Here is a 113,340-nt window from a genome sequence, read left to right as displayed (position 1 = left end):
TAGAATGTACTGGTGTGGACATCTTAGGAAAATATAATCTACCACAATACCACAGTCATAATGGGAAACCTAAAGGACTAATGTTTGCCCAGTGTTCTACTTGAAAAGGATTAATGTCTTCTGTTTATCTAAATGCAAACATGGCTTTAAAAACTTCTAGTTATATCAGTGTGATTATGTGTATCTCAACCAGAGTCAAAAGCAACTCTTGCCTAATAAAACCATCACAAGTCAGGAAATAAGGAAATATGAACAAATATGAAGAAAATGACTAATCATATTGAACCATTTCCTGAGAGAAACAGAAATTAGGAACCAAAGTCTTCTAAATGACCCCTGGTAAAATTGCACAGGCAATCAGTATCAAGTGGCTTCTTCTCAGTATGAAAGTTTTTAGGAGCTTCTAATGAATTTTACAGGATAGTTTGCAAAATCTATGGCCCAATATACAGGCAACACTGTTGTGTGACTGTCCCATACCTAAGTTTTTCAAGATGAGCAATGGCTCAACCCTATACACATATTGAGGTGAGAAGGAAAACAAGTGCTTCCCTTTGGCCTTTCCCATTTTCCAACTTGTCTTTCTGAAGAAAATCTAGTAAGAACCATATCTAGTGGCTGAACGGGTTTTGATTTAAATTATTTTACTCCTTTCTTCTCATTTTTTCTAGATATAGGTTTCTAAACAACACATTGACACGATAGCCCATTTTCTGCCTTTTCAAAGAAAACAGAGCATGACAGGGCAAGGAAGGGAAATTCCTCAAACAGTTCAGTGTTTTAAATGACTTTTAATGAGAGCCTCTTTTACCTTTTAAAACCCTGCCTTTTATGTGTATGCTTTTTCTCTGGTTTAAATTTGATTTGCAAATTTTCTTTGCTTTGAATTTTCCCCTAGGATTTAAAGATGCTTCGTCCTTTGATTTGTCATTAACATTCCGTTGGTGCCTTGGAGCATTTTATACTGAGGACACACCTCTTTCCCATGGCTGAAAAGCTGTATGTGTCCCTACATTATACATACACTTGGAGCTCTAAGATGATACCCAGAGGTAGACAGTCTATAAATCCTAGAAGAAGTTGTGCATACACTAAGATGGTATATTGGCAAGTCTGTATTCAGACTAGGATGAATCTAGAAAATAAGTATTTCATCTTTGAAATATTCCCACCCAACTTTCTTTCTTAAAGAATACTGTACTCAAAATGGACAGTTCTCTTCAACCTGTGTGGAAGCTGTTGTATTAAAGATTTCCAGATGTATTGGATATATCCAGCAATATTGGGAGCTATGCTAATTTCTTTTCTTTTTTTTTTTTTTTTGATACAGTCTTGCTCTGTTGCCCAGGTGCAATGGCACAATCTTCACTCACTGCAACCTCCGTCTCATGGGTTCAAGTGATTCTCCTGCCTCAGACTCCCGAGTAGCTGGGATTACAGGCACCCACCACCACACCCAGCTAATTTTTGTATTTTTAGTAGAGACAGGGTTTCACCATGTTGGCCAGCTGGTCTCGCACTCCTGACCTCAGGTGATCCACCCACCTCGGCCTCCTAAAGTGCTGGGATTACAGGCGTGAGCCACTGTGCCCGGCCAAGCTGTGCTAATTTCTTGAGAACATAACCTGGAAAGGCTGCAAGTCCCTCAAAAAAGCCTCCTACTTGGCATGGTGCAGTGCTGAGAGTTGAGCAAGAGGGTAGTGATATTACCTGGCTAGGGACTGAAAGGAGTGACCGAGGGCAGTCTCACTGAGTGTTGCACGCCGCAGCATACAGCTGAGAAAACACTTGACAATCATGAGCCCTACCAAGGGGCAAGAAAATGCTAAATGTTTTGTTGGACCAATAGGTGTGACATAAAGACAGGGAGGACTCCCTGAGGGCCTCATCACTGGATGCAGTGATAAAGTTCAAGGGCAACAGTAGTGATGTCAGCACCCAGGCAACCAAACCAGACCAACCTCATCTCATAATTTTCAAGACCCAAATGGAATCTGTCCTGTGCAGTGGAAGTCAGTGGGGCCAAAGAAGAATATAAGCATTGTTGGACTACTTTCTATGTGCCTAGAGGCTCTAGACGCTTTAATGAATTAAGGCATTCAAATCTTCACGACTGTTTAGAGTAGTTCAATTTTTATCCTCTATCTTACAGTGTGACAACTAAGGCCCTGAGAGGAGAAGCATTTGGCCCAAGTTTATGCAGCGGCTCATGCCTGTAATCCCAGCACTTCAAGAGGCTAGGCAGGAGGATCCCTTGAGCCCAGGAGTATGAGGCCAGCCTGGGCAAGATAGCAAGACCTCGTCTCTACTAAACATAAAAAAAATTAGCAGGGTGTGATCCAGCGTGCCTGCAGTCCCAGTGTGAACCCAAAAGTATCTGAGACAGGTCTCAATTTAGGAAGTTTATTTTGCCAAGGTTAAGAATGCACTTGTAACACAGCCTCAGGAGGTACTGAAGACACGTGCCCAAGGTGTTCGGGGTACAGCTTGCTTTTATGCATTTTAGGGAGACATAACACATCAATTAATACATGTAAGATTTACATTGCTTCTATCTGGAAGGGTGGGACAATGTGAAGTTGGGGGGTCTTCCAGGTCATAGGTAGATTAAAAAATTTTCTAATTAGCAATTGGTTGAAAAAGTTATTATCAGTAGTAAGGAATGTCTGGGTCACAATAAGGGATTGTGGAGACCAAGATTTTATCATGCAGATGAAGCCTCCAAGGAGCAGGCTTCAAAGAGGGCAGACTATAAATGTTTCTTATCACACTTAAGGTCTGTGTTGATGTTAATGCTGGAGGGGTATAATGAGGCATATCCAACCCCCTCTTCCATCACGGCCTGAATTAGATTTTCATGTTAACTCTGTAATGCCGTTGGCCGAGAGAAAGGGTCCATTCAGATGACTGAGGGGCCTTAGAAATTTTTGGTTTATACCAGCTATGCTGAGAGGTTGAGGAAGGAGGAGCACTTGAGCCTGGGAGACTGAGGCCGCAGTGAGTGGAGGCTGTGCCACTGCACTCCAGCCTGGGCATCAGAGCGAGACCTTGTCTCGAAAAAAAAAAGATTACACATTTGGTAAATTGCAGAACAGAGCTTTTTGCCCAAGTGGCTTATAATCACTACAGAAATTGCCATTGTGCCAGACCTTTCTCCTTGTCTGCCTCCAAGTTACAGAAGTTACAGAAGCTTCTCATTGCACCCATGTTTCTCAGGTGGCTCTCTGCTTTCAAATTGACTGAATACTGCCCAGGTGCAGTGGCTCACACCTGTAATCCCAGCACTATGGGAGACAGAGGTGGGTGGATCACTTGAGGTCAAGAGTTTGAGACCATCCTGGCCAACAGGGTGAAACCCCGTCTCTACTAAAAGTACAAAAATTAGATGGCGGTGGTGGCACACGCCTGTAGTCCCAGCTACTCTGGAGGCTGAGACAGGAGAATTGCTTGAACCCGGGAGGCAGAGGTTGCAGTGAGCCGAGATCAGCCACTGCATTCCAGCCTGGGTGACAGAGTGAGACTCCGTCTCAAAAAAAAAAGAAAAAAGAAAAAAAAAGATTGACTGAATATCTAAAACAGATTGTTTCACTGAAAGAGACTCTTTAAAAAAAAATTAGAGCTATATTGATATATAATTAACACCATAGAATTGAAGCAGCTACCTTGTCTGGGGTAAATACCTGGGGTTCATCATCTCGTGCCACAAAAATTTAGGACACGGACACACCTGAGGAGTTTAGGAGAGGAGGTTTAACAGGCAAAAGAAAGATAAAGGAAAACAGCTCTCTCTAGTGAGAGAGAAGGGACTTCTGAGAGGAAAGAAACAGCTGGTGGATGCGCCAGATTTTATAGTCAGGCTGGAGGAAGTGGTGTCGGATTTACATACGGCTCACAGATTGGTTGAATCAGGTACTAGGTTTACATAGCACAGGAGAAGACTGGCCGCCCCACCCTAATCTTATTATGCAAATGAAATTTCGCCTTGTCCGGTGCCATGTTGTTTGCTCCTTCCTGTACACCTGGCTGGCAGAGACGGGAAGATGGAATCGCCATTTTGAACACAATTGACACAACTGCCAGCTTGTATGTCTGCAGCTCGATTTTACAGGCTGCTCTTTGTTAGTAAGCAAAATGACTTGGGGCTGCTTTTCATTTAAAGGAAAACCTTACCGAGGTCTTCTATACCCTCACTATCTGTCTAAGTAATTTCTTTTTTTTTTTTTTTGAGACGGAGTCTGGCTCTGTCGCCCAGGCTGGAGTGCAGTGGCGTGATCTTGGTTCACGGCAATCCCCGCCTCCCAGGTTCAAGCAATTCTCCTGCCTCAGTCTCCCGAGTAGCTGGGATTACAGATGCGTGCCACTATTCCCAGCTAATTTTTGTATTTTTAGTAGAGACGGAGTTTCTCAAACTCCTGACCTGAGGTGGTCTACTCTCCTCAGCCTCCCAAAGTGCTGGGACTTTACAGGCATGAGCCACTGCACCTGGCCCAGTAATTTCTTCTTAACTCCTATATCAGAATTTACCCATTTAGGCTGGGCACGGAGGCTCATGCCGGTAATCCCAGCACTTTGGGAGGCTGAGGCAGGTGGATTGCTTGAGCTCAGGAGTTTGAGACCAGCCTGGGCAACATGGCAAAACCCCATTACTACAAAAATAAAAAAAAAATAGCCGAGCATGGTGGCATGACAGAGTGGGTGACAGAATGTAACCCTGTCTTAAAATTACCCATTTAAAGTGTACAGTTTTTTAAGTGTTTTTTTGTATATTTACGGAGTTGCACAACCATCAACACGCCCAATCTTCGACCATTTCCATCACCCCATAAGGAAACTCCCCTGTCCATTAGCAGTCACTCCCCGTTTCCCCCAGCCTCCCCATCCCTAAGCAACTACTAACCTACTTTCTGACTCTGTAGACTTGCCTGTGCTGGAAATTTCAAGTAAATAGCATCATGAAATGTGTATTTCTTTTGGTTGTGCATACACTAACAAGGTATATTTGGCAAGCCTGGATTCAGACCAGGATGAATCCAGAAAATAAGTATCTCATTTTTCACTGAAGTATTCTCACCCAACTCAGAAGAGGGGCTTCTTTCACTTCATGTAATGTTTTCAGGTTCATCCATGTTGAAGCTTATTATCAGTACTTCACTTGTTTTTATTGTTGAGTAATAGTGTACTCTGTGAATAGCCCACATTTTATTTTTCCATTCATCTGTTAATGGACGTTTCAGTTGTTTCTACTTTTGACTCCTATGAATATGCTGTTATGAACATTCATGTACAAGTCTGTATGTGGACATAAGTTTTCATTTTTTGGGGGTATATACAAAAGATACCTTTAAATCTAGAAATTTCTACTTATAGCCCTCACTGCCATATTACGCACTCTCTTGCACTCTCTCATTCCTTGCAGATGGTGTCCTTCTCCAGAATATTACTGATATTGGTCTCCAAAGTAATGAACTTCTTACAAATATATTTATTTTTCATGTTATAACTTTATTCAACAATAATTCGATAACATTTATTTTATTTATTCTAGTTTTGTACCAGCCACTACACTGGATGCAAGAGATACAAAATAAACTAGAGTGTCCCTGCCTTTAAGGAACTTACATCTAACTGGGGAAGTGGAGAGGGGTAGAAGCAAACATAGACAATTAGAATATTATTAATGTGTGTTGTAGCAGAAACAAATACTGTGCTTTAAGGCACACAGGAGGGACACTTATTCTGCAGAGTCAAGGAAGGTGTCGCAGAATGTGTGATGGAAACTGGGCTTTGCTGAGCAATAAAGAGGGAATGGGGATAGATGGGCATTCTAAGCAGAAGAATTAGTATGTGTGAATGTCCCGAGTCAGGAAGAGCATGGCTGGACCTGGAACCATAAAAGTAGGAGCTGACATAGAGTGCTCCAAGTCTGGTGGTGGTGAGGTGGGAAACCAGGCAGTATTGACATCATAGTGGAACTCCTATGTCCTTCTAAGGGTTTGGACTTAGTTTGTAAATAATGTGCTTTCATTGAAAGATGTTTACCTGGAGAACTGATTATTATTAGAGAGTTTAGAACAATATGAACTTTTCAAAAAGTATCATAAGGAACTCCTAAAACATCTTAATTATTATATTTCATGATTAAGTGCTTGACAGCCGAAAAGCCTAGGGTTGGTGGTTGAAAGAACCTATCTGTGCAGGAAGAAGATTTCACCCAGGTGGTGTTATTTTGCTGGTATTCCCCATTTAGTGGTTCATGGCTCAGTGTAGAACTTTTTGACTTTTATTTTGTTGTTGCAGGGCATTACTCTGCCTTATGAAATGCATGACCCTATCATTACCTCTCCAAGGTTTTGGTATGTTCTGCATTAAGCTCTATAATACCACACAGAAATTAAAAATCACCCACTGAGTCTTCTTTGAAGATCCGTTTCAGCGTCCCTGAATACCTTCTTGTTTGCTTGGTTATGCTGTCAGCGCTTCTGTCAAACATGGAATTCCCAGATGGCCTCAAGTCCTTTGGGGGCAAAACTTTGTCTTGATCACAGAATCTTGTCACAGGATCTTGTAACAGCATCTTGCCAATTTTTACTTAGCTGGATTTCTGTCAAGAAACAAAGGGGCAGGGAGTGGGGGAGAGAGCGAGAACGAGAGAACAATATGTGAGGAAAGTAGTCAGGGGGAATTGCAAATAGGAAGGTAAGAATATCATTCGTTCAGACAGAGGGTTATAGACATAATTCGGGATATCAACAGGAAAATAAAGTCATCTGTTTATAAATTTTACAGATATTCGGTAACAATAATCAAGATGAGCAGATTTACATTATTAACATATAATAACAAGTATAATTCACAAGTCCTCAAAACAATTGCAAAACTGCAAAGGACCCCAAAGGATCTTCCCACATACCCATGACATTTTCTAGTTCGTAGGATAGGCCCTACTTTCCTAGACACTTAACTAGAAAATTCTAGAACTTTTCTTATATACAATGTCTAATGTCACAATATAACTATCCTCTATCCCTCCTATTCTTTTTTTTTTTTTTTTGGAGATGGTGTCTTGCTCTGTCACCTAGGCTGGAGTCACCTAGGCTGGAGTACAGTAGCACGATCTCGGCTCACTGCAACCTCTGCCTCCTAGGTTCAACTGATTCTCCTGCCTCAGCCTCCCAAGTAGCTGGGATTACAGGCTCCCGGCACCACGCCTGGCTAGTTTATGTATTTCTAGTAGAGACATGGTTTCACCATGTTGGCCAGGCTGGTCTTGAACTCCTGACCTCTGGTGATCTGCCCGCCTTAGCCTTCCCAAGTGCTGGTATTACAGGCGTGGGCCACCGCGCCCGGCCTCATTCTTCCTTTCTTAATGACTAAGATCAATTCCTTCATTTCTTTTTAATAGTTATGGAGTAGAAGCGTCACTATAATTTATTTACTGAACCTCATATGAGTATTTAAGTAGCTAACAAGGACAGTGTTATTTTAGGAACAACAGAAAATTTTAAGTGTAAATGGATCAGTAATTGTTTAGTTTCGAATACAGGATGAAGAACAGACTATACTCTGAGAAATACTGATATATTGTTAAGTAAATTCTAACTCAGATGTATCACAGTGCTTAGTTTTTATTTATATCTTTAAAACAGGACACTATATGCTGGGCATGGTGGCCCATGCTTGTAATCCCAGCACTTTGGGAGGTGGAGGTGGGAGGATAGCTTGAGCTCAGGAGTTTGAGACCAGCCTGGGGAACATAGTGAGAACTCGTCAATACAAATAAAATAAAATAAATAAATAAAACAACACTATGAGGCATAAAGGAAACATCTGACATATATGTATATATTAAAGATAGGAATGAAAATTCCATTTAATAAATTTTTGCATTTTTTAATTTGGTTTTTAAATTGAGGTATAACTTATTACTGAAAGGTGCATAAATTTTAAATGTACAGTACAATAAAATTGTACACATGTATAAAACCTTATAATCCTAACCCAGATCAATATATAGAACATCTCCAGCACCTCTGAAAGCTCCCTTTAATTCTCTCTTTCCTGACTCCATTAATATCTACTTCAAAAGCAACTATCATTTTGACTTTTTTTAATTTTATTTTTTTTACACAGAGTTTTGCTCTGTTGCCCAGGCTGGAGTGCAGTGGCAATCTTGGCTCACTGCAGCCTCTGCTGCCCAGGTTCAGGCAATTCTCCTGCCTTGGCCTCCTGAATAGCTGGGATTACAGGCACACGCCCGGCTAATTTTTGTGTTTTTAGTAGAGACAGGTTTTCGCCATGTTGGCCAGGATGGTCTCGAATGCCTGACCTCAGGTGATCCACCCGCCTTGGCCTCCCAAAGTACTGGGATTACAGGCATGAGCTATAGCACCCGGCCTAATTTTTCTTTTTCTGCACTGGTAAGTATGTAGAGCAATCATTTTGACTTCTATCACTATAGCATGGTTTTGTCTGTTCTAGAATTTCACATAAATAGAATCAAACAGCACATACTCTTTAGGTCTGGCTTCTTTTGGCTCGCTGCAGCCTCGACCTCTCAGGTTCAAGTGATCCTCCCATCTCAGCCTCCCGAGTAGCCAAAACTACAGGCTCTGGAACTACAGGCACGTGCCACCATGCCTGGCTGATTTTTGTACTTTTTGTAGAGACGAGGTTTCGTCATATTGCCTAGGCTCGTCTTGAACTCCTGGGCTCAAACATTCCTCCTGCCTCAGCTTCCCAAAGTGCTGGGAACACAGGCATGAGCCACTGTGCCCGACCTTGGTGCCTTTATGAGATTATTTTAGCCATTCTAGGATCTTTGCATCTCCATTTAAATGACAGGATCTGACTGACAATTTCCACAAAAAAAAAAACCCTGCTAGGATTTTGGTTGAGATAACACTGAATATAGATTAATTTGGGAGGAATTGACATCTCTCCCATTTAACATAATAGTGACTTTTCCTGTGTATGAACATGGAATATCTCGCCATTTAATGTCGTTTCCTTTATTTCTCTTAGCAAAGTCTTCTAGTTTCCCAAGATTAAAAAATTTACTTACAATTTTTTTTTTTTTGAAATAGGGTCTTACTCTGTTGCTCACGCTGGAGTGCAGTGGTGCAATCAGGGCTTACTGCAGCCTTGACCTCCCTGGCTCAAGCAATTCTCCCACCTCAGCCTCCCAAGTAGCTGAAACCGCAGGCATACACCACCATACCTGGCTAATTTCTGTATTTTGTGTAGAGACAGGCTCTCCCTACATTGCCCAGGCTGGTCTCGAACTCCTGGGCTCAAGCTATCCTCTAGGTTTGGCCTCCCGAAGTGTTGGGATTACAAGCATGAGCACTGCACCTGGATGGATGATATTTCTATGCTAATGTGGCTAATTAATTTTTAATTTTTATCTTTCTATTGTTTCTATTGTATATAAATCATACAGTTTCATGATTATATATAAAATTTTATAATTTTATCCAATTATCTATCAATTATATACCTTCTATATAAATTATACATATAGTTGTATATATAATTTATACAACTATATTCACAATTGTAAACAAATTATACAGTGTATAAAATATACAATTTTGTGTATTGGTAGTGCCAATTAATTTAATTTTAATAGTTTAATTGCACAACTTTACCTTGAAATTAAAAAAAATTTACATAGCATCAAAAATATATGGAGTACTTGGCCAGATGTGGTGGCCCATGCCTGTAATCCCACCACTTTGGGAGGCCGAGGTGGGCGGATCACCTGAGGTCAGGAGTTCAAGACCAGCCTGGCCAACATGGCAAAACCCTGTCTCTACTAAAAATTAGCCAGGCCTGGTGGCACACACCTGTAGTCCTAGCTACTCAGGAAGCTGAGGCAGGAGAATTGCTTGAACCTGGTAGATGGAGGTTGCAGTGAGCCACTGCACTCCAGCCTGGGTGACGGAGTGAGACTGTGTCTCAAGAAAAACAAAACAAAACAAAACACACACACACACACACATACAACACAGAGTACTTAGAATGAAATCTTCAAAAACTGTGCAAGACCAGTCACTGAAAAACAAAAAGCATTATTGAGAGAAATCAAAGGAGACCTATATAAATGGAGAGACATATGTTGTTCCTGTGTTGAAAGACTTAATGCTAAAGTGTCAATTTCCCCCAAATTGATCTATCAAGTAAGAAAAACACAAGTTAAATTAAGAAGGAACACATGTAGTAATTGAAAAACCTCATTTTAACATGCCTAGGGAAATATCAAGGACCTAATATAACTAAGAAAACTTTGAAAAAATAGAACAAAGTTGGAGGATTAACATTACTAGATTTTCAGATTTATGAAGCTGCATTATCATTACAGCATGGTAGTAGTGCTAAGGTAGATCAATAGATCAGTAATATATCAATGGTCCAGAGATAGACTGACAGCAGCAACTGATTTTGGATAAAGATGTTGATGCAACTTAGTGGAGAAAGGACCTTCTTTTCAACAAATGGTGCCAGAACAACTGAATGTCCATAATAAGCAAGAAATAAACTTTCCTGATTTTTTTTTTGAGACAGGGTCTTGCTCTGTTGCCCGGCTCACTGCAACCTCTGTATCTCTGTCTCTTGCAACTCCTGACCTCAAGTGATCTGGTCACCTCAGCCTCCCAAAGCGCTGGGATTACAGGCGTGAGTCACCACGCCCGGCCAAGAAATGAACTTTGATCCAAACCTTTCGTCATAAACAAAAATCAACTGAAAATCAACCATAAACCTACATGTAAAATCCCAAATTGTAAAACTTATTTTAAAAAGGAGAAAATTTTGGCCAGGCGCAGTGGCTCACGCCTGTAATCCCAGCACTTTGGGAGGCCGAGGTGGGTGGATCACGAGGTCAGGAGATTGAGACCACCCTGGCTAACACGGTGAAACCCCGTCTCTACTAAAAAAATACAAAAAATTAGCCGGGTGTGGTGGTGGGTGCCTGTAGTCCCAGCTACTTGGGAGGCTGAGGCAGGAGAATGGCGTGAACCTGGGAGGCGGAGCTTGCAGTGAGCCGAGATCAGGGGCCACTGCACTCCAGCCTGGGCGACAGAGTGAGACTCTGTCTCAAAAAAAAAAAAAAAAAGGAGAAAATTTTTGTAACCTTAGATCAGGCAAAGATTTCTTAGATACAAAATCAATAGCATACTCTATTAAAGAAAAATTTGATAACTGGACTTTATAAAAATGAAAAACTTCTATTCAAAAGACACTGTTAACAGCATAAAGAGATGAGCCACGTACTGGAAGAAATATTTCCAAATTTTATATCAGATAAAGAAATTGTATCCAGAATATAGAAAGAACTCTCTACTACAAATACCCTATTAAAAATTGACCAAAGATTCAAAGACTTCACCAAAGCTGATATATAGAACTGTCAAATAAGCTTAACATCTTTTTATTTTTTTTTCTCAAGACAGAGTCTCGTTCTGTCGCCCAGGCTAGAGTGCAGTGGCGTGATCTCGGCTCACTGAGACCTCCACCTCCCAGGTTCAAGCAATTCTCCCATCTCAGCCTCCCGAGTAGCTGGGATTGCAGGTGTGTGCCACCACACCCGGCTAATTTTTTGTATTTTTAATAGAGATGGGGTTTCACCATGTTGGCCAGGCTGGTGTCAAACTGACCTTGTGCTCCGCCCATCTCGGCCTCCCAAAGTGCTGGGATTACATGCATGAGCCACCGCGCCCGGCCATAAGCTTAACATCTTTAGACCACATAAACTGTTGGCAATGATGTGGAGAAAATAGAGAAAATGGAACTACATTGCTGGTGGAAACATAAAATGTTACAACTGTTTTGGAAAACAGTTTGACAGTTTCTTTAAAAAGCTGAAGATAACCTATCATATCATTCTGCTCCTAGGTATTTACCCAGGAAAAATTAGTTTATGTTTATACGAAGATTTGTACACAGATATTCACAGAAGCCTTATTTATAGTCGTCAAAATGGAAAACAAACCAAATATCTCTCAATGGGTGAATGGAAAAACAAATTGTGGTATATCCACACAGTGGAATCCTCCTCTAATAAAAAGAAATGAACTGTTGATTCAAGCAACTACACAGGTGAATCTCTAAATAATTATGCTGAGTGAATTAAGACAGATAAACAAGAACACATACTATATGATTTCACCTGTATGAAATTTTAAAAAATGCAAACAACTCATAGTGACAGAAAGACGATCAGTTATTGTGAGGCGCCATGGTGAGGAGGCCTTGACGGGCAGGAAGGATCCCGGGATATTCTGGAATTTTTATTCTGGATATAAAGGTACTTTGGGAAACTTTTGAAAGTCTGGATATGTTCATTATCTTGATGGGGTTGATGGCTTCACTGGTGTATACCTATGTCAAAATGTATCAAAATTACACATTATGTGCAGTTTATTGTCAATGATATCTCAGTAAAGTTAAAATTTTTTTCAGTAATGTGGTTATGCTTCTTTCATTCATAATTTTTTTCACAAATCAATATAAAATGATTTGTATTGTTATTTATGACATTTAACAATTCCACAGCAAGAGAAATGTCATTTTATTTCTCTTCTTTTACTCATTAATTCATTCAGCAAACATTTAAAGTGCCAGACATTAGGGTGCCGGAGAAACAAAGATAAAGCTTTGAAATTAGTAGGGGTAGAGAACTGGCATTTATTGAGTACCCACTCTGCAACACCTACTGTTTTTACATATATCATTTACTTTTCACAAAACAGAAGACATACATTTTCATATATTCGATTTTACAGATGAAGAAATTAAATCCAAAGTGGTTAACAGCAACAAAACTGGGACTGAAATCCACGTTCGTGGTAATCCGAAGTCATAGTACTTTCCAGCAAAACACAATACCAGAGTCTTTTATTTTTTTTTTGAGTCAGAGTTTTGCCCTTGTTGCCCAGGCTGGAATGCAGTGGCATGATCTCAGCTCACTGCAACTTCTGCCTCCTGGGTTCAAGCGATTCTCCTGCCTCAGCCTCCCAAGTAGCTGGGATTACAGTCACCCACCAACAAGCACAGCTATTTTTTTTTTAATTTTTAGTAGAAGATGGGGGTTTCACCATGGTGGCCAGGCTGGTCTGGAACTCTTGACCTCAGGTGATCCACCCGCCTCAGCGTCCCAAAGTGCTGGGATTACAGGCGTGAACCACGCTGCCCTGCCCACACCTACAGAGTCCTGAGGGGAGTGGAACAATCCTAACTTTTTCTGAAGAAGTCAGTGAAGGCTTTGCCATTGAGGCTCTATTGTTTGAGATGCAGTAGATGCTGTGCAATATTTAGAGTTTTAAAGGAGTGCGTTATTGACGACCTAAGGGCAAATTATATATTATCTGACAGAAGTAACGTTTTCTTATTCATTGTTCCTGTAGTACTTTGCTTATGTGGTCTATAACTCATTCACTTCATACCTCAGTGAGTTGTTAAGCTTGTAATTGACAATTACAGTGGAGTGGAAGCTGCCATTTGTATTTTAATAACACAATTTTTTTGGGGGGGTGCAGAGTCTCACTCTGCCTCCAGGCTGGAGTGCAGTGGCACAATCTTAGCTCACTGCAACCTCTGCCTCCCAGATTCAAGCGATTCTCCTGCCTCAGCCTCTCGAGTAGCTAGGACTATAGGCACGTGCCACCACGCCCAGCTAATTTTTGTATTTTTAGTAGACAGGGAGTTTCACCATATTGGCCAGAATGGTCTTGATCGCTTGACCTCATGATCCGCATGCTTTCAGCCTCCCAAAGTGTTGGGATCACAGGAGTGAGCCACCGCGCCCGGCCAATAACACAATATTTTTAAGCACCTACTATGATCTGTGATAAATCCTCTTATATGGATAAATTATTTACAGCTCGCGAGTTAGTGTCTCTATCTCCTTTTTACAAAGAAACAGGCTGCAAAATAAAAATTAACTAAGGGTGTAAAGTAATAAAAACACTTAAGCCATGTAACATTAGCAACTATCTCTATTTTTCTGTAAAATTTTATCTTGGAGCTACATTAAACAACTATTTTTGTAGTCAAACACATTCAAATGCATGAATAAATTACGTTCCAAGCCGTTTACAAATATAAACTAAATTTGGATTACTCTTATTTCTTTCTGTTGTGCATAGCAAAAAGCTGAGTAAGCTTTTAATTATCTCTAGAATTCGACATTTGCCTTTGATGTGAAGTATAATCATTTCAAAAACACAAGCTAAAACTGAAGTGGTTTGTTCAGTATAACGAGGTTGGTTTCTTATATAGCATTATTAACTTTATGTTCTAAGAAATGAGGACATTTAATAGCAGGTTATAGATTCATGCATCAACAACATTCAGCATTACCACCTAAGGTCAGTGCTATGTCTAAAAAGCTATATTTAATACTCGCAATGTTACACACAATTATGTGTTCAGTGAATGTTCAGTGAATCCTTCTTTATGATGCTGATAAATATCGTCTATATAGCTAAAATCGTTTACATAGCTAAGGGCAAATCGCTGTTTACTGGGGATAGTAATGCCGAACGGAGTGAATACATGAAGTAGTAAATTATATGAAAGCAGGGTGACCTATTATAGCCAGGGTCTCAATTTAATAATATATACACGTTTAAAAATAGCCTTATTTCCTTCTCTAAAGCTTGGACTCTTTTTTTTTTTTTTTTGAGACAAGGTCTCACTTTGTGAGTGAGATAAGGTCTCACTTTGTCACCCAGGCTGGAATGGAGAGGCCCGATCTCAGCTCACTGCAGCCTCGACCGCCCGGCCTCAGGGGATCCTCCCACCTCAGCCTCTTCAGTAGCTGGGACTACAGGTCTGCACCACGGGGCCGACTAGTGTTTGTATTTTTTGTAGAGACGGAGCCTCGCTATGTTGCTCAGGCTGGTCTCGAACACCTGAGTTCAAGCGATCCGCCCTCCTCGGCTTCCCAAAGTGCTGGGATTACAGGCAGGAGCCACCGCACCGGCCTGGGCTAAATCTGATTCCAAGTTTACACAAGTTTGTTGAATGCCCACTGTGTGCCTTATGAAAGATCAAAGTTTGATAAAACAACGTCCCTGCTCTTACTGAGCACATAGCTTTCTCAGATTATCAGAAACCAAATTTGGAAAATAATCCAGAACGCTGGCATAGGTAGCTCAAGGTTCCCCGCTTGCAACATTTAGTCCAAACCAGTCAATTCTAGGCGGCGGGATTTTCCCAACCCCCTCCGTCGCCCAACCTTTGGGTGGGGCCACTCCCAAATGCTCCCTCCCCTCGTCCCGCCATGCGCAGCGGTGCGCATGCGCCCTCAGGGAGGCTGACAGTGACCCTGCGGCATTGCCGTCGCGCGGTGCACAGATAAGACGTCGCGCTTGCGCAGGCGCTCGGCGCAGAGGCCTGCGGGAAGCTAAGATGGCGCATAGGGGTTCTCCAGGCCGCAGTTGGCGCCTTATCTGTATCTAAGCGGAGTGGTTTTGGAAGGAGTTAAGGGGCTGTGGCAAACGCCCTCTCGGCCGTCATGGCCCGGCATCGGAATGTTCGAGGCTATAACTACGATGAAGGTAGGTGGCAGGGTCATGCCGGGACGTTCTTTTCCCGGTTACAGCTGGGATCCTAGCCCGTTGGCATCCACTTCAATCTGTGAGTTTCTCGTCATTGTTGCCCTGTCGTGATTGGGAGAGCCCCAGTTGGGGAATATAACAGGCCTTCTAGTGCCGCCAAATGCCGTCGTTTTTAAGTCTTGATTTCTGCCCTCTGGGGTTGATTTTATTTGGGGAGGGGGAGGTGCTGCATAGCGTCATATGGGTAGGACATTGGTAAGGTTGAGATCCGGTGATATTTAGGTACGTAAGCATTATCACCTCTTCCATTGTTTCCTCCCATGTCGGGCATTAACGTACCTGCTTCTAGCTCCTCTCTCCCAGATCCCCTTTGAGAAATGTCCATGAAACGTTGCTTATTTGTAAAACACAGATTGACTTAATACTTACATTCAACCGACCTGTACTTGTGTTAGATTTATATGGTAAACGTTTTGTGTATGTCCATACATACCTAGTGCAGAACCAGTTTGCGCTAATTTATTTTTCAACGAATTTCAAAGTGGAGACTTAGGAGACAATAGAAAAGACACATGTTAAAAAGGCCCAAAGAATGAGTCGATCAGATGGATCGTGAAGTTTATACTTAGTTCTTGGCTGGTAATGCTTGATATAAATGTATTTTGAAATGTAAATAAACGGCAGTAGTAGAGGAAAGAGTGTATGGGAAAAGACTTTTTGATATTAAAAAATGAAATAAAAGAAAAATGTATGAATGTTCTGTAGGAGTTAACAGAATTATTTTTAGGAGGAGCACATCCCTCTTCATGCAGTAGATAACTATAGGCATCACCAAGCATCACATAAACTAAAAATATAAACAAAAATGAACTAATGCAGGAGAAGAATAAAGAACTATGCTTTGCGAAGTACAGAACATGTAGTGCTTAATATGTTGGTGATTGTCATTGGCACCCCAGTAGATTATTATAGAACATCAGTATGCTTTAGCTAGAATGAGGGCAGCTAACACCCTGTTCTCCATTTGGAACCTGTGACCTCAGTCCGTCTAGAACATGTGAATTTTCTGGTGGTTACTTTAGAATGGAGGCCCTTTTAAATAAATATTGCAGTGGATGGTATTGCGTGTGGACCATTGTCACCTAAGAAATGACTTTAGACTGAGAGATATTTTTGCAAATATAAAATACATGAATAGGCCTATTTATTATTCATTCATTTCTTTAATAGTTGTTTATCATTTCCTCAACCACCATTAAGTTAGTGCTTAGAGTACTGTTCTAAGCTTTGAGGACTGACAGTAAGATATTTGAGGGTGGTCTAAAAGGAGAAGATTATACGAGTTACAGATTATTAGAGTATGAAAAATGCTACAAAAGGTACTGAGAAAACGCTATAGGAGGGATACACAGATGAGAACACTTAATTCAGAATGGATTGGGGGGAATTTAAGCAAGATTTCTATATGAAGGAATGCTTCATGGAGGAGAGGTGGTTGGCCTCAGGGAGCACCTTGGCTTCTTGAGGTCAGGTTGTCATGTTGTCATGTTTCTTTGGAACAATTGGTGACATCATAACCAAGCTGTTCCTGTAACATTAAGGAGGTTCATCCGCTTTTCTTGTTTATAAAAGTTGTACTCATCAAGGTCCAGTTTCTTTCTCTTCTTCCCAGTTAGGCTTTCTCTTGAATTCTCAGAATAATAATTTAAAAATTCTCTTAAGAAATATAACCTCATTAGAGAGAGTTTGTGTTCTAAAACCTACTGGTTCCGCTACTTAACTCCCACTTTTTTTTCTCTGTAATTTATGTAATACTTTACATGACAGCCTCAGTCACTGATTTAAAAGTCTCAGGAAGGCAAAGTCCATACTTTAGCTGGCACAATGTTCTTTACATGTAGTAAATATTTCATCATTTTGTTGATTGAGGAAACAAACTATGAAGATTGCAGGAAAGAATTCTCTTCATCTTTTTATGTTGTGGCACTTTAGGGTCAACTTCAGCATTGACAGACTGACCTAGTAAAAAAGAGTCTTTTTTTTTTTTTTTTTTTTTTTTAGGAGACAGGATCACACTTTGTTGGTTGGCCAAGCTGGAGTGCGAGTGCAGTGGCATGATCATAGCTCTCTGTAACCTCCAACTCCTGGGCTCAAGCAATCCTCCTGCCCCAGCCTCCTGAGTAGCTAGGTCTACAGGCATGTGCCCCCATGCCCGGTTAATTTTTTATTTTAGTAGAGACAGCATCTGGCTATGTTGCCCAGGCTGGACTCAAACTCCTGGGCCCAAGTGAGATCCTCCCTCCTCGGCTTCCCAAAGTGCTGGAATTACAGGTGTGAGCCACAATGCCTGGCCTATTGTTGTCTTCAATATCTAAAAATACTTTGTTTGTGAATGGCCCCTCATTTATTTGCAAATAAATTTTTATTAACTTGGGATTATGATCTAATAATTTATTTAATCATGTACGTTTTTGCCCAATAGTAGCATTTATCTAATTTTTCTTTGCTGTAAGCATTTGGTCTCAGCCTTTGAGCATGCTGTTCCTGCTGCATGAATACCCTCAGAAACTAGCTAACTCTATCCTTTGGAATTGGTTTGGATATTATATTAATGGGGATCTTTCCCTAGCTACCCCACTCCCATTTCTAGTTTGTCATTCATGTGTGTGTTCCCAAATTGCTTTGTGTTTCTCACGTCAGGCACTTGTCACATGGTTTTGTAATTGCCCATTATCTTGTGTGTATTCCTTGTCAGATTTTAGGTGCGGTGATAACTGGAAATGTGTTCACTGTTATACCACAGTTGTCTCAGCTACTCCCTGGCATGGTGTTAGTGTTTGTCAAATGAAATTTATGTAAATATATTTATGTTCTTTGTGGGTTTTTAGTTGTAATTAATTTGATTCATTAATTTATAATGAAACAAATATTAATCTAGTGCCCCATATGTGCCAGGTAGTTGGCTAAACCAAGTCTTGCCCTGAAGAAGCTGATAGTCTCATGTAGTGAACAGGCGTAGTGCTCTGTAAATTGGGTAAGTGTGCTGGAGGGTAACAGTAGCAGAGGGGCTTACTGCTTTACCCAGAGTGGTCAGGGAAGACTTGTGCAGAGAGGAGACATTTGAGCTGGAACCTTAACTAGCAGAAAGAAATGACCTAGGAAAATCTAGGCAAAGAGCATATCCCAGGAAGCAGAAAAAAAGGGCAGTTAGCCATTAGCGGGTGGGCATAGGGAGTTTAGGGTAAGTTGGTTTGTATAGATGTTACCTAGCTCTCCATAAAGAAATACTACTTTCATGATCTATTGTATACCCCCATGTTCTGTGGAAGAGAAGTGCTTTGGTTATAGAGGAGGGCACATGGTAAAAAAAAAATGGTTTATTTCAGATTTTTGTCAACACTGGAGAGACTAAGTATTTTTTTTCTTTTTTTTTTGAGACGGAATCTTGCTCTGTCGCCCAGGCTGAGTACAGTGGCGTGGTCTTGGCTCACTGCAACCTCGCTTCCTGGGTTCAAGTGATTCTCCTGCCTCAGCCTCCAGTGTAGCTGGGATTACAGGTGCGCGCCACCACGTCTAGCTAATTTTTGTATTTTTAGTAGAGACAGGGTTTCACCATATTGGTCAGGCTGGTCTCAAACTCCTGACCTCATGATGCACCTACCTTGGCCTCCCAAAGTGCTGGGATTACAGGCATGAGCCACCGTGCCTGGCCTCAAGTATATTTTTTATAGGATTATTATATTTGATCCTATGAGGTGAAAACTTGGGACCTGGGTAAACCCAATTAATTTAACAACTGAAGAACTGTGTATGTCTTTATAAATACAGAGTTAGTAAATAACCTATTTTATGGGTGAAATTCTTAGAGTTTTTTTGAAAATAGACATTCTAGGTTCCTTAAATTTTGATAAACAGTTTACTTTGGAGAGGATTCAGATGCTTCCTCACTAGTAACTAAGAATATAAAAAGAACTTGTAAATGAATTTATCTCTTTTGTCTTTATTTTAGATTTTGAAGATGATGATCTCTACGGCCAGTCTGTAGAGGATGATTATTGTATTTCGCCATCAACAGGTGAATTTTTAAAAATAATTTGATTCCTTGGATTTGGTGTTTAAAAACGTAAATGTTAGTCATTCAAAGACTGGAGTGTTCTGTGAGACTGTAATATATAACATTTAAAAAGTTAATTATATGTTAATTTTTAAAGGCATATAAAATAATTTCTTTTCCTGTGAGTAGAATTTAAACTTGTGATTCTATTATTTAGTTTTAAATAATGTGAAAAAGACTGTGGCATTTTTTCAACATACTTTGCATCATGCAGTTAATCTAAATATACTAAAATGGTAAGTTAGTCAATAATGAAATTCTGAAGCCTCTGGAGGCAGACAGCCATTATATCCTCAAGGATCTTTTGAGTATTAGAAACATGGAGGTGTTATGCCTAGACTTTCCTTTATACAGTACTTTAGTTTATCTGTTGTTAAACAGTTTGGTAAATAAACCAATACATGTAGTTCAGACTTATTTTGGAGCCACAGAGGAATTTGGCATTCATATTTCTGTATGATTCCACATCAGAGCTGCATCTTCTAGATTATCAGCCCAAAGATTTCTTCTCTGCCACCATATAAGGAAAACATTCATATATTCTTCCCAGCAAAGGCTGAGTCATTAATCCTGATCCTCCTGTCACTTATTTCCCTAACACTACATTTGTCTCCAAATTTCAGCCTACTATCTACACAGGTTAAAATGCCCTGCTAAATTTTAGTATGGTATAGGCCGGGTACGATGGCTTACACCTGTAATCCCAGCACTCTGGGAGGCCGAGGCAGGTGGATCACCTGAGGTCAGGAGTTTGAGACCAGCCTGGCCAACATGGTGAAACCCCATCTCTACTAAAAATACAAAAAGTAGCCAGGCATGGTGGCGAGTGCCTATAATCCCAGCTACTCAGGAGGCTGAGGCAGGAGAATCGCTTGAACCTGGGAGGCAGAGGTTGCAGTGAGCTGAGATCGCACCATTGTACTCCAGCCTGGGCAACAAAAGCTAACTCCATCTCAAAAAATGGAAAAAAAATTTAATATGGTATAAAAAGAGTGTATAATAGTATATTTACCTATGGTTGGGTATAGCGTAAATATAATTTATAAAACTCATTTTTCACAAGTTTAAAGGTTTGATATAATTAACATTTCTTTCAGAGCCTTCTGCCATGGTCTGAATGTTTGTGTTTCCCCCAGATTCACATGTTGAAATTCTAACCCCCAAGGTGACGGTATTAGGAGGTGGGGCCCTTGGGAGGGGAGGTGATTAGGCCATGAGGGTAGAGCCCTCATGAATGGGATTAGTGCCCTGATAAAAGAGGTCCCAAGGAGAACTCTTCCCCTTCTGTCATGTTAGGACATAGCAAGTAGGTGCTGTCTGTGAGCCAGAAAGCGGGTGTTCACCACACACAGACTGCCTTGATCTTGGACTTCCTAGCATCTGAATTGTCAGAAATTTCTGTTTATAAGCTACCTAGTTTATAGCATTTTGTTATAGCAGCCTGAATGGACTAATACATCCTCCTTGTCTTAATTACCCTCTTGTCTGCTGGGCTGTCTTATAAACTGTACCTGCTTTCATCCTATTTTTAGCCTCTGCAGACCAAATATGCCCCTTCTGACTTTTATAATTTCTTTTTCTTTATAAAAGCATAGATATGCTAGAAGTTGTCTTTATCATATCTACTCTGTCATCCTTTTCCTGTTAACTGGTTATTCTGAAATGCATCTAGCTCTTTATTTACAGGCCTGCTCTTCTGGTCAAGTACTTTTCTCATTTAGCTTAATCGTGGCTTTTCCTCTCATCTTTTAATGTTTCACTGTTATCAGTCCATATTCTGTTAGGAGATAAAAATTGCACTAGTTATTTTATCAGAGAACATTTAACATAAAAAGTTGTTGACCAGGTATTATAGAACAAATAATGCAAAAAGTGCAACCAGGATATCAAGAAGGTAGTAAATTCAGGAAGCACTTTACTGTCCCTAGTTCTTAGGGGAACAAAAGGCAAGGTTGAAACCACCTTTTAGAAGCTGGTGGAGGCTCCTTGGAGCTGTGACTTAGACCTTGAGGAGAGGGTTCTTTGCTGCTTTGCCTCTGAAGTTCACAAGAGGGACTGTGGGGCCAGGACTCAGACCTCTGGGCAGGGACGTACTACATGGCTGATGCTGGTGCCTCAGAAGGTCCCTGAATCTTAGAGCTGGGATTCAGCCTTTTAAAGAGGGGATTCCAACCTACTGGCTGGTTGTGTTGTCTGGGGAGTGAAGAGGCAAATTGAAGCTGGTTCTGGGAGTTTTGGAAAAACTGAAAACGGATATTAATTGCAGTTACTGGAAGAAACTGCTTCTGGAAGGTGAAGTGAGTATTGCTGGAACAAGAAGCAAAAGGGAAGGAGCATGTGCCTGCCTTCTCTGGCTTTCCAGTGTCCTTTTAATATCTCCTTATTGGATGATCCTAAAAGGGAGCCGGGTATCAAAGAAGAAATGTGCTTTGCAGTGACTTCAATCCAGCATCACAAAGCTGAGTAAAGGATGGTAGGTTAGAAGCTGAGAGATGGCTTAATAAGCAGCATTCCTTTATAGCTCCTTATTCAGGGATTCAAAAGGGAAGACATTTTATAGTGACTTAGGAATAAAACAATTTCACATTTTTCTAGGAACCTCCTAGGCATTTGCCCTTTGGGGCTCCTATAATTCAGCATCACAGTTGACTAGGTAACTTAAATATTAGAGGTGACAAAGTGATGTCTGGTAGTGCTGTCCTCATCACTCACATTCTAAGCACATTAGAGAGCATGGCATATTCATAGAACTGAGAAGATGATACGGTTATATTAGATTTGAGTTAAAAAAATCTCTAATACATAGATAATGGATTAAAGGTGGTATATGGGTGGATGTAAGTAGACTCGTTAGGAGACTGTTATATGTATTTATCTAGAGGAGATGAGGCTATTTTAGGACAGTGTTCTCAAAGTGAGCCATCAGCATAACTTGAGAGTTTGTTAGAAATGCAATGTTGGGGACTCCACCCAAGAGTCAGAAACTGGGAGTGAGGCATAGCAGATGTTTTAACAAGCCCACTGGGGTATGCTTGTGGTATGCATTGAGAACCATTTGTTTAGGGCAAGAGTGGTAGCATTGGATTTGGAAATACATTCAAGAGAAAATTTACAGGAGTTGAGGTCTACAGGACTTGGAAGTTGGTTGAATATGGCTTTGTATAAGCGTGGAGTCTTTCAGAGGGGGGATTACTGAAAGACACCTTAATATTGCAGGTTAACACAGTCATTTATCTAGGCTTCACTGGATAAATGTTATCTTGAATAATAAGGTAATAGTACAAAGTCAGACCTTCAAAGGGTGTTTCTCTGAGATTTGCATTTATGGCCTAGCTTTCTTGAGGACAGAGTCAGAGTTTATCCATGTGTCTCTCATAGCTTTTGATGTGGCTCTTACCTGTGGTTTGTATTCAGGACAGTCTGACTCTGAGAGTTACTTTTCGAACACACCAAGAAGCCAACTGATCTTATCAAAGCAGGAGATAGTTAAATGTTTTTGGTTTCTTCTGTGACAAACTGATTTTTAACAAAAGCATACGACTTTGGATTTTTAAATTTTTCAAAACATTTTAAAAATAGCAGTAACATCAGATAAGAAACTTACTTTCCTCTATAGTGGTATATTTTCCAGGTAATTTTCAATAAAAAATGAATGGTTTTAGAAGAATATTTTCTATCCTTAAGCAGCTAATGTCATTGAAAAGCTGATTGTATTCATGGTGTAATGAAGTCTGATAATTGAAAGACTTTATCGATTAATCGGAATTTCTCTCTAAAATTCATCAGCACATGTATATTTTTTTGAATTCTATTAAGCCCAATTTTCCTGGTCTCACTACGCTGCCCAGGCTTGTCTCAAATTCCTGAGCTCCAGTGATCCTCCTGCATCGGCCTCCCAAAATGCCAGGATTATAGGTGTGAGCCACCATGCCCAGCCTAGGATGGTGATTTTTAAATGTTAACTTTTCTTTCTTTTAGAAAGATTGATACTGAGTATTGAACCTATGTCAAAGAGTGGGGGGTAGCAAAAGGAGTTTGTATATAAAACTTTATTTGAATGGTGATGTATTTTGTTTCAGCTAATATGATTAGAAGTAATCTTTATTTGCTCCATTCTAATTTCACACCTTTATTGTATATTCTTTTTTTTTGTAAGAAAAACGCTATTCTAATACATTTATAAATTAGTTTGGTATAAGGAAGCTTGTTTAAAGTCTTGTTCAAATAACTTGCTACAACAGTATTGTGGGTAAAGAAAATAACGCTGACTGAAGGAGTCTGGGAAGGCTTCTAGAAGGAGGTGGGATTGAAGCTAGTAAATTTGGGAGTAAGAATGGCATCCCAGCTAGAGGAAACAGCGTTGCTTAAGCAATGGCCTTTAAGTGAGGCTTGTTTCATCAGACTACCAGGATTAATGCAAGTGGCAGGAGGAAAGAGGGCTAGGAAAGAAAATAGGAATGAAATTGTGAAAGACAGTTTCTAATTTTGTGTTTTTAGTGTCAACTTATTGGAGTTTTTTGAGTAAGGGAGCTAGTATTTTGTGCAGATAACTGATCATGGTCCACAAAGTGGCGTATAGGTGGGCCAGAATAAAGGGGAGACTTGTAGGTCACCAGTGTTTCTTAATCTTACCTTGTGATATGAATCTGCTGGGAATAATTTTTTTTTTTTTTTGAGACGGAGTCTCATTCTGTAGCCTAGGCTGGAGTGCAGTGGCACGATCTCGGCTCACCTCAACCTCCACTTGGCTCCCAGGTTCAAGCAGTTCTCACGCCTCAGCCTCTCAAGCAGCTGGGATTGCAGGCACCCGCCACCACGCCTAGTTAATTTTGTATTTTTAGTAGAGATGGGGTTTTGCCATGTTGGCCAGGCTGGTCTTGAACTCCTGACCTCAGGTGATCTACCTGCTTGGGCCTCCCAAAGTGCTGGGATTACAGGCATGAGCCACTGTGCCTGGCCGGAATAATTCTTAAGAATACAAATTTCCTGCTTCATTCCAGCACCACTGAATCATAATCTCCAGGGGAAGAAGCCTAGAAATCTGTATTTTTAATGAATGCCTCATGTGATTTTTATTTTAAGATGTTTAGGAAACCATTGTAGGAAGTTTCAGGTGTTAGGTTTTGAATTCTTTGCACTTTTATGTTTGTCAAAATGCCTTAAATTTTAAAAATTATAGGTGTCCGTTTTTTCAGAAAGCACTTCCATCAAAGTTTGTGATTTAAAATTTTAGAGAATAGCATTTTGTATTTACCATTTTCTCATCATTACTTTCTGTCACTCCTTTGTTTGTTGTGTTTGTTGCTTTTGGGGCTCTCAGTACAACTTCAGAGGTTTGGACCGCTCCCCGCCTCACCCACCCACCCTTTGAAAGTAATGGAAAGACCTGCGGTTACTTTTGCACCGACCCAATAGTTCTCCTGGGGGAGTTTTCTTACTCTTCCCCCCACCCACCCTTTGCAAATCCAACCATTACTACTTCCAAAATAGTGGCCACAGTATAGGTTTTTGAGTTGGAGTTATGTGTTGGGTGTGTGTGGTGGTATAGGACCACCCCCGACCCCACTGCAGAAAAAATAGCTCCTGGCAGGCAGAGGAAAAGCCTGTACATTGAAAACTTCCTCTTCCCTGTCAGTATTTCCTGACTGAAACTTGTTGAGGGAAACATCTGATTTCATGCCTCACTTAATTTTTTAATTTGTGTTAGGTTTCTCCCTCCTAGTTCATGGGTAGGAGGAGAAGTTGGGGGAAGGATGTTTGTTACTTTTAGACAAAACTGAATACAGTTTATTAAAGCCGGGAAAGCACCAGGGACCAAAGGGCCTCATTTATACCACATTTTATTAAATCTAAAATGCCATGAATTGTAAGGTGTATCATTATTTTAAGGACCACTTTAAAACAAAAGGCTATCAGTCTTAAGTATTATGTAATGCTAAGATGTCATTTGATTGAAAGACACATCTCTAATTCTGAGATTGTAATGTGAAAAAAGTTGTCCTCTTAGAGAATTTATGAAATAGGTTGTCTCTTCTGCTATTTAGCCATGCTGACCTTATACCAGTGTTGTTATCTACTTGCACAAGAGGGGGAAAATAGGGATGTATATATCCCTACACATACATACATACACAACATAACTTGCATTCTTAAAAAACTTTGTGGTCTTCAGAATTATATACTAAAATTAACAACTTATGGGAAAACATAAGATCAGGACAAACCACTCCACCTGTAGAGTGCAAACAGAAATAATTATCTTAATAAAAATGCTTGCACATTTGAAAAGATACATTAATTTCCTAATAAGTACTCCAGTAAATATAGGATTTTATACTTTTAAAAAAGGTGAACGCTTGATAGGAGGTGTAAGAAAGGGTTGAAACTAAAGGATAATATTGTAAAGGCACAATGCTCAGAGACCTTGGAGAGCCAAGCAGTAAGGGCTCTCCAAACAGGGCACATGTCCAAACTGAGCCAAGGGGAAGAATGTGGAGCTATGTGGCATTACAATACAATTATCTTACAGCATAATATTTCTCTGTGGTTGGTGTTATCGGACTTTATATGTGTTGTTATTATGCAGTGATGCAAAACTTTGAAGTTTTGGGAGAAAAATTTCATAAACTAAAGCATCCTCAATGTTACACTTTCATAGCCCATTGACATGAGCTAATTTGTTTTAAGGAAACATGCATTATAGTAGAACGGATTGAATTCTCTCAACTGCTCTTTATTAATATTTCTCTTATTCTTTTCTCCTTGTTCAGGATCTCTTCCACCTCTTCAATTTTCCCTATATTCCTACCTCCTTTATTATAATGCTTCAGTCTTCATTGGTTACTTCTGTGCTTCCACAGTGCTTGTTGTCTAGTATTACTCATTTGGCTTTTAAAATAAGTCATTACGTTTTTGTTCTTTGCCCTCCCTTCTAATTTGTAAGGCCATTGACTTTTACAATGAATAGAGAGTGGTTATGTTTTAACCTTCTGAGTATAGGTGTTACACGTACACTGCAGCTTTATGTTCTATGCGTTATCTATACCTTTTGATGTCTTTTTCTCTACCCCCCAATGTGATTGTATATCTATAAATTTTGAATGTAGCTTCCCTTTAATAAATAATATCTTCCTGATAATCTATACACAAGTCAATGAACTTAACATGTTTTGTGCTCTTATAGAAAGCTAGATAATACCTCTAATAATACCTTGCCTTTTGAATATTGTATCTATATTTCTGTCCTTCTTAACATATTCTTTAATTTTGTTCCTTTACAATTGAACACAGTGTCCAGGATTCAGTTCAGTGGCCATCCAGTAGAGCTGGAAGCATTAGTACCATGGATATGCCTGTGATTTTCTCCTTTGCTCACTTGTATTTCATTTATGATACTCAGGCATGTATTGGCATTTAGATAACCTGTCTTTCCTTTCCCTAATGAGAGATATATGAATACCCAGTTATATATTGAGTGATGATGTTTGGCAGTATTGCAGAGTAGCACAGATGTCTGAAAGTTAAAGTTAGGTATATGACACTAGTTTACAGTGTCAGTGTATGATCGAAAGTGTGTGATTGAAAGCATGAGTTGTTTAAAGATTAGAGTCTGTATTTTCCGTGAACTCTTAGATTCAGGCAAAATTAACACTTCTTGTGTTTTCTTTTCTGTTTTTTTTTTTTTTTTTAAGACGGAGTTTTGTTCTTGTCACCCAGGCTGGAGTGCAATGGCGTGATCTCGGCTCACTGCAACCTCTGCCTCCTGGGTTCAAACGGTTCCCCTGCCTCAGCCTCCTGAGTAGCTGGGATTGCAGGTGCCCGCTGCCACACCCAGCTAATTTTTATATTTTTAGTAGAGATGGGGTTTCACTGTATTTGCCAGGCTGGTCTCGAACTCCTGACCTCAGGTGATCTACCCGCCTTGGCCTCCCAAAGTGCTGGGATTACAGGGGTGAGCCACCGTGCTTGGCCACCTTGTGTTTTCTTAATTATGTAAATTAGAAGTTTGATACTTGGTTTGAAATATTTGTATCGAAGAGAAAATTTCAGGGAACACAGAATAGTATACAAAGAAGAGATACTAGGAAAGGTAGATTTTGGAAACCAGGGAGAAAGTAGGCTGAGTGGAATGGTTTCAGAGACTGGGGGAAAGAAGGAAGAAGATTATAAGAGAATAATAAGTTGTAAGCACCTTTGAGTAGGATTTTAGGTATATGTTTTGGTATGATATTGTTTTTGTTTTCATCCCTTATGAAATATAGGTAACTATAGGTGATTGATTAGAATTTTTAATTTTTACTTTAACTTTTGTAAAAAGTTAATAGGAAATGGCTATACCATAGCATTCTTTGATCATTTTATATTCTAGCTGCTCAGTTTATTTATTCACGGCGTGACAAACCTTCCGTTGAGCCTGTGGAAGAATATGATTATGAAGATCTGAAAGAATCTTCCAATTCTGTTTCGAACCATCAGCTCAGTGGATTTGATCAAGGTATAGCAAAAAGTAGTGTATCTGTTATCTGAAAGTGATTAATAACCAAATACACCAGAATTTATCAGTTCTATTGTGTTTATAACAGTGACTATGAACAATAATGATGTAAACATATCTTTCATATTCAAGGACAGTTTATGTTTTATTAAGTATGTTTTGTGAGGAGTGTATTTAACTGTATGAAAAATTGTATGGCTATTGTTTAGTAACTGGAATTTTAATTGAACTATCCCATTTAAAACTTTTTCCATGGGAGAGAAACTCCAGTGATTCGTTAAGAAGAACTTTTTCATACGATTTAATTGTTTCATAAGCTGTATGTGGAGCTTATGATTAGAATACATAAACTCCTTTACTTACAAAGATGTTAAGTTCAAGAGGTTTGAAAAAAAAACCAGTTGAAGTCTAAAGTGACACTGTATAAGTGTCCTCAGGATTTACATCTGTGTGAATTAAGTTTCAAGATTTACATCTGTGTGAATTAAGTTTCAAGATTTACATCTGTGTGAATTGTTTCACGATAGAACTTGGTAATGACATCGGTTCTGAGTTTTTGCATATTTTCAACTCTTTTAAACATTTTAATGAAGATATTTATATTTTAGCTTTCTTCTTTTATAAATAAATTCCAGACATGACATGGCTTCAAACATCATTCAAGCCATAGATTTGATAGCAGAATTGAAATGACCAGGTATAACAATAATGCCATTTGTTGATAGCACAAAGATTTGATCTTTCTCTGGAGTGTGGCTTTGTTCTATAATTTTTTTTTTTGAGACAGAGTTTCACTTTGTCATCCAGGCTGGAGTGCAGTGGCGCAGTCTTGGCTCACTGCAGCCTCTGTCTCCCAGTTTAAAGGGATTCTCCTGCCTCAGCCTCCCGAGTAGCTGGGATTATGGGTTCCTGCTGCCACAGATGGGTAATTTTTGTATTTTTAGTAGAGATGGGGTTTCACCATGTTGGCCAGGCTGGTCTCGGACTCCTGACCTCAAGTGATCCACCCACCTCAGCCTCCCAAAGGGCTGGGATTACAGATATGAGCCACCGTGCCTGGCATAATTGTTTTTACATTGAAAATTTGTAATAATTGTAAAACAAGAAATTTATGAATCTGGGAGTTGATCTTTGAATTAATCAATAAAATACATACCGGCTGCTAACCAACTCAAGAAAAATGGAGAGAAAGCATGAATATACAAAAGTAGAAAGCAGAAAGGGAAACAATAGATAAAGGAGAAATAAAGGGGATTTACCAACTCTGAAAATACATTGGAAAATCTGGATAAAAGTCTAGCTGTAGTATGAACTCACTTTTTAATTGTATTTTTAAAGAGTATTATTGTTAGGATTGTAAGGAGAGAGAATAGGAATAGGATGGAAGTTCTGTCCTGCTATGCCTCAGTGAACAATGATTAAGGAGTTAGGAAATTCAGAGTTATTTTTGAGAAGGAAAGCTAATCATTCCAGCCTGACTTATATGTAAGTGATGACAGTAATAATGATCATAGCTGATTTTTGCTAATGCTCTCTAGGTACTTTCTACGTACCGTACTGTTCAGGTGTTAGCATCTTTAATCTTGACAACAACCTTATGAAGTAGGACAGTTGCCCTCATTTTACAAGAGAGGAAAATGAGACACTGAGAAGTAACTTGCTTGAGGTGGTACCTGCTAGTAAGTGGCATTAGGATATGAACCAAACTAGCCTAACTCTGTAACCTCTACTTTTAACCCCCTCACTATACTGCCTCTTTGGGTGGGTACAGAAAATAGTTTTTATAATTAGAAGAGGCCCGATGGGCGTGGTGGCTCACGCCTGTAATCCCAGCACTTTGGGAGGCTGAGGAGGGCGGATCACCTGAGGTCAGGAGTTTGAGACCAGCTTGACCAACATGGAGAAACCCCGTTTCTACTAAAAATACAAAATTAGCGGGGTGTGGTGGCACATGCCTGTAATCCCAGCTATTCGGGAGGCTGAGGCAGGAGAATCGCTTGAACCTGGGAGGTGGAGGGTGCTGTGAGCTGAGATCGCGCCATTGCACTCCAGCCTGGGCAATAAGAGTGAAACTGTCTCAAAAAAAAAAAAAAAAAAAAAAAAAAAAAGAGGAGGCCCTGATGCTAGCTAGCTATACTAAGTATTTTGTTACAGTTTCAATAATTGATGTATTTATCAAAGAGATAATATTATCCCATAGCGTATTAGCCTTTAACAGTTAATCTTAGATTGAAGCAAAGCAGAATTGCCCAAATATTTCAGGAATGTATTATTAATAATTAATGGGCCAATGAAAGAAGTATCAAATACTTTTTTTTTAAAGAAAGGGTATTGCCAGTAGATTACTTGTTCAGCATATGAGCATGTACAATTAAATATAAATTGCATTCTGTGAAATGGTTTTGTGGATTAGGGAGTTTGAAAACCTCTATTCTATTTTGATTATTGCTAGTTAGTAGTGCCATGATTTTCAATCTTATCTTTATTAAGTTAGAATTTGCTTGATATATCTAGCTCATAGACTTATTATGAGGATTACAAAAGAAATATACATAAAAGTATTGTGAAAATTGTCAAGTGGTATACAAAAATATAAAGGAATATATCATTCATTTTTATTCATTGGCCCCTAGTTACCTGGTACTAGAGATACAAAGGGTTCTAGGGATACAAAGCCTCTCTGCTCTTACGGATTTTACATCGTTAATAAGTATTATTAATAATTACTTTTAATACTAATGTCATCAGAAAATTAAAATTCATAAACAGATAATTCCAGACTTAAATTTTTTTCTTTTAAAAGTGAATGCCGGCTGGGCGTGGTGGCTCACGCTTGTAATCCCAGCACTTTGGCAGGCCGAGGCATTTGGAAACCTGAGGTCAGGAGTTTGAGGCCAGCCTGGCCAACATGGTGAAACCCATCTCTACTAAAAATAGAAAAATCAGCTGGGCATGGTGGCGGGCGTCCATAATCCCAGCTACTCAGGAGGCTGAGGTGGGAGAATTGCTTGAATCTGGGAGACGGAGGTTGCAGTGAGCTGAGATCACGCCACTGCATTCCAGCCTGGGCAACAGAGTGAGACTGTCTCAAAACAACAACAACAACAAAAAAGAATGCCTATCCTCCCCTTAATCTCCTGGACTTTCTTATTTTTATGGCATTTTTATATTATGTTATCTTGCTGTTTTTTTAGAGTCATTAAGGATTATTTTAGTTAGCTGGGAGGAACTGAAGTTAGCCAAAAAGGAAACTTAAGGTAGCAGCTTGAGAAATATAAGAAATATACTTCGTGAGTAACTGGGTTCACTAACAAATTAGAAATAGTTCCACACTCTTCCCTTCCTTTCTGTACATCCAAAAAATGATCAATGCAGATACCATCATCACTGGTGACTGAAAATAGATATTAATGTATACTGTGCAATGTACACTTTTTTGAAACATTAGTCACTATTATTCAGGAGACATTTTATTATAGTGATTTTTAAATTAACGAAATCGTTCCTCTGATAAGGGAAGATAGGTATATTGTAGATAAAAATACGATCATTAGAAATAATTTTTGCGAAAGAGAAAGGAGAGTTGAATATTCTAGTACAGCTGTAAATTTTAAAATCAGTTTTGAAGATTAAAAGTTCTTTCATTGTACCATTTAGTATGGCTTTTGACCATTGTTGTCTTTTCTAGCTCGTCTTTATTCATGCCTTGATCACATGAGAGAGATACTTGGAGATGCTGTGCCAGATGAAATATTAATTGAAGCAGTTCTGAAGAACAAGTTTGATGTGCAGAAGGCTTTGTCAGGGGTTCTGGAACAAGATAGAGTGCAGAGTTTGAAGGACAAGAATGAGGGAACAGTATCTACAGGAAAGATAGCAAAAGGTATGCCTTTACTTGTTCTTTTTCACTTGTTTTACATGGTTAATGCCTAAAGAGAGGCTTTCATTTGCTTGAGCTTTTAAGAAAATATTTAATTTGCTTGAGCTATTAAGAAAATCTTGCATGTTATTGTTAACTTTTGATTTTCAGTTGATCTAGTTGTGAATTTTTAGGATGAGTACTATGTTTCTTCTGTTGTAGCCTGTTTTTGTGGTTATTTTAATGCTTGATTTTGTTTGTTTGTTTGTTTGTTTTTTGAGACAGAGTCTCACTCTGTCACCCAGGCTGGAGTGCAGTGGCATGATCTTGCTCACAGCAGCTACCACCTCCTGGGTTCAAGTGATTGTCCTTCCTCAGCCTCCCAAGTAACTGGGATTACAGGTGCGTGCCACTATGCCTGGCTTTTTTTTTTCTTTGTATTTTTAGTAGAGATAGTGTTTCACCATGTTGGTCAGGCTGTTCTCAAACTCCTGGCCTCAAGTGATCCGCCCGCCTTGGCCTCCCAAAGTTCTTGGATTGCAGGCGTGAGCCACTGCACCCGGCCTCACTACTTGATTTTATAACAACATAGTGGAAATAAAATTCGATAAGACAAGACATCTTTTTCTTCTTGTTAGAAGCTTATAGAACTTTTTAATTGTTATTTTTTTAACTCTAATGAGATAGGAAAAGGAAATTAACAGCCAGCTAATTAATGTTAAAAAAATCCCTTTATGCTTTTATTATGTATAATTTTGTTTTATTTAAAAATAATTAGGTATAAGTATCGTAATTATACTACTTTGCATTTTATAGCCAGAGATTTAATTTTAAATTTGTAAAATTTGGGGTTAAATTTGGAATTCAATGGACATAAGAGGGAACTGAGGTGGTAGCATTATATTAATTGGCATGCTATCTCTCAGTATGAGTATGGCGATTTGTTTACTATGTCAGTGTTTATTGTAACCTCTGGGCTAAATTTTTTCTACAACAAAGCTGTGTACAGCCTGTTACCATGAAATAAGAGTGTGTTTTCCAGGGATGCTGGGCACATAGATGGGCACTTTTAACTGGCTGTGATGGGAATGAATCTGTAATATGTCATCTTGTATTGATAGTGTATCCCAGATTGTGGTAGAAATTACCGGGGGTCGTTTGCTTATTTGTTTCTAATACATTAAAATACAGAATAAAATGAACCTAGTTTTTTTTGTTTTTTTAAAGAAGTTTTTGAATTTGAGACAGTCCTGACTATAATTTAATTATGGTTAAGACCTCACATTTTTAAATTCGTGAAAATTAGAACATTGACTGACTCACATTGTATGTATCAGTGAACAGAGTATAAAGGTTACTTTAAATTGGTAAAGGAAGGTAATACTCCCTTATTGTTTTTTAGAGTATTCATGTTAAGTAATGATCAAGTATCACTTTATTCATGTCATAATCAAAAGAAGCATTTAGTAATTAAATGCCTCATTTCATGTTTCCTTTTGGTTGCTGTGACTGTCTTCTGCGTATATCAACCTATTCATCTGAAAATTAATGGCTCTTGTAAGGTAAGGAGTCTTATTTTCTTCTTCTGAAGTTTCAGCTGATAATGTTCAAAGTTCTTATCCTCAGTCAGCAAATCATTTGGATTATAGTAGCAAACCCTTTGATTTTGCTAGCTCAGTAGGAAAATATGGATTATCTCATAATTCTTCAGTTCCAAGTCACTGTTTACTCCATAGAAAAAAGAAACTTGACACACGTAAAAGTGGAAAGAAACTAGAATCATGTAAGTTAACAAAAGAACTTTCACTGGCTGACCTAATTCATGATATGTCAAGAGATTCCTGTGAAAGTCAGCCATCAGTGAGATTATCATCTACAGACAGTCTGGAACGTCTGCTTTCAAAGAACCTAGATGCCAATTTGTTGAGACCTCATGCATCTGAATGCGTTTCCAAAGATGATTCTGCATTCAAAGAAATACCAGATTTAAAGACCATAATCATAAAGAGCACAACACCGAATAATTCTTTATATATTCAAAATAATTCACTGTCTGATTTTCAAAACATTCCAGTACAGGACAGTTTAGGAAGTTCAAATAATCCTTTGTACTTAACTAGCTCGTTGGAAAATATGACTGTTGATAATTTAAATGCTAGTAAAGAAACTGAAGTTGGAAGTGTTTCTTTAGTTGAACAAAGTGCCAAGAATCACACTTTTAAAAATGATAATTTGCAGTTTTCTCAGTGTGAAAGTCCATCCCTAACTGAACTGTTTCAGGAACACAAAGAAAACAATATAAGCCAGTGCTTTACTTTATCTGACCTTTGTAACCAGTCATCTGTCAGTTTCACAGATCTAAGTTTGGGATCCTTTCCCCTGTCACAATTAGCAAATCGCTGTCAGTCTCCACCCGGAATATCAGAATTAACAGGATCTCTGTCATCATTGGCATTTCATAAAGCTTCTCCCACAAGAGACCTTGAGAATTTGTCACTTTCTGAACTGATTGCAGAAACAATTGATGTAGACAACTCTCAGATTAAGAAAGAGTCCTTTGAGGTCAGTTTATCTGAAGTGAGGTCTCCTGGAATAGATTCAAATATTGATCTTAGTGTCCTTATAAAAAACCCAGATTTTGTTCCAAAGCCTATAGTAGACCAATCCATTGCTCCATCATCACGAACTAAAGTTCTAAGTTCAAAGCTAGGGAAGAATTCCAATTTTGCTAAGGATAATAAGAAAAACAATAAAGGCTCTCTGACTAGGAAACCACCTTTTTCTCTCTCTTGGACCAAGGCCCTTGCTGCTAGACCTTCAGCTTTTGCCTCAACACTGTGTCTTCGTTACCCACTGAAAAGCTGCAAGCGACGCACCCTTGACCTCTATAAGACTTTTCTTTATAGTAGACAAGTTCAAGATGTAAAGGACAAAGAAATAAGTCCACTTGTAGCGATAACACCATTTGACTTCAAATCAGCATCACCTGATGACATTGTAAAAGCTAATCAAAAAAAAGCATTTACTAGAGAATAGTAACAAAAGGAAAACTTGATTGCTGTTGTAGAGCTTTTTATTTTTAATTAAAGTCTTCAGAGGATCACTTTATATTATGGGATTCAAATTCTGATTTTTATGAAAATTGTCGTAGGTCAGTTGATTAGTTGATACGTATTTTTGCACTGAATTTTTTTTTTTAACTATGTCTTCTTTCAGTGATAACTGGCTTTATTTAAGTTGGTAACCTATACTGAGTATATGTTTACAAAGTGGATATGGAAACTTGATGTTGTGAAATCAGACCTCAGATATTTTTGTTTGAAGCATTCAACTTTCTATGTTTTTTGTAATGAAATATTTTTTTCTATGAAATATTTTTGTGCTTTGTTCTTAAACGAAAATGCCAGCACTTGAGATTATTATAGTTTAGTGTGAAGATTATTCTTATGTGGCACAGCATAGCTGAGACGTTATATTTTAAAATATAATTCCTAGTTTCATTATTTTTCTGTAGATAATTACTAAAATTTTTCTATTAGAAAATCTTAAAATTCCTGACTTTTGAGAGTACTGTGGAGATTGTTGAAATACATTTTTGATAATAATAAAATGAAAATCTTTTAAGGGACCATGTAAATATGGAAGTTGGATTAATATGTGAATTATTTTTATACATTTTTAAAAACCATTTGTCCTAAGTATACACTTTAAAATAAATATATAAAAAGTGTTTTCAAGTATGGCTGCATGTTCTTTGAATGGAGAATTTTACCAGATCTCTTTAGCTTGTTCTTCTTCTTTTTTTTTTTTTTTTTTGAGACAGAGTCTCGCTCTGTTGCCCAGGCAACAGTGCAGTGGTGCGATCTCAGCTCACTGCAAGCTCCGCCTCCCAGGTTTGACGCCATTCTCCTGCCTCGGCCTCCCGAGTAGTTGGGACTACTGGCGCCCACCACCACACCCGGCTAATTTTTAATTTTTTTTAGTAGAGATGGGGTTTCACCGTGTTGGCCGGGATGGTCTCGATCTCCTGACCTCATGATCCTCCCGCCTTGGCCTCCCAAAGTGCTGAGATTACAGGCGTGAGCCATGCACCCGGCCTGTTCTTATTATTTTTTTTAAGACGGAATCTCTCTCTGTCGCCAGGCTGGAGTGCAGTGACGCTCACTGCAGCCTCCACCTCCCGGATTCAAGTGATTCTCCTGACTCAGCCTCCTGAGTAGCTGGGACTACAGGTGTGTGTCACCACGCCCAGCTAGTTTTTGTATTTTCAGTGGAGATGGGGTTTCACCATGTTGGCCAGGATAGTCTTGATCTCTTGACCTTGTGATCTACCGCCTAGGCCTCCCAAAGTGCAGGGATTATAGGCATGAGCCACCACGCCCGGCCTAACTTGTTCTTTACAATAAGTAATGGAATGTGGAATTTTCCTTTTTGGTACTGACAGTTGTGTGCCCCACAGTGACAAAGTTTCAGCAATGGAGGATCAATAAAAGCTTTTCTAATCAGAATAATTATGTAATTCATCCCTTAAAGCAGTGGTTCTCAACTAGCAATCAGAATCACTGGAGGAATTACTTCAGAACACAGATACTGTGGCTTCACTCCATATATGCTGAAGCAGTCTCTGTGGAATGGCACTTGGGAATGTGTATTTTCAAAACTATTCCCCAAAATGTGTATTTCTGTTCGAGAACCATTGCCTTAAAGGGAGAAATCAGTAGAATGAGTTATCAATGCCAAGAATAACATCTGACCAACTTGAAGGAATAATTTCTAGAAATCAGGAATACCAAGGAAAAATGCTACTTAGGAATTAATGGCCTTTTGCATAAAATGATGGAGATATTAGTATTCCTTGGAAAAAATAATACAGTAGTATCTAAAATGTTATTTTATTAGTTTTTTTGAGACGGAGTCTCACTCTGTTCCCCAGGCTGGAGTGCAGTGGCATGATCTCGGCTCACCGCAACCTCCGCCTCTTGGGTTCAAGCGATTCTCCTGTCTCAGCCCCCCGAGTAGCTAGGATTACAGGTGCGTGTCACCACACCTGGCTAATTTTTTTATTTTTGGTAGAGATGGGGTTTCACCACGTTGGCCAGGCTGGTCTCGAACTCCTGACCTCAGGTGATTCACCCATCTCAGCCTCCTGAAGTGCTGGGATTACAAGCGTGAGCCACCACGCCTGGCCAAATATTTTTTTAAATGAAAATAAAAAGGCTGGTCTTTTCCCAGTAAATATTTTTTCTCTGGCAGCTACTTTACTGTGCATTTGATAATTTTTTGTATTACTTTTGTTTCTGTTTATTTTCAGAATGACATTCTAAAATTTTAATCTCTGTGTGATGTTTTTATATTCAGTATTTTGATGGGAAAAGTTAAGATGGCATTATGTCTTTTTTTTAAAACCAAACACTTCTTGATTTCTTGTGGTGTCTTCAGGTTTTTGTTTTTAGTTGAATGTATCAGTGCACCATAATACTAATGCTTAGGAGATCATTTAAATCACAAGCTATATTTTGTGAGTGATTTTAAAATTTGAATTATCCCAGTGGTTGAGATTGTTTTTCTAGTCTTGAACCTTGATCAAACATTTTAATAACTTTGAATTAGTATATGACTGAACTAGAGGTATATATTAGCAGTCTCCAACTTAGGAGTGAATTAATTGAATTATAAGAGTTTGTAACTGATGATAATTACTGATAGGTTAAGTGCTGCACAAGTGGTCCCCATTGCATGTGAATCCCCAAATACTTATGTAATCTACACTGTAGTTGAATAGCAGCACTATTGTGTTACCTTCTTTTATAACAAAGTAATTTTCAAGTTGAAATGCAATACTTTTAAAGCCATATAGTAGACCTTCTAGGGTGAACTAGGTCTCCATTTGTTGGCTGATTAGGGTTGTAACTACTAGGTATGAGATTCTTTTGGTGGGGAAAAAAATGAGATATTATAGGGTGGTAAGAGAAGGCAACAATATCTTAAATAGGTTTCCAGGCTTCCTATTTTCCTTGGCTTGGCTGCTGGTCTGTCAGGCATGTACATGACAAGTACTTGCCCTGTTGACTAAGGGAATGTCACAGTCTCTTTGAGACTGCGAAGGTGGAACTGAGCAGACCTTTCCACCTTCCACCTTTGGCCATCAATCCTTGGTAAAAAGCCAAGTGTCTGCTTGTTCATGAATACACTCCTTGTGATGATTGTTGGCACTAAGTGTATATTCTGTACCAGCTGCTGTTTATTGATTGCTGTCTTAGTAGCTCAGGTATGCTATGTGTTTTAGTTGACTTTATTTTCCAGTTCAGCTATAAATTTTAAGATGCAAAGCTGTTTTTATTTGCATTATGATCAAGGGCATTAATAATTTACTTTAGGAATAGAAATAATATTGTAATTATATTCTAAATGATATAAAATACATTATAAACAATTTTTGCTCTTTACTCTTTTTGGTTTCTTAAAAGATCTGATGTTGTTCATGGATGGATGTTTTGTCCTTTTGCATTCTAAAGTCTTTAGGTGGCTCTTTTGGATATGATTTTTCTTGCAATAAATTGCCAAGAACCAGGGTTTCATTTCTGTACAGAGCACTTTTTAAAACTTTTCCTTTTTAAAACCTTTCCTAGTTACTAAGCTGGCATTTTAACCTCTTTTTCTCCTTTTAGCTTTGAATCTGTCTTTCTTAAACTTGTCTTTTACTCTTTTTCTTCTCATATGTATTAATAACTACAGTCAGTATTTTATATTTAGTTTTTAGTACTCAGTGGGGGGTCATGTAACTAATTGTCATACCAGGGATAAAACTAATAAGGTGCTAATTTTTTGTAAGTAAAAGGAACACTGAAGATAAAATACGGTTATAGAGAAGAATAATGAGTTCTCATATGATTATTTACCTTTTTAAATTGACCCTGAATCTGTATGTGGACCATTGCAAATAAACAAGTATACATTGTATGTTGAGAAAGAACTGTGTATCAACATGTTTTTTTGTGTTCATGCAGGTATATATTTGGTTATAAAGTCAGTTTTATAATAGTTTAGAAATTGTTTTATATATAAACAGATTATATGTAAATAATGTGGACTAGACAGGGAGGGATTAATATGAATTTCTATACTAGTTTTCCTTTACCTATATATTTATAATGACATAAAGCTCAGCTTATGCAGTTATACAATTTTAATTTTTAGATTGTAAAAAAGTCACATTTTGAATATATATATTTTGTAAAAGCTACATTGAAAGAAATTAAAATTCTGAGATTTTCCTAAATCAAATGTAAAAACATACAATCTATCCATTAGGATTTTCTATATAAACTTGATATTTCTGAATGGTCTTTTACTCATTTATGCTGAAAGTACTGTTTTATTTCTATAAACAAATTAAAAAATAAACTACCTGGTTGTGAAAATTTTATTTTAAGGTATTTAGCATTTAGAATTCTTGTCTTCCATGGGGTAAAATTTTATATATTCTTTTTACTTTTTAGGACTCACGTAGAAACACTCTTTAAGTATAGGTTGTGATGAATATTGGTGATGTAATTGCAGATATGACAGTGCAAGGCAAAGGAAATGATAAGCTGGGTATGGTGGCATGTACCTGTAGTCTGAGCTGTTTGGGAGGCTGAGGCAGGAGGATTACCACTTGAGCTCAGGAGTTCAGGTTCAGCCTGGGCAGTCTGGTGAGACCCCGTCTCAAAAAAAAAAAAAAAGAACTGATAAAATGCGTATTTATTTCTGACATTGACATGCCTAATTTATATTGGATGAGTGAAGGAAAGCAGTTTAGATGCAGAATATAACCCAAGATGAACAAAGATATCATTCTTAGTCAAAGGAGAGGGGGATATATGCACACTTCAACACATGATTATCTTTATTACAGTGTGGCATATTATACCCTTCAAAGCTGACACCTTTGTCTTCCTCATCCAAGGTGCCACCTTCTCTTCTGTTTCTCATCTTTGTTATTACTATCACCATCTAGTTAACCAAAATCAGGAACCTAGTATCATCCTTGGTTCATCTCTCTTCACCTGCTACTCATAATTGATCACCATTCCTGTTATTCCCACCTTATAAATAAGTAAATATATGTGTGTGTGCACATGATATGCATACATATATAGTCGACTCTTGTTATTTGCAGTAGTTATGTTTTATAGTCACTACGAACACTGAATTAATGAATACTGAACCATTGCTCCTACAAGAAATACAGAGGTAGGTTCCTGTGAGCCTCTCATAACATTTTCATCAATCAGTGAATACATAACATTGTTGTATATGTGTCTCTATTTAAAGACACGTTATTTAATGGATGCGTATAGCATGGATTCATTAACACCGAACTCATGGCCAACAGCACTGGAATTCATGCCTTATCTAACATCTTTTATTTGTTAGGCACATCCTAGCCTTCTTGTGTTTAGAATACTAAGCACTAGACTTACAGGCCATTTTTAAAATTACCAACAAAAAGTACAAAATTACCAACAAAAAGTACAAAACTGGAAAAAATGCGACACTAAGTAGACCATGAAAAGGACATTTGTTTACAGTATGAGAGCTGTATCTAAAAGGCCGACTGTCACCTTCTGTGAAATTGCATGTTGGATGACTCAAATTTTTCGCTGCTCTGCAGATGTCCACAAGTGAGTGCAAAAGTGAGTAGTGATTTTGGGATTACAAGTAAATTGTCATTAGGTGAATTCACAGATGTGGAACCTGTGAATAATGAGAATCAACTTTACATTTTTTGGCCCACTACTCTTTATTGTTATTTTTCCTCTTTATTATTTTCTTCTTTATTATTACTTTTCCTCTTTATTGTTACATCTTTATTGTTACTTTTATTTTCATTATTTCATTTACTGTTACTTTTCCTCTTAAAGGCCATTAGCTTTTAGCAGAATTACCTAAACATCTAACTGGTTTCTTGACTTTTCAGTTTATTTCGGCCAGAATAAGTTTTCTAAACTAAAGATCTAATTTTCTGTCTCCCTATCTAAATCCTTTTATTTCCTGAGCCCCTTTATGAACTCATTTCTGTTTTGTACCTGCTTACCCAAACCTACCCAAGAACACCTACCTGAGTTTCCTCTCCTTCTATAGTGCTTGCCTTTTTTTCTCTTCCCCTTCCCTCCTGGCTAATCACTGTTTGAATTGTAGTTTCGATATCACTTTACTCTCAATCATGGGGTAGGGGAACTTTCATATGCACCCATAGTTCACTGTTCTCCCTTTATTACCACCCCATGTGAAGTCATAATTCCTCTCCCACACATACATAGACTTTCTGTTGTAACTGTGCTTTATTCTTCACAGCACTTGTATCCTCTGACACTGTGTTTGTTGTATATACACTTGTTTTTGTTATGTTTTCTCTCTGCTCTCGCTCCACCCCCCTTCCATGTAAGTTCTACAAATACAGGAATTTTGTGTATTAATTGCTGTATTCCCAACTCAGAATATGTCTGGCACATAAACGTAGGCAAGGATTTTAAGTAAAAATTGAGTCTGTCTCCTAATATGGTCCCACAATCTTGTTCCTTAGAGGAAGCCGCTGTAAATACACTGTTTCTTCTTTATTCTTCCAAAGGTTTCTCTAGCATGTTACACATATGTGAATGTACGTATACATTTTTATACAAATGGAGAATATACTCTAACACGTAGGTATGTATCACTTAATAAAGCATTTTGTAGAACTTTACTGCCATATACAAATCAATCTCATTCTTTAACAGCTACCTAGAATTCTGTGATATGATTGTACCATAATTTATTTAAACAGCCTCTATTGATGAACATTTTAAGTGTTCCAGTTGTTATTGCTAATAATAAATGAGCATCCTACATTTCTAGAAATTGAGTTTATATACTTGAAAGTTTTGGATAGATATTGCCTAATTGCCCTTAATAGAAATTGATTTCCCTCCCGCTAGTTTATGAGCATTTCTGCCCAAATTCTTATAGATAGGGGTGTTATTCCTTTTGGTATTATACCAACCTGATAATTGGAAAATGTTTTTTCATTTATTTATATTTCTTATATATAAAGCTATATTTTTCTCCCTGTCTACTCTTAAATCTGCCCATTTTTCTGCTGGTTTATCTCTCATTTCATGATTTTTTAAGGTGTATTTGTCTGTATGTGTGTGTGTATGTGTATGTATATGTGTGGATCCATATACACACATATGCATATTTATATACTAAGGAAATTAGTCATAAAATTGTTATATGCATGGAAAACACTTCCTGATTTCTAGTGTGTCAGGTCATTTGTTAGAAGATAGATTTTGAACTTGTATATATTCAGATTTATTAGCCTTTTTTCTTAAGGGTTTTGGAAAGTTATGCTCCACTACAAGATAATTTTTTTAAAAATATTCATTATTTTTTCTAATGCCTTTGTCAGATTCATTATTTTACAATTGTATCTTTGATTTAGCTGATATTGAGGGCTAACATAGGAATCCCATTTCTATACCATCTTTTCTCTGTGGAAAGATGGATTTATCATAGTACCTTTTTAAATTACTATAGCTTTTTAGTACCTGTTTTTTGGTAGGCTGTCTTATTTTTTTCACTACTTTTTGTAGTTTTTCTGAGTTATCTCACATGCCTCTTTTTCCCATATGAGCTTTAGAAACAGCTTGTCTTGTTACTGAAAAAAGAAGAAAATCCAGCTATAATTTTTATTGTTGTATTTAATGCTAGCAAGAGATCTTTGAAGGAAAAAAATACTGTCTCCAGAGATGCCAAAGGCTTTAGATAACGTTAGACATTATTATTATCTTAGTAGATTTTCTAGTATTGTTCTAGTCTTATGATGAAGAACCATCTCCAGTTGGTCATGGTGGATTATTCTTTTAATGTGATGGATTTTATTTGCTAACATTTAAGATGGTTTCATCTATTCATAAAATTACTTGCATTCGTGTGTATGTGTATGCTCTTTGGATTTTGGTTTTTCTTGTGATGGTTTTACAGAAAATTTAGAATGATTTTATCTTCAAATAATTCAGTAGCATTGAAATGATTTGTTTTATGATAGGATTTATCTTTTTGAAGATTCTGGGGTCAAATTTGAAAGTTTTAATTTTCTTAGAAAAATGTCCATTTCATCCAAGGTGACAAATGTATTTGTTGTGCATTGTACCAAACATTGTCTTAATCTTTTTAGATTTTTCTGTGTCTGTAGTTACTTCTCCATTCTCATTTTCAGTATGGTTTTCTCTCCTCTAGTCTCCCCTTTCTCTCTGCCCAGCATTTTTTTTTTTATTACCTTGCAATTTGTTTTTTTCTTCCCTAAATTTTGGTTCCAAGATCTGTAATTAGTTCTCCTGGTTTAATTCATTACTTTGTAAGTTTGGGTATGACTTAATGTATTTTCCTTATGTTTTTTGCTTTTCATTTCCTACCCGAGTAGAATATTTAACATACATGCATTTTTTAATTCATCTTAAAAGTTTTTATGGCTAGGTGCGGTGGCTCATGCCTGTATTCCCAGCACTTAGGAGGCCGAGGCAGGTGGATTGCTTGAGCTCAGGAGTTCAAGACCAGCCTGGGCAACACAGTGAAACCCCATCTCTACCAAAAATACAAAAAAATTAGTCGGGTGTGGTGGCACGCGTCTTTGATCCCAGCTACTTGGGAGGCTGAGGTGGGAAGATTGCTTGAGTGTGGGGACAGGTTGCAGTGAGCCAAGATTGTGCTAACGCACTCCAGCCTGGGCGACAGAGTGAGACTGTCTCAAAAAAAAAAAAATTAGTTTTTATTTATGGAATTTCTAACAGAAAAATGCAGAAAATAATGTAATAAACACTCATGGAACTAGCACTTGGTTTTAATAAGCTAACATTTTGCCATGTAAATTTCAGATCTCTGTTTAAATAAACTGTTAGACTGGAATATAGCCTTATCCTTTGCTTGTTCCTTCCTAATATTTTAAAGTTGATATGCATCATTCCCACTTTTTTCTTATTTAATTATATCTTATTTTCCTATGAATACTACATTTGCGGTGGCTGATGGGTTCTTTTAGAATTACTGTTATTTTCTGGATAATCCACAATTTTAATTTTCATTTCGTTTTTAAGCCAAGAGTCCAAGAGAGTTTTAGAATTTTGGTTGCTGGGGAGTTTTGTTGTTTTTGTTATGATTACTGGTTTTATTATACTGTTTATCAGAGTATCTGGTCTGTACTCTGTTTATTGAGTTTGTGGCCCAGTGTAGTTCTCTGTAGTTTCATAGGCATTTGTCAACAATACTGTTCTGTTTGCAGAATACAAAATACAATACTTTTCTGTTAGCTATTTTTTCTTTTTTTTTGAGACAGAGTCTCACCCTGTCGCCCAGGCTGGAGTGCAGTGGCGCAATCTCGGCTCACTGCAACCTCTGCCTCCTGGGTTCAAGCTGTTCTCTGGCCTCAGTCTCCCGAATATCTGGGATTACAGGTGCTTGCAATCACATCTGGCTAATTTTTGTAATTTTAGTAGAGATGGGGTCTTGCCACGTTACCTATGCTGGTCTCGAACTCCTGGGCTCAAGCGATCTACCCATCTCAGCCTCCCAAAGTGCTAGGATTACAGGCGTGAGCCACCGCACCCGGCCTGTTCATTATTCTTATAATCTGGGTTTTTTTTTTTTTTTGGATTGGCGATAGGCTGAGTGTGGTAAGTTAATATATAACACTCTTGCATTTTTATTTCATATTGCCTGGAGAGTTTACTCTGTAAAATTTGATATATAAAGATACATGATCTTTCTATGCATTTGAATTTTTCATTAAATTTCCCTTTTTGCTAGTTTTTCAATTTTTGCCTTAAATTCAGTTTAGCATTAATATCATGATTGCTGCTTTCTCTAAGTTTTATTCATCCCTTCTTTTGCTTTCAATGTTTTGAGTCACTTTGGTTTAGTTGTATCTCCTGTACTTGTATATACTTGGGTTTGGATAGAGAGTCTTTGTTTTAATAGATGGGTTTTTCTCATTTATGTTATTAATAGACCAGATAATGTCTGTCATTTTTTAAAAAGTTGTTTTTATATTTACATATTTTGATACGATTTGTGTTTGTTTTTATCTTTGTGTATTCTTTGATAACTTGGAAATTTTATAGTTTATTTTTATCATGTAATAACATACTTTAACTTTTTAAATTCACCAACTTTAAACAATGTATATTGATCTCTCACTGTTAAAAATAGAGATGTGAACATTTACAATTTACCCCTTTTCTATTTCTCATTAATTTTGTTAATATTTTAAATTCTTAGGTAAGGTGTTCACCTTTACACCTTTGATAGTATATTTAAACTTCTGTTAACTGAATTTATTAGCTTTTAAACAATTATTTTTTTAAACAATTTATTAAACAGTTTTTAAAAACAGTTTATTAGTTATTTTAAAAGTGATTTTGGGGCCTATATTTGCATGACACATTGAAAAGAATAGTTTAGCATTACTCTTTCTTTCCTGGAGGACTTTGCAGCTGTTGCTCTACTGTTTTCTGTTGTTGCATGTTGCTAACTAGCTACCTCGATTCTGCCACCTCCAGTGTGGCTTTTATTTCTACAGGAGTTTCCCACTCTCCCTCTGTTCTTCTCCTGAGCCCTGCTGGCTTACTTTTCAATTTTTCCTCCTATTTGTTTTTATCATCTTTATTTTATCCTCTGTCTTTCTTTTAAGCTCTTCTGTCAGAGGCTGTATTTTCTTTGCTATATTTGATATCATAAAACTTCAAAAACCCTGTCTTTTTCTTTTTACGTTCAACTGTTATATATTCTTCATCTACCTTGTTTTCCTCCATATTTATTCTTAAGAGTATCTACCTATAGCTTCTATGTCATGCCCTCTTTGAATATTTGAAAAGGGCGGGATTTCTTTTTTGACAGCATTTTATAAAGAATAATGGGAGGGGTGTGGTGACTGAGCTCAGACCACCTTGTACTCTTGAACTTGCTGTTTATCCTTAGGTAATGTTGCAGCAGTTTTCCCAGCATTGTCAATTTTGTCTCTTTGAGGCAAAACAGAAGCAGTGAAAGGCTAAGTGAAATTCTCTTCAGAAGGTTTTTATGATTTCCTTGCTTGGTGTGGATGGGTTCTGAGATTCTTTCTTAGCCTTCACTGTTGCTATTTTCTTGATGACTCTTTTGTTGGGTCCTTCAGAGGTACGCTTCCAACTTTGGAGAACTCTGGCTTCTGGACAGAATCTGGAGTCCTATGTTTCTCATGTGCTCTCAGTTTGATCCACATTTCTGTTTGGTAAGATGTTCTTCATAGTTTGTGCTTTGGTGTTATGACTGTTTCCTACTTTTTTGAAAGTACAGTTTTCTGTTTTTCTTGCTCTCTTTCGGGAAAATGGGATGGGTGTTTTTTGGAAGAAGAATGGGATAGAAACATCTTTGCTTTGGCTCTTAAACTGGATGTATTTTTCCAAGGGCACTTGTTAGATTAGATACCCCCTTTTCAACTGTGAAACTAGACTGATCTGAGAGGCTTGTGATAATTTCTTTCTTAGTATGTGATACAGCAGGCCTTGTCCTAAAGATTTAGGAGCTTACGTATAATGGTTCCAGTATCATGTCAACTTGATACCACTAAACATTCCGAAAGAAGATTTCTCTTTTTTCTCCCATTCAGAGAAATTTTCAGTATTTTAATATATTTATAGTTTTGGAATGTGAACTTCTTAGTATTTACATAAAATTAGCCTCTTCTGGTAATAAATTAGAACTAACTTCTAAAATAATATATTAAATGTTAACATATCTTAATTTAGACAACATTTTAGTTCATTTTGTTAACAGCAAATACATATAACCTTAAAATGTTATTTTATAATTATGTTATACATTCCCCTGAATGAACTGCTAAAAAGGCACATATTTGGGGAATAAAATTGTGGAATAATCTTAGTTTTCTGATGTTATTTCCCTTGCCACCTTAAACCTACCAAGAAAAAAAAAACACCCCCAAGAATATAAAACTGAGTAACACAGACTCTTCCACAGGAAAATTCAGAAATTAAAAATCATACATCATTCTTTTTTTTTTTTTTTTTTTTTTGAGATGGAGTCTCACTCTGTCATCCAGGCTTGAGTGTAGTGGTGCGATCTCGGCTCACTGCAGGCTCCGCCTCCTGGGTTCACGCCATTCTCCTGCCTCAGCCTCTGGAGTAGCTGGGACTACAGGCACCCGCCACCACGCCTGGCTAATTTTTTGTATTTTTAGTGGAGACGGGGTTTCACCATGTTAGCTAGGATGGTCTAGATCTCCTGACCTCGTGATCCGCCTGCCTCGGCCTCCCAAAGTGCTGGAGATTACAGGCGTGAGCCACTGTGCCCGGTCCATCATTATTGTTTTAAGGGACCCTTTTCTCAGAAAAATATTATTTATGGATTAAAATTTTATAATTAGTCAGCTGGAAGATTTCAACAGACAAGATATTATTATGTGGAGCGAGGTTTCACTCTTACGATTCCTATTGAGGCTTTTTCTACCACTGGATTAATTTTATTTCATTGAAAAAATAGTTTAATGTTAAAAAAAGTGATCATTGAGAAAAATAGTTGGTCTAAAAATCTGGAAAAAGTATCATGTATAATTTAAATTGGACTTTTTTACAGTTTTCAAAATTGATATTTCCATTGCCTCACAAATAAAGTAGCTGATAAATGTTTATACTAATCAGATCATTAAGATAATTGATTGTTTAAAAGTATTGCTTGGTTTGAAGAAATAAATGTATTTTATAATTGAGCTACTATTTTTGACAAGGTGTGCTTTAAGTAATAGTGGTCTACCTATGCTGGTTAGAAACCTATTATATATCATTTTCCTTTTCTTTTGAATTTTATCTAGTTTTCCCTTCAAGTAAAGCTTTTATTTAGAAAGTAAAGCCTAATTTTATATGATGAGGTTATATTCTTTCTAGCATTGTTTCGCCATTTCATAGTGTTAATAATCTGTTAAACTTTACATAGTATATCTGTATGTGAATATCTATTTAATATTATTTATAACTCAGGTGATGATTATCATACTTTTGGTTCTTTTGTTGTTGTTGTTGTTTTTGAGATGGAGTCTTGCTCTGTTGCCCAGGCTAGAGTGCAGTGGTGCGATCTCGGCTCACTGCAAGCTCCGCCTCTGGGGTTCACACCATTCTCCTGCCTCAGCCTCCCGAGTAGCTGGGACTACAGGCGCCCGCCACCACACCCGGCTAATTTTTTGTATTTTTAGAAGAGATGGGGTTTCACCGTGTTAGCCAGGCTGGTCTCGATCTCCTGACCTCGTGATCTGCCCGCCTCGGCCTCCCAAAGTGCTGGGATTACAGGCGTGAGCCAGTGTGCCCGGCCACTTTTGGTTCTTAATGGCAGGTTGTTCCCTATTCTTCAGTAGGGAACTTCAAGAAGTTTAAAAAAAAAAAAAAAGAGCCATAAACAGTTTCCCTAAGATCATTTTTTTCTACTTATTTTGCTGTATTTGTCTTTCTGTTAGACATCATCACTATGTATCTCATCAGTAAATGGGAAACATAGTAACATTTGATTTTTATGAGGAGATGCAATCTCTTTTTTTTTTCCTGCTTAGGTCAAATGTATTATGAGATTTTATCCTTATCCTGGAAATAAATCCTGTGATTAATTCGAAAAGTTTATGTTACAAAGAAATATGAGATATTATGAATACTACTAAATCTATATGAACTTTTCAATAATGCACTTAAAATGCATCTTTTATTTTAATCCTTTTTAGTTGATTGTTAACAGTCATATTTAATGCATCTTTTCTGGTTTTCCTTTTTAAATATATTTTTCATTGAAAATATTTTTTCACTAATTTATTCATCACTGAGTATTTTTATTTAAATAGGAGAATTTTATACTTATACAATAACTTCAGAATTAATTGGCTTTCTGCTTAAAATTATGTGGGCTTTGTAAAGGAAGTGGTTTATTTCAGTGAAAAAACTTTAGTTCAGAATGTTCTCAGCTATGTTTTAAGATTCTCTTTGTATGTACACCTACACTGGAAAAACTGAAACACTAATTGCTTAATTTAAAAATAATTTGCTTTAGACTCTCAAAACAGTGTATCTTCATGAACAGCTGGTACCATCTATGAATTACATGAATGTTAAATATAGAGTTTTCTTTTGACATTAATTACCTTGCTTTTTTTTAACTTTACAGATTCTAATCACATTATGTATATTTGTATATACTTTCTTGTTTTATTCTAAGGCAATTATACATCCTTTTATTAAAAAATATTTTTTAGTGCTTTTTATGTGCTAGGTATTACTAAGTACTTTAGCCAAAGAATAGAATGGAGGGAGAGGACAAATAAAATTCAGCTTAGCCAGCATTTATTGCATGTTCCTTTTTTTAAATTAGAAAAATGTGCTAGGCATAGGGGACGTAAAACTGAGGTACAAACTTTCCCCTCGAGTTTTAGAGTAGCTCGTAAGGGGCTAGGTCTCTGATTTAATAGAAGTACCTATATGGCCAACTGCTTTCAGTCTGAACATGGTATCTGCTTCCCTTTCTTGGTTGTCTGTAAAGCTTTCTGTTCTGGGAGCTACCTCTCAAGGGGGGATAGGAAGGTGAATTAACATTTTGAATATCAGCTATGTGTCAGGCTTTGTATATGTTTTATTTGGTCATTATAAGAACCTTTAAGGTGAGGCTCATATAAAATAAATAAATTGCCTAATTTTACATGGGTGTTAAGAGGCCAATTGTAATTTGAACAGAACTCTCTTTGAATCTCCGGTGCCCTTTTCATTGTTATACATTACTTTTCTTGCAACAAACTTTTATTCTGTAACAGTTTAATCTTGTTAAGTGATAAGTATCTTAGGGATAAAATTGAATCCATTGTCAAGGAAACCAGCTTTATCATTAGTAGGGTATTTAAAACTTAGGTTTTTTTTCTGCTAGTATTATTTAACCAAGAGACTTGTCATTCATGTATAGAGAATTGGTATCAGTTTCTAAATCCTACAAATCAGCAGTCCTAAGAAATGAAGTCATTTGCTAGTCTGTTTAAATTTCAGATGACTTTGTGGTCTTTGGATTGTAAAACAACAATTCTGTTTGATTTAAAATACTGTATAATTTTGTTTATCAATATTTGCCAGCTTGGTGCCATTGTAAGTACCAGCTTAAATAATATTGTTTATTGAGAACCAATTTAAGAGACAGCGCATGCCTAAACCTATGGAATCTAGAATTATGTAGCATTTTGATGCATTTAAACAGCAATTGTAGGCAATATTAATGAGTACTTTTATACCAAATGTACTAAATTCTTTATATCTGCTAACACTTAATATTCATAATAATCATATAGAGTAGGGATTATTTTTATCCTAGTTTTATAGTTGGAGGATCTGAAGCTCCAGAATGTGTAAACATCTTCCCCAAGACCACAAAACCAGTAAAGGATAGAACCAGCATTCACAGCAATATGTTTCTAATACTGAAGTCTTCATTTTTATACTTTGTGTGTGTTTCCACATATTAGAGTATCTTAGTCCTTTTTTTTTAAGTGGTCATCTGCCTTTTTGAAAAAACCCATTTTAACTTAATCGTGCAACATTAAGCAACTCTTCATTTTGCCCTCCCCCTAGTTTCTGACAGCCACACATAGACACTTTTTAATACCGATAAGTTTAGATTTCATAGTATTCCATTGTCTAGCTGTCTGGTTATTATAGGAACTTAAGTCTTTCAATTTATTATATAAAAGATATGATTTTAGAGTGGAATTGCTGGATGAAAAGGGATGGGCATTTTTAAGACTTACAGTACATATTGTACATATAGTACTTTTAGCACACTTCTTCAGAAAGATTATACTAATTCTTAAATTTAATTATTACTCATAATAGCATCGATAGTGTTATTTCATAAAGGATAATTATACTCCACTAAAGGATTTTGTATTTGTATTGAAGTCATTCATTGACAGTGGATAAAAGATAAATTATGCAGTTTTTCTTGGGCCTGTTTATGGCAATTACCTTGTGTCCCTGAAAATTGTGTCCCTAGTGCATTGAACATGTTGTTATAGGTTGGCATTGCCAAAAATACCATTTATCCATGAGAAAATAATGTCTACCTTACAAGTTTCTGAGAAGTAAAATAACCCATGTGATGCAGTTGTCATAAGGTCTTGCTCATGGAAAATGCCCAGGAAATGATCATTGAACTTAGTTCAAAGAAATAGTGTTCTTTTATTACCACTTAAGGAGCAAATGCTGTTAAAAAGTGGATTATTATGTTAAAGTCTAATGAATTGAGGTGCTCAAGTTACTTCCACTGATTTTTTTTTTGGAGGGTTTTTTAAAATCATTCATAATGTTTTATGTAGGCCCTTTTACCTGTTGCCCCTTTCTCCATTTAGCCATTTTAACAGTCTGATGTATATTCTTTCACATAACCATTTGTAAAAATAGACACATACATATAGGGATTTTTGATTATGCTTTTGTAAATAAAAGGCATATTATATTTTTCATTTTCCTTTTTCCCCCCATAATACACTGTCAAGCTAGATCAAACTACAATAGTTATACATCTACATAGCAGTCCCTAAACAATATTAATTTCCTTTTCCTTTACTAATTGCTTTAAAATTCATTATATTTGTTACTATAGAGTTATTTCTGGATATTGGTGCCATTACTAAGTCTTCCTAAGCCATCTTGCTCACACATGAATTCAAAATGGTGTTTGGAAATAATGTATTATATCTGGAGATATACAATGATCTTATTGTATATCTTTTTTAAAACTAGAATTTTTTTTAGGATTATTCAAATGGAGTAACCTCTCCCTGTCTTTAAGGTCATGTTTCTCAAAATCCCAAAGGTGAAATGTATTAAAGAAGTTGAAGACTAGGTTGAAATAAGGATTACGCTGAATCTATGAAGGCCTGTGTATGTGTATTTTATTGTCACTAAAAACTGTGTGTGGCACCTAAATATACAGAATATTAATAAATATTGATGCCTTTTAAATTTGATTAATACAGTTTAATTTTCATTTATCATCTCTGATTCTAGAACCCTTGAAGTTTTCAGTAAGGTCCTTATAAACCTTTTTTTCCTTATTTCAGCTCATGCATACTATGAAATTTTTATTTCTCGTGAACTTTTTCTTGTCTCCAAATGTGCACTATTTTTCTGATTTTTATGACCAGAGTTGATTCTCACTGCTAGTTTCCACATTAATTTAGATGAGCACTGGTACTTGTGTTAGACTGCTTGGATTTAGATTTCAACTGAATAAACTACTAGCTGTGTGGCCTTTAGCAAATTACTTAACACTATGCCACAGTTTCCTCATTTGCAAAAGTAGGGTTATAGTTCTTATTTTTTCTGGTGGTTGCAATGCTAAATGAGCCATTATAGCATATATTAAGTCATTATAGCATTTCTTGGTGCGTGGTTAGTACTTACTCAATTTAGATTATTCTGCATTGCTGAGGAGGTATTTCTCAAATATACATTCTTAGCTTTGCTTATAAATAATATGCCTAAGCTTAGGACAGAAGAATTAATGTGATTTATTAGGGAGGGACTCAAGGGTAGATAGTTCCAGGGATGGGGATATAAATGAGATTTCTCAGAGAGAGTTTGGGATAAATGAAAGAGAAGTCCTAGGGCAGAAGGATAAAAAACACCAATGTATTTGTTTAGTGTGGGTTTTTTTCCTTGTTATTTTTTAAAGGTTGTATACTGTTTTCATTCTGTAAAGTAAAAAGGCCTTGTTTTGTAGGCTGGCCTATTTCTAGTCCAACAAAGTTTTCAGTCACAGTAATAATATTTTCAAATAAAATATAAATCTCGTTTTTAAAGGAAAATTATTAGTAACAAGAATTCTTAGTGCTATAGAATGGTCATAATATGATAATTTAAATTCATTGCATGTATTAGATTATAAATTTTGCATATACTACCTCAAGGTATATAATCCAATGTAATATGTAGGTTGAATTTGTTTATTTAAATGTCTTTGTTTTAAAAAATTGCTGGTTCAGTGTTATTTACATAAAATTGAAATCTGGTCTCAGTGAATCTTTTAGGTTGTTTTATTCTAGTGTGATAGGAGGCTGGATGCTTTATAATGGATTTGATGAGGCAAGTTATGCTATAAAGCTGCTTTAAAGTGAGAAAATAATTCATAACAAATAAATCACAGTCAATGCAACAGTGCTATTGAAGGAAGTGGTTTATTCTCCATAGCCTAGGTGGTGTACTTTCTGAATGTACATCTGGTAACTAGAATTTAAATGTTTAGTCAGATTCAGTGAAATGATTTCATATTTTAAGTAGTGTTTTTTAATTGGAAATTTAGCACTGATTTCTTTGAAATTTTGAAAATCTTTTTTGTGCGTGTACGTGTATCTGTATGTACTGGCATATTGAAACATTTATAGGAAAAATATCGATTGATGGCAAAAGTGTACGTACCTGGAAAACCCCTGTTTTTTTTTGTTTGTTTGTTTTTAAATAAGCTTGAATGTTGTTTTCACCATGGCATTTTGATCTGAATGACTTTAAATTGTGAATTTGTCTCACATTAAAAGTCTGTTGTGAATTTGTTTTGAATGTTTCTAAGCCATATAAATATAAAAAAAATTCCCCTTTTTGAAATCTTTCAAATCACCTTTTCACAATGTCGAAGTAATATATTAATGTAATAAAAGGGAAAAAAGTCACTCATGATTTTCTTACCTTGAGATAACATAATTTATCTTTGCCTTATTTTTTCAGTTTTTGTCTATGCGTTTCTATTCTTTATGTTGTTAAGGTTATATTATACATACATTTCTGTATCCTATATTTTCCTCCTTTTCTTTATATATTTTTAAATGTGGAATAAATTTTTAGATCTCAATTTGATTCAGAATACTTCCAAAATATTGATTAAGAGCTATAAAGGCATTTTTAATTTAAAACAAAAACTAGTGTTCTACATTAGTGTTTCACATCTTTAGAGATACTAATTAAAATTGAAATTACTTAATGCCACAAGTTTACTTTGAAAAATTCTCCCTAGTAATATTTCTCACATTCAATTGAGGATTTTATGTGAAGAAAGAAACCGAACTTGATGGTTTGGATTGCATTTAAGAATATTATCCCTAGGCAACAGTTTTCGTTAACTAGTACCCTATTTTATGTCAATGATAATATTAAAATGTCCAAACATCTTGCATTTGATGTCATTTAGAGGTAAATGATCTATCTGTATGGGGGAGCGATTAGGATTATAAGGACATAAACCTTAAAAGGCCATCTGGTTTTCTGATTTCAGGCAGGTCTTCAAACATCTTTTTAGTTAGGAACCTGAAACCAGTCAACACTAGGTAGGTGATTATAATTTGCAAATAATGTTAAACGGGTGTGAACACATTGTTTAATTTATGTGAGCCTGACTTCTTTATCTATAAAATTAGTTTTATACCAGATAAATAGTTCTAAATCTTTTTTTCTGTCCCAGGACACATGAGAGAACACTTGTTAGGATCAGTGTCTCCTACTGACAGTGCTTTTTAAAAGGGGGAGGAGCAAGGATGTCCCTGTTATTTTAATCTACCTGTTCCTCCCAAGCTGAGAATCATTGGGTTAGAGAGTATGTTCCTTTTTTTCATAAATAAATAATTTTATTAAATATTTGAGTGCCTAGTATGTACCAGGCACTGGACTGGATATTGTAAAATATATCATAAAATAAACTTCTGGAGCTCTTAGTTTAGTTGAAGAGGTAAGGCACTATATATTTTACAATATAGACAGAAAACAGTATATGCTGCATGAGAATATGCAATAAAGACTTGATATGCAAGTTACATCATTTTGGTCTGGAGCTATTATTTTTAGCAATTTGAGATTATCATGTGTGACTTAAAGTTGATAGCATCATGTTGTGATGTATGCTTTAGAGCCTGAATATACCTTTCTCACCTCCCCAAATCGGCATTCACAGAATGTTAAGAGGACAGTATCCAGGTGTTCATTATTAAAGGAAGACTAGCCTAGCCTTCAGGTTTCCCATTGGAAGTAAAAATTGTAGTAAACAGAAACTTTCTCTTTGTTAAGCAGAAAATGAACTAACTGCTAGGCTTTAACTATGTATATTAGGACATTCCGAAATGCAAACATTAAACCTAATCAGAATAATTGGTTTTAACATTAACTGTGATTCAGAAGTATCTGAGTAGATGTTAATGATCGTTAACCTCACTTAAACTCACAAAATCGTGATCTGGACAAAGCAATATTTTTAGAGGGGTTGGGCATGGTGACTCAGGCCTGTAATCCCAGAACTTTGGGAGGCCAATATGGGCGGATCACCTGAGGTTGGGAGTTCGAGACCAGCCTGGCCAACATGGTGAAACTGCATCTCTTCTAAAAATACAAAAATTAGCCGGGCATCGTGACAGGCACTTGTAATTCCCAGGTACTCAGGAGGCTGAGGCAGGAGAATCTCTTGAACCCAGGAGGCGGAGGTTGCAGTGAACTGAGATCGTGCCACTGTACTCCAGCCTGGGCAACAGAACAAGACTCCGTCTGGGAAAAAAAAAAAAAAAAAAAAGGCTGGGCTCGGTAGCTCATGCCTATAATCCCAGCACTTTGGGAGGCCGAGGTGGGTGGATTGCTTGAGCTCAGGATTTCAAGACCAGCCTGGGCAACACGGTGAAACCTTGTGTGTACTAAAATACAAAACAATTAGCCGGGCGTGATGGCGTGTGCCTGTAGTCCCAGCTACTGGGGAGGCTGAGGCAGGAGAATTGCTTGAACCTGGGAGGCAGAGGTTGCAGTGAGCCAAGATCACGCTACTGCACTCCAGCCTGGGCAACAGAACAAGACTCTGTCCCCCAAGAAAAATAAATAAATAAATATGTGCGTGTGTATATTTACATTTAGAGGCACTTTGTTGGCAGTTTTTGTATACATTCAACTTCAAAATCACCCTGCTTCAGTTACCTTGGGAATACCACTTCTATGAGGTCCTGAGAAGGTTTAGAGGACAGAGAGTGGAAAGGGGAGGGTGCCGTGGAAGCAACCTAGAGAACACCAGAGCAAAAACTCCACTAATCAGCCATGTGAACTTTGGAATCTCACTTAAATTTTCATCTGTAAAATGATGGACAAGACCAAATGACCTCTAACATGGCTCTCAAATTGTATGATATGTGAATCTCAATTCTATGTAAGGATTCTATGAGGAAGGTAAATACTTGTTTTCAGCCTCCCTCTCTTGAGTATTAAGAGTTCCTTCATTGGCTGCATTCTCATTCTTCATTTTCGATAAGCAGTCTAGGTCTTGAATAGCTTCATGTGTTTTAATGTTGGTAAACATTCCTGTAAACCTGATGATCCAACTGTTTTCTATGGATTTCTGTCTTTATGTCTGGGTTGTTTTTTGTTTGTTTGATTTTTTGAGACAGGATCTTGCTCTGCCGCTCAGGCTGGAGTACGGTGGCATGATCTTGGCTCACTGCAACCTCCGCCTCCCGGGCTCAAGTGATCCATCTTCCTCAGCCTCCTGAGTACCTAGGACTACAGGCGTGTACCACTACGCCCAGCTGATTCTTTTGTGTGTTTTTTTTTTTGTAGAGACAGTTTCTCCATGTTGCCTAGGCTGATCTTGAACTCCTGGGCTCAGGTGGTCTGCCCACCTCAGTCTCCCAAGGTGGTGGGATTACAGGCATGAGCCACTGAACCCGGCCTCTATCTGTATGTCTTAAAGGAATCTCTGACCAAATGTGTCTATATTCATGAACAGTGTCTAGGTTAGAGTCATAGCAGTCATTTAGGTTCCTATGTTTTGCCTTCCTAAGATTTAATTAATCTCCATGTTCTATTAATGTATTGACTCTCATGTCTGTTCCTTCTTACTCATTTCCGGTGCTATAGTACTTGTTCAGCTGCAGTCACAGTGGTTGTGGTCTCCTAGAAACTTACTTAATTTCTCTGTCTCTTTTTTTCGTTTCATCTTATCATACTGTTCATCACATCTGTTAGAATGAAAGCTATCTGAAAACAGTCTGTCACTCATCTTTGTGTCCTCAGTGCCAAGAACATGCTAGAATTTAACCTGAAAAACTCTGAAGATCCAAGATCGTATCTAGGCAGTCTTTAATAAAATAAAATTTTTGGTTACAGTTTCTGCTTAGGAGGAGGAAGCAGAGTTCCTCTGTGGACTGTTGTAATTTTGTACTGAATGAAAGGAGTGAGAGAAATAAGATTCTGACCAGCAGACTTCTCTTAGTTTCCTGGAAGGTATTTCCTGTTTGTTCATGGCATCACCATCTACCCTTTCTTTCTTGGCAGATAATCTGAGGACTGTCCTTTCTCTTATCTCCTCTGTTCATTCAGATATCAAGGATTCATGATTTTACCTTGTACACTTGTCCCTCATTTCCTTGGGTTTCGGCTCTGTACCCCCCTCCGTCAAGCATCTGCTGATGCTTAAATCCCTGATATAAAATGTCATTGTATTTGCATATAACCTATGCATATCTTCCTGTATACTTTTAAATCATCTCTAGATTACTTTTTTAATTACCATTACATGAAAAGGAATCTAGATTATAAGTAGTCTAGATACCAAATACTATGTAAATAGTAGTTAAATACTGTATTTTTAAATTTTTTCAAATATTTTCAATTTGTGTTTGGTTGAATCCATGGATGCAGAACCCAAGGATATGAAGGTCTGACTGTAATATCTTTTAAAGTAATGTCTTTTAAATATTCCTTTCTCTATCTCCATTGCTCTTAGATCACTGTAGAATTTCTTACGTGTATTTGTACAACAGTCTTCTAATTGCTTTCCTTTCAGTCTTGCCTCCACAATCCATTTTCTATTCTGGGGTCAGAGTAAGTTTTAAAAGTATGATATGTTTCTCTAACACTTAAATTCCTTCAGTGGCTCTTATGTTTCAAGATAAGTGAAATGTTAGACATGGTTCTAAATGAGTTACCTGCTTTTCTAGCCTTATGTCTCACCACATTCTTGGGTCTGTTTATTTCAGTACCTAGCTCAGTGTCACACAGTTGGCATTTCTCGCCTTCCCTTCACGAATGAATAAGTGATAGCTAGAGAGTAATTTGTGTTTGTAAATGTCCTGGTATCACATGAGAAAAAGAAGAAGTTGGCATTTTGGTGACTGTCAGAGACCCACGGACTGTGTGCTTTCGTATGTACCAGTCATTACATGTACTTTACATGTATTGGTTCATTTAATTCTCAGTTCTCCTAACATCCTTGTTAGGCAGATACTATTACTTTATGGACGAGGAAACTAGGCATAGAGAAAAGTTGAGTGATTCATTTGAGGTCATGCAGTGGCAAGGCCTGGCTTCAAACTCAGGTTGTGTTGCAACAGAGTCCATGTATTATCTACTAACCTAACTGGCTGGTGAATTGGAGGCATTTGGTGTGGAAAGCTTGTGAGGGCATGAAAAGTATGCATGTAACTTTATATGTGCTTTATTCTGTTGGTAGTTACCTCAGAGGCTCTCAGTAAATCTTTGTGAAATGAATCTAAGAGTCTTTCATCATACATTGCTGGAGTTGGCCTCTGTGATTCATGCATTACCAAGAAGCCATGGCTTCCTTCTATTAATAATCACAAATCTTAGCGCAATAAAATTAAAGTATAATTTTCATGAAAGTAGTGGCTTTTGCATGAAACATGGAAATAGATGAGCCATGGCCATGCTTGTGAGAAAACAAGAGTGTTTATGTCAGGGATTCTCAGTCTGTTTATGGGAGTTTGCAAGGAAGAGGTGGATATTGAAGGGTAAATTGCGGTCATGTTAAAGACTAAATGTACAAGTAGATTTTTTCTGTACAGAGCTACAGAGTATATTTTAGCAGGTGAGATGATGAAAACCCTAGCGGACAGAAGTAGAACATGGTTTGAGGAGCTAGAGATAGAAAGCAGAGACACCATATCAGATACTACAGGCACAAGTCATTTTTATTATAAAAATAATATACAGTCATTGTAGCATAGAAGTATATAAAGTTTGAATTGAAAAGTCAACTTCTCTCTTTCCTACTATCACTCCCTAGAAGTAATCACTTTAAAAAGCACACACTTTTTAATGCCAGTCGCATAGTGATGTGATATAGGACCATTGCTATATTTGAGTTGTTTTTTTCTACTTCATGTGTCGTAGTTATCTTTTCATACATGTAGGTCTTCTAATTCTATATCTGTAGCATACTATTCCATTGTTTGGATACATCATAACCATTCCCTTACGTACATCTACAATTTTTTGTCATTACATATGGTAACACAGTGAACAATCTCATTCATATCCTGTTGCACATTAGTGTTAATGTTTCTATAAGGCCATATTCTCAGAAGTATGGTGTACATAGCAACATTTTTTTTTCCCCTTTCCTCTGCCATACCTTTGACTTGTGTTTATTGACCTGGCCCATTTATTGCTCACTTTCTTTTTCTGAGGAGTTTTTTTCTCACTAGTTTGTAGGAACTCCTTTTTTTTTAAGACAAGTTTCGCTCTTGTCACCTGGGCTGGAGTGCAATGACACGATCTTGGCTTACTTCAACCTCCGCCTCCTGGGTTCAAGTGATTCTCCTGCCTCAGCCTCCCAAGTAGCTGAGATTACAGGTGCGTGCCACCACGTCTGGCTAATTTTTGTATTTTTTAGAAGAGATGGGGTTTCATAATGTTGGCTAGACTGGTCTCGAACTCCTGACTTCAGGTGATCCACCCACCTTGGCCTTCCAAAATTCTAGGATTACAGGCATGAGCCACCATGCCCGGCCAGGAACTCTTTATTGTATATATTAACTAACCCCTTGCATATATTTTCCTCACATATTTTATGCTCGCTTGTGGTATCTTTAATCAGGGAGAACCTGTTTTAAAGAGACAATGCCTCGCTCTGTTGTTCAGGCTAGAGTTCATTGGCACAATCATAGCTCACAGCAGCCTCAAACTCCTGGGCTCAATTGATCCTCCCATCTCAACCTCCTGAGTAGCTAGGACTACAGGTGCATGTTACTACTCCCAGCTCATTGAAAATTTTTTTGTGTGTGTGGAGACAGGGTCTTGCTGTTTGCACAGGCTGGTTTTGAACTCCTGGCCTTAAGTGATCCACCCACCTTGGCCTCCCAAAGTGCTGGGATTTGTAGGCATGAGCCACTGCGCCTAGTCAGGCAGAAATTTTTATAACAAATTTGTACATCTGTCTTACCTGAAGTCCCTATATTTTTATGTTTTTCTCTTTGCTTTACGTTCATATCATTAATCAATAAGGAATTTATATATGATATGCTGTATATATGATAGAGCCTTTTCTCCATATGAATTGCCAGTGTTCCCAGTATAATGTGTTGAATAACCCATCCTTTTCCCATTGATTTGAAACACTTCTGCATATACTGAATTTCTATTTATAACCATATATAATGTATAAATTCTTATATATTTTTCCATATACTTAATTCCTGTTAATTCCTATATATAACATTCATGTAAATATAGTTCTACTAATTGGATTATTTGCAGATGCCCTATTCTAATTCATTGAATTAGATATCTGGTATCTTGATATCTGGTAGTTCAACTCCCCCATTATTATTCTTAGTTTATTTTATTGGCCATTCTTTCACATTTACTCTTCCAGATGAACTTCAACATCAACTTGGCATTTTTCCCCCCAAAATAGTCCCACTGGATTTGTTCTACCAGATCATTCTTAATTTGTTATGTACTCTTGAAACTTATCTGCATGACACTTAAGCAAATAAAAAACACTGAGTTCAAACCAAGGTAAGGTACTTTGTGATACTATTTATCTATGGCTAGATACATATTTATTGTAGTACTTCTTGATCCTATTATCACCTAAAATCATTTTAAAACTAAAAGAGGTTAATAGGTACAGAAATAGCCAGTAAAACCAAAAATTATCAGTAAACATATACTGATAACAAACTTCAGCCATTAAGGATTTTCTTCCAAGGATATTATTATAGAAACAATAAAATAATTTTATAGAATAAAGGTCTGATTTTTTAGTTTTGTATGAGAATTTCTTAAATGCTTTTATGTATATGATATGTATTATATCATTGTGAGGTAGGTGGTACATTTTTCAGATGGGGTAAACTCAGTCTCTGAAATATCTGATGACTAGGTCAAGGCTCAAGTTCTGTGAATTGTCTGGTGGCTGAGCCTTAGGTTTCTAGCGATAGTAGACTATTAGGATTGGTTGCCCTTGTGTATAGAAGATATCTGTAGAATGTAAATAGGATCCTAGGGCCAAAGCTTAGGGAATGCCTTATTAATGGTTTGGAAAAGGTAAGGAATTATAGAATGATGAGACACAGCAGCATATTTTATGGAGAAATCATCGTCACATATAAATTTCTATGGTTTTTCTCTTCCATAATCTTAATTTGGCTTTCCTCATTTCTAAACAGTTTTACTAATTATCCTTACAAAGAATATTTACGCCGGGCGCGGTGGTTCATGCCTGTAATCCCAGCACTTTGGGAGGCCGAGGCGGGCGGATCACGAGGTCAGGAGATCGAGACCATAGTGAAACCCCATCTCTACTAAAAATACAAAAAAAAGAAAAAAAAAAAAAATTAGCCGGGCGCAGTGGCAGGCGCCTGTAGTCCCAGCTACTCGGGAGGCTGAGGCCGGAGAATGGCGTGAACCCAGGAGGCGGAGCTTGCAGTGAGCCGAGATCGCGCCACTGCACTCCAGCCTGGGCAATAGAGCGAGATTCCGTCTCAAAAAAAAAAAAAAAAAGAATATTTAATACTACTTCTGTTTTACTTTCTACTTATTAAATGAGAAAAGGACTCCATGAACATAAATCTACAAAAGATCTTTTTTTTTAAAAAGCCATTTTTTTAAAACTTTAGTTATATAGTCTTTAAAAGCATATTGATGAGTGCCCACGTTTAGAATTTTTGCCCCACTGACCCCTGCATATGCCTTTTCTCATATTATTTTTGCCTCCTCTTTATTACTTTTCAGTCAAGTCAAATCTCATTTCATTTGTTAAGCCTTCTAGAATTACTCAGGTACATATTTTGAATTTCTCTTGCTTATTGCCTCTACAGCTCAGCTCAACAACTTTTATAACTTGTCTCTCAGAATAGTGTAGAGTACACTTTTTGATAATAGCGCCATGTAATTCATATCTTTTTTTTTTTTTAATTTAGCTATGTCACAGGCCACAGTTGTATGGCCTCTGGCAGATCAGCCTGTCTGAACCACAGTTTCTCTAAAGAAATGTAGGAGTAATTATACCTATTCTGCGTGGTTGTGTAAAGGTAAAAGACCATGTAAAGCACCTGGCTGAAGAGCATATGAGAGTGCCACGTTGGCTTTCTAGAATTTATATCTCAACTTTGGGAGGTAGCTGGTATTAAATGCGAGGAGTGAGTGAGTAAAGAGAGTAAATTGAGGAGGTTATTGCCATCTAAGATAACTTATAAAGACAATAGAGGTCACCTTGTAGTTTCACAATTTAAACCCTTAGGGATTAATCATTAAACTGTATTTATTGGTGGCTTATTATAGGCAGAGCACTGTGTCATGTACTGTGGACTGTGTGAACGTGTGTAAGGCACTTCCTGACCCCTGACAGCTAGTATTCTGATAATGAGTGTGCTTAAAGACCAAAGGAATGAATCAGAAGAGCATAAATTGGGGATATGCAAGCAGAGGGGTTTCATTAAATTCAGTGAGTCTGTATCAGTTGTGTGATGTGAGAGAGATCTACCTTTGCATCCTTCAGAAATGAATATACATTGAAAAAAAAAATCTTCAGGACAAGAGACCTACATCATTTCATGTTCAAGAGAAAACCTAGAATCTATTTAGATCTTAGCCGCAGGAAGGAACCAGGAGAGCCCTGGGGAAAGCAGCTTCTCAAGGGGTAACCACTGGGGACAGAGTTTCTAATTATGTTTCTAATTATGGGGACGGAGGCAGTTTCTAATTATGTTTTGCTGCAGAGGTAGCTGGAGGATGAGAAAGGTCAACTGGACAGGCAGCGAGGTAATTTGGTTTAAGTGCAAGCTCTGCCACTAAGGTGAAGTCACTTATTTGTCCCTTGTTTCTTTGTCTATAAAATTAGATTAGACTTGATCAGTTGGGTAGCCCTTCAGCTGGGTGGCTATTATTTCTGTCTGAATGAAAACTTTACCTAACAGATGATTAGTTCTTCTCTATTCTAGAGACTGAACACTAATTATGAATATATGAGTTTTCAGAATATGTATCTTTTGGGTGATCATGATTTGGTGGGTGGGTTTTGTGAGGCCTAGGGGAGGACATTAATAGTCTTTCTTTGGAGTGGTGCATTTTACTTTTATCTCATAGTGGGCTAGTTGATTTAAAGGACATCTTAGTGGTTTAATTCACCTCATTATAGGAAGTGGAAATTTTACGTACTTCCTGGAAAAGTTTAGAGGAAACTGAAGCTAGTGAAATTAAATGAACCGCTTAAGCCGTAAGGTGACAGCTAATTAGTGGTAGGGCAGGGACCAGAATCAAAGATTCCTTCTTTTTCATCCAGTACTTATTTCTTACTGTCATATTTTGGGACTTACTGAAAATTTAGTGTTCAATTTCTTGGGATTGTTAAATGGTGAATGAATTTCCAGTTGTTTGGGGAAGATGGGAGAACACAGTAAACATTTTACATTTTAAAAAATATGGATTTGATTAATTATATATGTGTATCTGTTATTGATCTATGACTGGCTATTTTAATTATGAGTTCCTTTCTGACTTATGTCAGTAGAGTTTGCCTGCCTTCCAGAATGGTGCTAGTCATGAGGGGGACTTTGTAATGTATTGAGTAAGTGGAAGTAAATCACCTTGCTGTTAAGAACAGCTCAATGGATAATTTACTGAATGTATGTTTTTATCCTTGACTGTGGATAACATCATTAATTTAAATTAATGTATTTCCAAAATAGCCTTAGCCATGGTTATCTCTCAAAAGTTCTAGAGTTGGACTTATTGATGTCCTTGAAATAGCATGCAAAATTTTATATGTATGGTACATTTTTCTATGAATAATGCCCCATGGTTTTTGTTAGTTTTTAAAAGGGGTACCTGACTGAAAATAAAGATTTAAGAACCACTGCTTTAATGGGGTGGTATTCAAATCCATACTAGACTTTCCCCGTCTACTTTCACTTAAATAACCACATTTTTGAAATGTTACATCGTGAGTTTGATGTTCTATAGAAAAAAAAATCAAAAAGAAAAGTATTATGATATTTATTGCATCCCCAGAAATATTACAGGATCACATTGTAATTTTTTTGTGTGCTTAGAGACCTTTTATGCCATTGTATGACCCACCTACTTTTTTAAAAGCCAAAATTTCAGTATTTCAGTGTACTAAATGTGGTAAGTGGGACAATAAATTTTTTACGTGCAAAATGGTTGGAAGATACTAAGATGAACTATAACAGGAAGTTGGAATTAGTGTCATAAAGGCTGGATTGAGACATTTTCATGCTGTATGGTTTTTTTCCCCCTCTTCTTTTGACAGAGGCCAGAATCCCCCATGCCACTTTTCCTTGTTTTAATCAGTCAGGATGTCTCCTTGTTCCTAACACATATGCATGCACATACGCATACCCCATCATCGTCATCATCATCATGCTCTTAAGTATCCTCCTTCCTTATCTCCTCACTCACCTCTCACTCCCCTCCACTTTTGCTGTAACTTCAGGAACTGCTTTTTCACACAAAGCCAATCCTTCTATAATTCTCAATCTATCTTCCTAGTGTTTTTCCTACTTCTTGCTTTACTTCATTTATAGCCTCTTAAACCTGAGGCTCTGTCCTTCCTTTCCATCATTCTTTCATCATTTTCCCCCCTTGATTTCTATTCTTTTGAAGTTATTGTCTTTAGCTGAGCCAGCCTTCTGTCAGTCCTTACTGCTGTCATCTAGTGAAGAGCCTCGCAGTCACTTCTTACTCATGGGAGACTTTGGCAGCTGGCTTACTCTTTTCTTCTCCCCCTAAGCTCTTCATGATGACAGCTCATGACCTATCTGTATGGAAAAACACCACCAAGTCCAACACTGGATTTTCAGTTCTTTGACTACCTTATTTCCGGTGAGCTTCACCTCTCATCAGAAATTTACTAAGATTTCTTCTCCTTCTTTCCTTACAGATCCCTCTGCTTTCTCCTAGTGCATCAGGACTCTTCCTTTGTCATTTTATTTATTTTTTAAAATCAGCTTAGATTTAATTATTTGTAATTTCAATGCCATATAATTTCTTCTTATACCTGTTGGATAGATCCTTAACTCCTAATGAAGCAGTTAATGTCTTCTCTGTGCCTTTTTTGTGAATGGCTGAACATTGCTAGAGAAAGTCACACAAAGGCAGATAGGTTCCACTATAAATTCATTATCACAAATCTTAAATGGGCCCTCAATACTATCCAACAATTCCTCTAATTTTTTAAATGTTCAACTTACTCTCTTTTTGCGCAGCAGTTACTGAAAACCTTATTCACTTTGCAAATCTTTTTACTTTCCTTGGGTGGTCCCAGAGCATAACTAGGTGCTGTATTATGGAGAAAACAGAAATCATCCATTAGGAATTTTCATTTTGCAGTTCCTAAACATGCAAAGCTGCCTTCTATTGCAATAAAAGAGCGTTTCTCCTGTCTCAGCTCAGTTTCTACCTGTACTTTGGATTCCATCTCATTCTGCCTTCTCAGAAACTCTAAAATATTGATGATCTCTTCGTAATTTATTCAACTAAACCTTCTCCATTTAATCTTTTCTATCAGCTTGATCCCATATCCCCTTTCTACTGCTATTCTGCCATATTATTCTGTTTACAGACAAGCTTTTTAAAAGAATCATTTTCATACAAATGCAATCCCTATCTAAAGCCCTTAGGGCCAGATTTGATTCAGAATTTGGAATATTTTGGATTTAGAAAAACATTAACATGTACATACCATCTGTATAATAGCCCCAGTGAATTGTGGAGCAGTTCCCTGTAATCAGACGCATTGCCGTTTCTGCCCTGAAGTGTGTGGCTGTCACTTTCAGTAGGAGCAATAAGTGCTATCGATAAATAGCCTCATATCAGTCCATGTCAGATTTTGCTTCCAAATGAGTTATTAAAATAACAAAACCCAAAACTTTAATATTTCAATGCTTTTGGATTTTGAAATTATAGCTGAGAGGTAGTGAACATGCCTTCATTTCTCACCTTATATTTTTTAACCTAGTTTGCCTTTTACTTTTCTCACTTTTTTCAAATGGCTCTTGCTAACTCTACCAATGACTTTTATCTAAAGTGATCATGTCACCAGTGAATGTTTTCAGTCTTCATTCAGTTGACTGGCCCAGAGCCCTAGATCCTGGTAATGCCAACTGCATAACACTCTCTTCCCTTAGCTTCGTTGGCACCACCCTCCCTGGCTCTCCTTCGCCTTTTTGTAGGCATATTGTCCATTATCTTGGCATTAAATGCTAGAGTTCTTCCAAGGTCTCTTAGGACCACTTCTCTTCTTGCTCTGTGCTCTCTCCCTTGGTGGTCTTGCCTGTATCTATGTCTTCAATTACCAATTACGTGCTGATGCAGCTCAGACCTCTCCTTTGAGGTCAACCAACATGTTCAACTGCCTATTTAACGTTCATTGTCATTTGGAACTCTCAAATATTGGGTCCAAATTCCTAATGTGTCCCAATCTCAAAATTTTCCCTAAACTGTTTGTTTTCAGATGTCCCTTTACTTCATCCGCTCCTCTCCCTTCCACTTTCCCCTCTCTTTTGCTTACCTCATTTTGGTAACTTCCGCCTCTGTTAGAGCAAGCATTAGGATCTTCGGCACTCTCTGGCCCTGCCCATCTCTCCAGCTTCATGTAGCTCCCCTTCTGCTCTCACTCCCTCTGAAGAACCGTGCTTCCTCCTACAGAAGGACCATTATACAAGCTTCTCTTTCTGCTTGGAATGCTCTTTCTGTGCTAGTTATTATAATTTATATTCAATTTCCCCATCATAGCTCCAATTCTCACTTTCCTAGAGAAGCTCTCTGAGTCATGTGCCCTATCATCAAATTTTATGGCACCATATATGGATTCTTTATAACACTAATAACAATTTTAATTGTACTTCTTTTTTTATCATTTAGTATGTTTTCCCCGCTAGGATGTAATCACTCTTAGAGCAAGTGTTACGTCTGTTCTTCACCATCATATTTCCAGCATAGTGCCTGGTGTATAGTAGGCAAATAGCAAACATTTTAAATGAATTTTATACATTAACTTTTCTTATATTGTTAGTGGTTTCTGTATATGTATTTACCAGTGTAGCACATGCAGTTTCCATAGTTTTATGTGGATCCAATCCTGGTGGTACTTTTTCTAAAAAATTATAACGACACATTTTTAAAAGTTCAATGATTATGTAGGGATCAAATGCAAAAAAAAGTCTTACTTTGATCTAGCTCATAATTTATTCTCCTCCATCCCTCCATTTTTAATTATTTTTATTTATTTATTCACTTATTTATTTTTGGAGATGGAGTCTCACTCTGTCGCCTAGGCTGGAGTGCAGTGGCGCAATCTTGGCTCACTGCAATCTCCACCTTCCGGGTTCAGGCGATTCTCCTGCCTCAGCCTTCTGAGTAGCTGGGATTACAGGTGTGCACCACCATGCCCAGCTTATTTTTGTATTTTTAGTAGAGAGGGGTTTCACCATGTTGGTCAGGCTGGTCTCGAACTCCTGACCTCGTGATCCACCTGCCTTGGCTTCCCAAAGTGCTAGGATTACAGGTGTGAGCCACTGCGCCTGACCTTTTTTTCTTTTTTTTTTTTTTTTAAGAGATGGAGTCTTGCTTTATCACCCAGGCTGAAGTGCAGTGGTGTTATCATAGCTCACTACAACCTTAAACTCCTGGGCTCAAGCCATTCTCTCACCTTAGCCTCTTGAGTAGCTGGGACTATAGGCACGTGCCACCATGCCTGACTAATTCCCCCATGTTCTTAATTCAGTTTTTCTACATTAACCTCTTTCCCTAGATTCTTTATAGATATCAGTATTTTAGTAAGTCTAGTGTTGTGTGCAAGTAAAATATATACTATATTCCAGCACAATTCAGCAGACTCTCAACTTGTTCATCAGTTCATAAACCTCACAGGATTAAAAATAGTTTAGCCATCTGTTAACTGACCAAACAATTTTAGTATTGTGAAAGGGTGTGGTAGGAAAGGGAGGTATAGGGTCTAGGTATAATGTCAGAACAAGGCTCAGTGCAGAAACTACCTTGTGACCTCTTAATACTGAAACTTAACAGTCAGTTCAAAATTAGGAAGAGATTTGGTGGAGGTTAAGCATAGGAGAGTCCTGACAATAGGGGATTTCCTAGATTAAAGTGACAGAATTTCTTTCAGCATTAATATCTTACTAAATTTTTTTAGAGATAAGATAATGTGTTTATAAAGACATTAATTATGTGAAAGTTATAATCTATAATTTAAAATACTACATAATAGATTTCTTTATATTACTAAAGAAATTAATTGGCCTTTTATATTTTACTCCTTAACTAGGAAAACCAGTAGATTCCCAGACATCGCGAAGTGAATCTGAAATTGTGCCAAAAGTTGCTAAAATGACTGTATCTGGAAAGAAGCAAACTATGGGATTTGAAGTGCCTGGGTAAGACTTTGAGTACCTCCCTCATCCCCACCCCCACCCCCACGTTTTTGAAATCAGTGTTGCCTCCTATTAGTCTGTAAGAAAGAGACTGTTTCAATTTTGCATAATATATCATTAGCACTGAAGTATCATATATCCTCAGTATAACATAGTACAAAGAGACAAAATGAGAAATTAGGCTTGATTCTGGCCTTATCTTGTGTGTATTACTTACTCTACCTCACTGTCAGTTTTCTTACATAAATATTTTATAGCTACTTTAACATAAAAAACCCTATGATTTTGTGAAACCTAGCACTGTGAGATAGGGAATTCTTATACCACTAGGTGGCAGAGGTAACCAGATTTTGGAGTGAGTCCCCGAATCATGGAATCATTAATTGAATTTTTTAATAACTAAAATATTTTTAAACTCTTTGGATTTTCATATTGAATAAATTGGACCATTGTAGCAAAGACATAAATAGGACCATTGTAGCAAAGACATATGATATGAAACATACGTACAATTTCAAATATGTAGTGAAAAATGGAAATACACCATACCGTGGTAGCACTTGTTTGTTCTTATCCCAGTCTCTAGAATCCTTCCAGGAGTTTTTATAGACAAGGGGAGTGAGTTGCTTTAAAGCCATTAATTTTTAAACTCTAAAATTTTTCAGAATTTTCAGTTGTTCAATAAATCTGTTACTTATAAATTATATGTATTTTGTCTGCCAAAATGATAAACATTGTTATCAAATATAAACAATAGGTTTTTACTATAAACAATAAATTTTTATATATATACTTTTTTTCTTTTTTTCTCTTTTCCCAAGTTATATTTTTTAAAAAATATAAACCCAGGAACCTTATTTTTTTTTTTCCTTACAATATTCTTTTGTCTAAACTAGTGAGGTATCATGAATTTTGGTTGGGAAGAATGTTTATCACCTGGTTCAATTTTTGGACTTTATAGAAACAAGACTTTATTCACTAGATTTCAAAGTCAATGAAGGAAAGGACTCCTTATCTAGGACATAGTGGGCATTCAGTATACATTAATTGAATGATTGGATGAATGAAAAAGTTAATTTTTATCATGAGTAACTTTAGCCTATTAAAATAATTTAGAATTCTGATTCAGTCTCAAAAAGCTTCATGTATGCCTTTTTTCCTTCTGAATTGGGATTGAGTTGTCAGAATTATAATTGCCCTTTTTGTCCTTATTCTTGAGTGCCATTTAATTCTGTTATGGGATTTTTGCATGGAGAGAGAGAGAGGAAATAAATAGAATACACAATTTATTGTTCTAAGGATTTTATAATCTTAGTGCAAAAGATTTTTCAGAAGTCTTAACATGCAAATGAACCCAAATTAATGTATTATATTAGAAGTAAATGCATAGGTATCTAAATGAATAATTATAAAGATAATGGGTAATAAATGTATCAATAAATAATGTGCATAATTTTTGAAAACTCTGTAAGTACAATGCAGGCCTTTCAGAATTTTATGACTATATTCTTTGTGAGGCCAGGGACTGTTAATGTTCATCACTGTATTCCTTTTACAGAATAGTTATTAAATATTTATTTCTCAGAATCCTTGGAGAAATACGTATTATTTTAAAAATAAACTTGCAAATAACATAAAGATAAAAAATACACGCATGAGGCAACATTTTGATGTGGCTCTATGGGAGAAGTCATTAGAATGTGAAAGGTCTGCAGTTGTAGATCGAAATACTCAGAAATGCTTAATAGTGCTCAAGGCCAACCAAGTTGCACTATTACAGGATTTTTTTGAGATTTATGATAGGGATAGCACTTAGGCTATTCTGGGTTAGTCTTAAGAAAGCATATAGAAACACAGGGAAACACTTTTGAGTCAAGATTTCAGCATCATAGGTTTCTACGTAGTGTGATTCTCAGTGGTGTCTTATTTTAAAAAGGATATGGCTGGGTGCAGTGGCCCATGGTTGTGATACCAACACATTGGAAGGCTGAGGCAGGAGGGTTGCTTGAGCCCAGGAGTTCGAGGGAGCTATGATCCTGCCATTGCATTCCAGCCTGGTCGACAGAGTGAGATCCTGTCTCTATTTGGAAGAGAAAAAAAAAAAAAGGATAATGCATAATGCATTGCTTGGAAGGAACTGAAACAGCAAACTTTCTTTTTCTTTAATAATATTAAAAATAGTAGATGCAAGTAAGTGCATGTAAGTAGAAATGGAACATTGCATATAGAAGAAATATTCTTTTAACCTCTTAAATCTCAGTTATTCGCTTCTAAGTATTTAACTCAAGAAGAAAGATTAAACCACTAGATTCATGTATAGTTTACTTTTAGAAAGGTAGTTTAGAGAAAAAAAAAGACTAGTCATTTTATAATATTAGATAAGTGTACAGGGTGGGTGTTGTGGCTCGTGACTGTAATTCCAGCACTTTAGGAAGCTGAGGTGGGAGCATCACTTGATCCTAAGAGTTCAAGACCAGCTCGGGCAATATATTGAGATTACCCCATCTCTACCAAAAAAAAAAAAAAAAAAAAAAAATTAGCTGGGTATGGTGGTGCATGCCTGTGGTCCCAGCTACTTAAGAGGCTGAGGTGGGATCATTTGAACCTGGGAGGCCAAGACTGCAGTGAGCCGATATTGTACCACTGCGCTCCAGCCTGGGCAACACAGCGAGAGCGAGACCATCTCAAAAAAAAAAGAAAGAAAGAAAGGAAGAAAGGAAAAAAGCTTACAAAATGATACCAGAAAGCACCTGAAAAAAATTCAACCAACTTATTCTTTCATTCATATCAGTCAGTAATTAATTATAGGCCTGAAATCCAAATGGTCATTTTTAGACCTTATCTTAGATATTTTTCCAATCTTAAAACATTGACTTTTATTTCATAATATGCAGAAGTTTTTTTTACTAAGGGCAGACTTACCTGGAATACTTTTCTAATTACTTTGGTCATTTCCCACTAACACTGTAGAATTTTAGTGAATTAATTTACAGTTTACCTAAGATTTACTTAAAAAGGGCCGGGTACAGTGGCTCACGCCTGTAATCCCAGCACTTTGGGAGGCCGCGGCAGGTGGATTACTTGGGGTCAGGAGTTCGATACCAGCCTGGCCAACATGGTGAAACCCTGTCTCTACTAAAAATACAAAAATTAGCCGGGTGTGGTGGGCAGCGCCTGTAATCCCAGCTACTTGGTAGGCTGAGGCAGGAGAATCGCTGGAACCTGGGAGGCAGAGGCTGCGGTGAGCTGAGATCGCACCATTGCACTCCAGCCTGGGTGATAGAGTGAGACTCCATCTCAAAAAAAAAAAAAAAAAAAAAAAGAAGATTTACTAAAATGGAAATGCTATCCTGAAAGCCAGAGGAAAACAAACCTTTCATGTTATTGAATTACAAATGAAATGATCAAGTCAGCCCTGTTTTGTGAAGCCCTTCCTATTCTGGCAACCCCTCTGAGGGCTGCCTGGATTTGGTGGGGGAGCTGAGCTTCAAGCCCCTGCCCATGCTGTCCACCATAGCTGTCTGCTTTGATCTGTTTTCCTTATTGAATTTAATGTAAGCTTGCCTCTGAAGAAAATGTTTTGCAGCTAAAAACAAAAAGGTCTGGGGCCCGAGATTGTGATTTCTCCCAGGACTGATCCAAACCAGAGCCTATGTCTAGTCATAGTAGATCACTTGTATTATAATTTGTGGGGCTTTTAAAATTCTTCTAAGTACAGAATTGTCAAGTTTTGGTTTTAGAACTAGCTGTGGTCATTCAAACAAATATTTGCAAAGTATAGTCTGATTTCACTTAATTTAGCTTGTTAGAATCCTTTAAAAGTATGGGAACATTTTCTGCGTATTACTGTTTTTACCTACTAGTTTAAGATGAAGTACATCTGTCTAAGCAGTGCTCAAAAATGAACACCTAAATTGGTTAGTGGAGATTTGAAAAAGCAAAATAAAATGAGAATGGATATGTGGCTTTTAATAAAGTTGCAAATATAACTATTGTGACTCTTTTCCTGAGGCATATTGTGAAGGGCTAATGTTGGGCATGTAAAAATGCCCTGACAGGGAAAAACCAATGTATTTTTTGTTATAATAGGCAAGAAGAAAATAGATGTGCTTACACATATCCATCATGCTACAATCTTAAATGATTATTATAAACTGCTTTCTATATGTAGTTTCTCTGCCAGCTCCACATAGAGTTGGATATAATTGGTTTCATTCTTAATAACTTCCAATTTAACCTGCTCTTTGTCCTAATTCTGTTTATCCATAGTTGTTAAAGGAAAGTGACGCATATCATACATAGTCTGATTATTAGGTCACATTCCTTATAGCTATTCACAGAGTTGCACTGGTACTAATTTCTATGTGGAGTGTCAACGAGCTCATGAAGAACTAAGATCAGTGTTTACTTTTGTCAAGGAAAGAATAGGTTAAGCTGGGCAGTCTTGTTTCTCCTTTATATATGTGAGTTCTTCACTAGATTGTAATCTTTTGAGAGTGGTAGTTAACTTCTTAATTTCTATGTCATTTTCTTTTTGACATCAGTCCCTAGTATATGTTGTAGTTTTTAATAAATCAAGTGTTTGTTGAATTAATGAATTAAAGCTCCACTGTCAAAAATGTTTATGAACTGTAGTCATTTAGAGATATCTCCCCTCAGGGTAGTGTTTGAGTAAAAAAGATCATAAGTCTATCATGTTGGAAGGATGAGTTGAAGTAAAACTATATTTTAGTACTAATTCATCTCCAGTAATATATTTGGTGTCATTTTTACAAAATATCTCCTTTATACCATTGATTTTGATAGGATGGATTATATGGCCAAGGCTGTGGGCTTGATTTTGAATTTCAGTTATTTTTCAACATATTTTCTTCTTATCTTCATTTTTGGTACACTGTTTTTTGCATGGGATCTTCCACGGTTGTATTTGTGTGGTTTGAGTCTAGCTACTTATCATTTCCACCTTAACAGACTTTAGCTACTTAGCAGAGATTATTTTTGGTCTGGAGCATAAAGGATTATGAAGAAACAGCTTCTCTGCCCTTCTGACATTGTAGGACATCAATAGAGTTGGTTTAAAATACTTTTTTCCTATCTGCCTTCTGTAGAGTATCGTCTGAAGAAAACGGTCATAGTTTCCACACACCTCAAAAAGGACCGCCCATTGAAGATGCCATTGCTTCTTCCGATGTTCTTGAGACTGCTTCTAAATCTGCTAATCCACCCCACACGATTCAAGCATCAGAAGAGCAGAGTTCAACCCCAGCACCGGTGAAAAAGTCTGGCAAGCTGAGGCAGCAAATAGATGTGAAGGCGGAACTGGAGAAGCGGCAAGGAGGGAAGCAGCTACTCAACTTAGTGGTCATTGGTAATGCTCTTTGTCCCTCTGGATCGTCAGCCAGCCATGCCTTAGCCTGCCCATGTCTGGTGGCAGCATGGAAACTCTGAGTTTCTCCATGGGTGGAATGGACAGAGAGAGAGGAGGCACAGCCTCATAATGTTTTCTAGTCACCTGGGGAGAGATAATGCCAAGTTACCAAAGAGGTCATTACACTTGATTGTGGGATTTTTCATTTTGTGGACATTTTGAAATTGGCGTGTTTTGTTGACAATTTTAATTTCCAAAAATCTGAGAAAATCCCCCCCCCCGCTGTAAAGAGACATGCTCTTTTTTTTCTATTAGATGTTTTAACTGTCATTTGATAAATACTGGTATTACTGTAAACCACTGACATGAAATATTGAATTACACATTTATGCAATGCCTCAGTGTGAACATCTGAAAATGTACCTGGTATTAATCCTGAATCAATTTTCTTTAGGTCATGTTGATGCTGGGAAAAGTACTCTGATGGGCCATATGCTTTATCTTCTGGGTAATATAAACAAAAGAACTATGCATAAGTATGAACAGGAGTCTAAAAAGGCTGGCAAAGCTTCGTTTGCATATGCATGGGTCTTGGATGAAACTGGCGAAGAAAGGGAAAGGTAGTCACTATATTTCAAAATTTTCAGTTTGAAATCATACAGTCTTCTAAAATAAATGTGTAATATGTGTTGAATTTGTAAAACATGAAATACTTTAGACATTATTTTTAGAAAATAGCTCTTAAATATCAGAGAAATATTTTGACTTTTTTGTTGTAATTTGCATACTGTTTTTACTCTTCTGACTTTTATGGAAATAGATTAAAACAATGTTTAAAAAAACAAAATAAAAGCCATGCAGAAAAAAAACAGTAAAAATCATAAGCTGATTATTCTATGGGATAAGTTTCAGTTGTCACTTCCCTAAGTATTTGTCAAATTGCCTTGATTTTGAATTAAAATTATGAGTAAGACTTTTAATTTCATGTCAGCTTACAAAGGAAAGGTAACTGTAGTAAAACCTCTTCTGTGTAGAATCTAAATAACCAGCAAATTCAAATTACCAAACAATTCATTTTTATACTTTACATATTATGTTTTTATGAGACAGTCAGCAAACAAGTAATTCTGTAGCTATAATGCAGTCAGTTACTCCTCTGTCTCTGCTACTGTGTTGAGTGCTAATTTTGGGGAGATTCTAGTAGGAATATGCAGCTACTCATACTCTGGTCAAAGAATAGTATTTCTTTTGAAGTCTTTTTAGAGTGTCAGTATAGATCATGTTAGGGTTGTTAGGGTGGGAGAGCCAAAGGACACCTTAATAATTAGTGAAATGGCAGATATATCATCTGTGTCAAAATAATGACTCTTTACAAACTTATAAAGTCCTGTGGAAGTCCTAAATTAACAAGGAGATTAAACTGTGTTCCCTGATGTCTTCAGTCTGATTATTGGAGAATATATCTGGATTTGCATGCCTTTTTAATGTGTATTTTCTTGCAGTCTTGGATAGTCTCCATTATAAACATATAAGGTAACACTCTGTAAAGCAGGTCACAGTATTCCTTAGCTCTTCTGATAAACCAGAATTTGTATCATAATGGTTTCTCTCTTTGTGGGTGTCTTTAGTTCTTTATAGTATCACAGACCTGTTTTCTGTCCTAGTAAGAAAAATTAGCTAGACAGTTGCCAATTTTGGAAAACAATGTAATTGTATATGATGCAATATTAGAAGCCTAAATAATTTTCACCTCTCAGTTTAACAAGCACATTATTAAAGTATGTGGCTTTTTAGTTTTCTTTGCATTATCTAGTAAGCAGGTAAAGACATTGAGAACAGTATAATTTAAGTTAGAATGTTTACTTGAATTTACCTAGTATCTTAGTTGAGCTGGCAAGTGAACTAATAATCTATTTGATTCCTATAATGGTCAGTCATTTTAGCTTTTTTGATAATACATCTATTGATTGGCTTTCATATTTTTGCTGCTGCTGGTTTTTTATTGCTCAGCATGATATAAGTTTTAGAATATTTCTTCATTCCATAGATAGCAGGTGCTTCCAGGTACATGATGGGAGTTTTAGCTTACCACCATATGTTCCTTAATAGCATTTACAAAATGTAATATGTTGCTTATCCCGCCATGTTAAATATTTGTAAATCCCCTGGTCTTCTCAGATACTGAAGAACAGAAATTAGTAAATTGAGTGACATTTCATATCCTTAGGATTACAAATTGAAATCAGAGCTGGGTCAGCAGAGTATACCCAGGTCAGTCTAGGGAGGATCTCAGAATAAGTCTTAGTTCACCATTATTCTGAAGGTGTCTGTGGTCCCTAGAGTATTTGGGAATTATTAAAGAGAATTAAGCGTCACTTTAGCAAACTAGGATGGCCCATGCTTTCAGATTAAACTAAAATGGCTTGATTAAGGAGACCTACAGTTACTTTATTGCTAGGGCAAACCTATAGTTCATTATTCTAATTGTTGTACTCTTTTGGTAGTAAAAGCGAGTATTATTATTTCTTACTTTGAGTGATTCTGGGGCAAACCTAGTTTATTGCCACATGATTTCCCTGTCTAAATTCCTGAGGCCTAGAATGACTGAGTGCCCTTGTAGACCTTCCTTGGGCCTTCTTATACAGGTTAAGCATCCCTAATCTGAAAATATGAAATTTGAAATGCTCCAAAATCTGAAACTTTGAGTGCTGACATGACATCACAGGTGAAACATTCTACATCTGATCTCATGTGACAGGTCACACAAAACGACTGAAAATGTTGCATAAGATTCCCTTCAGGCTATGTGTATAATGTGTATATGAAACAAAGGAATTTTGTGTTTAGACGTGGGTCCCATCCTCAAGATATCTCATTTTGTATATGCAAATATTCCAAATCCGAAAAAGTCTGTAATTTGAAAAGCTTCTAGTTGCAAGCATTTCACTAATCTGAATCTACATTTTTGTGGCTGAAAAAAGGCACTATGTTGGTCTCCAAAAGAATTAAATAGGATACAAAACAATCTGCTGTTCATCTGTCTCTGTTTTTTAAAAATTAGGCATCTGCTTTGATATCTTATGTTTTCTAAATATGTAGCATACTAACCAGCCTTGCAAATTAAGTTTTATAAGCTCATTTCTATAATTAGTGAAGCATAAGCATAGAACATGAAGAAAATTACCTCTCGGTCGTGGTAATTTTACATTTATCTTTTCTCATATGCAGTATTTTCCCCCCCATTTAGAGTTGTCCCCATGTATCTTTCTTTCTTCACAATTTACACTATTTCTTACAAAACAAATAAGATAATAGGGCATAACTATCATTTTTATTGAGCTCTTACTTTGTCCTCCCTTTTGTGTTAAAACCATATGGATGCACTTCTATTATAGCAGAAATTCCAGCCCTGATTGATAATTTAATTATTCAAAAATAATGGTCTATAAGAACAATTTCCATTTTTACCTAAGAATGTAGATGGTCATGTAGACTATTATTAATTTACTCTGTAGCACTATTTACATCGTACATTCTAACCATGTTATGTTTTGTTTAAGGGGAGTAACCATGGATGTTGGTATGACAAAGTTTGAAACCACAACCAAAGTTATTACATTAATGGATGCTCCAGGCCATAAGGACTTCATTCCAAATATGATTACAGGAGCAGCCCAGGTAACTGCTGTTTTCTTCACTATAGTGTACTGATTGTACTTTACATAAAATTTCCTGATGCTGAGGTTACAATTCTAGGATTCTGACTTTTAAAATATTTTAAAATTAAAAATTTTAACCTTTATAAAGCTTGAACAAAAAGAGCAATATTGTATTTTTCATGATCTTTTTACCTGTACTTTGTAAAACCTTTTAAAATTTCTTACAAAGGAACAAAATGTATAAAAGCTATGAGTTTCTTTATCGTAAAAGTAATGGTGAAGGACTTGATGAGTATAGCTTCGTATTTCCTTTATTGATAAGTTGGCCTGAGTATTTCAAAATCTGCCTTATGTCTTTCAATATATTCAAGTCCTATATCTTTTTAAAGAGCTTGTTTATGCAGAAATAATGAAGCTTGAGTATTTTCGCCCAGTGGTTTATTTACTTTCTTTATAATATTAAAAAAGCATTGCAATTTGTAAATTACATGATTCTTAATAAGAATACTGCAAAAAATCAAGTATAATTTGCATTCATACATCCCTTAATGATAAGGAAATATTCTGAGAAGTGCGTTGTTAGGCAGTTTCATCATTTGTGAACATATTAGAGTTTACTTACACAAATCTGGATGGTAACATCTTTTATACACGTAGGCTACATGGAACCTATAGTTCCAAGGCAACAAACATGTGTAACATATTATTGTATTGAATACTGTAAGCAGTTGTAGCACAGTGGTAAATATTTGTGTACCTAAACTGATCTAAGCATATTATAGAAAACGTACAGTAAAAATAGGGCATAAAAGATAAAAAATGGTACACCTGTATAGGGCACTTACCATGAATGAAGCTCGCAGGACTGGAAGTTGCTCTGGATGATTCGGTGAGTGAATGGTGAGTGAATGTGAAGGCCTAGAACACAACTGTATACTTTACAAACACTGTACACTCAGGTGACACTAAATTTATTTAAAAATATGTTTTTCTTTAATAGTAAATTAAGCTTAGCTTACTGTAGCTTTTTTTACTTTATAAACATTTAAATTTTTTTTAACTTTCTGACTCTCTTATAATAACACTTAGCTTAAAGCACAAACATGTTGTACAGCTGTACAAAAATATTTTCTTTCTGTATAGTCTTATTCCATAAGCTTTTTTTAATATATATTTTTTACTTTTTAAACTTTTTTTGGTGAAAAACAAAGACATAAATACGCACATTAGCCTAGGCCTACACAGGATCAGGATCATCAGAAGTGAAAAATAGTAAGTACATAAACCACTATCATAGTTATCATTATAAAGTACTATACATAATTGCATGTGCTATATTCTTTTATACAATTGGCAGCGCAGTAGATTTGTTTATACCAGTATCATCACAGATACATGAGTAACGCATGGTGCTATGACATTGTGGTGACTACGACATCACCAGGCAATGGGAGTTTTTCAGCTCCGTTATAATCTTATGGGACCACCATCGTGTATGTGGTCCATGGTTGACCAAAACGGCATTATGCTGTGCATCACCGTAACTTTAAATGATTAAAGCAATGAAAATAGCACTGCACATATAGGACATTGATTTCTCTCATAATGGATGATTACTGGAAAACATGAAGAGTTAAAATAACTTGACTCTGTTACATGGCAAAAACATGACTTCAAGCAATTAACCATTTTCTGGGATCTACTCATTAAAAGATTAATTTTTTGAGACAGAATCTCACTCTGTAGCCCAGGCTGGAGTGCGGTGGCACAGTCACCAGTCACTGCATCCACAACCTCCCAGGCTCAAGGGATCCTCTCACCCCAGCCTCCTGAGTAGCTGGGACTGCAGCCATGTGCCACCATGCCTGGCTAATTTTTTAATTTTTTGTAAAGATGGGATCTCACTGTATTGCCCATGCTGGTCTTGAAATCCTGGGCTCAAACAATCCCCACCTCAGCCTCCCAAAGCGTTGGGATTACAGGCGTAAGCCACTGTGCCCAGCCAAAAAGAGAATTTTAATATGAACATTTGTCAACCAAAAAGGATATTGTATGAATACATTATAATATATTTGAAGATAAACAAGAATTTTTTGATACTATTTTAGAAAGTTGACATGTAATTTTAGAATATTAATTCAAGATTCATGGACTGAATGTGATAAAAGATTGAAATAAAGTAATTATCGCTATTAATTGAGTATCTAATGTGGACCAGATACTGTATTAGGTGTTATATGCATTTAGTTTAGTATAATCTTTATAACAACTCTAGGAAGTGTATATTATCACCATTTTAAATTAGTATACAATCATCCCACCATGTGCATGGATTTTGCATTTATGGATTCAGTCAACTGTGGATTGGAAATATTTGGGGGGTGAAAAATTCCACAAAGTTCCAAAAAGCAAAATTTGAATTTGCCACACACTGGGTACTGTGTTGAATCCATGCAAATGAAGTGATGTGTAGGCATTGTATTAGGTATTACACATAATCTAGAGATAATTTAAAGTGTGTGAGAGGAAGTGTGTAGGCTATATGCAAAGGCTACCCTGTTTTGTGTAAGGGACTTAAGCATTCATAGATTTTGGTATCCACGGGTGTTGGGAGGTCTGGAACCAATCCCTCACTGATACTTAGGGAAACTGTACTTCTCATTGCATTTACCAAATAATACAATATAGTTTTGATTTCTCCTTATATGTGTATATGTATGTGTGTGTGTATGTCTGTGAGTCTTTCTCTTTTTTTTTCATGATTACTTATTGAATACTGGCTGTGTAGCAAGCACTGGGGTAGCAGTGTGGGAATGCAGTGCCTACAAAGCACTGATAGTTTAGTGGGCGAGACAAACACCAGAAGAAGCAGTTGTAGTAAAAAATACTTCTGAATTCTAGAACCTTAGAGTCCACAGTTATTATAAAGATTGTTTATTCCAGGCCCAGGTGTGGAGGCTCACGCCTGTAATCCCAGCACTTTAGGAGGCTGAGGTGGGCAGATCGCTTCAACCCAGGAGTTCAAGACCAGCCTGGGCAACAGGCAAAAGCCTGTCTCTACTAACAATACAAAAAATTAGCTGAGTGTGGTGGCAGGTGCCTGTAGCCTCACTTACTCAGGAAACTGAAGTGGGAGAATCACCTGAACTCAGGAAGTTGAGGCTGCAGTGAGCCGTGAGGAAAGGGAGTAAGACCCTGCCTCAAACAAAAATCATTTATTTCAAACTCTTTATGGAATTATGGTGAGAAAGGATTTTAGAGATCATCTAATTGAATTCCATTATGTAACAAAGAAATAAAGAGACTCAAAGATGTTAAGTAACTTGCCGAGTGTGCAAAATATTGCAGTGGACTTTGGGGACACAGAAGCATACAAGACATGCTGCCTCACCTCAGGGAAATCACAGCGTGGAAGACAAGATGTGAAGATGAAAGGCTAACAGTTGCACTCCAAGAGTAGAGAAGATATACATTGTAGAGAGAGATCACTTTATTCTGCTTGATCATCAGAGGCTTCCTTGAGAACGTGTAGTAAGCATTTGGACTCCCAAAGACAAGAGCTATTGTCTAGAAATAATATTAATAGAGAAATTGCCTAGTAATTTTTTGGATATAGTAATAGGAAGATTAGGTACAACATTTGTGGCCTTAGGTATCTTAATACCAATTCAATGAATTTCACATTTTAACCTAAGAACGTAAATATAATTTTACAGTTGTTATGAAAACCTAATGAGAAAAAGATTTTCAATTACTGAGCCTAGGACTTGGAAGTTCAGGTCTGGATGTTTTATATAAACTATATTTACTCCCTAGTGTTTCTGTGAAGTAAGTAAGTTGGTAACACAGAGAGGTTAGACAACTTGCCTGAGGTGTGGAGAACAATTATTGACTACAAGTATGCATGAAAGAGCCAATTTTCAAATTGATTGCTTCAGTTTGTACGCTTATTCTTATCTAAAGATCCTTGATCAAAAGAGCTGGATCTCATTGAGGAAATTAATGTTCAGTTTTATAAAATATGAAGGATTGGAAGTGAAGATGGCACTTAAGAGTAGAGACAAAGCAGGAGTATTTAGGTACGAGTAAAAGGAAACAGGAATAGTGTAAATTATCCCACCAGACAAAGTATATGGATAGTACTTCAATTTAAATTGTAATGTTCTGTTGTAAGAAGGTATCTGAGACATTCTTGACATATTTTATGACCATTTATTTTCCATTATGGTGAGGATTATATATTATATCTGAAATTCCTTAAAAACTGCAGAGCACAGAAATAAAGGGTTACTGGGGAAGCAACAAAGAAACAAGCTGTTGTGTACTCTGTTCTGACCAGAAAGCAGGAGAACTTAATGATGTGGATGGAATATAAGAGGACCCTAGAGAGAAAGTGATTATCATGTAACAGTCCGAGATAGCTAAAGAGGGGAATGCCAGGTCTAGTCTTTGTTTCCTGGATTTCAGAAAAGTGGATTTCTATGACAAACAGGTATGCATACAAAGCAAAAGCTGTAAAAGAGAAAATAAAAGTGTTCTTTAAAAAATGTCCCTATAGTGCATTGACAGAAATAATTGATAAGTATGAAAAGGAGGAACTTCTATGGTTGTACAAACTGTCTATTGCACATTTTAAAAGGCTGCATCCACATGATGCAAGTGGCATCAACACAAAAGAATAGTGGGAACCTGTCAAGTTAGTTTCAATAAGGCTAACAAAAACTGAGCTAAGCTGAGGTTAGCTTTCTTCTTTTGTGGGGTGTGTAATTTGAGTCTGAAAGGAATGTCTTTCTATCTGATTCACAAGATGGTCCACACAGGTTAGAAAACTTTGTTATACAAGGCTTTTTTTCAATAGCTGTAGAGGATGAATGTGCTGCTTTTTGACAATTCACATATTTGCTGTTTTTCTTCATTATAAACAATACTCTGATGAATATGTTTGTAGATCTATACTTATTTCTCTGGGGTAAATTCCTAGAGGTGGAATTGATGGGAAGTAAAATATGTATAATTTTTAAGTTCTTGATACTTTTTGTGAAAATACCCCCTGGAAGGTGGTGCACCTACAGTCTCATGAGCAATATTTGAGGATGCGCTTCTCACCGCATCCTTGCCTACAGCAAATAATTTTGTCTTTTAAATCTTTAACAATGTGATTTGTAAAAATGGGAGGGGGGGAATATGTCAATGTGTTTTTATTTTACTTTTAAAAAATTTTAGTTTCTACTGAATTTGAATTTTTTTCATGTTTGTTGACCATTTATATTTCTTTACCAAATAGCTTGCTTGTGTCCTTTAAAGCTATGTCGTCTTGCTTTGTTTTGGGTTTTTTTTTTTTTTTTGGTAAAGATTCTATAGAGATTATAACTTTTACTTATATGTTACAAATGTTTGTCCCTCCCTGTCTACTGTTTTTTGTTTTTTTGACACAGAGTTGTTCTGTCACCAAGGCTGGAGTGTAATGGGGCGATCTCGACTCACTGCAACCTCTGCCTCTCAGGTTCTAGTGATCCTCATACCTTAGCCTCCCAAGTAGCTGGGAGGAAGGTGTGCACTACCACACCCGGCTAGTTTTTGTATTTTTTGCAGAGATGGGGTTTCACCATATTGGCCAGGCTGGTCTCGAACTCCTGACCTCAGGTGATCTGCTTGCCTTGACCTCCCAAAGTGCTGGGATTATAGGCGTGAGCCACTGTGCCTGGTTGCTGTTTATTTATGTTTTAATTTTGCTTATATTTTTCCTCCTTTGCTTATATATTTTAACTGTTACATAATCAAGTGTGGACTTTTTTCTTGTTCTTTGTGTCATTATTTTTGGTGACTTTTATTTTAAAATTTAAATCCATCTTTGGGAGTCTTTTGTTTGATTTGCTTTGGTGGGGATAGTTAGTGTCTTCCTTTAAAAATTTGACTAACATAATTAATTGAATAATCTGTCCTTTGAATGAAAATGCTGAAACATTATTTCTGGCTTCGATTATTTTTCTTCTTTAGGCGGATGTAGCTGTTTTAGTTGTAGATGCCAGCAGGGGAGAGTTTGAAGCTGGATTTGAGACTGGAGGACAAACACGAGAGCATGGACTCTTGGTCCGTTCTCTGGGAGTGACGCAGCTTGCAGTTGCAGTTAATAAAATGGATCAGGTATTTAAGGGCTTTGTAGAGATTTGTTTAAGATGTTATTCTGCTCATATAGATGACTTAGATGTGACTAGTGTACATTTTATTAGTCAGTTGCCATGTTTTTAAAAATAAATTCTGTTCTCATCTTAAATAAATGAGGTGTTAGTAATTTTTGAGTAAGAAAATGTCTTATTTTTAAAATTAATTTTTAACACCTAAAAATTGTTTTAAATTATAAAATAATACATGTTTTTTATAGTGGAATGAAAGTATAAAAATCAGAAATAAACCTATATTTCCAATTATCCTTCCCACCCAGAAACTTATAACATTTCATTTTGTGTATTCGTCCAATTTATTTTTATAGATAAGAATCTTTTTATTTACAAAATTGGGTTATCTGTTTTATCATCTGCTTTTTAAAAAATAATTTTCCTGTCTTATGCACGTTTCCAAGTAATTGATAATCCTTCGATAAAGAGGGTATTGTTTTTATGGCTGTATTCTAGTCTATTTTAAAGATGTAATTCATTAAACATTTACTTTTGAACATTTCCTACATATGTATTTAGAAAATGGTTCATTCCATGGAAATTTCTGGGCGTAAGGGAATATACGTTTTAAGACTTGCTGAACATGATTAAAATGCCTTTGAGCAAAATTCTAGTTATTTACTTCTGTCACATATGGTGTATTTACTTTCCTAAACTCTTATCAATACTGCTGTTATTACAAAATTGTTTTCCCAATTTATGTATAAAACATGATTCCTCTTTTTAAAAAAATTTACTCTTCTGTGAATGTTCATATTTAAATGTGTTTTGTATATTAACAATTTGTTTTTTCTTTTGGGAATTATTTATATAATTTCCTCATTTATGTAACTATTTTTTTCTTATTGGTTTGTAAACATACTTTATTTGTTAAAGATATTACCCCTCTATCCTCTCTTAGATCTCTTTCCAATTTGTTACTTTACTTTTTGTTTATCGTATGTTTTGGACATATACTCAAATTTATAAATAGTTCCTTTTGACTTCTGTCTTTATGCCTAGGTATTTTCTTTCTTTTTTTTTTGAGATGAGGGTCTCACTCTGTTGCCCAGGCTAGAGTGCTGTGGTGCCATCATAGCTTACTGCAGCCTCAATTCCTGGGCTCAAGCAGTCCTCCCATGCCAGTCTCCCTAGTAGCTGGGACTACAGGTGTGTGCCGCCATGCCCTGCTAATTTTTAATTTTTTGGATCGATAGTGTCTCACTGTGTTGCCCAGGCTGGACTGGAACTCCTGGCCTCAAGCTATCCTCCTGCCTCAGCCTCTCAGAGTGCTAGGATTACAGGTGTGGGTCACTGCACCCAGCCTGCTTAGGTATTTTCTTACCCTGGGATCTGATTCACCTACATTTGCTATTAGTTCCTTTATGGTATCATTATTACATGTACTTTTAATTTTTTCCCAGCATTTGACCATGAAAAATTTCAATATAAAGAAAAGCTGAAAAAATTTTACAGTAAACATCCATATTATACTCACTTATTAAGATTCTACCTCTTACTTCCTCACTTGTTGGTTTCTCTATCTACTTCTTTATCCATCCATTAATCCATTCCTTTGGCGTGCATTTCCATGTAAGTTGCAGACCCCTAAATACTGCAGTGGCATGTCATTATCCAGAGTTCATATTATGTATACTTTTTTAGTCTATTTGGCTTGAGGGGAGTGCTGATAATTTTATTTTATTCTAACAGTTGGTCCAAGCAAAAGTGAGTAAAATACTCACTTTTTCCCCCCAAATTTGAAATCACTTTTAGCATATATAAAAAATTCTAAATGTACTGGAGACTATTTCTAGGCTTTCTGTTTTAGGAACAGTTACTTTTAGATCATATTATTAGCAAGGTCTGATATTCTGTGTTTTGATTTTAATAGATTTTATATTTATATTTTATATAGTCTTGATTATATTTCATTGCAGAAATTTAAATTTTATGTATCATGTTCTGAAGCATAGTTTTAAAAATAAATTGGATCTTTATCAGGTTAATTGGCAACAAGAAAGATTTCAAGAGATTACTGGAAAACTTGGGCACTTTCTTAAGCAAGCAGGTTTTAAGGTAAGATCATTTTAGATTTATTTGTTATTACTTTCCTTAAGTCATCTTACTGGTATGAGAGGAAAAACTAATACTTTGATATTCTTATTAAATTTGTTTAATTCTCTTTGCTTTATTTTCTCTAGAGTATCATGTATATAATATATTCTTTGGATTATTTCAACTTAGAAAATTGCATATGTTTAATATTTGGGTTGGTTTTTATGTAAGCAAAATACTTTTTTACCCTACCTATTAAATTAGATGGTATAGGTTTAAGGAGGTCATAGAGGAGTGTGGAAACTGATAGGGAAGAATTTGTCCAGCAAGCATCTGTAATATGCCTTTGTTACCAAATGCTTGAATGTTTTGGAATAAATTTGCAAGTTTCCCACAATCAAAAAAGTTGAAAATTATTGGATCAGATAACTTTGGGGCCGTAGTTCTGTGATTTCTATTATGTTTTAAAAAGTACATTGTTGCTTTTGCAAACTTGGTGCAGTTATGGTAATGGTGAATCTTTTAATGTTTTAAAAAATGTTGTATTAAGTTTCATAAGTCAATCTTTTTAATAGGAGAGTGATGTAGCTTTTATTCCTACAAGTGGTCTCAGTGGTGAAAATCTAATCACAAGATCTCGGTCAAGTGAACTCACAAAATGGTATAAAGGACTATGTTTATTAGAACAAATTGGTAAGTATACTGCCATTCTAGCTTTAATGCATTATAAAATTGGTATTAATTATTATTTAGAGTTCTTTATGGGAGATAGTCACATGTATGAAAAAGCATAGGATTTGTAGTCGGAGGAACTAAGTTACCTGTTCTGTCATCATGTGCGATACTTAACCTGTCTAGTGCTCAGTTTTCCTCAGTTAATGAGGCTAGTGCCTGGTTTACATATCTTATAGACTGTTGTTAAAATTAAATGAGATTAACATTCGTTTTATAAACTGCAAACTATTACTTGGTTGAATGTCCTTTATCCGAAATGCTTGGGACCCAAAGTGTTTGGGGTCTAAAATTTTTTTTTTTTTATTTTGGAATATTTACATTATACTTATTAGTTGAGCAGCCCAAATTCAAAAATCTGAAATACAAAATGCTCCAATGAGCATTTCCTTTGAGCATTATATTAGTGCTCAAAAAGTTTCAGATTTTGGAGCATTTCAGATTTCAGAATTTTGGATTTGGGATGCTCAATGTGTATATTAGTGACAGTTAATTTGCTATTAGTAATTATAAAAAGTAGTTATTTTCTAGGAGAAGTGGGATTATAATGAGTTTATTTAAGTGAGTCAAAAATTTAATTTTAAATTAAACCTTGCCTTTTGCAATTCTTTTTCCAGATTCCTTTAAGCCTCCCCAGCGATCTATTGACAAGCCTTTTAGATTATGTGTGTCTGATGTTTTCAAAGGTAAGTGCTACCTTTGCAGTGCTTCTTCATTATAGCCCCCTTTTCCCCATTCCCTCCTAACCTCCTTTCCTGGACTAAGTTATGACAGTATATTGCCTTCAGAGTCTCTCCTCTCCATGCCCAAGTAAGGATCACTGTCAGATTAATCTTAAAATGCACAGTTTTAGTCCAGGAAACTTAGCTTAGCTTCCTTAGCTTCCCTGTCCAGGAAAACCTTCAGTTTACTCACCATTTCTCATCTTTCAAGCATAAGAAAACCTTGCCTTTTGTCTTTCTAACTTTATAGTTTTTTTTTCTCCCATTAGATTCCTTTAGTTTTCAAATCCTTCAACCAAACTGGTTTATTGTTTCTTAACCACACAGGATGTGTTATTGCCACATGTCTACCCGTGCTTCCCTGTTGTATTGTTCTTTCTCTTTACTTGTCCATTTCCTCCCCATCTGTAGCAGTCTGGGTCCAGTTAGGAGTTAGATACCATACATAGGTGAAATGGGAAATGTAATATAAAGAATTATTAACTATGATAAAAATGCAACTAAAAGATATACAGAAACTTTATAGGTAGGGCTGAGGAAGGACCAGTGTAGAAGAGGTTCAGAACTTGCTGGAAGAGATGATATATTAAATACCTAAGAATCTATCTAACTTAATATGGGCAAGATCCTATATAGAAGACTGTAAAATGGAAATACAATTAAAAAACTCAATAAATAAAAGGATATAAGATTTATTATTACAATAATAAAAACTGTAAGGATGTCATTTGTCCTCTAAATCTCCATTGTCACAGAGCCAGCAATGCAGAGTGAATCTGGAACTGAGCAGCAGTAAATTGATAACTGGTGTGCTTACCTGCACACGTGCCCTGATGCGTCCCTCTGTGTTCTCTGTACCCTCTGTCATTGTGCTTTCATGCAGCATTATAATTTTTTCTATGCTGTCTGTTTATCCCACTTAGATTATGAACTCCTTGAAGGCAAGTACTATCTCTTCTTTATCTGTATCTGCGGCCCTAGCCCAGTGCCTGGCACATAATACATTTAATACATGAATTAAAAAAACAAATGAATGAAGGTGCTTTGAAAAAATCATGCAATGAAATCAAAATTTATCATTATCATTATTAGCTCCCAGTGTTCTAGTAATAGAGGAAATATGCTAATAGTTTCCAAGATGCCCATTGTTTATCAAGAATACAAGAGGTGGTTACTTTTCTTTGATTAACAGTGTTTGCTGACTGTACTTTCTCACCTCCTGTTCCCCTTCCAGGCTGCTTCCTGGCTTCCGCCTACGCTGCTCTCCTGAGTGTGTTCCTCCTGAGGTCATGAAATGACCTCTTGGTTGCCAAAGTCAATATACGCTTTCAGTTCTATCTTACTTGAATTTGGCATTGGTTCTGATGCTGGTAGCCACATCCACCTTGAAACTCCTCCCTTGGTTTCTGTGACCTGCTTTCGCCTGTTAACCTGTCTATTTCTCTGACCTCTCTATATCTTCTCTATGGGCTCCTCATTCTCTGTCTTTTAAACAGTGGTCTGCTGCCTCAGTCCTCTTCTTAGTCTTCAAGTTCCTTTTGAACTGACATCCATGAGTGTCTCTACCTTCTGCATCTTGATGCTTCCCAAATCTGTATCTCCAACCCAAACCTTTTCACTCATTCTCCACACACTTGTCTAAGCACTACTGGACATCTCTCCTGGGAGAGTGTTCTTTTAGGGGTACCATTCTCATGGAACGTGGTGTGATTGGTCCCCCCTGGAATGCAGCTTCTGCATGTGTGTGTCTCATAGACACTTCAGATTTACCAAGCCTAAAACGGATCTTGTCCTTAGTTTCATATCTCACAGTTAATGCATCATCATCTCAGATTTTCCCGTTTCTGTCATTAGTCTTCACTTTCCTTACCATTCCAAACTTGTTATTCCTTATTCCCGAATTCTTGAGTTTATTCCCTTTCTGTAGTAAGTTTGTGCATTTGTATCAGCCTCTACTCTAAGACAGAAATACCATCACCTTACTTCTCCGGTCACAATATTTACTGGCTTCCTATTACTTAACTGCAGGATGAAATTTAAACCCTAAGCATGATTTATGAGACCCCCTTTATTATTTCTCCCTTGCCTATCTCTGTTGCCTCCTGTCTTGCCTTTTCTTCATTATTCTATATGGTCCCCTCCCCATGGCCCCCACAAGTGACACATGACTCTTAGCCCATCCCGCATTTGGTTATGCCTTTGCCCACACAGTTTCCTGGGGCAGCAGTGTCTTCCTTTTTCTCCCTACCCATGCATACAAGCTACCTAATAAACACTTATTCCTTCTTCAGAGTGCCCAGATGTCTATTCTCACCATCATGGATTCCTTGGTGCACCTTTCTGTTTCTATTGTATATTTTAAATATTATTTGTCTCAGGACAATGTAATTGTTTCCATCTTTCTCTTCACTAGTATAATATCTTTATGGGCAGGGACTTACATTTTTATTTTTTTTTTATCCCCAGAGTTTAGTATAATATCTGGTACTCACGTATTTATTATTTCTCAATGAATATTTGAGAAAGGAATGAACCTTTTTTTGGTAATATGAGTATTTTTATTTGCGCAAAAAAAAAGTAAAGTGTGGTATGCCATATTTAGTAGAGATGTTAATTCTGAAATTATTATTTAGTGTCCATTGAACTACTAGTTTTATATGACTACTTGAGAACTAAGTATAGTTAACAGTATTAATCATCAGATAACGTTGCTGTATGAACTATAAGATTTTGGTATGTTTTGCAGATCAAGGATCTGGATTTTGCATAACTGGTAAAATAGAAGCTGGTTATATCCAAACTGGTGACCGACTACTGGCAATGCCTCCTAATGAAACTTGTACGGTGAAAGGTATTTATCTGCAAGATGCTTTTGCTAAACAAGCCTTAAGTTGAGACAGCAGATTTTTAAAAAGTGGTTTAGTTACACTCCAAAGTAAGTAACCTCTTACTGAAATTGTAACTGACTGTCAAAATGATACTGACTGTTGAAGATTAAAATGTGAAAACATTAAACGATTTTTTTCTGTTGTGACTGTGTCTGTATATATATGTACATATAACATTCTAACTGTAGTAGCATTCTATTTTTGACACAGATTTGAGAAGCCTGGTTAGGATTTAATCAGATATGTATAGATACCTCACAGATGTATTTGGAATAATATTCTGTAGCAGAAATTAAATCTAGTCCCAGCCTGACCCTAACTAGTCAGTGGCAAAGCAGCCTTCTCCAGTCTGTTACTTTGAAATGTATGTTTCAGAATAACTATAAATTAACAGCTTTGATCATGTTTATGCCAAAAATGTAGGTATATTTTATAGGAAGATATAAGTAAGATTCAAATGGAGAAAAACCCAATATTGAAAAGAGAAATTGAACTAGTTTAAATTGCCAGTGACTGTTTCTGCATATAGATCCAATATTTTTTTCATGACTGATAATTGTTTCTGTCTTCTAATACATACACACATATATATTTATGTATATGTATATATGTTATATGTTACATGTACATGTATATTATTTTCCAAATTTTGACTAAAACTTTCTAATTCTATACCTCTTTTATTCTGGCTTCCAACTAAGCCTCTGACTTCTGAAGATCTGTTTTATACTATAAAATAATATTATTTGTAACCATTTTAAGCTGAATTTTTACATTTTCCTATTGGAAATGCAAAAATTTTTTAGATTTTAGTATTTTTCTCTCTGTTACTCTTAATTTATAGTTTATATCTAGAGTTGTACCTGACTAGTTTATCAGTTTGAATGTATATTTTTCTTGATTTAATATGCTCTCTTTAAAAGATTTCTTGAAAAGTTTAAGAAATTAATATCTATTGAAGTTACATGGTTTAACCTATATTTAAAGATGAATAAGGGAGTGAAAATCAGATATTTCCATTTGACCTTTTTATTTGTGCCCACTAGAGATCATGAAATTTCTGTTTTGTTAAAAAGTAATATGCACTTTAAAAATATTGTCATTTTCTATAGATTTGTTCATTGTGTGCAAGTACAGGTCTCTGCTTTTGTTTTTTAAAGTGACAAGAGCTATAATACTTTTGAAACACGATTTTTTTGGTATGTTAATGATCTTTTTTGAGAACAAGAATTTTTTTATGATTAAGAGCCATAAATTAAAACTATGATCCTAAAGTTATCACAGACCTTGAGATTGGCTCCCTTGTAACCTCTAAAATCCTTAGTCATCTCTGAAAGTCTCACATTCTTTACCCTCCTCTTCTCTGTACTTTCCACACAGAGAAACTCTAAAGTATTATCTTTAATCAGTGTTTGTTAAGAGAGAAGTCTTATCAGAAGCCCCAGGGAAGAACCACCCTACTTCTTGAGAGCCGGTCTTTTAACTCAACAGAGAGGTTCTCCTTCCTCCATTCTAACCTTACTGCTTTTGCTTGGTTTACTTGATTCTTGAATGCACTGTTCTGTCTAAACATTTTTAGGTACTACTGTGGCTCTCTAACCAGTACTGTCCCAAAAGAAAGACTTGACTGAATCTACTACCAACAAATAGAAATTCTAAATTACTTTTTTTTACTTTATTAACATATCAAGCTCATAGAGTATTAAAAAAGAGCCTCTTTTTATAATGTTTGTCCAATGAGAAAAATTTTTTGATAAATGTCATGTGTGGAACAGTGTAACATGATTGAGGGGAAGAAGAACCAGATAATATAATTACCTTTGGAAAATTTTATACTGTTAATTGAACTTGTAGTATGAAATATCTACAAATGTTTAAGCCAAAGGCAATCTCTATTGTATGTAAATACGTAGCTTCTGTTTTTAATTCCATATTTCATAGCAAAATTCAGATATGGTCATTCTAAATTTACATTTTAAAACTAAATCTAGTAAGTTGATATTTAACAAACATTCCTTAATACGATAATTGCTAACATGTTTGGAAGGAAGAATCTCTGATACCTGAAGAAAACAGTTATGCCTTCTTTTCTCAGATTAATGCAGATGTGCACATACATGATATTTTGCATAAAACTCTAGATTGTCTCAGAGCTCTTAAAGTTAAATCCTTGAGCTCCCTAAAAGTCAGAAACTCTCCCTGCTGCCTAGGAAATGAGTATTTTCAGAAAGATATGGGTGGATTATAATTTACTAAGAACATGTCAACGTGTCAATCAAGAACTATCCACAGTGGTTGGCTTACACATTCTCTTTGTCAAAAGGCCTACATTTCTATGGAAAGGAACTTAATCCATAAATGTATTCCATAAAATGAGAGAATATGGGATATATTTTAAAAGCCTTTGAATAAGGTAGCTGAGTATTGCCCTTGGGAACAGCTCTCTCCGACTACCTTCGGGACTATGTCTAGGTAAATAGATGTATCTCTCCAGATATATAGCAACACCTAGGATCATTTTTAAATTAAATTTTCTTATCACTGTTTCCTTAATATTTTTCTTTTCATATAACTAGTCATTAGTATGCAGATCTCTCTCTGGAAAGAAGTTCTTCTGAGCCAGGAGTAGTTAAGGGGCCTGCTGAGAGGACCGTTTGAAATTCTGACTGAGTGTACATGTCCCATGGGTTACTTGGAAAACAAGGATTACTTGTTTAGGTGGTTGTCTAATTAAAAGCAAAACTCGAGAAGAAAATGCTGCTAGACATCTTCTCCAGCCCATCTTTTATGTCATTATGAATAATTTGAACTGTGTTTTATTTTGTTTGTATCCATTAATATAATAGAAATATTTGAATGGGGCCTGTTTAATGAATATACCAATTGTGTCAATTAGTTTAAAAATCTTGATTAAATAAGCAGAAGTCAGCCTTTTTTGGGCAAATACAAGTCACTTTATGTTTAGGGTGGTATTCTAGAAGAGTCAGTTCTAGAGGAAGTGTGTTTTCCTCAACGCTCACAGTTACACTTCTTACTCTCAATCCATTCATATTGAAAATGATGAGTAGTGACTGATGAAGCACAAATCAGCCAAACTCTGTTGGTTGTTATGGTTTGATATCGAGGTGTTTCACTGTATGCTTTGGTTCTTACTCATTTCCAGGAATCACTCTGCATGATGAACCTGTCGATTGGGCGGCAGCAGGCGATCACGTTAGTCTTACTTTGGTTGGGATGGATATCATCAAAATCAAGTGAGTGAGAAAATGAGTTTAAGCAACCGTTGTCTTCATATAGGACCTCACCTCTAAACACATATATTTTGCAACCTGCTAGTTCAATTTTGAATTTCATTTGACCAAAAATAGACACCTGTGTAAATGTAAGCAAACTTAAAATTTGAATTAATACATGTCAGCACACATACTTGGCATGTGCTTTGAGTGAAAGCTCTAATGTATAAAAATGACATAAGGTTAATAATGGTTTAAAGTCATGCTTTAGCTCAGAAGAGAATATTTAGAAAAAGTCCCTAATTTACTTAATTGTTTTACTGTCCTTGTAAATGTTTTTGAGGCCTTTCTATTTGATGTAAATTTGTACCCCAATTACCTTTCCTCTTTTTTTGTTGTTCTTACAGTGTTGGCTGCATATTTTGTGGTCCCAAAGTACCCATTAAAGCTTGCACTCGTTTCAGAGCCCGAATCCTCATCTTTAATATTGAAATTCCTATCACTAAAGGATTTCCTGTAAGTTCCAAAATGTTTTATTATTCCTGTTTTTATAAATTCAAAGTAACTTTATCCAAAGTGGTAACTTTCTTTACAAGTGGTGATACTATATTTATTTTCAATTAACATCTTATTACTGTAATCCAGAAAAACTTAGAAAATCGTTTTTATTTTGTTTTTTATTTTGATCTTTGAGCCTGAGGACTTTTTAAAAGGCATTGAGAAGATATTTAATAATAAATGGGATACAAAGTAATGATAATAAAATTTATCCAGGGAAAAATGATAGACACATTTTCACTCTGTTCTAAAGTTTACCTAAGTTTTTTAGGTTGAATCATTCTGGATTTCCATTTTGTTTAATATGTAGATTTGCGGTTTTTCTGATAATAAAAGTAATAGATTGCTTAGAAAATTTTGGAAAACGTAAAAATATGGAAAATAAAAATGCCATATACTTGCATAATCCATAGATATATATCTTTACATGTCAGTGTGTTTTTATGTGAGCATATTATCCACCCAGTTGGTATATATTGGGTGTATTCTGGGGATCCTAGACATACAGTAAACTTCAGTTGTGCTAAAGCAACGCATTCAGACCCTGCATGTTGTAAGGTTGGTTTGCCAGCATCATTTGAACATACACATTTTATGGGAAGAGGGAGATTTTATACAATAATGTTACTTATCCTGAAAAGCTGTTACTTGTGAATAGTCTGGATTTTTTGTTTTATATGTAATTGTTTTGAGATATTTGGGACCGTACTCTTATAGTTTTTGTACCTTGCTTTTGTCACGTGACAGATAACCATTTTTCCCATTAGACTTTTTTTTCTAATTAGCTCATATAGTACAGATTCTGCATGACAATAAATGTTTCTCAGTGATGTTTCTACCATTTGATGCATCTTTGAAATAAAAGTAAGACTTTTTAAAGTTAGTGATAGTGGTTTAGAGGTTGGCAATACATTTATTTGGGTCATTTATACTGATACACCTGCATTTGAGATAACCTTGTACTTTATAATTCTTTGTAATTATTTCTATATTAATTTGATCATGTAAAATTATATTTTAAGGTACTATTTAGGTACTTTACTTACATAATTATATTCCATTTCTTCCATACACTAAAAAAGAAAAGCTTCTTTTAAAAAAATTGCTATAGTTGAAGATACTTAAATATTCAGAATTCATGTATTGATCATCAAGTAACAACAAGTTAATTGTTGTGAGCGAATGGAACTCATTCACAGAACGCAGTATGTCCTGTGGGGCAAAGGAGAGGTTGGTTACTGCATGTTTTTACTCATGCCATAATAATATTTGCCAATGGAGAGGTAGAGGGGTGAAGAGGTCAGTAGTGACTTTGAATAGTAATACTGTCTCCCTGACTACTGTAGTTTCTTAAAAATAAGCACGAATTGCAAGTTTTTCCACTGTTGCTTTAGGAGATTCTGCCAGCATATATTGATTCAGAAATACCAGGATCAAATTTGTTTCAGAAAAGAATGGCCATATTTTGTCGGTCTACTCCCTATGGGAGAAAAACTTCAAAAAAAATTTTTTTAAGCAAACGAAGGTTTCCTAAGCTATTAAAATTTTACTATTTAGGGACTAATGCCATAATACTACATAAATATATTTAAATTTCCACTATTTTTTATGGGAAGGTCTATTTCAGTAGCTTTTGGGTACAAGTACTTTTTTCCTTTGTTTTTTATTTGTCAATTTTCTTTTTACTTCTTTTTACCAACTAGTGGTTTTTGATTGTATAATGGTGAAATCTAAGATTTTAGTGCACCCATCACCCAAGTAGTGTACATTGTACCCAAGATGTAGTTTCTTATCCCTCACCCCCTTCAAGCCCTACCCGCTACTGAGTCTCCAGTGTCCCCTATACTGTTCTGTATGTCTTTGTGTACCCATAGCTTAGCTCCCACTTTTAAGTAAGCACATATGCTATTTGGTTTTTCATTCCTGAGTTACTTCACTTAGAATAATATCCTCCAGCTCTATCCAAGTTGCTGCAAAACACTATCTCTACCCTTTGTATGGCTGAGTAGTATTCCATGGTGTACATATATGTTTTCTCTATCCACTCATTGGTTGATGGGCACTTAGGTTGGTTCCACATTCTTGCAACTATAAATTGTGCTGTGATAAACATGCATTCAGGTATCTTTTTGATATAATGACTTATTTTCCTTTGGGTAGATACCCAGTAGTGAGACTGCTGGATCAAATGGTAGTTCTACTTTTAGTTCTTTGAGAAATCTCTATTCTGTTTTCCTCAGAGGCTATACCAATCCACATTCCTACCAGCAGTGCACAAGCGTTCCCTTCTTCATCACATACACGGCAACATCTATTGTTTTTTGACTTTTTAATAATGGCCATTCTGGCTGGAGTAAGGTGGTATCCCATTGTGGCTTTGATTTGTACTTCCTCGATGATTAATGATGTTGAGCATTTTTTCATATGTTTCTTGGCCATTTGTATGTCTTCTTTTGAGAAGTGTCTGCTCATGTCACTTGCCCATTTCCTGATGAAATTGTTTGGTTTTTTTTCTTGCTGATTTGAGTCTTTTGTAGATTCTGGATACTAGTCCTGTCAGATGCATAGTTTGCAAATATTTTCTTTCATTCTGTGGATTGTCTGTTTACTATGTTCAGGATTTCTTTGCTGTGCACTAGCTCTTTAGCTTAATTAGGTCTTATCTATTTATTTTGATTTCCGTTGAATCTGCTTTGGGGGTCTTAGTCATAAATTCTTTACCTAGGCCAATGTCCAGAAGAACCTCTGCCAGGTTTTCCTCCAGAATTTCCATGGTTTCAGTTCCTAGATCCAAGTCCCTCTTGAGTTGACTCTTGCATGTATTGAGAGATAGGAATCCAGTTTTCGTTCTTCCATATGTAGCTATCCAGTTTTCCCAGCACCATCCATTGAATAGGGTGTCCTTTCCCCAATTTATGTTTTTGCATGCCTTGTCAAAGATCAGTTGGTTGTTAAGTATTTGGCTTTGTTTCTGGGTTCTCTATTCTGTTCCATTGGTCTATGAATCTACCTTTATACTAGTACCATGCTATTTTGGTTATTATAGCCTGTAGTATAATTTGAAGTAGGGTAGTGTGATGCCTCCAGATTTGCTCTTTTTGCTTAGGACTGCTTTGGCTAATTGGGCTCTTTTTTGGTTCCATATGAATTTTAGGATTGTTTTTTCTAATCTTGTGGAAAATGATGTTAGTATTTTGACAGGAATTGCACCAATTCTGTAGATTGCTTTGGGCAATGTGGTCTCTTCCATGATATTGATTCTTCCAATTCATGAGCATGGGATGTATCTCTGTTTATTTGTCATCCATGATTTCTTTCAGCAGTGTTTTGTAGTTCTCCTTGTAAGAGATCTTTCATCTCCTTGGCTAAGTACATTCCTAGATGGGTTGGTTGGTTGGTTTTGTAGCTATTGTAAAAGGGATTAAGTTCTTGTTCTTGATTTGATTCTCAGCTTGATCGTTGTTGGTGCTACTGATTTGTGTACATTGATTTTGTAACCTGAGACTTTACTGAATTCATTTATCAAATCTAGGTGTTGTTTGGGAGGAGTCTTTAGGATTTTCTAGGTATGTAATTATATCATTGGCAAACAGAGATAGTTTGACTTACTCTTTTCCAATTTGGATGCCCTTTATTTCTTTCTCTTGCCTGATTGCTCTGGCTAGGACTTCCAGTACTGTGTTTAATAGAAGTGATGAGAGTGAACATCCTTGTGTTGTTTCAGTTCTTAGGGGGAATGCTTTCAACTTTTCCCCATTTAGTATGATGTTGGCTGTGGGTTTGTCATATGTGGCTTTTATTATTTTGAGGTATGTTTCCTCTTTGCCTAGTTTATTGAAGGTTTTATCATTAAGGGATCCTGGATTTTATCTAGTGCTTTTTCCGCATCTATTGAGATGATCATCTGTTTTTTTTTTGCTTTTAATTGTTTCAGTGGTGAATCACATTTATTGACTTGCATATGCTGAACCATTCTTGCATCCTTGGGAGGAAACCTCCTTGATCATGATAAAATATCTTTTGGATATGCTGTTGGACTTGGTTTGCTAGTATTTTGTTAGGGATTTTTGCATCTGCGTTTATCAGGGGTGTTAGTCTGTAGCTTTCTTTTTTTGTTATGTCCTTTCCTGGTTTTGTTATCAGGGTGATGATACTGGCTTTATGGAATGAGTTAGAAAAGATTCTCTCTTTCTCAGTCTTTTAATAGTTTCAGTAGGATTGGTATTATTTCTTTGAATGTCTGGTAGAATTTGGCTATGGATCCATCTGGCCCTGGGCTTTTTTGTTGTTGTTGACAATTTTTTTTATTACTGATTTATTCTCACTGCTTGATATTGGTCTGTTTAGGATTTCTTATTTCTTCGTGATTCAAGCTTGGAGGGTTGTATGTTTCCAGGATTTATCGGTTTCCTCTAGATTTTCTAGTTTGTGTGCACGGAGGTGTTTATAGTAGTCTCAAATGATCTTTTGTATATCTGTGGTGTCGTTTATAATGTCTCCATTTTCATTTTGAATTGAGCTTATTTGAATCTTCTCTCTTCTCACTCTATATTTTTTAAGAGGAAATAATAGAAGAATGGATTAGACTTTAAGTGAATTTATATTTGATTTTTATTTTATATATATATATAAAAAACATAGAATTTACCATTTTTAAGTGTACAATCAGTGGCATTAAGTACCTCCACAATGTTGTGCAGTGATCACTACTATTCATTTTTTTTTTTTTCTTGAGATGGAGTCTCGCTTTGGTGTCCAGGCTAGAGTGCAGTGGCGCAATCTTGGCTCACTGCAACCTCTGCCTCCTGGGCTCAAGCAGTTCTCCTGCCTCAGCCTCCTGGAACTGCCTCAGCCTCCCGAGTAGCTGGGACTACAGGTGTGCGCTACCACGCCTGGCTAATTTTTTTTATTTTTAGTGGAGACGGGGTTTCACCATGTTGGCCAGGCTAGTCCTGAACTCCTGACCTCAGGTGATCCACCCGCCTTGGCCTCCCAAATTGCTGGGATTATAGGCATTGAGCCACTGTGCCTGGCCAGTCATCATTACTATTCATCTGCAGAACTTCTTCAACATCCCAAACTGAAAATCTGTACCCATTACACAGTATCTTCCCATTATTCCCTCTTGGTATCCCCTGATAACCATTCTTCTACTTACTTTCTCTGTGAATTTGCCTGTTCTAGGTTCCTTATGTAAGTGGAATCATACAATATTTGTCCTTTTGTGTCTGGCTTATTTCACTTAGCAAATTGTTTTCATAGTTTGTCCATGTTGTAGTATGTATCAGAATTTCATCCCCTTTTAAGCCTGAATAACATTCCATTGCATGTATATACCACTTTTTAAAAATCCATTTATCTGTTGATGCACATTTGGGCTGTTTCCATCTTTTGGCTATTACGAATAATGCTGCTGTGAAAACAGGTGTACAAGTATCTGTTGAGATTCCTGCTTTTCATTCTTTTGGGCATATGCGTAGGAGTGGAATTGCTGGATCATATGGTAATTCTGTGTTTAACTTTTTGAGGAACTGCTAAACCATTTTCCATAGGGGCTCTACCATTTTACATTCCCACCAGCAGTGCATAAGGGTTCTATTTTCTCTACTTTCTTGTCAACACATTAAATAACAAGTTTTCTAGGAGTGGGGTGTGGGAGAGGGATTTTTTAAATATAATAGGCAAACTAATAGTTGTTAAGTGGTGTCTCATGGTGGTTTTGATTTGGATTTCTCTAATTAGATGCTGAACATCTTTTCATGTGCTTATTGGCCATTTGTATATCTTTGAGAAATGTCTTTTTAAATCCTTTGTGCATTTTGAATTAGGTTGTGTTGTTATTAATAGAAGTTCTTAATATCATCCCTTTATTACATACATGATTTGCAGATATTTTCTCCTATTCTCTAGGCTGTCTTTCATTTTCTTTATAGTGTCCTTTGTTGCACAAAAGTTTTTAATTTGGTTGAAGTACAGTTTATTTTTTCCTTTGTTGCCTATGTTTTTGGTATATTATCCAAGAAATCATTGCCAAATCCAATGTCATAAAGCTTTTGTGCTATGTTCTCTTCTAAGAGTTTCGTTGTTTTTGCTTTTATATTTAGGTCTTTGATCCATTTTCAGTTAATTTTTGTACATATGTAAGGTACAGCTTCATTGTTTTGCATATGGATATCCAGTTTTCCCAGTACCATGAGTTGAAAAGACTGTTCCTTCCCTATTGAATGGTCCTGGTACCCTTGTTGAAAACCATTTGACTATGTATTTGTTAACATTTTAAAAATACAGGTTATCTAGAAAATTAAGGAAAATAATTTATTTGGCCACCTAACAGATTATGTAGCCCATGTGAGTTTATAGAACACTAGATAATTTGATTCTCATAACCGTACATAAAGAATACAATCCCAGCCTTTACCTGAAACCCTTTAGGCCAATGGTTTTAGAATTCAGAAATGTTAGAACTTTAGAAAGGTAAATAATGCATGCAAGTTACATAACAGAAGGGAACAACACTCTAAAATCAAAATATTAATGTTTCTGCGCCAGAACTTATTAACACTAACTGAGATAAATAAGATCTATACATTGCCTCACTTCAAGTCTGGTTTTGCACTTAAATGGGCTTGTTACAGAGTTAGGAAAAAACTTCAGATTTTCAGTCTTTTGGGACTTGGGAATTGCAGATAAGTGATTGTGGACCTGTATTAGTATGGTTCCTATTTACAGATAAGGAATTGAACCCTCCGAGAGGTTGTGCTATATAAATAATAAGCGACTAAGCCAGGACTCCTTATTCATTACCTTTACTCTGAAATCCTGTACTTTTTTTTCCTATTACACTATGCTGCACATTACTTTGAATTGTAGATGACTTTGGTTATATATAATATGAATTAAAATGTTGAGATAGTGTACAGTCACTTCTCTCTGTTATTTTCGTGTGATAATTTGTTTGAGCTACTATTTGCAAGATACTGAGGAGATAAAAAGACATATAAGACCTAACTTCATACTGCCACAACCCATCCTTTGTCCATCCTGATTTTACTTGGCTCACATATAGCTCACCAAGGGTAGAAAGAACTTAATTAGGTTTGTATGCTTCTGTTCTTTCAAATTTGGCCATGGAGACTGGTTCCAGTTCCTTAGTCACACCTTGGCTAAGTGAAGTGAATCCTACTTGTTTACCTAAGTTGTTTGTTACAAAAGAAATGTTTCTTATTTAGACTTATATTTATGTTATATTGGTACTGGTTAAGACCTGAATCTTTGAATGCACACAGGTGTTTCTCACCACTTTACCACGCATTGTGGCAAGTTTTTCACCCCCAGTAGTCAGTTTTTAATTCTTTTGGAATCTTTCCAGTTCTGACTCCTCAAGTGCCATTGAAAAATTAAACCATTTTTGTCTTTTTGGAGTAATGCAGGCAGGCTCAGCTGTGCCCCCCTTTTTTTTTTTTTAATTGAATGAGTTGATTTAGAAAGTTCCCAAAGTCTAAGATTGTGCATCTACAGCCCCCCTTGCATTTCTGTTTTCTGAATGTGCAAACTATTTTGGCTAGGAAATTCCAGAGTAGAAGTGCCAATGTTTCTACAAACAGCATTAAATGGTACTTATAAACCAGTGAAACTTTGATAGCTTTGATATGTCCTGGGCTTTGATCTTTCCAATATCTCCAAACTATAGACATATTACACACTTAATGCTTATTGCACACTTATTATTTGAGCGAGGATAGTCAATCTAACTTTGTTCTGGTTTGGATTAGGGTGTATCCAAACCTTAGCTTCATCTTCATAAAGTGAAAGTTTCCATTTATATGATTTCTATAGGCCTCCTTGTAAACTCAAGTGGGAAGAGCTTTGAATTTGTAGTTTCAACTGACATAAGCCTAAAATTCAGCTCTACACACAGCATCATGGCCACATTAAATTGCTTAACCTTTTTGATTTTAATTTTCCTTACATACAAAACATGGAAATAATAGCTAATATATAAGGCCATCAGTTAGCTGCATGCTTGCCATGTGCCAGGCACCACTTTAAAATAACATCTGATTTTCCTCATTTCAGTGATGAGGAACCAGAGGCTGGGGATTTTAGGGGTGGAAGATTGTTAAAGAAATTGCCCCAGGCCAGGCACAATGGGTCATGCCTGTAATCCCAGCACTTTGGGATGCCGAGGCAGGCGGATCACCTGAGGTCAGGAGTTCGAGACCAGCCTGGCCAACGTGGTGAAACCCCGTCTCTACTAAAAGTACGAAAACTAGCTGGGCATGGTGGCGTGCACCTGTAATCCCAGCTGCTGTAAGGGCTGAGGCAGGAGAATTGCCTCAACCTGGGAGGTGGAGGTTGCAGTGAGCTGAGATCGCACCACTGCACTCCAGCGTGGGCAGCAGAGCAAGACTCCGCTTCCAAAAAAAAAAAAAAAAAAAAAATGCCCCAAAGTTCACACAACTAGAGGTGATTTGAACCCAGGTCTGTCTGACTTCAGGGCCTACTAAGCTGCTGCATAAATTAAATAGTACATATAAATCTTAAATCATATCATACAATGCTTGTACCCAGTATAGTTAAAAATGTTATTTTCCTTCCTCTTTACCGTATATTTATTATAATATTTTATTCTCATTCAACAATGAATACATTAATTACTGTGAATATGATATTATCCCCCTCTCTAATTTGTATGAGACAATTCATATTGGTTGAACATCTACCATGGCAAGCACTGTGTCTGATCCTATTTAATTTTCATCACAACGCTATAAAAACCTACTTATTTTACACTTGAGGAAACTGAGGTACAGACAGAAGAGAGAGTTGAGATTCAATCCCAAGTTCTTTCCCTACTACTACTTATAATAATAAAAATGACAACGACAACATTTGTTCTAAATGACGAATTCTCTTACTTAATCTTTACAACAACCCTAAGATGTTGTTACCCTCCATCTTTACAGAGGAAAAAGCTGGCAGGTTATGCACTGAACTAAAGTTGATGCAGTAATCGGTGGGGTAGAAATTTGAAATGCCTCTCATGACTTTTTTCCCCTTAGTGAGTTAAGTAACCACCTGATTAGAGTGGTGGGACTTAGAGGAAGCAACTGGAGATCCTGAAAGACTCCAAGCAGTAGCGCTGAATTGAAGATAATTAAGTGTAAGTGCCAAAAGAAAAGGCCAGAGATACTATGGTAGCAGATTTTTAGTGTTATAATTTTTTGTTTTAGGTGCTGTTACACTACCAAACTGTCAGTGAACCCGCCGTTATTAAACGATTGATTAGTGTCTTAAACAAAAGCACGGGTGAAGTCACAAAGAAAAAGCCTAAGTGAGTGTTTTAATGCAGAAATGATAAACAAGCAATTTAAGCCAATTTTTTAAAGATTAACTCATTTGTGTAGTATTTCTCTTTGTGGTAAGTGAAACCCGTTTTTACTTGTTCCAGAAATTATTTTTTTCAAGGGCTAGATTAAAACAAACATAAAAACAAGTAAGTATTTAAGCTCTTGTTTAGATATGGATACTAGATATAATTTCTGTTATGTGTGGTGGTGGAGGATGTGAATTATAAATAAACGTAAATGTAAACTTATATATGTATGTACATTTCAAGCCATAGATACTGGTTATGTGAAAATAAGGGCATTTTAAAAAATGTGTCTAGACAGCGGTTCCAAATTTCTACTGCGTGTTTAACTTTCTTGTCACCTCCTTAATAAGATCATTCCCTATGCTAAGCTAAGAAGAAAATAATCTACACACTCTGTAGTGCCTGCTCTTTTCCCATCTGGAAAGTTTTTTTTTTTTTTGCTCAAAGTCCACCTGGAGCCTTAAGTTGAGGTGATCAGCATCCTGTTGGGCCTGCTGATTAGCATTAATGTCCGGGCCTAGGTGTGACACTTCCCCTTTGGCTAGGACAAGATTGGGATTTTTTAAGTACTTCCTCAGAAACTAAGTATGTAAATAAAGCAAAATACAAGACTAGAGATGAATGTTACAAAATAGATTTCTTGGCCTGGCACAGTGGCTCATGCCTGTAATCCTAGCACTTTGAGAGGCCAAAGCGGGCAGATCACCTGAGGTCTGGAGTTCGAGACCAGCTTGGCCAACATGGCGAAACCCCGTCTCTACTAAAAATACAAAAATTAGCTGGGTGTGGTGGCTCACACCTGTAATCCCAGCTACTCAGGAGGCTGAGGCAGGAGAATCTCTTGAACCCAGTGGGCGGAGGTTGCAGTGAGCAGTGATCGCGCCACTGTACTCCAGCCTGGGCGACAGAGTGAAACTCCATCTCAAAAAAAAAAAAAAAAAAAAGATTTCTTACCCAAATCCAAGTTAAGGCTAATTGCAGTTTGGCTTGGCTGCTTTAGCTTTGGGGTTTTCCTTCTAACTTCTTTTCCAATAACATCCCAAATCCCCTTTTTTCTGTCCTTGGTGTTCCTCATCTTTTACACCTGCAGAAGAGGCCAAACGTTGTTAGTGGGTTAATAGGCTGACTGCAAGTGGAAGAGAAAATCTCACATTGCTCTAAACCCTTGCCTGTTTCTCTGTTAGGAGGAAGGGCTACTTTACCTCTCTCTTAAAGGTAGATCTTTATATTTAACCTGAGTCTTTAGCTTCTGGCATGAGTGTTTGCCATAATGTTCTGAGAAACACGATATAACTATATGACTAACATTTCTTGAGGACCACTATTTTTTAGGCTGTATTGTGAATGCTTTCACATGATGTATATTCTTAGCAATCCTGTGAAGCATCTAGCAAGTGACACAAAGCTTAAGTGGTAGAGGCAGGATTCTAACCTAGTCAGTTGGTTTACATAAATTATATTCTTTTGTTCAGGAGCCAGGTTGTTTGACCTAGACAATTGATACAGAATTTTCAGTCTGAAATTGGCTCATCATAAATAATCCTGAGTCTTCCCCTCCATGCTCCTGCTACAAAATCCTAGCTCAATGATGGTAGAGTTTAACATACTGTCGTGTTTGTGTTCCCTGTCACCTTATTTGTAGCTTTATCCTTTTATTTTGCACAACCGTTTGGCCTTTCCCTTTCATTCCTGTTCAGGCACGTTGTAGGCTCTTGACTGCTTTATGCAGAATGGAATTTAATGTTCTAGAAACTAAATTAGGAACAAGTCATGTATCTATTAGATACTCTCCTTCCTAAGGAATGAACTTAAGCCTGAAATTGTCCAAAACCAATATTTGGAATTTTTGGTGTATTTTTTTAGAACCTTCTTTTAGTCGTCTGCCCCTGAACTAATCTTTCAAAAGGAGAGTTTATGATTTCTGTCCACTATACTTCTAGAGTACATAAAAATTAAATTAGAAAACAATTCCAAAATGTCCCTTTTTAGGTTCTGCCTCTCTCACTAACTCTGAGCAGGGCCTAGCCTAGAGATTTTTGTTTACGTATTTTTATGAAACCATTTACAGTCTGGTCCATGCCCTGTCTCCCTTCATATTTTAGAAGTATCATATTCTGGAAAAGCTGCTTATGTGATTTTTGTCCTGAACTCCTGCTAAGCAACTATTATTCCTGTGTGGGGAAAGAGAGAGATTGCTTGATTGATTGAGGGGAATCTTAGCAACAACAGATTGATTGTCCTCTTTACAGATAACTTCCTAATACACATTCCATAAATTACAGTTTTACTAGGAAAGACATAGGGCATTATATTCCTCTTTGCAAATACTTTTTTATAGAAATAAGCCTTAGTATAACTTTCTTTATTAGATAATTGAACTCACTTTCTTGAGGGAATGAAAGAAAAAGCATTTCTTTCATGACGAGGGGCCTTAAGCATTTTAGGCTATAGTGGTCCCGTAAGGGATAGAGTTATATTTGGAAGATTGGTAAAAATGAACTACCTAATGTTTCTTAAATCTAGAATTACTCCTCATTTCTTTCAACTAAAGCAGAAAGTCCAAAGACATATATTTTCATTCAAAAAATATTTTTCTTGTTTTTGAAAGACTCAGTTGATATGTTGGTTAAATGTGAAATATTTGTTTTTCAAGTTGTTATTATTACATTTATTCACCTCTATCATATATTCATTTGTTCTTTTTTTTTTCTAATAGGTTTTTGACTAAAGGCCAGAATGCATTGGTAGAGCTACAGACACAAAGACCAATAGCTCTTGAGCTATATAAAGACTTTAAAGAGCTGGGGAGGTTCATGCTACGTTACGGTGGTTCTACAATAGCTGCTGGTGTTGTCACTGAGGTATTTTATTTTAAAGTGACTCATTATATATCCATAGTTATGATGCCTTTTCTTTTTTACCTTTTAGGAATGAAAAGAAAGCATTGAGAGTATGAAAGAAAAAGCATTGATGAGGAGAAGCCTTACACATTTTAGGTTGTAGTGGTCCTTTAAGGGATAGGGTTATATTTGGAAAATTGGTAAAATCTTCAGTGAGATTTTATGCCTTAAAGGAAACACAGTTATGCTACTAGAACAAGAAATTAGAATTTATGTTAAATTCTAATTGTTGGAGAAAATAGCCAGAAATGAACCAGAAAATTTCAATGATTTAATTTCTTCTACACTGTCATAATTAATATGAATCTTATGAATATTGTATTTTAAAGGGTACTTCATTACTCCACATGATTGTTTTCTGCCTAAAACTAGTTTATTTAATTGGATATAACATAAACTTTAAGTTGCATCAAAAGTGAGTTACACATATCATGAAAAATCTTTTAAGTTGCCAAAGCACCAGGAAACTCTATGTACATAATTTAAGTAAAATACATATGGAAGGCGGTGTGGGGTGAAGGTGAAGAGAACAGCTTTCAGAGTTACACTGCCCATTTGTGTTCTTGCTCCACCAGCTTTTAGTGTCATAAATGCATTTCTCCTTCAATTTACCTCCTTCAATATAAAAATAGGATAATAGAATCTACCTCCTAGAGTTGTGTTGAAATGAAATGATAACGTGCAAAGCACTCGGCATAGTAGTCGGCACATACAAATCATCCAATATTGGTAGCTGATATCGTTGCCATCAATATCACATTTAATCTATCAAGGCATTCTTTCTAAAAGAGCATTCTAAAAATAAGATAGAGGTGTTTGTGGAGAATAATGAGAGATTATAGTAAATTGCAGAAATAGCACGACTAGGAAAGGAAGAAAGTTGCAGGACAAAGAAAAAGATTTTCTCTTGATATGATAATTCTTTCACTGTAATTTTCCCTTTGTTGTTCTTATAATGTGATTGATTAAATTATAGCAAATATCTTTTTTTGTTTTGTTTTAACAGATGAAAGAATGATGGGTCAGAATTTCTACCATGTTTCCGGATACAGTGAAATAGCTAACCTCTGTTTCAAGAATGCAGTTACTAAGTCAAAGGAACAATGTGCAATTGATATGTTTTTAGATGAGAGAGAAAAATTAAAGTTAAAATTAGCTGCAAAGAAGTATTAATAATCACCCTTGCAAAAATTCTAAGTTGCCAACTGGCAAAGTCTAAAGTTAAAAACAACTTTGCCTTTGAAATGTTAGTAAATGGATTTACTCTGCTGAGATTTATGGCAAGTGTCAAAAATAGTATCTGAAGATACTGAATCATCATGAAATGAACTCTACTTCTGGCCAAAGCACAGTGTATTTGCAGTTTTCTCTTTTGATTCAATTATACTGCGCATGTTTTAAGGAAAAGTAACTTAATTGGGTTTTTCAGGCAGTTGATATTTGACCTAAGCTTTTTTTTTTTTTTTTTTTTTTTTTTTTTTTCTCTCCCAGTTAACGCTAAGAAAAGATTTGGGGAAAGTTATAATAAAGGTATTTTGTGGTGACCATAAGAATGTCCTTCCCCAAACAAGTAAACTTGTGAAAGTTTAATTTGAAATTAGTGGAAGCTGTTCCTTTGAAAGCCAAGATATTATTTAAGTTGTAAAGCCAGCTAATAAAATGCCTTAGTTTGAGCATAATACAAACTGTGTTTTGTTCTTTAGACATTTATAAGATTCTCTGCCACTAACACTAAATATGATTTAGGGGTTTTGTGGGGTCTTTTTCACCTAAGAGTTTCCTAGCTCTGTCACATGAATTTTTTTTTATCCTAATGGCAGATCCAATTTCATCTCATCCATTTTTTTAAGCCATAACTTGCTTTTCCCATTCTCACTTATAGAATTACACCTATGATGGCCCTTTCTTTATCTTGCTTACCTTATAGATTATAAGTCCCCTGTGAGTAAGTGTCATGTTTTTCTTTAAAGTTTCAACAACAAACCCCATGGTTTATTTATTTAAAAACAGGTATTCGTTGAGGTGCCTTCTGGGTGCAAGGAGCTTTAGAGTAGATTTTGACCTCAGCTGAACCTGGAACTCTGATCTGATAGACTGTTTATGATAAGCTTTTTTTTTTTTTTATTAGAAAGCAGCATGATTTGTATATCGATGGCTTAACATATACAACAGCATTTCTTCTCCCTGCACCTTTTCATGAACCTGACATTTTGAACATAAGCAATAATATCCATATGGTAAAGTAGGCAGATTATACATGTGTTGCTTAGTGAATGATTACCAAGTGAACATACTTGGTATATTTCTTTACCAAAATACATGTGTAGTTGTCACTTCAGATTCACTGAGTTAAGAAAGTTTTATTTATATATTAATATTAATCAGGAATTTAACAGATATATGTGACAGAAATCTAACTTCAAGTGACTTAAGCAGAAAGAAAAATTTTTGAATGACATAACTGAGAAAATTAGAGGTAGCTCTAGCTTTGATTCCATTTAGATCGAGCAGCTCACACAGTGTTAGCAAGGACTCATCTCCACTCTGCCTTCCCTGGTGCTGGTTTTGCTCTCAAACTCTATATAGAACTCTCGGCCGGGCACGGTGGCTCACACCTGTAATCAAAACACTTTGGGAGGCTGAGTTAGGAGGATAGCTTGAACCCAGGAGTTTGAGACCAGCTAAGGCAATATAGTGAGACCTTGTCTCTACAGAAAAAATTTAAAAACAGACTAGCTGGTTGTGGTGCCACATGCCTGTAGTCCCAGCTTCTCAGGAGGCTGGGGTGGGAAGATCACTTGAGCCCAGGAGGTCAAGGCTGCAGTGAGCCATGATCACATCACTGCAGTCCAGCCTGGGTGACAGAGCAAGACCTGTCACCCTGCCACCCATAAAAAACCTCTTCTGTAATGCCAGGTTCTTGACAAGATGTGATAATTCCCCACTTACATCCTCAGATCTCGCATCCAGGGCAAGGACAGACTAAAAGAGCATATCTTCTCCAGAAGTCCTAGAAACATCTCATCATTGACTATGATTGAGTTTTATTTATTAATACTTCCCTAGGATATCTTGTGTTTGAGTGTGAAGTAAATATCACCCAAAGCATATAGCTAACAGTTGTGGGAGGGTTGGAAATTCAGGGTGCTGTTAGGAAGGGGAAATGGATTGGGGTTTAAGGTAGGGGGAGTAAAAACAAGAAACCGCCCACTCTGTATATTATATAAGACCATGATCGAATTAAGAATTTTAGTTTACAATTTAGCATAAACAAATAGTAGTAGTAGAAATGAATGCATTTATTCATTTCTTCCTTCTCCAATAGTGTTTAAGTACAATCTTATTTGCATTTTATTGATGATTGATTGTGGTTGAAAGGAGTGGTGATATTATTTCGAGGATTCACTGTGTGAGAAGACTGTTGGCAGTGGAAGGCTCAAGTTAATTAAGTGACAAAGAGGTAAAGCAGACATGCCCAAGCTTGGTTATGCTCTGATTTCCTCACCCTGTTACTTTCATCCATAATTTATAGTACATCCATTTTGTGTCATTTTGCTTCAGGTATTTCTTGTCCTGACTGTCTTCTTTTTTTATGATTTTACTGTTTCTTCACACTAATGGCTTTGTCCTCTGACTGACTCTTTGTGAGATTCTTCTGAGCAGTTAACCTCTAGGATAATGTGGCTTGAACACATTACAGAACCGTGTTTTGACTTGTTAGTATTATTCACACATTCATGACAATTGAGCCTCTCTACTGTGAGAAATGTTTTAGAGACCAGTTTCTAGGCATAGCTGTTTTTCTCCCATGAGTATGCAAATCAATAGTTTTAACCATTGTTAAAATGCAATCATAGTGACTTCAGAAAATTTGGAAAATACAGAAAATATAGGGAAGAATAAAATTAACCCACAGTTCTGTCACCTAAAGGTAACTGCTGCCAATGTTTTCATGTATTTCTTTTGTCTCTCCAATGCATTTTTTTACATAGTGTTGAGCGTTAGCCAAGTTATTTTCATTTTATTAGGTAATCAATATTTTTCAATAGAAGTATTAGAGGCGTTTTTTATCGACATAAAATAACAATTACAGATCCTGATGTACAGAAATTAGTCAAAATTATACAGTTTTCAAAAAATCAAGACAAGTAGGCCCAATACAAACTACTGAATCATCTTCTAATTTCCCTCTAAAATATTTATAGAAATATGTAAGTAGAAAAACATTCATCCTTTCCGCATCTAATTATGAGCCTGCCATATTCCAGGCACAAGAGAAAGCTCTGGGGCTTGAGTTTTAGTAGGGCTGATAGTCCAACCAGGCGACAGGGTATCATAAAGAGATACTTCAAAACTTTAAGACTGGGGGGTAGGTGATGGTAGAAAATTCTGCGGCAAACATTTGTTGATGCTCATCATTTGTTGATGTCATCAAAGATCACCAGGACATAATTGTAATCAAAATTAGTTTTATTGATACTTGCTGCAGCAAGAGAGACTGCACACTACTGGGGTCTATAGGTGCTTCTCAGTGGGAAGGTGTAAGGAGGGGCTTGCTAAGAATTTGAGCACATGTAGCTAATTTTAAGGAGGGCTCAAGTGAGCAAGGGTTTCTTCTGGATTGAGTGCTGTCGGAAAGTGGGAGTGATTTTACAATTGGGTATCTTAATTTTTATGTTGTGGGTGGGAGGAAAGGAAAGAAGCAGCAGTCACCCATGTTAGCCACAAGAAAAGGTTGTCTATTTATGGTTTGCACAGTGACTTTGTTTTTGTCTGTGCTCAGGCATGATTACAGTATCTCATTTTATCCGGATTACAGTGACCTCATCTGATGTTAGAGATTTGAGAACTGTTAAATGTTCAGCAGGAGAATGCCACCGCCTAGTGTTAGTGCTAGGTCAGAAGCTGCTTTTTCACACTGAAACCATTTAAGTATATACAAGTAAGTTAATAGTGTAAATGTAGGTATAAAATACAATGCAAAACAAAATAATGAAGTAAGTGAATTAAATTAATGCACCAAATATGGGGATATGAAATAGGGAAAGAAAAGCATTAAGTTACTTATAGTCCATAAAGCGACTACATTATTTTGTTATTCTGATAATTCCATAAAACAAAGTTTTAAGAATGTTTACAGTAACCACAAATGGAATTAGTGAAACTTTTCATATCAATGCAAAAAAGCAAAAGCAAAGAAACTGTACAGCAAATGATGGAAAGGAAACAAGAAAATTAAATGAAGACAAAGGTTGTGATTATTACAGTAAATGAAAATAGGTTTTTATCTTTAAAATGTAGACTCAAACTGCAAAGCTAATGATATGCTATCTACAAAATATTCCTGTTTTGTAAATAAATAAAACCATAGATTTAAATAAGAAAGGGTACAGATGTACTGGGGAGACAAAAATAACTGTGATCCGTTGGGTGTCTTCCATGTGCCAAGCAATTTTCATATACTCATTTAACATGACATATCTATAATTATATGAGGCAGGTATTATTAACCTCAGTCTATAGATGAGAAGACTAAAGCTCAGAGGGATTACTAAAAACTAGTAAGTAAATTATGGAACCATGATTTGGATTTAGATTTAAGTCTGACTGAGGCATGTTCGACGACACTACACTGCCTCTCCAGAAATCAGGAGTAGCAATATTAACACTGGACTAAGAATTTAAAGCAAGTAAAAAAAAATTAAGGTAAGAGAATTTCATATTAATAACAAGTATAATGCACAATAAAACTGTACCAAATGACATAAAAATGCATAATGAAATTTAGAAATTAAAAATTAAAGGGCATAATTGCAATTATTGAGGAATTCTCATAGCTCTGCTTTATAGATCATGTAAACAAACAAGGTCATAGAGGACTTAAATAGCAAAGCAGAAAAAAATGAACATATGTAAAAAGAGAATATACTGTTACAAGTTTCCTTCAAGAATTTGATAATAAGCAGTGATAACACTGCTCTTGAAGAGTTACATTATAAAGTGAACTCAATGGATCAGACTATAGATATGGGAATTATCTTTCAGGTTTGGAATCATTTAAACAGACTACAGATATTGGAATTACTGGTTAGAGAATATAAAATAGCTGGCTAAAATATTTAAATATTTAATATTTCCTTATAAGAGGTGGAAATGTGAGTAAATAAGAGACTATAAAATGACCATGTGTTTTAAAATCAAACATAACATTTAAGTGTGAAATATATAATTGAAACTAAAAACTATTTAGATTAAACAGGTTAGATACAGCCAAAGAAAGAATTAGTAGCTGGAAGCATAGATCAGAGAATTTACCCACAATACAGCACAATAAGATAAAGATATGAATAAGTTCATGTGGAATGGAGACTAGAATGAGAAGGTATATATTACATAAAATTAAAGTTTGAGAAAGTGGGAATACAGAGAATGGATGTACAATATCAAAAAATATAATAGCTGTAAAATTTTCCAGAACTGATGAAAGACATGAATTCACAAATAGAAGCAATACAACATATTTCAAGGATGGCAAATAAAAAGAAATCCACGTCTAAGAACATTTTAGTGAAACTGCAGAATACCAAAGACAAAGATTCTAAAATTGGTCAGTGAGAAAAGTCAAATCTACAAAGGAACAGGAATTGACAACAAAATGGAAAACAAAAATAGCAAGATATCTGCAAAGAGTTAAAGAAGGTCTGTGCCATTCATAAGAGGGCTTAGTTATCCATGGAATCTTGAGAAAGGTTCACAGCAACAAATGCTACTCATTCAAAGCCCTGTCTCTCAGTCTGTTTGAGCTGTTATAGCAAAATACCCTAAACTGGGTAAGTTATAATAACAGCCATTTACGTCTTAATATTCTAGAGGCTGGGAAGTCCAAGATCAAGACACCAACAGATGT

The 113,340-nt window shown here is 36.4% G+C and overlaps 1 protein-coding gene across 8 annotated transcripts; it reads left to right on the top strand.

Annotated features, from left to right (window-relative positions):
* The first annotated feature begins 15,289 nt into the window (after positions 1-15,289).
* HBS1L (HBS1 like translational GTPase) lies at positions 15,290-108,112 on the top strand. Of its 8 annotated transcripts, XM_054556892.2 has the most exons (19): positions 15,307-15,560; positions 19,570-19,635; positions 28,043-28,168; positions 31,857-32,051; positions 32,313-32,429; positions 68,679-68,787; positions 73,893-74,152; positions 74,607-74,772; positions 77,713-77,830; positions 83,809-83,955; positions 85,971-86,045; positions 86,600-86,717; positions 87,374-87,442; positions 90,225-90,329; positions 93,530-93,620; positions 94,007-94,115; positions 103,391-103,491; positions 106,250-106,394; positions 107,440-108,112. In XM_054556892.2, the coding sequence occupies exons 1-19, from the start codon at positions 15,518-15,520 to the stop codon at positions 107,449-107,451; spliced, it is 2,172 nt and encodes a 723-aa protein (XP_054412867.2). In that variant the 5' UTR covers positions 15,307-15,517; the 3' UTR covers positions 107,452-108,112.
* The last annotated feature ends 5,228 nt before the right edge of the window (positions 108,113-113,340 follow it).

This window comes from Pongo abelii, chromosome 5 (assembly GCF_028885655.2).
Source record: "Pongo abelii isolate AG06213 chromosome 5, NHGRI_mPonAbe1-v2.0_pri, whole genome shotgun sequence".
In the NCBI taxonomy this organism is placed as follows: Eukaryota; Metazoa; Chordata; class Mammalia; order Primates; family Hominidae; genus Pongo; species Pongo abelii.
Note: the sequence above shows the minus strand (reverse complement) of the source record. Positions and strands in the feature narration are given on the sequence as shown.

What these genes read in the sequence shown, in the direction of transcription:
- HBS1L (XM_054556892.2), top strand. Translation starts at nt 15,518, where the DNA reads ATGGCCCGGCATCGGAATGTTCGAGGCTATAACTACGATGAAG. An exon ending in GCTCAGTGGATTTGATCAAG is followed by an intron (nt 28,169 to 31,856) that starts GTATAGCAAAAA and finishes TGTCTTTTCTAG; the next exon opens with CTCGTCTTTATTCATGCCTT. An exon ending in ATGGATATCATCAAAATCAA is followed by an intron (nt 93,621 to 94,006) that starts GTGAGTGAGAAA and finishes TTGTTCTTACAG; the next exon opens with TGTTGGCTGCATATTTTGTG.